General features: G+C 35.7%; 16 protein-coding genes and 1 pseudogene across 27 annotated transcripts; 9 read left to right on the forward strand and 8 right to left on the reverse strand.

The window, feature by feature from the left end:
- The first annotated feature begins 323 nt into the window (after window positions 1-323).
- Window positions 324-11,070, forward strand: LOC143460755 (uncharacterized). 2 transcript variants are annotated; one of them, XM_076958370.1, is made up of 17 exons: window positions 325-547; window positions 1,205-1,315; window positions 1,516-1,663; window positions 2,486-2,595; window positions 2,754-2,923; window positions 3,076-3,229; window positions 3,333-3,503; window positions 6,672-6,833; window positions 7,753-7,950; window positions 8,094-8,184; window positions 8,288-8,328; window positions 8,416-8,533; window positions 8,664-8,921; window positions 8,991-9,107; window positions 9,492-9,646; window positions 9,857-10,147; window positions 10,370-11,070. In XM_076958370.1, exons 1-17 carry the CDS (start codon window positions 428-430, stop codon window positions 10,511-10,513), a joined length of 2,559 nt encoding a protein of 852 aa, XP_076814485.1. In that variant the 5' UTR covers window positions 325-427; the 3' UTR covers window positions 10,514-11,070. The 2 variants fall into 2 exon arrangements, with proteins under 2 accessions (XP_076814487.1, XP_076814485.1); XM_076958372.1 differs by lacking the exons at window positions 9,857-10,147; window positions 10,370-11,070 and having other exon boundaries at window positions 324-547; window positions 9,386-9,508.
- Window positions 11,071-11,175: 105 nt separating this feature from the next.
- On the reverse strand, window positions 11,176-15,267 carry LOC143460756 (E3 ubiquitin-protein ligase Zswim2-like). Its single transcript, XM_076958373.1, has 10 exons — window positions 15,118-15,267; window positions 14,738-14,855; window positions 14,497-14,604; window positions 14,301-14,400; window positions 13,890-14,133; window positions 13,548-13,792; window positions 13,160-13,390; window positions 12,744-12,950; window positions 12,279-12,627; window positions 11,176-11,744 (listed from the first exon to the last, which is right to left on the reverse strand). The coding sequence occupies exons 1-10, from the start codon at window positions 15,265-15,267 to the stop codon at window positions 11,298-11,300; spliced, it is 2,199 nt and encodes a 732-aa protein (XP_076814488.1). The 3' UTR covers window positions 11,176-11,297.
- Window positions 15,268-21,342: 6,075 nt separating this feature from the next.
- On the forward strand, window positions 21,343-22,047 carry LOC143460758 (uncharacterized). Its single transcript, XM_076958376.1, has 2 exons — window positions 21,343-21,466; window positions 21,591-22,047. Exons 1-2 carry the CDS (start codon window positions 21,398-21,400, stop codon window positions 21,978-21,980), a joined length of 459 nt encoding a protein of 152 aa, XP_076814491.1. The 5' UTR covers window positions 21,343-21,397; the 3' UTR covers window positions 21,981-22,047.
- Window positions 22,048-26,167: 4,120 nt separating this feature from the next.
- On the reverse strand, window positions 26,168-28,755 carry LOC143459563 (uncharacterized; annotated as a pseudogene).
- Window positions 28,756-36,293: 7,538 nt separating this feature from the next.
- LOC143459341 (phosphatidylinositol 3-kinase regulatory subunit gamma-like) lies at window positions 36,294-44,753 on the forward strand. The gene is made up of 13 exons (XM_076956442.1): window positions 36,294-36,450; window positions 37,929-38,041; window positions 38,177-38,379; window positions 38,520-38,586; window positions 40,787-40,919; window positions 41,009-41,175; window positions 41,374-41,523; window positions 41,771-41,892; window positions 42,944-43,120; window positions 43,190-43,360; window positions 43,447-43,542; window positions 43,662-43,880; window positions 43,953-44,753. The coding sequence occupies exons 1-12, from the start codon at window positions 36,420-36,422 to the stop codon at window positions 43,849-43,851; spliced, it is 1,620 nt and encodes a 539-aa protein (XP_076812557.1). The 5' UTR covers window positions 36,294-36,419; the 3' UTR covers window positions 43,852-43,880; window positions 43,953-44,753.
- Window positions 44,754-45,818: 1,065 nt separating this feature from the next.
- On the reverse strand, window positions 45,819-52,567 carry LOC143459340 (alpha-N-acetylglucosaminidase-like). Its single transcript, XM_076956441.1, has 16 exons — window positions 52,314-52,567; window positions 51,986-52,077; window positions 51,743-51,901; window positions 51,245-51,400; window positions 50,746-50,920; window positions 50,490-50,578; window positions 50,174-50,350; window positions 49,678-49,762; window positions 49,207-49,356; window positions 48,976-49,142; window positions 48,670-48,837; window positions 48,254-48,392; window positions 47,991-48,143; window positions 47,446-47,561; window positions 47,135-47,283; window positions 45,819-46,751 (listed from the first exon to the last, which is right to left on the reverse strand). Exons 1-16 carry the CDS (start codon window positions 52,545-52,547, stop codon window positions 46,693-46,695), a joined length of 2,268 nt encoding a protein of 755 aa, XP_076812556.1. The 5' UTR covers window positions 52,548-52,567; the 3' UTR covers window positions 45,819-46,692.
- Window positions 52,568-54,573: 2,006 nt separating this feature from the next.
- On the forward strand, window positions 54,574-59,998 carry LOC143458749 (large ribosomal subunit protein mL64-like). 2 transcript variants are annotated; one of them, XM_076955601.1, is made up of 6 exons: window positions 54,574-55,520; window positions 55,616-55,733; window positions 57,892-58,091; window positions 58,473-58,639; window positions 58,981-59,142; window positions 59,355-59,998. In XM_076955601.1, exons 1-6 carry the CDS (start codon window positions 55,503-55,505, stop codon window positions 59,617-59,619), a joined length of 930 nt encoding a protein of 309 aa, XP_076811716.1. In that variant the 5' UTR covers window positions 54,574-55,502; the 3' UTR covers window positions 59,620-59,998. The 2 variants fall into 2 exon arrangements, with proteins under 2 accessions (XP_076811716.1, XP_076811717.1); XM_076955602.1 differs by having other exon boundaries at window positions 54,579-55,520; window positions 55,668-55,733.
- Window positions 59,999-62,804: 2,806 nt separating this feature from the next.
- Window positions 62,805-64,261, forward strand: LOC143458748 (uncharacterized). The gene has a single exon (XM_076955600.1). It carries the CDS (start codon window positions 62,886-62,888, stop codon window positions 63,825-63,827), a length of 942 nt encoding a protein of 313 aa, XP_076811715.1. The 5' UTR covers window positions 62,805-62,885; the 3' UTR covers window positions 63,828-64,261.
- Window positions 64,262-64,428: 167 nt separating this feature from the next.
- Window positions 64,429-68,954, reverse strand: LOC143458747 (UBX domain-containing protein 4-like). The gene is made up of 12 exons (XM_076955599.1): window positions 68,799-68,954; window positions 68,384-68,486; window positions 68,266-68,294; window positions 67,826-67,944; window positions 67,494-67,611; window positions 67,305-67,383; window positions 66,205-66,325; window positions 66,009-66,136; window positions 65,665-65,848; window positions 65,304-65,522; window positions 64,967-65,148; window positions 64,429-64,863 (listed from the first exon to the last, which is right to left on the reverse strand). Exons 1-12 carry the CDS (start codon window positions 68,926-68,928, stop codon window positions 64,728-64,730), a joined length of 1,548 nt encoding a protein of 515 aa, XP_076811714.1. The 5' UTR covers window positions 68,929-68,954; the 3' UTR covers window positions 64,429-64,727.
- A 4,162-nt stretch (window positions 68,955-73,116) lies between these two features.
- On the reverse strand, window positions 73,117-83,315 carry LOC143460507 (protein HIRA-like). The gene is made up of 24 exons (XM_076958029.1): window positions 82,669-83,315; window positions 82,304-82,483; window positions 81,844-81,933; window positions 81,660-81,758; window positions 81,443-81,579; window positions 81,014-81,133; window positions 80,732-80,901; window positions 80,121-80,312; window positions 79,831-79,936; window positions 79,589-79,747; window positions 79,379-79,458; window positions 76,772-76,889; window positions 76,493-76,604; window positions 76,322-76,395; window positions 76,128-76,234; window positions 75,740-75,983; window positions 75,551-75,640; window positions 75,271-75,431; window positions 74,902-75,075; window positions 74,559-74,756; window positions 74,356-74,490; window positions 74,018-74,164; window positions 73,758-73,881; window positions 73,117-73,682 (listed from the first exon to the last, which is right to left on the reverse strand). The coding sequence occupies exons 1-24, from the start codon at window positions 82,703-82,705 to the stop codon at window positions 73,539-73,541; spliced, it is 3,198 nt and encodes a 1,065-aa protein (XP_076814144.1). The 5' UTR covers window positions 82,706-83,315; the 3' UTR covers window positions 73,117-73,538.
- A 938-nt stretch (window positions 83,316-84,253) lies between these two features.
- On the forward strand, window positions 84,254-92,113 carry LOC143460508 (protein SAND-like). The gene is made up of 12 exons (XM_076958030.1): window positions 84,254-84,269; window positions 86,025-86,117; window positions 88,022-88,292; window positions 88,480-88,724; window positions 88,912-89,005; window positions 89,177-89,291; window positions 89,413-89,584; window positions 89,725-89,859; window positions 89,972-90,115; window positions 90,208-90,322; window positions 90,404-90,559; window positions 91,730-92,113. Exons 3-12 carry the CDS (start codon window positions 88,101-88,103, stop codon window positions 91,868-91,870), a joined length of 1,509 nt encoding a protein of 502 aa, XP_076814145.1. The 5' UTR covers window positions 84,254-84,269; window positions 86,025-86,117; window positions 88,022-88,100; the 3' UTR covers window positions 91,871-92,113.
- A 238-nt stretch (window positions 92,114-92,351) lies between these two features.
- On the forward strand, window positions 92,352-98,960 carry LOC143460511 (prostaglandin E2 receptor EP4 subtype-like). 3 transcript variants are annotated; one of them, XM_076958037.1, is made up of 10 exons: window positions 92,352-93,036; window positions 96,030-96,219; window positions 96,388-96,489; window positions 96,791-96,928; window positions 97,048-97,209; window positions 97,340-97,437; window positions 97,575-97,713; window positions 97,817-97,933; window positions 98,015-98,139; window positions 98,222-98,960. In XM_076958037.1, exons 2-10 carry the CDS (start codon window positions 96,040-96,042, stop codon window positions 98,313-98,315), a joined length of 1,155 nt encoding a protein of 384 aa, XP_076814152.1. In that variant the 5' UTR covers window positions 92,352-93,036; window positions 96,030-96,039; the 3' UTR covers window positions 98,316-98,960. The 3 variants fall into 3 exon arrangements, with proteins under 3 accessions (XP_076814152.1, XP_076814153.1, XP_076814151.1); XM_076958036.1 differs by lacking the exon at window positions 92,352-93,036 and adding an exon at window positions 93,053-95,802; XM_076958038.1 differs by lacking the exons at window positions 92,352-93,036; window positions 98,222-98,960 and adding an exon at window positions 93,048-95,802 and having other exon boundaries at window positions 97,340-97,436; window positions 97,573-97,713.
- Window positions 98,961-99,094: 134 nt separating this feature from the next.
- On the forward strand, window positions 99,095-104,478 carry LOC143460510 (prostaglandin E2 receptor EP4 subtype-like). 4 transcript variants are annotated; one of them, XM_076958034.1, is made up of 10 exons: window positions 99,095-100,491; window positions 101,043-101,308; window positions 101,427-101,528; window positions 101,771-101,908; window positions 102,079-102,240; window positions 102,398-102,495; window positions 102,744-102,930; window positions 103,101-103,214; window positions 103,306-103,430; window positions 103,561-104,478. In XM_076958034.1, the coding sequence occupies exons 2-10, from the start codon at window positions 101,096-101,098 to the stop codon at window positions 103,736-103,738; spliced, it is 1,317 nt and encodes a 438-aa protein (XP_076814149.1). In that variant the 5' UTR covers window positions 99,095-100,491; window positions 101,043-101,095; the 3' UTR covers window positions 103,739-104,478. The 4 variants fall into 4 exon arrangements, with proteins under 4 accessions (XP_076814149.1, XP_076814150.1, XP_076814147.1 ...); XM_076958035.1 differs by lacking the exon at window positions 101,043-101,308; XM_076958032.1 differs by lacking the exon at window positions 99,095-100,491 and having other exon boundaries at window positions 100,501-101,308.
- Window positions 104,479-104,487: 9 nt separating this feature from the next.
- LOC143460505 (zinc finger SWIM domain-containing protein 5-like) lies at window positions 104,488-116,439 on the reverse strand. Of its 2 annotated transcripts, none has more exons than XM_076958028.1 (22): window positions 115,366-116,439; window positions 112,581-112,650; window positions 112,239-112,398; window positions 111,925-112,117; window positions 111,560-111,681; window positions 110,945-111,083; window positions 110,536-110,685; window positions 110,002-110,178; window positions 109,656-109,808; window positions 109,434-109,562; window positions 108,927-109,021; window positions 108,693-108,801; window positions 108,437-108,551; window positions 107,889-108,151; window positions 107,405-107,574; window positions 107,116-107,226; window positions 106,835-106,991; window positions 106,205-106,340; window positions 105,946-106,088; window positions 105,686-105,808; window positions 105,369-105,520; window positions 104,488-105,276 (listed from the first exon to the last, which is right to left on the reverse strand). In XM_076958028.1, the coding sequence occupies exons 1-22, from the start codon at window positions 115,886-115,888 to the stop codon at window positions 105,151-105,153; spliced, it is 3,516 nt and encodes a 1,171-aa protein (XP_076814143.1). In that variant the 5' UTR covers window positions 115,889-116,439; the 3' UTR covers window positions 104,488-105,150. The 2 variants fall into 2 exon arrangements, with proteins under 2 accessions (XP_076814143.1, XP_076814142.1); XM_076958027.1 differs by having other exon boundaries at window positions 109,434-109,565.
- Window positions 116,440-117,689: 1,250 nt separating this feature from the next.
- LOC143460874 (uncharacterized) lies at window positions 117,690-123,562 on the forward strand. 4 transcript variants are annotated; one of them, XM_076958540.1, is made up of 6 exons: window positions 117,690-119,553; window positions 120,180-120,244; window positions 120,557-121,374; window positions 121,570-121,717; window positions 121,827-121,928; window positions 122,022-123,562. In XM_076958540.1, exons 1-6 carry the CDS (start codon window positions 119,441-119,443, stop codon window positions 122,912-122,914), a joined length of 2,139 nt encoding a protein of 712 aa, XP_076814655.1. In that variant the 5' UTR covers window positions 117,690-119,440; the 3' UTR covers window positions 122,915-123,562. The 4 variants fall into 4 exon arrangements, with proteins under 4 accessions (XP_076814655.1, XP_076814652.1, XP_076814653.1 ...); XM_076958537.1 differs by having other exon boundaries at window positions 117,690-119,266; window positions 119,420-119,553; window positions 121,827-123,560; XM_076958538.1 differs by having other exon boundaries at window positions 117,690-119,261; window positions 119,420-119,553; window positions 121,827-123,560.
- A 1,239-nt stretch (window positions 123,563-124,801) lies between these two features.
- On the reverse strand, window positions 124,802-128,293 carry LOC143459641 (uncharacterized). The gene is made up of 6 exons (XM_076956858.1): window positions 128,042-128,293; window positions 127,278-127,414; window positions 126,767-126,919; window positions 126,169-126,400; window positions 125,794-125,921; window positions 124,802-125,520 (listed from the first exon to the last, which is right to left on the reverse strand). The coding sequence occupies exons 1-6, from the start codon at window positions 128,151-128,153 to the stop codon at window positions 125,221-125,223; spliced, it is 1,062 nt and encodes a 353-aa protein (XP_076812973.1). The 5' UTR covers window positions 128,154-128,293; the 3' UTR covers window positions 124,802-125,220.
- A 1,620-nt stretch (window positions 128,294-129,913) lies between these two features.
- On the reverse strand, window positions 129,914-136,717 carry LOC143459640 (uncharacterized). The gene is made up of 7 exons (XM_076956857.1): window positions 134,541-136,717; window positions 134,361-134,465; window positions 132,067-132,288; window positions 131,410-131,548; window positions 130,669-130,893; window positions 130,370-130,457; window positions 129,914-130,223 (listed from the first exon to the last, which is right to left on the reverse strand). Exons 1-7 carry the CDS (start codon window positions 135,096-135,098, stop codon window positions 130,070-130,072), a joined length of 1,491 nt encoding a protein of 496 aa, XP_076812972.1. The 5' UTR covers window positions 135,099-136,717; the 3' UTR covers window positions 129,914-130,069.
- Between the last annotated feature and the right edge of the window lie 2,541 nt (window positions 136,718-139,258).

Genomic DNA, 139,258 nt, shown 5'->3' on the forward strand with positions numbered 1-139,258 from the left:
CTTGCTGCTCTGTCTCCTAAGTTCTGTCAATTGTTAGCAACACCCTGTGTGTCCCATTTATGGTGAAACGTTTAATTTGTATTGTATATTATTTTAATTTTTGTTGGACTCTAAAGCAGACAGAGCAGCTTGTTCAATTTTGTATGGTCAATGTGAAACTTATCATGTTCATCTTTTACCATGAACTGTGGAAAGTAACATACCTTAAGAACTAAGGAGCAGTATTTCTGTGGATGAGGTAAGGCAAGGATTTAAGAAACATAGCTCAAGCTGGTATATATATTTAGTTTCTGATAAAAAAAACATTAAATCTAACATTTAAATAACCCCAAAATGTGTTATACTTTATTTCAGGTTAATAGTAAGTCTAATGACATTTTCAAAATTATTTTAGTCAATTTCACTTTCAGTTGTTAATTTATATGCAATGGCTGTTGTGGGAAGTAACATGCAGTCACCTTGGGTTATACAAGGTACTGAAAAGTCAAAATATGAAAACATATTTGAAAGTCTTGGTCCTGTTTCTGGCAAGCTAGCTGGTGATAAGGTAAGTACTGTGATGATGAGTGTGGCCCTGTGGGTTTTTTAGGGTGAAATTAGGAGTAAAAATATTATGTAGTTCCTGTTTTACATCGTTTACTTGCTTATAACTATTTTACAAAGCCTAATAATTTGAGATACGGATACGAATTTTGCTAGATACTGATATTTGTTTGCAATACAGTAGAATCCGCTTAGTATGACCATGAATAATTATGACAACCCAATTTATATGACCATTTTGGCATGATCCCTACTTTAGTTGATCATATAAAATTCTATAGTTAGTATGACCAGTCTTTGGATATTACAATCACTTTTTACATCTCTTTTAAAATTTTCTATCAATTTTTTGTGTCCGTTATGCAAAATGACATTGAATATTGTACCATGTGTATTATCAACTTACCTACTGATATTGACTTTAATGTTACTGACGCTGTTTAATATTAATGAAATAAATGATAAACTCAACGTTTTTTATCATTTTGTACCTAACTGTATCAATCTTGATATGGTTGATGGGCACTGTAGCAGCTTCTGTTATTATGACCAAAATGATCTGGTCCCAAGGTGGTCATAAGCGTAATTTATTGTATTATAATTTGTTGAACTGCTGCCATTTATACCATCTGTGTTGACAATACTGTATCTATATTTTAAGGTTAAGCCGGTGCTTCTCAATTCTAAACTTCCAGTAGATGTATTGGGACGGGTGTGGGAGCTTTCTGACATCGACAATGATGGATTCCTGGATAAAGAAGAATTTTGCGTTGTAAGTTCTTTCACTTATTTGATAAACATACAAAATATGTTCTGTTTTTAATGGCACGTATGCTGACTTGATGGGTTTGATCTATGCAAGGTAACAATGTTGAATTACTAAATAAATAATAACAATGTTAAATTTCGGTAATGTTCTATTATGACATTATATTGGCTGCTATTGACATCCTTTCTGCATTTTTCATGTAGGCTATGTACTTAGTATATCGAGCAATAGAAAAGGATCCTGTTCCATCAAATCTACCTGCAGATTTAATTCCACCGACAAAAAGACCTCAACAGACTGTATCAGGCAAATCTTCATCTGCCAATCGTCCAACTGACCACATTCCTCCTGGTAATGCAGTTTTCTGTTGCATACAAATGTGATCCTGATGCATGTTTATTTGAATTTTTTCAACCTGTTATTGATGAAAAGACCATTCTAAAGCAAGACTGTCAAACATGAGTCTTGTGGGCCTAAACTAACCTGGTGGTGAACTCCATAAGCCAGGGCTACTCAACCATTCTTAGCAAAGGTCCAGTTACAAAAGTTCAAAATTTGCTTAGGTCCGTTATAACTCTCATGAAATAACTTACAGTCATACAAATGTATTAAAATACGGTATATAATATAATAATTCTCTGGATGGGTATTAATTTACCACTTGTATACTCGCTGATTAATTGAATAAGCAGGAATAACAAAGCTAATGATGAACGATTTCATTTGCGTAAATACTGAGACAGATAAAGTCCGGATTCAACACTGAAAAGGTCCGCATTCGGACCGCGGTCCGCCATTTGAGTAGCCCTGCCATAAGCCCATAACAAAAACTATATTTTTTTCGTGCTTCACACTTAGTGCTTGCACACTCATATTTTAGACTTGAAGAGGCACATATTTGTCAGACCAAAATTTGCTTGTATTTGGGCATGTGTTGCTGTGCTTCAATAGAGATTAGTGCAAGCTTATTGCCATAATGTGTAAACTTTTTCCTGGGATACAAATTTGCAACAGTAATTAGAATATGAAGTTTCCTTGTTCAACATGCTGAAGGTCAAAGGGCTCTTTATATGCTCCTAAACCGTATTTTGTTTGACATTCCTCTTTTAGATTAGTAACTTATTCATGCTATTCTGTAATCTGTTTTGGTTTAAGTATCATTTAACCATTTAGGAGCTGTGTCTGTTTTACCCCCACTTCCATCTTCTCCGGCTGCATTGAAACGACACGGCAGTATTTCAAGCTCTCTCTCTTCTGTCTCGCCAAAGCACACATCCTTGACTGTAATTACTTTTTGTAGCTAAACAAAATATTTCATAGATTTCATTTCATTTTTAGGTAATAAATATTAAATGCACTTTTTCCAGTTAAACATACTTTTACATGTAGAAATTGTTTGGTAAAAAACTTGTTTAATTTACTATATTTCATGTTTTTCTAGAACAATCAAGCATCTGTTTCATCGAACTGGGTAGTTAGTCAAGCTGATAAAATACGTTTTACTGGAATTTTCCAACAAAACAAGGATCCAGATAATTTTATAAACGGGGTGTCTGCAAGAAACGTTTTTGTTCAAAGTGGCCTTTCTCAAACAGTTTTAGCTCACGTGTGGTAAGAAAAGTACATCTTACATCATAGATCTTTGGCAACAGTAGCAGTTAAGTAGACAAGTTGTAGTAGGGTAAAGGTCGCTGTTTTTGTTTGTGTTCAATTTTTCTGCAGATACATGTTAATAGTCTGGTGATAAAGTACTTGATATGCAGGAATATGTGTGATCAACAGCAAATTGGTCGTCTTACTCAAGATCAATTTGTACTTGCCATGCACTTGATATCACAAAAAGTGAAAGGCATTGAATTACCGACTCATTTGACTCCAGAAATGATCACAAGATCTAATCATGACTCGGGATTTGGGGTGACTCGTTATAAAGATTGCGTGCTTGTTGGCTTAATTTGGTTACATTAGCAATTTTTTGTTGAAGTAAACTTATAAATATAATTTACAATTAACAATCCAGGATACTGGAAGTATGTCAGATGCCAGCAGTGGAATTGGTGATACTTCAGCTATGCGAGAACTGGATGCACTCAATCAAGAAATAGAAGAATTACGAAGAGAGAAGGAAGCACTGACCACAGAAATTCAACAGAAAGAACTGGCAATTAAAACAGCAAGTCATGAAGTGCAGGTCAGTAATTATTTATGATTTGATGATGGCAAATTTGTTGACATAAATGTAAGAATGTTTGAAAAATATTTTTAGTACGGAAACGTTTTTTATAATCGTTACACTTCAGCTAATTAGTAACTTACATCATTTATTAAAATTTACTGCAATATTTGCACCATGTTGGGAATGCCACGGGGTTGAACATTTTAACAGTAAAAGCTTTTAATCTATCTCCCTTGCTGATTAAAATTTCTTTTACTCCCAGTGTTAATCTGGAGCAACATGCTTCCACGAAAATCAATGCAACAGTCATTCATAGGTTGAATGCTGATCTAATGGTTTTATAGGTTTAACGCTTAAAGTTGCTCAAAATATTTGCAGTAGAAAGATAGTAAGTAGAAACATGTGTAAGCATATTTTTAAATGTCAGTTTTGGATTTATAACACATTGAGTTTAATTGAACTACAAATGGCATAAATTGCCTATTTGCAAAATTTGGGATTGTGAGAGTTTTGCATAAGACTTTGTGTAGGAGGGGATTATTATTGAAATAGTTTTTCAACGCTACAAAGCCTAACGTTTTCAATGCATTTAAATGCAAGAATCTTCATAGAATATTATGTATTATAACACAACTCTACAAGCACTTGGTTAGAAGAAGTGGTTGCTGGTTAAGGATAGTTAAGGATATTGACTATAGGTATGTTGAGCAGGCTTTGCAAAATATCCTTTACAGTGTATTTTTTGTAATAAATTTTGTTACAATCGCAAGTTCTACATGATTTACTTGACAGCTACAAATTGTGACAACATAGTGGTCTTAGACAAGGCTAAAAGTGTGGCATAATGACCTGAATGCAGATTGACAGCAAACATGTTTTGCATTTCTAGTTGAGTAGTTGTTATTCCCTATAATGAAAACATTTTCTAAATTTCTAATCTTTAAATATTGTTTTTGTTTCCATTCTAACCCAAGTGAAGCTAGTGCCAAGTAAAGGCAATTCTAAATCTAACCTGGGTATTTTTATTAGATAGTATTGATCAGGTCACATTGCCTTACCTTTGAGTACACTGTTATACATTACTGCTACAGCATGCACAAGACATAACTGTGCATTTATCTCTTATTATAAACATTTTTTATGTTTAATTTGATACTGTGCGTTCTAAGCTTTCAACCTTTACCTCAATCCTACAAGAATTATATACTCTTCTATGTACTGTAATTTCATTGTGGCTTGTCAGTACTGTTGTCTGTTTTGCCTGGATTTTCATTATGTTGATTGACCTACATATGCCCTGAGCTTTCAAGTTATTGTTAGACTGCACTCCTTTATTTAGATTTACTTTGACTCATACATGGGTTGTGCTCTTCAGCCTGTAGTAAAGACACAGACAGAATATGTACAAATACATTGAACTAGATTTTTTCGCAATTTAGCTAAAAGCAGATAGCTAACAGCATTTAGTCGTAAGGCCTATAATCAAGGTATTTATTAGTTTTTAATTTGTTCAGATCAATATTTGGTCATTTTAAGTATTTTGAGAAAACAGATAAGGCTTTAACCAGATGTATATTGCAGCATAACATACTCAAACAAATTACAGTACATCAGTGTGATGTCGCATTGTTTGCTCATATTTTTGCAAATTGCATCACATGAGGTTAGAATGGGCACCTGAAACGTTAGTGATCATAAGCAGTGAACCCTCTTTATTTTTCTGAGTACATTCCCCTGGACATCTTGGCTGAGTAAAAATGGATGTCCCTCAAAACAGTTGGATGCCCAGCTCTGACAAACTAAACCTAATCTACCAACAGACACAATCAGACAATGCATTGATTTTTAGGCTGAAGGTTTTATTTATGTTCTATTTTGTCTATTTCCAATTGTATGGTCATACCGTAATTACCAGCTAGTCATTTCCTGTATATACCTCTATTTATACAATTCACTTCATGCTGTGTGCATAGCATGGTTTGGCATAGATCAAACCTTAAACAATGGCATTATCCATACAACAATTGCATGAGCAAATACATTGTCCAGTGAATACCCATCATTAAAAAACAATGGTACCCGGTGGACAACCATTCAGGTCAGTTTTGGATGCCCAATAAACATTTGATTGTCATGGCACCCCTTAAAATCCAACCCTGTCAAAAGTTTGACAAAGCTGCTGTTAGCTGGCATCATTTTGGTGTTCGTTAACACTACAGCATATTCAAATTATTATTAACATATCATATCTTTCTGACTTTGATGTTGTGTAGTCCACCAACTATTATGACATAGTCTAAATCACCAAATACATTTTCTGCAAAAACGTTACAGCAATGTGCAGTAGATATAGCTCTTACCATTATAATCTGCATAATATTTGACGTACAATTAGCATGTTGCACAATTGTCGTGATTTTAATTTCAACTTACAGTTTACAAGGAAGCTGATAACTATGTCAGTCTCTCATAGGTATATTGGTTATTACAAAAAGGTTATTTGTTAAGTTGTTTCAATTGCATTGAATTGTAGCAGGCTACACCATACACCAAGTTCACATTGTCCTCATCTGCTAGTTAACAGGTTGAGCTATATTCAAACTGAAAAGATTTTTACATAATGTACATAGCTGGTATGTAACTAGGTCAATCTAATTTTGTCCTTGTCTTTGTACCTTGTTCATTATTTATGCATGACCAAATGGTTTTGTTGGTATTTCAATCTCTCATGTTCGGCGAAAGTTGTTTTGCTCCTGTGAACCTAGATTGTTCTTTTTTAGACTTTAGAAGTATGAAAGTTTATAGTAAGATTCAGATGTATGGTTATTACAAAATTTGAGTGCTGAAGGTTGCTCTCCTGGTTGATATTGGCTTCTCCACACTTCGTCTTGATTTACTGAGCCCATTCAGCATGCAATGGGTGGTGTCTGTGGAAAGGGGCCAGTGTGTTACTGTTTGATTTAACAAATAATGTTGAACTGAATTTAGCTATAATTAGCTTAGCTATGTTACAGGTTTTACTGTATGTAAACTATTTCAGTTTATTTTTTTGTGACAAGTGTGCTGTAAAATTTATTGCTTGTGATGAATAACTTTATCGGGCTATTTCTATGCATTCAGCTTAGACAGTTGAAAAAGCAAATTTAAAGTCACTCAAATCTAAAACAATGTTACATCGTGCAGGAACTCCAAGACACTTTAGACCGAGACAACAGTTCTTTGGCTCAACTTGAATGTGACAAAGCAGAAGCTCACACCAGATTGGAAGAACTCGAACAGCAGAGGAATAACCTTGATACAATGCTTGCTGATGTCAGATTGAAAGTTCAAGAAGAAAATGAAAACGTATTTTTCATTTTTTGTTTAAAAATTTGTTTAACACTAAGACACCAGCAAGCACTGCTTGATTTTGGTAATGTTGTGTAATTATCTTCTTAACTTTCTAAATAATCATGCCGTATGTTTACTACAATTTAACTCGTTTTTATATAGCAATGAACAATTAGTTGAAAGATTGATGCTAAATTCTATCAGATACTTTTCTATAATTAGCTGATATTAAGTGGTTGATTTTGTGAAAGAGGCACACGCGACAGGCTACTCTATGCATAGTACTCATACAATTTTCTTTTCATTATGTAACACGATAGCAAGTGTTTTTTTGAAAAACTCCATCTAAGTAATTGTCAATTTATAAATCTGAATTTTGCTTTAGTGTAATTACTAATGACATACTGCGCCAGTATAACTGATATTTTGAAACTTTTAATGCAAGTATTATTTATAAATTATAATTTATTATTTTACTAGAGTTTAACAAACGTTGCATACTGAGATCAAAAGGACCCATTTTAAGATACAAAGTTATAAATGAACACTGATGCTGATACATCACGTTTCGTAAAGTGTAATTTTACACTTTATGTCTGTGACATTTAAACCAGTTGCTTAGATTTGATATATGCTGGAAATTTCCGAAATTAACACCACTAATTACTACTGACATTCTTGAGTCTATAACATACTGATACATAACTGCAATTATCTACTCTGAAATATATACCGGTGGAATTTTTCCAGAATACTAGTTGCTTTGCATTCTATTTAATTTTTAAAAAATACATGTAAATATTGTTTCTTTTTATTGCAGATGATAATATGTTGTCTTTATGGTTCACATTCGGTGCTATTCTTGTAATTTAAGCTATTTATTTAACTTTTCACATCTAGGAATAGACCAAATATTTTTACTTATGTTGTATAGATCAAAAGTCTAAAAGCTCAAATAGCAGCACAGGAGGCATCGGTAAGTCAACAGGAACAAGACCTTAGAAGAGTACGCAGTGAACTCACTGAATTGAAACAAGAAGAAACTCAGCTCGAGCAAAGGCTTGAAGCTGGAAAACAGCAACAAAAGAATGTGGATCGATCTGTTAAGGAAGTTAAAGGGGAAATCGAAAAGGTTTTTTATTTACATGTGTGTCAACGGATTAATACTGGAATCTCTTATCAATATCTTTTTTTCCAATGACAGTTCCTAGTCAAGATTCTGTTGCTTTTTTTTATACTGACTTACGTATGGTTGTTGCTTTGTTGAAACTGAAGGTTCAAGAACAGCTTCACAAATTACAAGAACAACAAAAATCTGTTAACTCAAACATAGAGCAGTACGACAAAGCAGTTGCAGCTCTTAAAAGTAATTTACAATAATGTGTGAAAACAGTAGAACATAGCTATGTATTACGCAAACTACATGTTCTTGATAATAAAACTAAATGTTTTTTTTCATTCTATGTCAGGTGAATCAGATGGGGATTTCAAGTTCAATCTTGATGAAGCGGTAATAACTGCATAAAATTGGAGTTGTAATGTAAATAGTAATATTTTTAACAGATTGATCTGTACCTTCTTTTTCAATGCCGTGTAGACACTGAATAGCATAACAGTTAGTGAGAGCGTCTTCAGCATGGGAGGAATGCAGGAAAATGTTGAAGAGATTAAGAGTGATCTAAAGGAAGATCCTTTTAAGGATGATCCATTTAAAAGTACATTTAGTACATACAAGTACATCTGTCCCTTTCCTGTAACAATGCTTTAATTTTCATATTTATATAAGATAATGCTTTTGAAAGAAATTCCTAACCAAGCTTTTGTAAAATTCTTTGCGCTTCATAGATGCTGATCCTTTTGGTGGTAGTGATCCTTTTGGAGAAGCTGACCCATTTGCATCTACCGCATCTACGTCCGTGAATACTACCGATCCTTTTGCTGGGTCGGATCCGTTTAACACAATTGCACCTTCTCAGCCAGCTACATCTCAGAATGACCCATTCAAAACATCTGACTCTGCATTTGGTTTTTCGTCTGAACCATTTGGAAATAGCGATGCAGAGATTTCAGCTGATCCATTTGCTGGACAAGACCCATTTGCCTGTAATAACTAAATAACTTCTATGTCTACTTCAATAACAGTTTATTTATGTGATACTTGTAATTGTGCAGCAAGCCAAGGCTTTGAAACGGGTAAATCTTCATCAGCTTTTGCAACTGACCCTTTTGCCTCAACTGATGCCTTCTCAAAGTTGACTTCTGATAAGCCCTCATCTGATGCTTTTGCAGGTATTCGTTTTAATATTATCACCAAACATCAAAGTAACCTTTGATCAGATCAATTAGAAATGATTTTCCTCATTATTCTACTGCCTTTAACTTAGGTCTGTTCTGTAAATAAATCCTGAACATTTTCACTTGTTTTGTAACGTTTTGCAAAATGAAGATTTTATTTGAAAGAAGTCAGCAGTACTTGCAATTGTAAGAATAACAAAATGATCGATATTGTGGATAATGTTTGAATTTATGTTCCATTCGGCACATCCATTTAATAATTTTAATCACAGGTTACTAAATTGCAGCAGGAGAAAGTTGTGCAGTCTGTTTCAGCTGCTGTTTAATTAATACACAGACAGAAAAACTTTTCCAAATAAGGCCATTTAATCACTGTAGATATGACGAAGCCAACAAACGAGACAACAACAAATGAAACAAAACCAACACAATCATTGTTTGACAGTGGAGCTTTTGCCAATGCATTTCAGGATACTGACAACAAAGATAGTAGTCTGTTCAAAGACTTTGACGCTTTTTCAACTACAAAAGAGGTAGATAATACCTTGATATCTATGTTTTTCCCCCATTAGGAGTTTTTAAAGATTATTATTAGTATCAGCGATACAATTGTGTCTTTAGTGTAATAGAATTATTTCTGTACTAATGGTATCGTTTATTAGTTTTGTCAATATTTAATAAAAGTGTCTTGAGAACAAAATAAATGGAGTGATATTTGCCCAATCAACTTCTTAATGATGCAGACAACTTCCTCCACGGACCCATGGGGATCTGCATTTGGAGGTGGAGAAGCGAACTCATCTGCTGGAAATGATCCATTTGGAGGAGACGCTTTTGGTTCTGATACGTTTGGGTCTGATCCTTTTTCCTCTCAAGCCACACCATCAGCAGTGAATACAGAAGGTGACAGCAAGGATAAACAAGCTCCTCCAAGACCTCATAAACCTTCCAGCATGTCATTTCCATCTTTAAAATCTAGTAAAACCAAAACTGACACGAAACCTAAAGACGGCCTTAAGAAAACAAAGCATAAGGTTCGAAAACATTGACTACTCTTTGTTGGTGGGTGTGTAAATTTCAAATAAATAAAAATTGCAAAAATTTTGAGTAATTTTGCGAGTGAATCGGGAGACCAGGGACTTAAATTGACAAAGTTTCTCATAAATGCTCGATATTATTTTTTGTTTGAGTCAACTGTAGTCAGCAGGCTAAAAATATAATGTCCAACCCTGGTTAACTTGATGCTGTTTCTGTAGCAAAACGCAGCTACTGAAGAAGATCAATTAAAATGGGCGCAAGAGGAAAGTAAAAGGGAGCAGGAGAGAAGATTCCAACTTCAGAAGCAAGAGGAAGCAGATCTTGCACTGGCGATCGCGCTCAGCAAGCAGGATGGGAAGTAATTCATATATTCCAAACATCTTTGAAAACTTCACTCGTATGTGTTGTGCCCATATTCCTTGCCCTGATTTGTTGTCTGGGAGACAAAGAGCAGATGATATCTAAACTATTTGGGATGAGATCCATTAGAGTTGTATGTCGCCTCAACTTCAGAAGTAGTTGATCTTCTTGAATGATGAGGTGCATGTGTTATGCTTATTACTGTAATTATTTTATCGCTGTAAATTGTTAAATGCGTTAAACATCAAACACACTAGCACAAAATTATCAACACTATTATGTCATCTGTGCGTATCCTGCCTGTATTGTGATATCGTGTTTTTTTTCTATGAAATATTTATGTTGTAATTTACATAATACTGGAAGTCCGTCATGGCATTTTCCACCACTCACTTAGCAATTCGCTGCAAATTAACAATACTATCATGGCAGTTTCGCATCTAAAGCTACTCCGCCAGATTTGCAATTTCACGTTGTCAGAGAAGCTTAAATATTAATCTGTCTTCTCATAATGCCCGCACTTATCTTTTTGCAATAATATAATCGAAGCTTGGGTATACTCTGTTGTTTGTTGTATCTTAAACATGGAAAAAATTTAATTAGCGACCTCATTAATTCGGTGGGAATTGACGATTGGATTTATCACGGTTGGTTTCCCTTTGAACACAAACATGTATCACAAGAAAGCTTTTTACGTAAAAACAGCAACACAAAATTATCTCAATTTAGAAGCACAATGCTAACACCTTAGGAGAATGGTTTGGTCATTAACTTTATATATTCATTCTACTTCCGGCTATTGAGCCCTAAGTAGCATGACGCCAAGTTCATGTCAGAAAGTTCATCGCTAACGTCATGGCCGGTCTTCGCTAAATGAGCATTATTGCGTATAGTTTGTGAGAGTGATTGATGATGACGCTTTCTGATTAGCCTGGGTCCTACAGAAATATTTTTGGCGCCCGTTGCTCGGTTTGCTGTGTCACATGAGGGAATCTCTCTCATCGTAGGCGGATATCCCAAAACGATTTCATGAAATTTGACCTTTTCACCGACTGCAACATCATACCCTCCCACTCCATTAGTAGATCCTTTTGCATCCGAGTGTTGCGGATGATAACCGTGGATAGAGTCACAAAACGGCTGGAAATCGCTAGTAGCTGGCGAAGACGTGGGTACCGTTGGAATACGTGGAAGCAAACGTGGGCTGGCTGCATCTCCGATGTCTTCAGGTACCTGGAAAGTTTTTTGATAATGAGTTCGGCATTTTATATTTCAATGCCTTGCTCATTCACTTCATTAAACTACATGTCTCCAAAATAGGGTGGTGTTCTTAACCAGGGCTTCTCAAAGTACGGGTCCACCAAGCAGGGTCTTGAAACAAATTCAACTTTTATAAATTGGATTGTTAATTTTTTATTCGCTTTACTGTTTTCATTACGCGGTTCTTTTATTGTTGTACAGTTAACTTCGTGGATCGTGTGCATTTGCATGATTCCGCCATAGACAAAAATACCGCTCAAGATTTGAGGTGGGACGTTTATTCTTTTGATATCATTTACAGGCTACCTATCAACGGGCCGCATAGAAATTTCTTTTTTTAAATGGGGCCGCAGAAAAAAAAAGTTTGAAAAACCCTGTTCTAAACGATTAATTCCCCATCTAAATTTCATGGACGAATACAAGTGGATATAAAATCTGCTGTATGATAAAGTTAACAGGCTAACTGTAAGTAAATAAGCGCAAAGTTTACATTACGTAAGCGCAGACCTGATGTATGTTGTGAAGTTGAGTTCCATTTAGTGTAAAGTTGATGTTTCGTCGTTTGAAAAGACAACTCTTAGCGCCTGATCGTTTTTGTGTTCCTGACTGCATCGCTTTTTGTCCTTCGTTTACATTTGGTGAACGATAAGAATGACTTGGAGCAGAACCACTCTGCCTTGAACTGACGTGCGAATTTTCATCCGAAATTCTTAACAGTTCATTCGATGCAGATTTTTTCAGTCTTATGGCATTCGCTTGCACTAGCAAGTCACCAAACGTGAAGTCCGTAATTCGGGAATTTCCCTGCGTCGCAGGTTCCAAATTTCTCTCACGTTGTGGAAACCCTCGGTTGTTCCTATGCAATTTGTACTATGGTTATTATCATTTCAACATTGACGTCAATATTGTGAGTATTACTATATTTAAGAGCGAAAACATTGCATATTATAGGCTCATGAAAATCTATATCACCTTGTAGTCTTTTTCGGCAGGGAATTCCTATTAGTTGGTATGCTAGGTTTTGGTGTTTGATGGATAATACCGACACCGGGAATGGTTAAAGCGGTTTCATTTCTGCTGGAATTACTTGGCGAATTTCTTTCATCGTGATCTTGGGTCTGTTCGTGATTACGTTGGGAATTCGGGTCAAAAACGAGTTGTCGATCTATTGGACAACGCCTGACGAACAAAGGTGTAAAAATATTTATTGGAAAATTTCGGATTAAGCATTCATGTGATTTTAACACATCTACGAAGTTGTTTCTCTATAATAGCATTTGGAGAGAAACTGGCGCTGAAATTAGTCTGTTGAATGCCGAACTAAAACCAATTTTGTTCTCATGTAACAACTAAAGATCGATTGCAAAAAAATAAAGAAAACTAATTACCTGTGATTATCTTTAAGCCAATCATCTACACAACTTCGATGAAAAATGTGTCCACATTCAGGTAAACGCCTCACGAATTGTCCCACCATGTAAGACCGTAGACATAAACGGCACTGGCGACCGGGAAATAGTAGTTTGCTGCCTTCTCTAACTTTTATCGTTGGAAGTTTGTTTATTAAATGCTCTGGTAAGCCGGCCAAATCAACCGGTACGTCCATTGCGTTAGTCCGTCTACCAACGAAAAGTTTTGTTCTGAATATCATTCATCTAGGTTTCTTAGGAGTTTATATAAGAGTAATAAGTATAACAATATACCAAGCTAAGCATTCGCCAAACACTTAAAACATCAAATTTACCATGTGGTTTTTTACACGGTATATTAATCTACCTGTCTAGTTGTAATAACATGTCATAATCATTTTCTGTTATATCTCTGCTCTGAAGTTCAGTAGCAATAGGCCCAATGAGCATCTCAATATCTGCAGAACTTTGATTGTCTCGGGAAGGAGCTGGTCGCCATCTTTGTGATTTTTTTATTCGGAACACAAAAGCATGGTGCCTGTGGTGATTAAGATGGTAACAGGTGTTGCAAAGATGAAAGTTAACACATGTCGTGCATTGGTAACAATTGCCCTGAAAATAAATTCAACAAAATTTGAAAAAGGTCTGTGTAAAAGAATAGTAACTAAGCATAGTAGTTAAAGTAAGTCCTGTACATACATGCAATTACCTGTATAGGCATCATACGACATCCCTGGCAAGTTGTTCCCAAGTGATATGCTAATCTGTTTACCGATTGAAAACCTTTTCGACTCTCATGCACTGTGTTGCAAAATTCTTGCATGAGGATTTTTTTGTCCCCAAATTCTTCTCGGCAAAATGGACACAAGATAACATCGCTGCCACTTGTCTGTTTTTGATGGTCAGCCCAGATTTTCATGCATTTAATGTGAATGCTATTTCCACAACCATACCTATGAAAAATATATGATAGCTCTATAGCCTATAGCATTGAACAGTGAGTTGTAGTCATTGTTTGCCATTCTCAGTCCTTTTTGTTATTAAGTTCTAACATGTGTTTTTTGACACACAGGTAAATTCTTTGTGAAATCTTTCATTGCACCAATATGTAAATATTTACCTGCAAAAAGTGACTGGTTGCCTATTTTCAAGTAATGGTTCTTGACAAATCGGACATACATCATCATCAGTTAGATCTCTTTGTTTTAAAACTTCCTTTCCTAGATCACGTTATAAAACCAACAGAGCATAGCATTAGCAATTTCTTTTTACTCCCAAACAAACCTGGCCACTGTTAACTTTTAACACATTCTTACCATAATCATTATTTATCGTTTCATTAGTTAAATTTTGTTTCTTCTGTGATCTTGGACCTCTCAAGATTTCATTAATTTCTCTTTCAACCAAACCAAGTTGGAAAGACACTTCAAATTAATATGGTATTGTTTGTTATAACGCAAGACTTTTGATGCATGCGCAGTTCTTCACTTCACAGAACTTTATATTTTGCAAAACTCCTGCCGAGCAGGTCAAAAGTAAATACAAACATTCACATACATTCATTCTGTCTGTTCAACTTAAACTTTTTTAGCAGCAGCCAACATATATGTTTGCATGGACTCCTCTCCTTTTTAAACTCTGAGCAATTACATAAGTGTGGGTCTCCAAGTGATGCCTGTATGATTAAAAATGTTTTCATGAAATGATAGAACTAAATCCTCTGTTTGTGTTTTAAATTTGTAGAAATGTGCATGGTGTATAGTGCATACAATATACACAAAATTATCAAAATAAATAGGTAGAAATAAGATTTCTCAAATCTCAACTTTTAAAGAATAAATGAAGTTTTACAATATAGATTAAGTTTTTAGCATAAGCTATTAGTGGAAGTTATCAAAGATATTTTAAATTAGTAGTGCAAGTTGATAGTTTGATACCTTCACTTTTTTAGCAGCTCCATCTTCTTTAAGCAAAAATGATGTCGGACCAATTTCTCGTAATATGTATATTGTGGAAGAAAGAGCTTGATCTTGGCGCCAGCTCACAGCATCTGAAGGTGCTCTTTGCCATGAGACACTTCTTGACATGTTTTATATAAAATTAATGCTGCTCTGCTCTGTATAGCTTGCTGATAGGTACTCCTACTCTTTATAACATCATAACATTTTCCAACATTCTGAGAACTGCTTTCTGAAACAAAGTGAACATTTTGTTGGTGGCTAAATTACGATTTTGAGTTAACTTAGGCGATAGACTCAGTTTTAGTATGATAACTTTTAGGTAAGATTTACGGGCCTAGTATACAGATGCACAACCAGATGACATCACAAACTGAGTAGCTGGGGGTCTAGTATACAAAGGCATTTTGTGGTTGTGCACTTGTATACTAGACCCAAAGTTACAATAACCTAAAGCAAGGGAAAATGGTAAACAACTTTTGTACGTTAAATAAACACTGTCTATTTGAAATTCAGCAATTTATCATCAGGCTATTGGCTGATAAGTGACAAACAACAACTAAGCTGTCAGCTAAAAGAAGTGTAAATGCAAAAAGATCATAAACCCAATATATGCCCAGTCTGTGATGTTTGCATGAGCACAGGGAAAATGTTCTGCATGTATTTTTGCCTTTTTCGTACATATCCACTTGCTTGACATATTATTAAGGCCGATTTGAAGTTATTTGTAGCCTGGATTGAAAAGTTTGTTGTTTTCGGGTGAAAAATCGCTCACGCAACAAGATAAAATAATCTACATTATACACGCAATTAATTTTTACCCCGCACACTTAGCAAACTTTTCAATCTGGCTTGTAGCCTATAGGCTGCTGGTATAGTTAGAGATGGTAGATTTGCAATCTTTCCAAAGGCCAGATTGTTGACTATTAGGCTTGTGTAAGTTTCACCAAAAACAATAAATTTGAAATTTAAAACATCATGAATCGTAGTATTGCCCTGCTGCCTACTGGATGGCAGGTCACTGTCGAATGACCTCAGAATGAAAACCGCAGACAAAAACTCTAAAGCCAAAAACTACCAACGTAAAAGTGTTACAACTTCAACGTACCAAATAACCGTTTAGATTATAATATGTGGAACTAGCAAAGTATTGAAATATGGCGCTATGAGTTTAACAGTTCTAACTAGCGTTGGCCTATTTTACCTGAAAAAATTGAAACAGAAAGTTTTCCAGCAAAAAAATAGGCCTATATTCGCCGTTTTGGATGGCCTAAAAGCTGTTCAGTGAATTAACACATGATAATGAATTAACAACTTCAACAACAAGCAAGGATACTTACTTACGGTAATATAATCATTTCTGATTTTAAAAACTCACAATTCTGCAGTAGTCCAACTGGCAGATATTCCTGTACTACTTTTGAAAAGACAGCTTAGGATGCTTAGCAACAATATACACCAAATATCAACCACTAGGTGACAGTATTTTTATAACGTGTTTCAGGCCTACGAATGCAAAACCGCGTCAGATGGTCATCAAAGTTAAAAAATCAACGTCAGGATAACTCTACATTTACGGTAAACAAACAAACATGGAAAATTACGCTCATGCTACCAAAAAAAAAAAAAGTTGGGACTGCTGAGTAAGACTACCTTTGTTTTCGGTCCAATAGCTGAAAATTACAAAATTACATTACCTTCTAGAAAAAGCAAATTCTAATTAAACGGACTTATAAGCATTGCTGAGTGCCGAGGTAACCTAGTCGTAGTAATTTGCAGAAACAGAGAAAACGCCCAAATAGCTGGACAGGGAAGAATTACTCTCGGAAAATCCATCGACTTTAACGTGGTTCATGATGTCAAGGAAGCGCGTAATAATTAAATCTTTCGGGTTCTTCGCTGTGGAAGAAAGTTGTTAGGACCCAGCACGGTCGAATGTGCCAGTCTATGTTGAGTGCTTGCGTAATTGCTTAAGTTTTGGCTTTGTTTGCATTCTTTTTCAATAATGTTCCATACTTTTAATTATTCTTAATCTTTTTTGTTTTGTTCGCTTTCGTTCTTTGATAAACCTTCCGATAAATGTAAATAATAATGTCAAAGAGTAAATTCTGGTGGTCGGACGATTCAACCCACGGACGATTCAACCCACGGACGATTCAACCCAGGACTATTCAACCCAAGGACGAATCAACTGAATGACGAACAGAGTATTCTTGTGGCAGTGTGGACTTGTAACTAGTGGTATAGGTGTATTATACCGCTGTACTGGCATTGCATAATCTAGTATGACTAGGCTATCCAAGATGTAATGGGTGGTCATTGTATTCTGTCACAGTAGGCTAGTCTGTATGGGCTAATGAAAGCATTTCAATTCTGCTATAAAGCACTATAACAAACGCCTGATAACAAACTGTGTAGACGTTTTTGTAAACAGGTTAAATGGCCTGTGGGTTGAATCGTCCATGGGTTTAAAGGTCCTGGGTTAAATCGTCCGCAGTTGAATTGTCCTGGGTTGAATGGTACGAGGGTTGAATCGTCCGCGGGTTGAATCGTCCGTGGGTTGAACAGTCCGTGGGTTGAAAATTCCGTAGGTTGGAAGGTCCATGGGTTGAATCGTCCGTGGGTTGAATCGTCCGTGGATTGAATCGTCCGTGGGTTGAATCATCCTGGGTTGAATCGTCCGCGGGTTGAATCGACCGGTGTTGAGTCGTCCGTGGGTTGAATCGACCTAAAACCGTAAATTCTAAATGTGGTGTTTTTTTCATGCTATTTGCAAACAAGAGTCAGGCATAATAACATCATTGTATAGCATTAATTCAGATCCTGAAGCAGACGATTGAAGGTGCACTATCTACCACCGGCTGATCTGCTTATAAAACCATAGTTTGCAAACCTTTTTAGATTTTAGTTAGAATTGCTTTCAAGAGAAAAGTCTCAAGATTTTGTCATTTTACGTCCCAAAAATTGCTTATAAACCCCTCGAAATGAATTTTCACATTTAAATGTATAGAATCTATACATATATAGATTGTATACGTTAAGTATTATAAAGCTACTTTTCTCTGTTAGATTGCATTTTACGTGCTGGACTACAGTAGGCCTACAGTGTGTTAGCACTTGCCGTGTTGATTTTTCAAAATATTCACTCCCTTTTCCATTACATATAGCCACATATAAGTATGCCAGTATACTTTATGCCATATGTAAGTGGAATAATATCGCATTTAAAACCACATTTTCCTGCCAGAAAGCAGTTTACGCGATGTATTATACAGTAGTGTGTTTTTGTGTTAACACTTGCCATCTTGATTTGCCATAGTTTTTAAATCTAAAATTTAGATAAAAGAAAAAATTGCTCCCCGTCGGGGAATCTAACCCCGGTCTCCCGCGTGACAGGCGGGGATACTTACCACTACACTAACGAGGAATGCGATATACCGTGCGAAAAGGAAATAATTAATTTGAAATGGAACAGAAGACTTAATTATGCTTCAATAAGACACTTTAAAAGAAGTTTATCTTTGCCTTTATGTGTTCTTTGGTTTGCAAATCGTTCGTGGAATTCATAGGTCGTACAAGATTTCAGGAGAGGTTTGTTTGACTTATACAGACATGTATAGCCTATGTTGACTAATTCCCAAAACAAACTCCAACCATAAACTTCAACGGGGACGCGGAAAATGACGGCAAGGAAAATGGCGGAAAACTGGCAAATGGCGATATTGGTAAATGACGGCAATTGACAAAATTGCGTAACTTATAATATAAAGTTTCAGATATTATAGTTTTCTGTAATTCGATAAAAGTATGGCGATTGTGATAGTGAATTGTAATAAGCAATATAATTGGCATTTTAATAAGCGATTGTGTGTTCTCCAGTTAGATGAAATGTAATATTTAGACAGTTGTATTATCCTTGGTTAATGATGTTATTAAAACATTGAATTCCTAAACCGACCCAGTTATGAGTGTTTTCAAGTAACGTCGCATTTTAGAGTGTATGAAGTTGGATGATGCTTGTGGTCAAATGCCTAGGTGTCGTAGAATATGTTACATATCTTTACGTAGCACGATGAAAATGACATGTTTTTCGCTGATTGGCTCAGATATAGTGATATAAAAACTTAGGCTTGGTTCAAACATGAGGTCTTTTCTCTTTTGCCCTTCTGGCTTATTCATTATTCAATTCAAGTGATAGCTCTATTCGGATTAGAAAGTGGATATAAAATTGTTTCTGATCTGACTACGACTATATTTTGGAAAATATAACAATTTAGACTTTATGAATGTTGTGCTGACTTAAAGAAACATTCAGAGATATCATATGCAAAGGAGTCAAAGATAAAAATAGTCAAGGAATTCTAAAAGAAAGATAAAACCTTTGGCTTTCGGCCAACTTAAAACAATCCACATGGCCATCCCCACAAAAGATTAAACTCTAAAAAAAAATTCCAATGAAAAAATCCTAACACTTTTCAATAAACGTAACTTTTTACGTTAAAGCTTCAGCTTGTTCACTAGTAACGTGTCCCTCCTGTTGTGTTCTAGGGCTCTGTACAGGCTGTAATAGGATAATTCTCATACTATATGCTGTGTCGTGACGTTTTGTAGATCCATGAATTTTTTGCATTATCATTAGTAGCTATAACTCAATATCAGCAGCATTACACTGTAATACTGTATAATGAATAGACTTGTGTAACCTATTTACCCTGTAGTTATTTCTGGAAGTGCATAACTATCACAGTAACGTACACCCACACGACCCTTATCCGGTTTTGTTCTTTTATACTATGTAGGCCTGTGATACGAAAATTATTCCCGTCATTTCACTTTGAATCAATTCAATCTTTCTAATTCCAGATTCCAAATTCTTTATCACAAACACAAAAAGTGTGTGAGCAATCTTTGTTAAATCAACTTTTCACGTACAGTATAACTTATTTAAATTCTTGTTCACAGCAAACAATCGTGAATGCTGCTGCAGCATTTGTATCAAAGGTAAACTACTGCAATTTTATATAAGCTATAACACGATGTAAACCATTTTACGAGTATAAGCATGAATTTTCTTTAATGTGATTTTCTTTAAAAAAACACTTTTTCGTTAAGGTCCACATGCATGTAGAGATTTGTTACGAGGTATCGCGTTTACAAAAGTCGTAAATTTTTACTTTGCACAATCAGAGCCATGCGCTTAAAACCGAAAGACATGGCAAACTGTTGACAGTATAATCGAGGGGTGGGCAAACTGCGGCTCGCCGGCATGTTTTTTGCGGCTCTTCTAGTCGAATCGTAAAATTCCAAAAAAATTGTAAAGGCTACCAAGAGTACCCTTAATGAACGTTGTTTCTGTCTATTTTTTTCTTTATTTAGGCACACTAGACATAGAATCCGACATTGTTTTCAGGTATAGATTCTATACTCTATGGCAAAGGTGGTCAAAGTGCGCCACGCCGACATGTTTTTTATGGGTCTTCTAGGTGAAAAGTAATATCCCAAAATGACTATTAATAATATAATAACCAAATTGACAATCATTACTGATTTTGCGGCTCGCTAGTGTTTATAGTTTTCCGCAAGTGACTCTTTCATTGAACAAGTTTGCCCACCCCTGAGTATAATCCATATTTAAAACCTGATCGAATACTCTCTATGGATGAATTGTTTTCACAGAAGATATACAAATGGATTTTATATTAATCTATATTATACGTGATTAATAATCCAATAGGCCTACATCACGCAATAGTTTTATAGCTAAAAGCTTAATGCTTGTGTTTTTGGAGTTTAACTTACGACTTATGCTGAGGTACATACAAAAAACAAGGTTATTCAATTTTTGAGTGTGTGAATTTGTTAGGGACTTGTGGTTGAATCTCTGATGTATAGATTTGTTTCATGTCAAAGCATTATCAATCAGTTGATTTCCAAACGCAAAGTTTAGAGCATATTGATGCTCGCTTGATTTTGCAACTGATTTGTTTCTTATCTTAAAAGCCGTTTTCTGCGTCTATTTGTTTGAAAAGGTCATTAAAAAGGTTCGCACGAAACAGAAAGCAGTGTTTGATCAGTAAAGCTAACTTTGTTGATAGCAAGTTATCTGTAATCAAAAGTCATTATAATCTTGTTAAAGACTGTTCTTTTTTCTAGTCTTTGAACCAACACACTATATAAGCTGATTGCTTTTACTAAAGGACCACTTTGTTACTTAGCTCTTTAAAGTCTCACTACATCTCATCAGCAAAGCTTTCAAAATATGTCTTGTGCACGCAGCCTTCAAGCTAGATCTGAAAACGAAAATAACTTGGCTCAACTCTTGGCTATGGTAAGCGTTGTTTTTGTGGATATTTAGAAAATTGAAGTCAATTTTATTTCTACGCATTTATAGGAATTAATGCACGGCTTATATCAAAGAGCTGCTGCAGTTGCAAACTTTTTCGGTTTGACAGGCTCTAAACGAAGTAATGCGTTTGGACGAACACAACCAGCAACTTTTCTCCAGAAGTAGGCGGACCAAACCAACACCTTCTTCAATCGGAGTTGGCAAAACATATTGTGCAGGTGGAAAACGAAAAAGAGACGAAGTTGAATCGCTTAATATGGACAACGTAGACAACCTGGATCCTAAGCGCAGACGCGCCAGATTGTTGACAACAACTAACATCCGAATTGCTGGACAGGGAAGAATTACTCTCGGAAAACCCATCGACTTTAACGTGGTTCACGATGTCAAGGAAGCGCGTAGTAATCCTTCGGGTTCGTCACTGTGGAAGAAAGTTGTTAGGACCCAGCACGGTCGAATGTGCCAGTCTATGTTGAGTGCTTGCGTAATTGCTTAAGTTTTGGCTTTGTTTGCATTCTTTTTCAATAATGTTCCATACTTTTAATTATTCTTAATCTTTTTTGTTTTTGTTTTGTTCGCTTTCGTTCTTTTATAAACCTTCCGATAAATGTAAATAATAATGTCAAAGAGTAAATTCTATATGTGGCGTTTTTTCATGCAATTTGCAAACAAGAGTCAGGCATAATAACATCATTGTATAGCATTAATTCAAAACCTAAAGCAGACGATTGAAGGTGCGCAATCTACCACCGGTTGATCTGCTTATAAAACCATAGTTTGCAAACCTTTGCAAAGCAAAATTTACTTATCAGTCGGAAAATCGAACCCCGTCTTCCGCGTGATTAAACGGTATACCTACCATATAACTCACAAACATCGCTGTATAGGTTAAAATATTTTAAATTAAGACAACAATTTAAAAATTGAATTTGGAATCAATTGAAAAATGTATAGAATTTAACCAGAGCTTCGCAGCACTTTCAAACGCTGACTTGCTTTGGGTGCTGGCATGTATAGAAGCCCTTTGCAAATCGCTTTGTGGTAGGCTTACATTGCTGCTACGGATTAAAACTCTTAGAGGCCCTAAGCACTAAAAACATTGGTGCCCTAATACAACTGTCATGGAAAAATAAACAGTAATAAACCAGAAAATAACATTTATTTGATCGCATACTCAAACGTAGATGAGCCTGTCTGCATGTAGCCTAAGCAAAAATATTTATATCTAGTGACTAATAGTTTTTTCTTTTCTTCAATCAAAGTGTAAATCTTGTCTAGTACATGATAAAGCTGATATGAATTTCAACTTATAACCTTGCTATATACGACTTTTATTATTCACTGGAAGTGAGTTTTTCCAAATTTTAAACAAAAAGTTTGTTTACTTCGCGCTAACTATCACAGTGAATTTTAACCTTTGCCGCCCTTACTTCGGGATGGTTTAAAATTTCAAAATAAGTTAATATAAAAATTCATACAAATATATATATTTGTAATTTATTGCATAGTTAAATGCCTGACAATAAACACCCTTATTTTTACTAATACATAATATATTTTTTTAACGTTAAATTTTTTTTATCAGCATCAAAGCACGAAATATAGGAGTATACTCTAAACACAGGTAAATGTTATGCAAAATACTATAATGTGCAGTTTTTCGTTAGATATCACTGTTCTGTTTCAAAAGTCCCATTAGTGGAGAGACAAAAAAACAAGATTTTGATTTTTTAATTAAGCAATTTTTCCCATTAAGTGTCTAGAAAAAAAATGGAGCCCGCTAAAATTCCAACTATGTATATATACATTTTAACGAAACGAAATATTTTAAAATTCTTTCAGCAATTTTGTTAAAAATAAAAAGATTGTTTTGTCTCATCGATCTCAAACTTCTCGTGCTATAGGTTCAAGTGTTTTGGATATGTATTAGTATTACTTATAGTCTGCAACCACAGTTCCATTTTATTCATTTATACTCAATTTAATAAATTTTGCATTAAAACTAGAAGATGGATTTAACGTTAATTCATTTCTAAATTTCAATGGTTTATCTATATCAACTATACGATGTCGTACAGTTGGCTGTACATATAATACGATGTACGTACCGTACGTACGAAATGTGACAGATACGAATACGTGGAAAATACATATAATTCACCCATGGAAAAGGTTAAAGCAGAGTTGTAATCGGGTCTTATAATTTTAACCCCAACCAGGCCCGAAAGTAGAAGCTAGAACCAGAAAATTTATTTGAAGCCCGAAAGTTATATTTACTGAATGAATCAAAATCATCTTTTGATGTCATCCTTTTTTAAATTGCGCTTTGCTCTCTGCGGGACATTTTTAACACCCTACGCGCATGCACACTTCTGTAAAGAAAAATTACGACGCAATAGTGGCAGAATATTAGTATGAATTCGCGCCCGGATTGTTTTCAAATTAAAGCCCGGATCCGACTTACAACTCCGAGTTGAGTAGATTTTGCCTCCTTTTTCTTGGTGCCTTAAGCACGTGTTCATTGTTCCACGAAGAGTAGTAGCCTAACTATGGTCAATTCGTAGCTTAATCCATTTTATTTTTAATGCGTTTATATATGCCTCAATATCAATCATGTTTGCACCGCTTTCAGCATAACTAGAACTGTACACAAAGTTTCGCGTTTGATTTGTTTCCATTTGGAACCCCAGATAAAGTGGTACAGCAAGGCTTTAACTTTCTTCTTAAAGGTCATCGGAAGATTAATTCCCAAATAATCAATAGAATCAGTCGACCATTTTAAATCTTGTTGAGCTAATGGTTTACTTGTCGTATTTCTCAAAGATCTAACGTAAAACGCCTGCGATTTATCAAAATTAACTCTACAGTTAGAGATTATGGCAATTTTTTAAAAACAATGTTTACAGTTGAAAAATCAGTAGGAGAACCTTCTAAAAAAATTATTGTGTTGTCTGCGAAAAGCGACGCTTTAAAAATACTTTGTCTTATTCTTATACCATCAAAAACACTAATAACTGCTATAGTATTTCGATGCACAATACAAATAATGATGGAGATAAAGGGTCTCCTTGTTGAACGCCGTGGCAAATGGCAAAGTTTTCAGATAAATATTGATTGTTTGTAATAACGCATCTAAGATTTGAGTAAAGTGTTTTCACCCATTCAATTAGTTGTGTCTGGAATTAGTAGGCTTTGAGACAGCAATAAATAAAGTTCCAATTCAGGGAATCAAAGGCTTTATATATATACATATCTAACACAATGAATGGTGCCGGGAATCTCCTACTCATCCACGTAATCAATAATATCATAAAGCATACGAATGCTATTGCTAATAAGCCTATCTTTTATAAATCCATTTTGGTCGTAATGAATTAAGTGGTCAATTCGTCTTACAATTCTTTTACTTATTATTTTTGAGATTATTTTATAATCTGATTTCAAAAGCGTGATTGGTCTGTAATTGTTTGTAAACAATCGGTTTTTGTTTGGTTTAGATATAAGAGTCACTACCCCTTCTCGCTGTGAGTTAGACATTACCCCACTGGCGCTAGATTGATTTACTGACGCCATAAAAATCGACTTAATATCTGGTCAAACTGCTTTGTAAAACTCTATGCCAATGCCATCGGGACCAGGAGATTTGTTGTTAGCCATACTTCTAATTACACTTTCATTAAATTACATTCAGATTCGGAAATCTTTGTACTTTCTTCGTCTGTGTTCTTCCATATCAATCTTAGGAATCTCGAGTTTTGATAGGACTGAGTTTATCAGGTCAGGTGTTACATTGTTAGCGAAACTTTCTTAACTCTTGTAATATAAGACTTTGGTCGGTTAAAATTTTTCCATCAGAGTTTAGACATGTTATCCTATTTTTGTCTGCATGATGCTTTTCTAATTTAAAAAAATATTTTGTTTTTTTCTCTGAATTCAGACCCTTTGGCCTTACTTCGAACTATTGCAGCATTGGTATGCCAATTTCCAACAGAGCGTCCAGTTGTTGTTGCTTTAGGAAGTTTAGGGTAACTTGTTGTAAGATGGAATCTTTATTGCCCTCTGGTTTGAGTAATTCTTTATCGAGAGTCTTTAAATCTCTCCAGGCGCGTTTGAACTTGTGAAAGACGTTTCTTTTTGCGAGCACTATATTGAATTGTAACACCAACAAGTATACAGATTGAAGTATCCCACAACCCGTGTGGATCAATTTCATCTGCGGTATTGTCTTTTTTAAAGTTTACTATTTCCTTTTTCAAAAATTCCACGTACGGTTGGTTTTGTAAAAGTGAACTGTTCATTTACCAGTAACCGTTACCTCGATGTAACGATAAAGCTAGGAGGTAGCGATAAATCATGTCACGACTCACGACGCGATGATTGGAATTAACGCCGGGTACAAGTGTAGCAAGTGGTGCGATTTCAAAAAAATCTAGTCTTGTCGCTGTATACAGTCGTTTTAGAATACGTGTAAATTTTTTTAATGTGTTTTTTTTTTCAGCACTGAAAGCATCAAGGGTTCTATGTGGTTGACCACGCATGCCTGCGCTTGTTTGTTCAAGTAGCAACCGCCCTCATCTTTATCTAGTACTCTAGTGCATCGCTTAACTAGATCAAAACTGCCGCCTATTACGCCACTGTTTAAACTTATATTCCATTTTATTGTGCCAACAGTTCCTCATGAAACTCAGGTACATCGTTATTTGGCCCATAAACATTAACCAATATAATTGAGATATCGTCAATACCTACTTTTAGAATTTGATATTTTCCGTGGTTATCTGATAGAATTTCAAAGCACGTGTAAGAATTAAGATCCTTAGAAAACATTACACACACTCCTTTGAAGTTAGTGGGTCCATGCTCCCAGAAAATTTCGCCGTTCCATTCTACAGTAGTTTCCAAAGCTTTTCATTGTCAACTGAGCTATGTGTTTCTTGCAATAATATAACGTAATACTTTTTGCATTTCAAACAATGAAAAATAGATTTTCCTTCAAATGGACATTGCAGTCCGCAAACATTAAAAGAGGCAATTTTCAAGGAAGCCGTTTGTGATCTATATAATGATTAAAACATATCTATGACTTTTTAATTAGAACGTCTATTTTAAACTCAAATTCCATTCCACAAGAACAAGAGTATTTTTAATTTCTAGCAAAGGACTGGACACGAGACCTTCGGTAGTTCTTAATTCTGGTTGAAAGGTCCTGTAAGGTAAGACGGAAGTTTTCTCATCGAAATTTGACAGAGGACATGAAGCGGTACTTTTTCCGAAATGTAAAAGAAATCGTCACAACAAAAGTCTATGATCTCATAATCGATCTTGCACGCCCAACAATGCAATGAAAGACAGTCTTCGTTAGTCCAGCTTTCAGCATGACACTTGGGGCAAGTAACGTTGAATTTCTTTTCACAGCAACTCATGGTTTTCTTTTTGGGTTGTTGTTCTATATTTCCTGGACTAGACAATGGTCTTTTTAAGTCTTTATTTTCTTTTTTGCCCGGATTTGTTATAGCTTCCACGATTAGATTCGATGCAGCCCCATCGGTTTGCCAGAAGGTGTTTGACTTGATTATTCGTTGACGTCATCATTGATTGTACATCGTGGTTAATTGTTTTTAGATATCGACATGGCCAATTCAGTTGCGAGGTTTACGGTGTTCTTCAGGCTACTGGCAAACTCAGAAAATTCTTTTTTTTGGGGGCAAGCAGCTTGCTTGTGGTCAATCTGTCCACAGAATTTGCAGGTAATTTCTTGACCCTGGTAAGTTACATAAAACTTGGCGGTTACTATTATATACACAATAACTACCATACTATGGAAAATTAATATATTGCTATCTGACTCTTAAGAACGATTAGAAGGTTGCGAACTCTGTCTAGAAATTCCTAAACTTCAGTTGCATGGTTTATATGAATCTTAAGCACTGAGAGTCTGATTAATATTGGGTTTAATACTCTTCATTATTACTTCAAATAAACACTAAAAATTACAACAATATTATTATTATATAAAAAGATTTCAAGAATTAATTAGCAATCAAGCGTACACTCTACGTTACATTTTGATTTAAAAGAATTGTTCACAGAGTTATTACGATCTATATCTTCTCATTCATTGAACTTTAAAAACTCTAATTGTATACTGAAGAACTAATATTAAGACAAACTAGAACCAATCTAATACTAATTCTGAATCAGTAAAAACATAGCATGCAACTATACATTTATACGCTGAATGAGATAATAAAGAAACAGAATTCCAACTTGAGGCGCAATGCGTCTATCAATGACAAGAAATGATTTGGACTTTTAAACTCGAAGTTTTACGTTCAGGGGATAATTACAATTTGGAAATTTTCAATAAAAGGAAACAAATGTCAATCAATATTGTCTATTTTTATGTTAACAATGTTGTTAATACGAGGTCAATCGTGCAGTTAAACAATTTTACCGATTAAGTTGTCAATCACATAGGGGTTATTTCGAATTCTGCAAACTCATAATGCAATGTAAATAACATGTTTGCAAAATATGATGACAAGTATTGAGTTATCATAGCGCAATAAGTTCAAAAGTGCAATGTAGATAGCATGTTAACAGAACTGATTGTCAATCAACTATTCTTCGATAAGTTTGCAATTATACCGTGAACTGAGATTGAAGTTATGGCAAGTATGACTGTATGACGTTATGTAATAGCGCAGTAAATATCAGAAAAATAATTATAATGACACAACTTGGAATACAATGGAAACTGTGTCTTCCAAACTCTCTTCCATTTATATAAATGTAACTTGATGTTGGGTTTTCTTGAAGGTCACATTTATTCATTTTAACAATACGCATACCTGTGTGAAGTTCGACCTTATCAAGTTTGAACCCTGTATCCAAGCATTGACCATAGTTTTTCTCTAACGCTGTGGCAATTTTTTCATTGGGAAACGGCACTGGAACCCATCCGATTGCTACACGAATTCTGTCGGATTCGTATGATCTCACATTACTGAGTTAAGTTACTTTTTCTAATTCCGTTGACAGTTCGAGATCGTGTTTTACAGGTGATGTTAAACTTCCCACCTTTCATTTCTCCGATCCCAATAAGCTTAGTAATAGGAAGCTCTATATTCTGCAGTATTTTGTAGGCCTATATATCTTCTTTTTTAGTAACTATTTGGCTCCTCCCTGAGACATGTCGGCCTTTTCAAAACATATTTTTCTTTCAAAGCTTGACTTGCCGCATTGGCATAATTAATTGTGGATTCTGCCATTATCAGCCTGCGGTATAACGTCCGCACGCTAGCATAAACCACCAACGAATTGCGACAGCTTTCTCTTCGTTCACATTTATACTCTTTCTTAAAACAGGCCATGGTTTTGCAAGAATGCCAAATGTGTTCTCTAAAGATGAGTTACAGATGTTAACTACAAACAAACGTTTTCCAGGTTCAAGACAAAGGGCATTCACCAATGCAACGGCGTGCTCGGCTCAACTGGTAATTGAAGATTAGCTATTCTTCTCCAACGCATCTATTGGGATAAGGCTACATTAAGTTTTTCACTAAAGGGAAATCGTTATCACCGACAATTAAAGCAGTATGGTACTTTGACGGTGGTAGACGGCAGAGAATCTGGTTTCAGTACATGTGCAATTTGTCATGTTTAAGTCATTTACCAATTTCTGATTCGGCAAATATGCCACAATCGCTATGTCTCCTGGAATCTCGAATATCAATCATTGTAAAGCAGTAATTAGCATCACAAACGCCTAATAAAACAATACTGTGATATCCTTTGTAGCTGTAGAACTCTGATCCGGCGTTTTTTGGCTTTTGAATGGCAATATGTTTTCTGTCAATTTGTTTCTGTCAATATGTTTTTGTTAATACACATTGGAAAATTCCGTTTGATCTAAAATCTTCTGATATTCCTATCCAGTCAGCTTGGCATGAAGGAGGATTCAAAACTTTTTCCTGAGTGCTTCGCATATTGCGCTGCGAGTTTCTGGAACAATCTTTCCTATGGCCGATTCGCTTACTCAGAAACTGAATGAAAGTGATTAAAATGAATCTCCCGTTGCCAAATAGGCCTATCTGCGAGACAAGAAATATAAGTTAACCTGAGTGTGCATGTATGTGTGATAAATATATCACTTAATGTTATATAAAATTGTGTACAACATAGAATTCTCATCTATGGAATCAGTGAAGCATAACGTGACGTAATCGATTGTTCCCTTGTGCGTGCATTTTGTTTTACTCAGTCTCTTTCAGTCGTACGTTCAACGCCGCAACAAGTCTCTGTGCTGTTGCTGTTATAATGTTCTATCTTGATGTATACGTTCAAAGAAGCTTCAAATATAATCAGATTATACAGTAGTCATTCCTGTGTCATCATTGCTGAAGTCTATCAAAGTTCACTGTTAAGTAATACACAAGGAAACAGACTTTGTAGTGTAGGTGGGTAAACCTTACAGTTTAAGGGACCATATACCACATTTCATTACAAACTGATGCAGCCGAGTGAGGACGAATTGACAATAAAAAGAAGACATTTCCATTACAAGTGTGGTGGAGACGAAATAGCTGAGAACTACGCTTTTCTTTGCGGAACAACCTATGAACAATTAAATTTGAGGTTGAGAGAAGTCTAGTGATCTCAGACTGCAAGTTTCGAAGATATGTCTCATCTACAACTCATACAACAATCATTGGATCCAGACAATGTGATTTTCAGGCAAATCACCCTCAACGATGGTGACGAAGAATCGCCTGGACTTCAACCAACTTCGAATGCAAGAATGACCGACGAACAAAGCACTCCAGTGAAAACACTTTGTCGGTATTTGGACATTCAGTAATGATTTTTTGTTTGTTTTTTTCTCTATGTAATATATATTATAGCGTTATTGTGTAGTTTACCTTAATTGATGGTGGCTTAGTTGCTATACTCTCTAACGGTTCAACCATGCCGGAGAGAAATTTTTCTTTGTGTTATTTTGTTATGCTTTAAAACATAGCGGTTGTTTTCGAAGGTTAAACAAATGCCCAAGGCTAACACCGATACACTATGTTGAATGTCAATTACAAAACGTATTTGACTAATTTTATATATATTTTGTAATACGCGTAATTCCAAGTGAAATATTCACGCAGCTACACTGGGAAAACCAGATGCTGGAATATTATTAAATGGTCTTGTGATGAAAAGGCGAGATTAAGCTATACAGAAGGAATAATGTATAGAGTTTTGTTTACGGAAATCGGCGTCACGACATGTGAGATGAAACAATTGCAGCCGTTTCCTCATTGTGCTATCCTGCGTAAGAAACCGCAACTAGCGTAAAATTGTGCCAGCTGGCATACGCGTGATGTGTCACATGACATCCTGTGCTCTGTTTTCTATTTAAAGTCGTGACATAAATGTCATTGTTTGTTTTGTATACTAATTTTGAGTTACAGAAAACATATTACTGTCTTTTTGCGAATATATTGCCAATATGAATTGCATTATAACTATGTTTCAACGTTTATTGTTATGTGATCTACATTTAACGTGTTATATTGACTTTTGTTATCAACACTATTGTTTTAATTATTGTTCACCGAGAATTGTTTTTATTATGATCATGAAATACCGTTCATTTTTTTTCAAAAAATTTACGATATTTCCTTGGGGAAGGTTATGTGATAAATATATCACTTAATGTTATATAAAATTGTGTACAACATAGAATTCTCATCTATGGAATCAGTGAAGCATAACGTGACGTAATCGATTGTTCCCTTGTGCGTGCATTTTGTTTTACTCAGTCTCTTTCAGTCGTACGTTCAACGCCGCAACAAGTCTCTGTGCTGTTGCTGTTATAATGTTCTATCTTGATGTATACGTTCAAAGAAGCTTCAAATATAATCAGATTATACAGTAGTCATTCCTGTGTCATCATTGCTGAAGTCTATCAAAGTTCACTGTTAAGTAATACACAAGGAAACAGACTTTGTAGTGTAGGTGGGTAAACCTTACAGTTTAAGGGACCATATACCACATTTCATTACATATGTTACCTAATATAAAAGAGTATACAGGCTTGTAGTCGTTGAAAATAAATATTGTTTTTTCAAATCCACAGTCTTCATGCGTACCGTAATGTAATACAAAAAACGATGACCTGGAGAAATTGGATCCGGCCAAGACGTATATTTTTGAGATGGATGGCCGAAATAACTCTAAAAGTTCCACAAAATTTGATTTATCTATCGTCAAGTATCAAAAAAACGATTGCAAATCTTCGGAAAGTTCCGGTGTTGACTGCGTTTTGGTTTTTAGTATATTCCTCTAAACCAAAAACTGCGAAATGCACTCGATGTAATTGGAACATCCTTAGCATATTCTGTATTTTGAAGATGACACTGTAGAAATGAAAGAGCTAAAACTCATTTAAGCTTTAAGTATTGGCCAACAATCATCTCACCGTCTGCGACAACGTGGGAACATATGAATGGAACAAAGAAGTAAATTTATTTGCATCAGGGCCGCCATCATAGTACAATCTTTTACGTCTAATTCCATTTTATGCGTTTATGTAGGCTATAGTATTTTCACCTATTAAAATACTTTGCTTACAGATGGTTAACTGTGGTGTAACCTATTTCATTACAGTTCGGCCTACTATCAGAAGTATGTTTCAAACTCATTCTTGCATATTAGGTTTTGATTTAAGTTAGCACTGCCGTTGATATGAGTGATATCTTTCCACAATCTAATTTAACATTTGGTGCTTTTCGCTGAACTGCAAGTAACAAACTCTGTCTATAGCCTACATGTGGGAATTGGCCCTACTCAGCGAATGCTGTGACTCAACCTGTCAGAATTGTATTATAATGTTGTACCATTTGTATGTAGGCTATACCGGAATGCTATTTGTGGTACGATTAAAAAGTCACTAAAGGTATTCGTACATGTATCAGTCACGTTTCGTACGTATTATGTGTAAAGCCAACTTCATGCAGTCTGACAGCGTTATGCTAAAACCCACAAATAAAAAGAAACAAATCATAATTGTAACAAACAACATTTGCCATTTTGTATAAGCAATATGTAATATTCAGACCATGTCTGGCACTCCCATATGGCTGCGCCCGGGCACAAATGTTTCTATTTCCCCCACACTAGCTACGTCTCTGTACCGAGTTTGTCTCTTTGCTAGTTTCAACAGACGCATACTCGGCACATATTATTTTATTTAGTTTCTGTTTTCGCTTTTTCTACGACATTTCCTATTATTGGCTTTTCCTACGACATTGTCGAGCAAGGTTTTAGTGAAGTATTGCACATGTGTAATAAATATTCCAATCGTCTCGATATGAACAACACCGGGGGAAATGCAATACGACTTAAGCTTTCTAGCTTGCAACCAGCGTATAACAGTCTTGCAGAAAAAACACCAGGCACAAGTGTCGCATTAGCTCGTATACTCATCCCGTTTTGCATTCGTACAGAGTGCAGACTACAGACTTGTGATCTCTTATTGGACGCTTTAAATGTCTCATAAGAGAAGGAAGTAAATTGACAGCAGATTTTCTATGCTAGTCTCCGGGCAGAGAAATGCATTGATGCATGCAAAATCCAACTTGACATGAATGCTTGCTCTTTCCTAGGCAAGTTCCGGGAACCTGAAGCGCGAAGCCTACTTCTAATGTTTTTCGGGGTCTAGTATACAAGTGCACAACCACAGGATGCCTTTGTTACTTACTAGATCCCAGCTACTCAAATTGTGTCGTTATCTGGTTGTGCAGTTATATACTAGGCCTAGACCAGTTTTTGTTTGTGGTTACATTTTGTTCAAGTTCTACTATTATCATTCAGTTATGATTTAAATCATTTTGCTGGCGATCAAGCAATGTAATGGTTTTCGAAAAACTGTTACGGTAGCTTAAACTGTGCTTAGAAAGTCACAGATTTTTTTGGCTAGCGTAATTTAAATGTGATGAATAGAACTAGAATTCGACTTGGTTTTGATGGTATGGTAGCATTACAGTTTAGAATGCACGGGGTAAACGTTATCTACCCAAAATGCGTGTCTATAGTGTATTAGGCTAGTATATTAGTGCACAACTATATGAAGCATTGGTGTATACTATAAGATTCATGCTGCCAAAATAGTTGACTCGGTAGTGTAGCGGTTAATGTATGTGCCTGCCCACTACATAACACGTTAATAAGTGACTCGGGTTCGATTCCCAATTGTGCCCCGATCTATGTTATAAGTATTACACTGGCAGTTTATAAACTTTGGCATTACATTTGTAGGCGTATTTACCCTAGCCTACTATAAAGTTTGCTTTCGATGCACTGGATAAATACGCCCAACTGGAAAGTTTGCGGGATAAATGCGCCTACAAGTGTAATGCCAATGTAACACCTAGCCTATATTATAGAATACAGGGCAAGACGGTAATTCTACACCAGAAAAGTGGTGCAAAAGCCAATTTCTTCGCTGGAGAACTTTTTCAAAAAATATCAAATTTATCAATTATTTCATTAACGTTAAGCAGTAACATCAAAGTGAACGTCAGTAGATGAATTGGAAATACAAGTGGCACAATTAACATGAAAAATTGATAGAAAAATTGGAAAAGTGTTCATAATATTCGAAGACTAGTTACAGTAAACAGAACTTTATAAATATAGCAAAATTTTGGACCATATTAAAATAGCCATATTAAGCAGATTCTACTGTAATTCTTAATTCGGGACCAAATAAGTACCCACTTAATTGTCTAAATTTATCATCTCATAAGAAATTATATCCAGGCAAGGTAATTACCTATTCTTGCGGGCTTGGTTTTTCTTATCAGAAGCTCTTTGCACAAAACATGAAATAAGGACATAAACCTAGCGGCAAAAAAGACAATAAAAAATTTGAGAAATATCTAGAATTATCGAAGCGTGACGAATCGTCAAGGTTGGTTTTATTCATTTAGCCATAAGGATTGGCCAAAATTCGATAAAACCTTTCCGGTTTAAAGAATTTTTTAAAAAGCTGTTAGATAAATCTAAATGATAATACAAGAGTTAGATATGAACTAGAAAAAGATTGAATAAGTGCACACTTAGCTAAAGTTATTGATCACTTGCACACCTGAGATCTCGGCAAATCCTGCCATGAAATATAGATCGAAATCTGGCTATTCAGAATTTCTGTTTTTTTTATAGTTATAATGAGGAAATTTTTAAATCTTTTGGTTTGTTTAGGGTCTGTATATCCTCACACTTGTTGTAAAACTTGTGGCACACTCACGCCCAACGTTTAGGTGGTCATACCAATTCATAATTAACAAACTAGGCAAAGTTATTTGTTTGAAAGCCAATTTGTAATAAATAAATATTTAAGGTTTCAATGTGTATCAACACACACTGTGTTTATTGAAAACTGCCATACTTTCTCGTCTGGCCACACATGACCAATTTTGTGTTTTTAGTTTGTCAACAAAATTATTACTAAAACATTTGAAAATTTGGAGTTATTACTTTTCATAGTTTTTTTTATTAGAATGCTAATTCTCTTAGCTTTGTAGCAATAACATCACCATCCACCACTGACCTCCATCATTCCTTGACGATCATAAAAATGCGCTTTGGAAGTTGTTCACAACAAAATTTTTGTCACTATCTTTTTTCAAAGACGTTGCTTAAATTAATGCATAATTCATAAGCATTGTCAACATCGATTATGGTTGTGGCATCGACCAAAACCGTTAGTTCTGGATTATATATGTTTTGGATCTGACATTTGTTGTGTGTATGATTCACAACTCTCAATGTTTTGCTTCTAAATTGGTAAAATTTTATTTTTTAATGTCCTCATAATGTTTAGGTTGTAGCTTTTTTTTAGATATATACTCAATCTTTTCCCAGCCTGACAACAAAACAGCCAGATCTCATAGTTTAAATCTTAGTACTGAAGTATACAGATGTTTAACTTTGCCCAATATGTACTGAAGATTTGGACTTAAGTTTGTTGGCAGGTTATCAGTTACTGGCATCCAAACAGATCAAATAGCCATTAGAAAGTCACCTAAGTTGCCTGCTAACATGTTTACAGAAATAAACAAAACTGTCCGATGCGCTACTGTATGCTATAAATGTTTTTGTATGTAGTTTTATACAGTATTTATTGTAAATGTAATTGACCATATTTATGTTGTTTTCATGTTGGAATGTGTAAATCTGTCTACAGTTTAATAATCCAATTACATACTGGTCGGCAGTTAAAAATTAAGATTTCTTAATAGTTTAAACACTTTTTGACAATTTGTAAAAGTTTAGGGTATTTAATACAATGAAATAAATGACCAAAGTTTTTAATTAAAAAGGCAACACAATGTAGCACTTTACAGGATAATTTTTTATTAATCAACACGAGCTTTTGAAGTCAGAGATATTTACTTCATCAGGTGTAATTTTAAAGATGACAAAGATTTTCAAAGTTGTTACGTTAAACTCTGCTAAAAAAAACAACATATGCGATAGTGATTGTATAAAACTTATATGTACACCCTTCCAATTAACTATAAAGTACCATGTGACATTACACAGTGTAATATAAACAACTATGAAATTACTTGAGCACTGTAAAATAAACAAGTGGGGAAGAATCATAGACCACAACATATCAAAAACCTCAAAATAAGTGTGTATAACAGACCCATAACACTGGCATTTCGGTTAAAGTCATTGTTAATACAGTTGAAGCAGTGAATAGTATTATCTTTAGGTTATCTAACCAAGCGAATGGCATTAGTTAATATATGAATTTTTACATTATTAGAATGTGTGGTTGTTGACAGCAGACGTATTACTTGTGTCATGGAGTAAAATTTTAAGCGCTATGGTAATATCCATGTAACAGTGCTGTGTGTACTTGCAAGAAATTATGTATCCTCACCAGCAACCCATAACACCAGGTGAGTGATTTCAGTCATTATCTACAATGTTTATCATATTTATTGCTTTTTAGGCTGCACTGTTGTACAATTTTCACGCACTGGTTTTTTTACGGTTCTGAAGAAAAATTTTTGTTGGTGTAAAACCCAATTTTATTGGTATGTGAAGTTACAGAGTGACCATCATGTCTATTCCATTTGCATCTCAACTTTTGTCTTTTTCGTCACTTTTACGTCAGGACAAAACATGAGCTTGACCTAACAGGGTATAGCTAGTTGCAGGGTTGTAAAAAAATCTGGGTTATTGCAAAATAATGGGCAAAGCTTAAGGCTTTTTTAAATTCACCAGATACACATTTATAAATATATTTGACTATACATATATATAGATGTTGATTTAAAACAGAGATAACTGTTGATAGTTTATTGACCAGACACAGTTTTGACCTTGCTGCTTGTTAACGTATGACAATAATAATGTAAATAATCGGTTTGTTTAATGGATGTTAACTGGTGTTGAAACTTTACTTTACAATATATATATGATGTAGTAGGTAGTTTATAGCACATCAATGGACAAATTATAATAATGAAATCACGTCTTGTATATTTATCTTTCCAAGAAAACACGAAATTTCATACAATAAACCAAGGTTTGTGTTATATATGATAGGCTGGTAATTATCAGAGGTGCAGTGAATATACGACTGAATTAATTTGGCCGAATCGGTAAAAATTCCCCATATTCGGTTTTCGGCTGAATTTATTTCAAGATTTGCCCGAAAAGCAAACATTAACATATATACTTCCAAAAACTTGCCTGAAAATTTTTTCATTGCAAGAAAACTATAATAACCGTAGTATAATATAATATAGTATAATTGTAGTTGCACGTGAAATGAAATCTAAATATATCATTTGCGTACCTTTTCATTGCTAATTTACAACTAGGTATACTTAAAGTCAACTGTTGTTGTTCTTTGTTTATGTAAGTAGCGTTGTAAAGGCACTGTTTTGTTCACTTTTGCGATATGAATACTGCAATTTACTAGTTTGTAAGATTCGGCCTTTTGTTTCAAAAAATTCGGTTACGTACCGAATCTAAAAAAACATTCAGTGGGGGGGGGGTGGGGTAATTTGAGTATGTTAGACTAAAACCATTATATATATAATTTTTTTTATTTTATCGATTTTTTCATCCGAATTTGAAACTGTTCTTCAGGACTACTGAACCGGATCAAATGTCATTAATACCTTGCTTGAGGGCATTAAAACGATATTGCCACTGGGTATCGAACACGGAACACGAGTCGCATTATTGCAAGCACAACGCTCCAACAACCTGCTTTTAACTACTTCAGTTACTAAACTTTGGGTTTAAGTCCTTCCATTAGCCCTGTTAGCCTTGAGTTTGTGAACTCTCATTAATTTAATGATTGTTAATTGTTTTGGATGCATTTTCAATAAATATATTTACCAAAACTCTAAACTAATTTTAGGGATTGACTATCGAATGATTGCTGATTACGAACCTCAGGATTATGAACGGTGCATTCGATGCAGAGAAAATGATATAGTCTTTGTTGAAAAGCCATTTAGATTTCAACTATGTGTGAGTATATGGAAATTATAAAATCGATTTAATCTGGTGGAAATTTTTTTACAATTAAGTTTAAACTTAAGTAAAATTACTTAAATTAATCACGGCCTTGTTGATTTTTTTTACTATTTACCGGTATATAAAAAGGGGACCGAACAGAGACCAGAGGGATGGTTGTATGGGACCAACAAACAAACCACTGATACCGGTTACATACCTGCTGAATACGTTGAATATGTAAGAGAAATTCAACCTCCACCTCCTGTTGGACTCCCAGCTCTTATTGAAAACCCTGGTGACGAATCAGATTCTGATATACCTCCTGATATACCTCCAAGAATACTTCCAAGGTCAGTATTTGATTACCATAGGGATGTGGTAAAATGTATGCATTTTTTGATGTGTATTGACTTTCTTCTTGCTTGTTTATGTGACCATATTGAAAGATGCCGGTAGTGCTATGTCAATGATCAAAAGGTATATTTTGCAGTGCCAGTGAAACTGGTCAGCGAGAGCTTCCATCACCCATGTACCCAGATTTAGAACTTCCACTGCAGGTATTTTTGTAGTTACGTTTTTGTAATTTATTGGAGATTTTGTTGTGAATTTTCTTTTGCCGATAATTGCCTAACCACGAATTATTTTTCGAAAATACTTTACCAGAATGTTCAGTTAATAGTGTTCTTTCGTATAACATCAACTTGTTTGTCTTTTTGCCCCTCACTTTAACTTTCCACCGTTCTTGCTACTATGGCCAAAATAATTCGAAAAAGTAGTCATGCTTTTAAAACATTTTGTCAGCATGATTACGTGGCAAACTTAATCTGTTTAGAATATGCTACAGCTGTATCGCCGGCTTTCTGCAATCCTTGTTAACGTAACACAACCTTATTGTACGCCACAATGTACATTTATTAGGGATGTGCCGCGAGGAAGATTATTCGGGTTCGCACGAACCCGAATATCATGAAGGTCGACACGAACGAATCCCGAATCTATTCGTATTAGAACCAAACAATTAAATTTCCTCCAAAAGTTGTCAAGTCTTGCTTCTAAAATGACGTAATCGATAAACAAATCGCTTTCTTTCGAAAAATAGTGTTTAAAAAACGATCGAAAAGGCAAAATCGTTAGGAAAATGACCTTCATTGTAAGTACTGCTGACTCTAGTTAAGCATTGTCGAGAAACTAGATCATCATTTTTTACGAAAGTCAGTAAATTTATAGGTAATATTGTATTCGGGTTCGCCATTGTTGGTATTCGTGTTCGCCCGAATTTTCCATAAAGGCGATATTCGGCGAATCTATTCGGGTTTGGGTTTGTATCGGCCCATCCCTAACATTTATGAAGAACCTGGAAACCTTGTCATTTTACACTGTTTTTATTAGTTTTAGTTTTCTTCTGGTAGCCATGCTACAGTCAGGGGAAGCAGCCTAGCCAGAGATTACAGAATGACGATGAGAATAGAGCTACAGACTACAGTAGCTATAGTGAATAGAAAATATAGTTTTTATAGCGCAGTTTTGCTTTTGTTATCAAGTGGAGAGGTCAGGTTCTGATCATCTCACATCAATCAGGTTATTATTGTAGCATCCAAGGGCTGTTAGATAGGTTAGATGTTAGTAGGTAGTGCCTGTTAAGTATATTTAGGTTAGGAGGCTATTCTATGTATAAGATTAAAATCTTAATATCTCGACAAGAATTAAGTTTTAACCAAAACAATTCAAGGAGTTTTTAACCTAAATGTAGTACCTCAAAAAATGCAGTACAAAATTTGATTCTATGTTGTTTTCCTAAGACACCAGTTCGCGTAAGTCGCCACTTTTTCTATTCCTCTTCTGGTGACAACTTAGGCAGATTCTACTGTATATTCATTACTTTTTGGATATGGAAAGTTGGTATTTGGCAAACTGATTGATATAAAACAGAAAGCAGCGTGAAAGTTAATTATTTACCATAACGGTTCGCAATGTTTTTGGTCAGCTAGAAGGAAAATTGTGCAAGGTGATGGTTGTGTCAGACAAAATCAAATACTGCTTTCATTATATTTTGTGATCTTTTTAGAAACACTATTGATATTGTATGATGGTCAGAAATAAGTAGACAGTAAAATCATTTAGAGATAAATATTAGGCTCACAAAATTCAGCTCAAAAGAGTTATAATAGTTGGTTTTAAATTGCCACTAGTTTATTTTTTTGTAACATGTAGGTTACTTTATTCTGCTGACTATGAATATTCAAGAAGATTATTCCTTGCAGGCAATAGAATTGTATTTACTAAGGCTGGGAATTTTCACTAGCTGTTTAGCAGCTAAAGCTCTTGCCAACTGAGCAATTTGTCAGCCATTAGTGCAGTATGTACATGTAGGGAAGAATTCGTGTTAGTTGTTTTGTAATTTGTCAAGTCAAAAATGCTTTTGTTGCTTTTTTGTTTGTTTGCTCAAATATGTTATTTTCACAATAAACTTGGTACCAGTGTGGTAGTTTGTCATGACACATACTGTTATTATAGCGTATTTCATCCAGCCTTTAAAGACAAAAAGGCAGTCTGCCTGCAGTTAACAACGTGACCTGACATTCAGCCACTATGGCAGCTAATGGTTAATATTAACCGGCTAGTCACTAAATTCCCATTCCTAGTGTTCAACTAGCTAAAATCAAATTGAAGATCTTCAAAGATTTACTATTAAGCTTAAAAATTAATATTTCTGTTTTCAAACTGGCATATGAATTCTAACTTCGATTTTCTTAATAGGAGCAAGTTTGGTATTGGGGAAATGTATCTCGGGATGAAGTTCGCGCTCGGTTAGCAGACGCACCAGATGGAACTTTTCTTGTTCGGAATGCCAGAAATAATCCAGGAGAATACACTTTAACCTTGTGCAAAAGTAGGGACCTTTTTGCAGTGGCAAGCAAACTTGAAAATGTTTTTTTGACATCTTTGTCTATTTTTCATTCCACCATTCTTACCAAACAGGTGGAATTATTAAATTAATTAGAATATGTCATCGAAATGGCATGTATGGATTTTCGGAACCTTATGGTTTCTCGTCAGTAGTTAGTCTCGTTAATAACTATCGAAGGGAACCGCTAACAAGATACAATCCTGAACTTGACATTACTTTAAAATATCCTGCCAAACCTGTGAGTAATGAACTTAATGTTTTTAAGTTTGTTTTTTGACATATATTTAACTTTTAATGTACAGTACAATTATGTGAAATTGAAAAGCTCTTGGAGACTTGATTAAAATTTTTCAGATTTATTTTACAACACTTGTTGTTTACCTGCCAGTGGAAGATTCCATAAACTTGCTGATAATAATCATAAATTTATTTCAAGTTTCAAGAACTTCCTTTCAAGGTTCATGAGAGGTTGTCAGATGAGAATGTTGATGAACTATGTAGATCACTGAGAGAAGCAGACCAGATGTTTGTTCAGACCAGCAATGTTTATCAGAACATTTATAATGATTTTCAAGCACGACAGCAGGTTAATTTATTACTAGTGGTCTATGTTTTATTATAACTTTCAATAATTTCTCACTTATATATGGTTAGTTATTTGCAATGATGGTAATTGTTAGGTTTGTAACTTGTTGTTTGCAAAATACCGTTTGGTCCCAATATTAAAGTTTCTCTCACAATTTAGTTAGCTTGAGTTTATTATTTACCATTTACGCAAACATGACCAAGTGCCTTCTAACATAATGGTAAATAAAAATCTAAAATAATTGCAGGAAATCCAAATCACTAAAACTGCTATCAGTGCATATGAAGAAACAATAAAAATGTTTAATGAGCAATGCTCAACTTTGAATGGTTATCTGGAGCAAGCAGCAGGCACCCATGATGAACCCAGGTATTTACCACCACTTGTTTAATGTCAGTTTACGGTAGGTGTGAACAGTTAAATCTAGGCAAACAAACCTAACAACCCCTTGATTCGGTGAAAGCTAAACACTTGAGAATTAAAAAATGCGGAAAGGAAGTAGTTTTTGGGTTACTGTAGAATAACGTACTGTTCATTTACACTCTCAAGATGCAATATTGTTCAAATTTAAGGCAATCTTTGTAACCTGTTTTGTGTCGCTTTGATAAATGCAGTGTAAAATAAAAAAGATGTGATGTACGTAGTCACAGCAGGTTAAAAGTTTGCAATGTAATCATGCTGGCAAAATTTTTAGATGTCTGACTAATTTAGACAAACTATTCCACTCGTAATTAGCAAAAACAGTGGTGAGTTAGATACAGACAACTTAGTCGAACTTGATAATATAGAAAACCATCGGATCTCAGCCAGGACCAAGTAATATGTGGCTACTTATGCTAGTTTTACTGTATGCACAATTTCACTACTTTCATGTTCAAAATGTTTCTAAATGAAAATTTCTAAAATTTAGCCTGTGTATTGGTGTTTCTAAACAGGTTCGATTAGAATAGGCATATGGTTTTCTGTTTTGTGATAAGGGATTACCTCGCTGCTATTACTACTGTACTTATTAATATCCAAAGCTACAAGTACCTGTAGATACCTGAAAATACACATTAGCTCAAACATGCATAAATACAAACAACCTTGCAGGTGTATGCCACACACGCAGCAAACACGATCATTTTGTGAAATAACTATTTCCAACCTACATAATACAGTGGCTGTGGTTGTAAATAGTTTTAGTAGTCTCATGAATTTGTATTTGTATTGTAGATAGCATACAACCCACTCACTATGACATTTTGCACTCGTCTCATATCTTGTATTTCTGTAATCAAATTTGTAGTTGTGTGTTTTTCACACGCCTATTTTACCTGTTGCATTAATTATATATATATATATATATATATATCATATTACATATGTATTAAATGTTATTTACGACAGCAAGATCATTGCAATTTTTTGTCTTTGATAGGCTTCTTGAAAATTTTCGTAAAATGCAAACAAGGCTGAAAGCTATCGTTGGGCAGTGCGAGAATTTGAGACGACGGCTTAATAATGATATAATTGAACAACGACAACGTGATCAGGATCTAAATGCCAACAAGGCTGAGATGTTTCGTCTCAAAAAGCTTAGAGACGACAAAATTGCGTGAGTTTCTTTAAACATGTAGACATGTATTTACGGAAGATGAAAGCTTCTAATCTCCTTCCCTTGCAGTTACATGAAATCTCAAAAAATTTCTGATGACATCATCAACAAGCATCTTCAGCTGGATGATGAAGAGGATGACGTTCAGGATATTTATCAACTTCCAGATACATTAGAGCTCAGGGAGCTTTATTCCCAGCACTGCATTATGGAAAACTGGTATTTCCCTCGTTTTGGAAGGTATTATATTGCTACATTTTGATATCGTTTGTATCGTTTATTGGTTGGTGGAAACTAAAGCATTACCCAGTGTCTCATTTATTAAGGAAACAAGCGGAGCAGGCCCTGGAAGGAACGGAAGACGGGACATTTCTTATTCGTGATAAAGATAACCCTAATACGCCTTATGCTTGCTCTTTAGTGTATGTGTAATTACACACTGTTTTTTATGTCTAGCACTACTTCATCAACTTTTGTAGACCAGGCATCAACATAATAACAAATCTGAAAGCTGTTAAGTTATGGCAAGGATTTTTTTTAGTGCCAACGGGACTGTTCATCACTGTTTGATAGAGAAGACTGTAGATGGATATGGATTTGCAGAACCTTTCAATCTTCACATAACCTTACCAGACCTCGTCCTTCACTATGCCAACAATTCTCTTATACCACACAACGAGAAGCTTGACACCACCTTGAGTGTTCCATTGGGTTGTGTTTTGAGAAGATGACATTAGCTTATATGTTATGGCATTGAAAGGTATGATAGTTATATTTAAGAAGTGCTTTCAAACTGACACACAAACATTTTAATGGAAATACGTCTTTGCAGATATAAATTCTGGATCATCAAACTTGAAGGAACTTCCCTGCAATGTGCTACATTAAGTGATTTGTGTGATTACTTGCAGCCTCAAGACATTCTTTCTTCTCTAATTTCTCATATTTTAAACTTTCTTTCTTTCAGAATTCAAGTCTGAAGCTTTTGGCAAATGCTGTTTGTCTATTAGACATTGTTGAAGAATTTGGTCAATGGTCTTATACTGTGGTGTATTAAAGAAAATCTTTATAATATTTTATGTCTATGAAATTCTTTTTGAATGCACTTATTGTTTTTATTAAATGCCTGTAACTATGATCAACTTTAGGCTTTCTAACGCCAAACATATCTCACATGCAGTTAATGTGCATGTGCTGTTCAGAAGCCGGTGCGGCATTTTCCAGCTGTCACTAATCTGATTATATTAACGCAACATTTAATGTTATATAGCCGGTTCCAATAATAATTCTTGTGCCTTTAACCATTTGCAATTGTAACCAAGATTTGTTCCTCTGGTTATTAATGTGTCGTACCTTAATTTCCGCTGCTATTTAATTAACGCTGCCACTAAGCTGTTGTAGCTCTTATTAAGGCAGACTACAATTAAACACAGCTTTTTACTGTATTTGGTTGTTTTATTCAAACTTCAAATTTCAAAGTATCAAGTTTTTTTGCGAATTATTTTGTTGTGACCTAATAATCAAGTAAACGTGAAATCGTGATATCTTTATTGATGTGATAGCTTTATTTGAATTCGTTCGTAATTTATTTTTTTTGATTCTCAAACGTCCAGTACAGTGGTTTTCAACCTTTTGGTTGCAACCCAAAATTGGGTCCCCTAGTTATTTTTTTGGGTAGCCATGCGTAAGATTTGTAAGTCAGTTTTTATTAATTAGGATTAAGTTCAGCAATTATATTTATTAAACTTGAAACACAATACTCGTGAGATGAAGATGAAAACCCGCGTCATCTGGGTCATGTTAGTTTTCTAGTTAAATCCTTTTTGGTAACGTATCATGTCATGTGTGATAATCTTTCGTAAGAAAACGCTAACAGGCTGGCAACTGGCTATCAAAAGTAAATTTTGCGAAATATAGAAAATGTGTTATGCCATATTATCAAATGTCACCAACACAAAGCAGTTCGCAAACTGAGTAATTGCTCACACGGTATATAATAAATTGCCATGTAGCTGTCGGTGTCTTGCCACTGTCGCCGGCTGTAGTGGTTAAATATCATTGTTGCAGTCACGTGCATTTCAGCACAATTTTTCTTCAAAATTATAGCAAAAATTAAAAAGAATTAGTGATTAACTCACTATCACACCAAACGTAGAAGTGTTCAGAATCTAAACTACACAACTCGAGTGAAGGCAAATGTTTGGAATACCTGGCATTTTGAAATTGCTTAGGATTACACAGCGTACCAAATTTGATTCTCAGAAAACAAATTTATTGTGTCAGGCTAGCTAACGAGCCTTTTTAACCTTCATGTAGTGACTGACAAGGTACGATAATTTCTTTGATTTAGACTTAGCGTTGTGGTAAGGTTGTTTTGTCAATTTTTTTTACAGCTAAAATTTGGTCGCGACTAAAAAAGGTTGGCAAGCAGTGGTTTGTTTGTCATAGGAAACTGTTTCTTGTCGAGAATTATTTATTACTTATAGCTAAACTGTTAGTTGTCTCATTTTTGCATGACTTAAAAGATGTAGAACATAGGTATCTACATGAGTTATGACAACCCACATAGTGATCTATCTGAGAACAGTTTGATCACCATCATAGACCGTGGCGAATGTAATGGCCATTTGTTTGTTGTTTTACACTTACAGCAAGAATACTTAGTTGTCAATTTCGAAAACAGAAATGGTGTACGACATCATTTTTGCATATAGTATATTAGATGACTTGGTACATTCTTACGTAATGCTGTAGCTCACAAAACAGCGACCACCTGAGAAAACAACATCATGGCATAGACAAGATTTACCAGGCTACTTGTGTTTTCCTGTTAATTTTTGACATCTTTAGTCCAGGGAAAACTTTCCCTTTTGCAAACTAATGTAAGTAACACAAACATGACCAAACTTTTGCAAACCCACTCAGTAGGTATGATTTAAACTGGGGTTGCAAAAACATATATCACCAACACAGCGAGTGTGTCATGAACACAGTGGAATCGAATCACCAAAGCCCTGGGGGTCGATCAAACCTAATTTAAAAACCACAGATTTGGGTAAGAAAATTTCAAGACAACAGGAAACAGTATATTGATCTTTCACATTTCATTTTTTCCAACTGTTTCATAATTGTGCGATCTTTTATAATTTAAACATGATGATTTGAGGAACACTTGCACATTCAGGACTATAGTTTATACCTTTTGCAGCATTGTAAGTGAGATAAAACAAATCAAACATTTTCTTTCACTCAGAAAACTGCAGCATTTTGGAAAATTCAGTGTGTAAGTCAGAAGCACTCTGCTGGATCATAATTTAGCACAGCATAATTCATAAAGATTTAACATACCAATCACGAAAAAGAATGAAAAATATGAATGTTTAGTCAGATATTGCAAACCTTGCGGTTTTAGAAAGGTGAGCATCATAATATGAAGAATAGCTAAAATCGCCATAAGGAAACAAACAATTGCACAGAATCTCAAATAATGGCATGCACCGAAATTGAAATTACATTATATTAACCTTGGTGTGACACAAATAAAAATATCATTGCATTGATGGCTGCCTGTGTTACTGCAGCATGTCTTTCCATTTCAAGTAAATTTCTTTGGCCACAGTTATAGGATGTTCTGTGGATGGAAACATGATATACAGTCATTGATTTAACTAAACAGACAGAAAAAAGTCTACTAAGCAAGTAAGCATTGAAGACACACACACACACATGTATAAAACAACATAGTAGACGTTAATTTACATAAATATGACAAGCATTCTATTATACCTATCCACAGATGTTTGTAGCCTGTAGGATACAATCACCACGGTATTGCACCCATAGGCATAATTTGTTGTGGGGTAACTCCTCTTTTATAATAATTATTATTTTGTATTAAAAAAAATGTTTTCACTATGGTAATATGTGTAAATTTGACATGGCTGCAATTCCGTGTTAATGCGGTTTCAAACGATTTATGAAGTACGTCACAATAGCATTAGCTGTAAATTTTACCTTTTGGAACAGTGGGAAATACAGTTTTGTCCTTGGTAAATGGTTCTTCAATATTGCGAAATACATTGCTATTATATGCTGTTGAATTAAAAGCAACATCATATACCAAAGCTTGTTCCAAATGGTAAATAAACATAGCCCATCTCGGCCTAGCAAATTTAAAAAGACTTCAATATTTTAGCCCAAAATCATTTTATAGTTTTCATAAATAAAAGAAACAAAAGTTTAAATCCAAATAAGTAAAATATCCAAATAAAAACAGGCATTAACATAATATAGTTAAAGCGTTTCAATAGTACACATGTACTGACCAGTAATAATTCAATGTAAGTGAGGCCCAATGCTTATCTGCATAATCCATTATTTCACCGTCTGGGCCCCATAGAGTTACCTGATTCCTTGCATTATATTCATAGAGGTCTTTTTCCTATTTATAAAAAAATGCTAATTAATTAATAGAAAAAAATTGGACAGTTAAATTGAAAAAAATCTCAAAACAGAATACAGTCATTTTCATGATAAAACGATGAAAGAGAATGGTGAGAAAACCATACATACAAAGTTTCATGGTGGTAGGACCAATATTAACATTATTGCTTTGTTGGTTGAGTATTCATTATAATGAAAATATTTAAAAATATTGAAGTGTTTAGATACATTTTAGTTAGATAAATAAAGTCAATTGTTTTTGTATGTTAAAGGCACTGTTTTGGAGTTTTTAATCAATAAAAAACCTGCCGTAGTTATTACTAAAACTTCCTTTTATTTTTTTAATGATGTCTACTTTACCAAGCAATATCCAATTTTTTAACAAAGTAAAAGTATTAGTTTTGGCTTAAAAAGTACGGTACTTTACATTGTCATTAGTTCCCAATGCCCTTGCATCAGCAATCCAACATCCCATCATGAAATGCTTATCAGTTGAAAGTATTCTGTCAAAATCTTTAAGAAGATCCAGCATATATGATCCCATTTGCTCTACATTGGAAAGATTCTTTTGCTTGTATTCCTAGAAACAACAGCCATCAAATGCACTAGTCTAATCATTTCTGTTCAGTAATCAAATCCTTTGTTGGGTTTTTATCCAGAGCTGATATTCTTAGATCGCACTTCCTTAACCTGAACCATATTGTAGTAAATGCTTCTGTGAATTGCTTGCAACATTTGACGAGTTATGTCCACCGAATCATATCTAACGGTTTCGATATCTTCTAAATTATCCAGGGCAGTAGCAAAACTATCCCAAGCTGACCGAAGACTGAGTGACAGATAAAAGCTTTTAAATATAAGTTAAGCCATTTATGGCTACTTTTTAAATTATTGATCATATTATTATTGTGGTTGTACTTATTATAGCAACAGAAGCTTCACACTAGTTGACTTAAAAAAGTGTTATTTTCAAGTTGTCAAAAGCAATTACCAACTAATTCCATATTTTAACTGATTGTTGTTTATATAGAGCAAGAGAAGCATTTGATTTAGCAGTTTTAGTTATTATATACAATATTCAAAATTAAATAGCAAGAATGTAGTACCTACTACGCTGATACCAATATGGCAATTCTGTGGTGGTAAGTGATGGTCTTTTCACAAGACTTCCTCGTATTAATGACTTTGCTGGAAACCCAATACTTGTATCATTGTATATTGAACTGCCTAAAGTTAGCCAGGTTTTTATAGCATCAACATTGTCTGCATTATATCTGGAAAATAAAATTAAATATTTGCATTGCAATGGTAACCAGGATGCAAAATGTTGAAGAAACACAGAATTAGGTCACAGGCTGTCAAATACAGTATTGTATTAAACACACACAATGATACTTAAACTTAAAAGTTACCTTCTCATAGCATACTCAACCAGCCAAAACGTCAAGTTTTCAGGTTGCACACTATACCCAACCTCAAGCATCAAATCATACATTATATAATTTTGGTTAATGCCTTCTGGTGTAATACCAGTACCAACCATGGTGGAATTATTCGCATGCAATGTGGCATAAGGGCTCTGAAATTAATGTATAAAGCCTTATTTTTTGAATATGAAATTCTTGAAACGTCCACAAATTTACCTGATTAACTATCTCAATCTTCCCATAAAAACCCAGATTGCCACCAAAATCATGCAACATGCACCAAATAAATGGTTGTCCGTAATAATCATAGGTACGTGGGTACTGGGGAAAGGCTTCAGAGAAAAGATCTAGTATCAGCATGCGCCCCTGCAAATAGAACTACTGCACATACTCTGTGTGTGGCTAAGAGATTATAAAAGTTATTTTAAACGCTATGCCAAATAAAATGCATTTCTTTTATATACATAGTTCTTAACACTTTAATGAGTTATTGAAGCTGAAAAGCATTTTTAGTGATAAAACATGAATGAAATTCAAAAAAAACATGATAACTAAACTTCGATTAATTTTAAACAAACTAAAATTCCCATATAGTATTACTAATTGAACAAATTGCATGCATATGCCAAGATGGAGGTACGGATTAAGGTTACTTTATGTAATTTATATGGTTAAAAATTAATGTACTTGCGGAACAGCGGTGACCAAAGCTTTGATTTGTGGTGATTTCCAAAAGTATGGTGCACTATGAAACAACCATCCCTGCATGAGCCTGAAAAAAAAATACAAATTCAAGACAATATTCAAGCTATGGGCAAGTTAGATAAGCAAAAATTGCACGGATAAACAAAAAATAAAGAAGTTTAAATTTTCAAAATTATATACTCATTTTTACACGCATTGATAATGTTTCAAGTTAGAAACGAAACGCAATTTTTTCTTATGTTTTGGTTATTTCATTCTTACTCAGAACCACTAACTGCTCTAAATATTATGCATTGAAGTTTACAGAATGATTTTCCCCCAATTTAATACCAAATGAAAAATATCATTGTAAAGTAAGTCAACAGAATTGAAGTGGAAGCACCTACTTGCGCAAACACAACACAATAACTGGACAAATAAAAAAATCTGATGTAAAATAATTAAATAAAGTGTAAAGTGTTTTTGAAAGTGTAAATACCAAATCGCATCAGGATCAGTTTTGGCCATAGCTTCATAAACCGCATTGCTGGCATTGGCCAGATAACCAACGTCACTAGATCTTGGAATCATTTCATTGAATGTATCAGCATTGTATATGTGGTTGGTGCCATTGTATTCTTTCATCTGCTCTTCTATAAACATGCTGCCTATCTGGCTGAAATTTTCAAAATACTCAGTGTTTAAGTTTAACACTTAACAAATTGCTGTTATTATAATAAATTATCACTTTACGTATTTACAATTTAAAATATTTTCAAACAGTCCATTAAGTTTAACTGGGTTCATGGAATTACCGAAAAAGTGGATCATGTGGTTCAAGAAGTATAGTACAAGAGTAAGTGCAGTTAAAATGGCTCCAGGAAGATAGTTTCGATACTTCTGCCTGCAAATACAACAAAATAGTAATGAGCAATGACATCCTTTTTAACAATAAAAAGCATTACTTCTCTTGCCAGTGTGTTATGTAAAAACAATAACAACAATTCAAAGAAAAATCTTAATTGCTCAGAATACCAACAAAAGATATAACAGTAACACACAACAACCTACATCTGGATACAAACGTGTAATGGCAGCTGGAACGTGTCCAGCAAAGCCAGGTAAAACTGGAATCATGCCAAGTGATCGCATTCGTTCCAGTATTTTATGCTGCAATGCAAGTTGAGATTCCTTCCATGATTGAGGCAGCGGTCCACCAAAACCATGGATATTTCCCATTCGACCCCTGAAAAAGAAGTAATGTAATATGTTATTGTTTTCAAAATATATGTGAAGCTAGTAGACCTGATTTATATACATAAACTTGAAGAAATATTTCAGGCCAAACACGTTAGATTCTAAAACATTATATACTTATCATTTCCAATGTAGGCAATAAATCAATCCTACTACTAATTATGTAGAGTAAAGTTACAGAACTTTTGTGATCAGTTAAAAAGTAACAGTGCATTTTAACGATTCCAGAAACTAATGTAAGATTATATTTTGGGCAAAAAAGATTACTGTAGCAAATTCGCACAAATGTATAATTAATAGACTTATGAATCACCAGGCTAGGAAGGCTGGCCCAGCAAAATGTTCATCTAAATCTTTGTCTGTGCAACCAAGTTGTTTGTAGACCCTTTGCCAAATGGCTTCTTGTCCAGTGAAAGCCAGTGGCAGATTAATGCCATTCAACGCCATCCAATCAATTTCACGTTCCCACCTAATCAAGCAGATTTCACTAAAGGCTCATCAGTATTTCACTAAAAGACTCACAAAATGTTGGTTATTATAAAATAAAGCATGTAGGGCAAACTTGTGTTTAGCTGCTAATAACTTTGATATAACTTTACACTTTGGCTTAGGATAAATTAGCATGAAATTTGTTCCACTAGTTGTAAAATTGATCTATTTTTGCCATATATTTCATCCGTTTGATTGATACAAAGTTTAACTATTTGAGGAAGCTGTTTTATTAACAATATACTAAAGTGTCACTGATTGCAAAACCTAAACTCTAAAGGGTCTTAAAGTATTCACAAGTTTCTCTAATAAATTTAAATACCTCGTCCAGTTCCACCACACAGACGAATAACTAACAGTGCATACATTCTGATAATATCGATATTTTACTCCAGCTTTTATTGACCACCCTGTAACGGGAACATGGGGCAGAGGATGAGGAATATGTTCAAGCTGATCACCTGCCCAAGAAATCTGCTTTCTGCAATAATTTTTAAAGAGATTTTGAAATACTTTAAATTCGATTCAAAGTTTGGTACAGTAATAATATTATAAGGCAAATTACCTGCAGTAATATTTAAGGTATTTATTGAAAGCGAAAGCAACGGCAACCCCACTAGTTCCAGTAATCTTCAACTTATCAAGGTAGTTATGTATCTTCAAAAAATCCAGGTAAAAAGCAGCAAGTCACCGAATAAATTTTGATCATCATCATCAAACCAACACATATTTTAATCAAAAGTAATATCAAAAAAAGTATGATACATATTACAAAAAAGATAAAATACTCAAGTACTTCCATCACAATCAACTGTACATAACTGAAGTCAATAAAAAACCAATGCTCCATTAATAAAGTAGTTCATAATGCTTATACAGCAACTATTACTCACGTATGCATGATCTTTCGATTCTGATGAAGGTTGAACTTCAACTATAACCTCACTGCTCCGATCACCAAGCACACGATATATTAATGCTTGCACTGCTTTCGTTTGAGTGTTTGCTTTTACATAACTCTTTACTGGAGCTAGTGTTTTAAATGATGACTCACACTGGCAAAGCTTGAAGTTTAGCACAGTTACAGCTGCCAAGATAACAAGATAGATAGGAAAAGTTTTATACATTTTTTCCCAAACTACACAAAACTTCTGTAAAAATTATAGCATCAAACGATGTAACACATTGAAAAATTTAAATGTGTAATACTAATAGATAAATTATGTTATGACTAATAATGTTTAACTAATAGTAATATAGATAAGCTGGCTAGGCAATAAAGCTGTTTAGTTGGGTCTGGACCTTTAATAACACCTTCTGGTACATCTGGTAGTTTTTTAAATAAAGTTTATCGCCTGCTATCAACTCAAGATGATTGAGCACAAAACATGGGGCAATGGCCAATGAAGACCATTTCCCTAGGAAGATGGTCCGCTTTAAAATTCACTGTGCATGCTATAATTTGTTGCTTTGATATGGTTGTCAACAGCCATCTATCAAGGGAAGGCCTAAACTTGCGAGTTTGTTAAATTGAGCCAGTATAAACATGGCAATGGTGGCAAAAAAAATAAAATGTTAACCAGATAATAACCTTGTGGCTGAGATTGTTACAAATCTATCAATAACTAGGTAAATAACATCATTGTATTTGCCAGCAAATGAAGGTATATATGTAGCAGGCCGATTAAGTTAGTTGTAAACTGTTTGTAAAGCGTAAAATATCATGCAGGCAAAGTGTCATAAAGTCAAAAACTAAAATGGTATTTAGAAAATTTATATCTCAATTCTGCCAACTCTCTTTGCTAACCTCTTTTATCTTTTGCTAATCATCAATGAAAAAAGAGAGTTGCTCGTGTTTTCGCTCTTTTTGTAAAGAAAAAAGCTCGTTTGCCGCTCATACAACCACTCTTTTATCAATTAGAAATATTCTTCTATTATTAATTTTCTTAATATTCTTCCCTTTCAAATACGGTTGTACATAATTGACAATAATTACATAACGGTCGTAACGGAGCTGTTACGAACGTTTGGTGCAAATTACGTTATTACGCAACCTACGTTGTTGGTATATTTATGCACACAAAACATTGATGTTTAACTTTTTATCTTTATGCATTCACTGGGTAAACGCAATTAAAATGTGTGTGAACTTTGCACAAAGCTCTTGCCTCACACTGTCATTTTCCAAAACTGAGCAATAACAGAAAACTATGTTTGTCATGTGACGTAATAACCGTGTGAATGTAATAATTCGTTTTGTATTTACTTCTAGTTGATTATTTTAAACTTTACTTGACATGCAAAACAACATTAGCGTATGTAACGCCAAACTTTTACACATTTTACATCGTATGCTTCGCTGACCAGACGCGGTTCTTTCTGCGCAAATGTTAATTTTTTCCGAATTTTGCGCAGATGCTGTTAGAATGCAGGAATTCTGCTGGGGGAAAACATATCTCAGAAACGAGCGGAAAAATGCGCGTGAATCATAGCCATTCCTTACATAATCCAGTGTATATTTCATCTGCAGTTCTCTCTCTTCTCAGCACCAAATATTTATCAGGCCATTAATGTATATTTCGAACAAACAAATCGTAATATTCTACAAACTTTTCCTAAGCCTCTATTATCTCAACAAAATTATGAAACAAACGTAAACCATACACGGGGAATACCCTTAACGCATAAAATATTTAATATGTTTTCATGAGGGTTTGGGCACGTTTATTTGTCAAATTGGATTTTTAAAAAATATACTCAAATATTGTGGTAAAAATGATAAAATATTGAGGTGATTTTTCAATCATTTCACTGGCTTTAATGCTAAATATCCACACTGAAATTTTACGCAAACGGATTTACAATGGTTTTAGTCAGCGGTGCCCAAATTTTTGAGTACGTGCGAGCTACTTTTGTAAAGACACATCAATGTAATCGACTAGTTAAAAAATTACTGTTCCAAATGCTAATTAATAATTATATTTACATTTTTAAGTGCTTACTAGATTTAGAACATAAAAAATTTAATGATTTTAACTCAACAAAGCTTCCAAAAACAAAGGAAAGTCTTCCCTGTTTGAAATATAAATAATAAGGTGATTATGGTAAAATACTGCATCGAAAAATACGTTCTCAAGAAATGTCTGTTCGGCCGAGTGCGCCCGGCATGCTGTTGTTTAGTTGTGGAAAGGTTGCGGATGTTGTGCTTGTACCTACATGTTTTAATATCCCCAGCATAGAAAGATAGGTTTATAGAATAAACCTTTGCCGAGTTACTGTCTGGTTGACAATATTTTTTCTATCATTTATAGGCCTACTTAACAATGGAACTTGTCGACCCACTTTGGTTTTTTTATGAGTTACCACTAGGCCTAGCAGATTGTATAGATTTGGCTCAGATGAGTACTGTAGCATATGAATTCTTTTACGCCATAAAAACAAATTTTGAAAATATGTTGCCTAGTTCCTATTTTACAGCGATTTCAATCCCACACCCTGGACTTGTTTGATACGAAGTCACGTTAGGTGGTCAGTGTAACATGCAACGTAAAATGCGTCAGAGCTTTCGTGGTATCTGTAGCTAGTTTTAATGTAATCACTAATCAGGTTGTGTTTACTTTTTGGTGATTATTTTAAACTTTGCTTGACATGCAAAACAAAATTAGCCTTTGTAACACACCACAGATAACATGCAAACTCTTATGCATTTTACATCACATGCTTCGCTGACCACTTACTTAGACATAATTTCGAACTAGGCCTAGTCCAGTGCATATACGATTCAAATCACTGTAAAATAAGAACTAATTAGCAACATATTTTCAAATATTTTTTATCGCATAACGGAATTCATATTCTACGTCACTCACTTAAGCGAAGTTTTTACAATTCAATATTTCAATGCCCTGAACACTTGTAATTTAGAAAAGAATCAAAGTGGGTCGACAATTGTCACTGTTAAGTACAGATTGGAAGATCGAAAAAACTGTGCCGTCCAAAAAAATGGTGGTGGTAACTCGGAAAGGGTCTATTGCTGTTGCGCTTGATAGAATTTTAACCCAGAAAAGTGTAATTACAGATAAATGAAGCAAAGAAGACCGGTAGGCGGTAGTTAATATATATAGCATCTATTTTACTGAAAAAACGTTCAGTCCTCCACACTTACATTATGTAACCTTAATGAGTCTCTTAATAGACCCTTTCCGAGTTATGGGTTACGACGAACCCTTTATTTTTTGTGTGTGCAGCTATTTGCAACTTTGTGCTGCTATGTACATCAACTATGTGCATCTATGCAAAGCTATGTGCTTCAGGTATGTCCAACTTTGTGCATCATTTATGAAAATCCATGTCTGTGGATGCGTAGATGTTGCATTTGATTAACTTATTATTTTATTCAGTGATGATTGGTTTGTTTTTAAGTGCTGACCCTTCAAATGCGATTCTTTTGAAATTTATTTGTAAATTTTGCAAAGAAAACCTTAAAAAAAACTGTATTTTTGCAAGATATTTAAGTATTGGATACATCTGAAATGCCTCAATATGTCAAAATCAGATTTTAGAGCATTAGCTGATTCCAATGACCCCTTTTTTGTTGGAATTGTATTAATGAAAATTTACCCCTAACTAGTGAAAGTGACAGCCATGACTCCATTCCTTCATCTACCCATCCAAATGCTCTGAAAAAGAAAATGAAAATTATCTAAGCATGGATGAATGCATATATAATGACGCTAATAAATACAAAAAATGCTGTAGTGTTGTGCATTTTGAGATTAGAAGTCTAAACAAAAATCTAGACAAACTACATGAATGCTTAACTTTATCAAAAAATCCCCCAGGCTTAATATGTGTATCTGAAACAAAGCTAAAAATAAGACCCAGTAATGTAGAATTAAACGATTACTTCTTAACCTGTAGGGACTTATATTCTAATACAGTCGAATCCGGTTAATTGCATAGTCAATTTGCCAAGCCTTTTTATGCGATTAAACGAATTATGCGAAAGTGCAAAGTCCACTTATTGTCTTACTTGACGTGCGAAGCTGGTCACATGTGAAAACGTCAACATGCAAAACACTAACGCTTATTGTGTATTGCGATCAACCATTCATTCAAACATGCAAAACGCTCTAACATTAATTGTTTAATCAAGAAAAATACTGCGCGATTGTTGTTTGTTTAATTTTATTTTTCACGCTTTCTTGCATTTGTGTTTGTAAACGAAAAAATGTGGCCTAGTCTGCCCCTTCAAACTGTAGTCGTCGGCGAATTGTATCAAGTGCATGCAGAACTTCTTTATTTTTTGGTGTAGTCGCTGCGATTGCGTCAGCAGAGCTTTCTTCGTTGATGTCATCTTTTTTAACTTGTTTTTTTCGTAAAACTTCTTCACATATTACGGCATCATCTTAACGCAACGCTTAAATGAAACTAGAACAATGCGAATGTTAATGTCTGCGTATTGAAAGCCACGTGTTAATGCTTAAATTTGGCATTGTCTGTTTGATTGTTTTATAACAAAGCGCAGTACAAGTCGCAAAGCTTATGCATTGCGTGTGCGCTCCCAGTGTATGTTGTTTTCAATTTTATCTTTGAAAAACTTTTGAATGATGGAATAAATCACCTTCATTTTTATTCAATTAAGCGGATTATGCAATAAACCACTATGCGATAAACCGAAGTATTATCTTTACAAATGATAGACTATGGTTTGGGATTTGCGCTCTTTATGCGATAAAACAGATTATGCGATTATCCAGAATGCAATAAACCGGATTCGACTGTACCGGTGGAGTAGCCATATATATACATAAAAGTCTGAACCATCAACTACGAGGTGACTTGCAGTTTGAAATTCTAAGATGTGAAAACCTATTTATTGAAATTACACTTCATAAAAAAAGTGTTATCATAGGCGTGGTATATAGACACCCCTTGCATAACCGTGAAAAATTTGATGTTAAGTTCTCAAATTGCTTACTTCAAATAGGACAAAAAAATTACTACTAATGAGCGGACTTTAATATTAACTTATCAAAAATCAGTGAAAAACCCTTGCATAACCGTGAAAAATTTGATGTTAAGTTCTCAAATTGCTTACTTCAAATAGGACAAAAAAATTACTACTAATGAGCGGACTTTAATATTAACTTATCAAAAATCAGCAATAACTGTCAAACTAGAAAATACTATGACTTAGTGCAAAGTTTTGGGGCTACTAATCTTATTCAACATGCAACAAGAGTAACAGAAGCATTCGCTGTATTGATTGACCATATTTATACAAATAATCAAAATCAGGATAGCTGTTACTCGGGAATCATATCACATGACTTATCAAACCATTTTCCTATTTATGTTGCAATAAGAAAACACATTATACGACCAATCTTAGATAAACCAGCAATGCGACTAATAACTAAAAAATCTGTAAAGCAAAATAATGACTGAAAGAGATTATGTTTGTTTCAGACAAAAACATATTTCAAATATACAAAGAAGATAAAATATATATCAATGTCAAGAAATATAGTCTATGCTGTTTGATTAACTTTAAGTTGTGGTGGACTAAACTGAGAACTTCATCAATGAGTTTAATAATGTTAAATCGTGTTTTCCATTGCAAACATTGTTGGAGGTTGAAAAGAAAGTTCTTTGCTGTTTATCAGCAGGTAAGTAAATAGTTTTTGTTGTAGTCGGCTTTGTGTTCTAGCCATAGTTGATAAAGTTAAGTAAAAAACGGGTTGATTTCTTTTATTTCCCAACAAAGTGACATGTTTGTTGAGGCATGATTTCCTTGCTCATCAGGTACCGTTCTCTAATTAAACGAAATGAGTCAAGCTAGCTGATCTGGATTCACATAAATTCACATTTAAACTTGTTATCTGTAATCTTACGAATTTTGTTCAGTTTGGCACATTCCACAAAATGACATGATATAAAAGTTGCAGTGTTAGACTTCACAAAGTGTGAGTCACCTGTTCCAGGGGTTGCATACTTGTATCAACTGCCATAATTGTATGATTTAAATTCCCTTTTAAACTCATTCATAGACTGCAGAGTATTTAGCACCACCATTACCGGAAACTATTGACGAAAGATTGAAAAAACATCGTCATATGATTGCACCAAAACTTGATGAAGTAATATCCCCTCAATTTAACCCTTATTACAATGCTGATAGACATCGTTCTAGACTAAGACGCCAACTGTGGGCAAAGTAAGGATTTTCAGCTTTTATCGTTGTTTTTGTGGAAGTGATAATTTGTTTTTCACAAAAGTAAATTGTTATTGTAGGCTAACATAGCTTTAAATACTTATTTCGAAAATAACTTTGGCTTTGGATAATCACAATTTTGGGAAAATAGCATGGGATCTAAAATCCTTTTATAATCGTTGTTTGTTTTATTTGTAGTCAGTATCAGTTTAAATGATGTTTGTTGTTTACATGTATAACTTTGAGTGGCATTGTTTTCTTCCTAGAATTTTTATGTGTTTGTGGAGGAGCTTCTTAGGCTGCCAAAATACACACTCTTAAGATGAATTTTTATAACTTCACAGATATGGATCTAAGTCTGGTGTGGACACTTCCACCCTTTTTCCAAGCAAGGAAACCATCAGGCGTGAAACTGAGGCTGAAATTGAATGGTGGCCTACTTTGCAACAAATGCAAAATAACTTTAAAGAAGCTGAAGCATTAAAGCAGCAAAAAGAAACGGAGAGGTATAAGCAAAGTAATAGTCTTGTGTTGTAGTTAGCTTTTACACAGTCTCGAAGCAGTAAAATTCTAGGTTCAGTAAAATTTCTGTAAGTTTTGTTGCCGGTTATTTTTGGTTAAGTTTCATGTTATAGACAACTTTATTTCCTGCGCAATGTGCCCTTGCTTGGAACCAGTAAAAGCCCTTTGTGTGATGTTGACCTTGTTCCATTTGTAGACAGGAGAAAATAGCAGAAAATATGGCAAAAATGCCCAAATGGATTGAGGAATATCACGCTGAACAAGAGAAAACAAAGCAAAAAGAATTGGAAGCTGCACAAAAGAAAACCATTGAAGTTCAACAGGCGCAAGAAAAGTTTGGTTTTGAAATACCTTCTCATCATCCAATGTTAAAGAAGTATATGGAAAATATTAGAGAAAAAGCACGAAAAGAGAAGAAAGCCGCGCAAAAACAAGCTTTTAAGGAAAGAAGAAAAGTATAAAGTTTAGATGGCTCAAAAAAAACGTTCTTATGAAACGTTAGTCTTCCTGTGGTGAAAGGAGTCGCTTTCAAAAGAATACATGCATTTATGCCTGTTTTACCTTTCTTAGATAATTAATTAATGAAAGCATTTTGAATGGCCTGATCCCCTGTTAACGTACGATTTAGCTATCGTTTCTTTATGAGTTTCTGTAAAAAAATCCACCTTTACATATGTGACGTGTTTTAGCAAAACCTGGCTATGGCTTGGAAAAAATTGAAAATCAAAGTGAAAGGAAATAATGCATCAGAGCTGTTTCTATTCTATTAGTTTTCTTGTCATTTTGAAAATGTAACATACTGTAGCACTAAATAAACGATACAGGGCTCATTTAAGTTAATCATTGCTGTTGTGAATCCAGGAAACTAGAAGTGTTGGCTTTTTGTTGCACCCTATGATCACTGAATAGCGTTATCAGTGTGTACATGTAACAAATATTAAATATCGGTACATCCTCACATGCGGGGTCTCACGCCCCAAGAATTATAGGACCGTTCGTTTGTCAAGTGATATTTAAAAGCTTTTTCGAATATCACACGATACACTTCTCCTGCACATCTTTTTTCCATTGCTTTTTTGCTGTTTTTAAAGACAACAGACAAAGAACCAGTTGACCATGATTGACAAGTGATTACTCCATGAAGGGTAATAGAAACATTCCAATTACGTTTTACCAATATTACTTCACCAAGACATTAACCCTAAACGAAAATGGCTTCATGGTAATTGCACATACGGCATTCCACTCAAGACGGGTTTCCACTTTTGCATAAGTAGGACCTATATATAGGTAACTAATGTAGAGTTACTTCGCAGAGATCTTGATTGTTTGCATAAATGTAATAATTTTGTGTTAAAATCGATCGAAAAAGCAGCCTATGAAAGACGTGTTTTTTCATTACTGTTTTATTGGTCATTGTTTGTGTTCTTGTATAAAGATGTCTTTATCTCATTTGTTGTTGAAATTATCCTATAATTTCTACAGACTACTGAGTAGGTATTTCAACATCGTTTGCTAGTCTTATCCTTTCGTTGATGCAACATTTTGTTGTAGGTTATAAATGCAATCTTGTATGCGTGCAATTGCGTAGGGTGGAATTCCGTGGTTGCAACGCCTTGGCCGCCAACAAATAATATGCAAATAAAGCGGCTGAAAATATGCCAAGGGCATTATAAATAACGTGTAGTCAAATAGTGAATCATTTTCAACATCGTGCCAAACTCACGTTCCTTGGGCCTGCAGTCTAACCTTTTTATTATTCCACGGCGTCAAACGTAATGTTTACCGTAGTTTTCGACTGAAACAGTACATGAAAAATTTTAGATCTGGGCTTCTATGTCCGGCGTCTAAGCCAAAATTTATACTTTAAGACTTAAAAAGTCCCCCAAAAGCACCACTTCTTTGGGACGCGTTTTGCCACGGGCGTGAAAATACAGCAAACATGCTTGAAAAAAAGAGGCAACATTAGAAAATGTGGCTTAAGATGTTATTTTGTAAAATTTTGCAATCAATAATTTCAGGCCATTTTTCATTACTAATCGATGCTTAAAAAATGAAAATGTGATCCAAACGTCCATCAAGTCGAGCTTATTAACGTCTCTTCAGCCGCCTGCAAGTAGGCTATAACGTTCAGTATAAAGTCGTTGGGTCTTGGCTGAAACTACTAAAAATGAAACAGACAATTCTTATGACAAAATTGGACTTCCAACAATGGGCAAAATCTCAGTTCATTGGTGCGCCTCATGTGCTTTAATACGATGTTTGATCGTTTTTAAAAAGCATCAACAAACTGTTTATGTGACCTGTGTACGTAAATTACTGTTTAAGTTATCACCTGATCATATTTTTTCATCCAGATCATCACACTTTTTCTTTATTAATAAAATTTATTGATGAAAGATCGACAAGTTATAAAACACCAAAGTTAATCAAAAATAATCGTCTAGCTGAATTAATTATAGCTTACATATAATATTGGATTCTGGATTTGTTTTACAACACAATAAACTTCTTTGTCACAACCTCCAAAGGTTGCATTCATTATTATCGAAACCCGACAAATGTTTTTATTAAAATACGTCACAAGTATCTGGTTTTCCTGTAGCCAAAAACGGGTTGGGAATCAGTTTCGTAGAATTAATTTTCGGGTTTTCAAGGATGGCATTTCTTTCCAGGTCGTGAAAAAAGGCTGCGTTTATGGTTAACTTCTTTTTCTTTTCGTCAAAGAAGCGGCGAAAAATTCGCAGGAGAAACAACAGAGAAATCAACACCAGAAAGAGCACACCTGAGGCTGAAGCACCTGCCCATATCGCACCGTCAGAAGCAAGATTCATGGTGCCTGTCGATTGGACGCTGTTTTTATTGAAAAAAACCAAAATTTTGCGTCAAAACTCTTCATGCATAAAGAACTTACATTGTTAAGTTTAAATATTTTTCAAAGCTAGCCGGTTCTAGTAATTAATAGGTTAACCATTAACCATTAACCTCTTGCGTTTTTAACAACACATTTTAACGTTTACACAAAGACATATAACTTATAGATATAGCTCACGCATTTTGTGTAAAGTAAAGGTAGCTATGATAAATTAAACACAATAATCCTTTCTGTAAAAGGAGTCTGTTTTTTCTCCTTATACCTGATAAAATAACTTGTTGGCGAGTTTACTGTAGCATAAAATTCATTGGAAGTATTTTGCAACATTTTTCAAATATCATGTTGAATCTACCCACGCAAATTTCTGGTGGTCTGTGCTACTCAGCTATTGTTAGGTGGCAAGCCCTGTCAGTTTAAAAGACTTATAGAAGTAAAATATGTTAGCTTTTGGTCTGCATGATTGCGTAGCGAGGTGTGTTGTACTCAACTGAATAATTCATGTCGTCTCACAAGAACACAGATCGTATTGCACAATTTTCATACAGGTATGGAAGGAAAGAAGTGTAATCGTTGTTATTTTCCATTCGTAAAAATACATGAGACATTCGATACCAGACAACCAAACGCTGAACAACTTTCAGCAAAGCAAATGTGCGTATCACTCAATAACATTTCACCGAAGAAAATCTCCCGAGGGTATTCCCCATTTTTTGCTTACGTGGGTGGTTGACCGGATGGATATTTTTGCCGTTTCGTCAGCTTAAGGATCGAGAAATTTCTAGAAGGGGAATTAGTCGTCTCAAAGTTATTTCGAAAGCGTTGCGTAATTTTCGTCCCAGCCCGTTCGTTATAATGGCATATAAAGAGTTAAGTCTTCTCGTGTTCATTTTGCTTGGGGTCATTCTTACCAGCAAAGCTGACAGGAGCGAAACAGGAAGAAAATCTTCACTTTCGGAAAAAATTAACTTATTAGCGAAAAACAAGAAAAACGAAAAAACCCAAAACAATACTGTAGGAAGGAAGTTGAATTCAAAAATGTCCAGCCGAAAAGAAATGATGGCTGACATTGCCTCAGCTGTAGTCAGAAAAGCTTTTCAGGCAAAGGCCAAGCAAGATTATGCGTGTCCCCCTGAACAGTATTATGATGGTGGAACGGGGAAATGTGAGGACTGCGAAGCTCTCTGCAAGAAATTTAGCCCAAAAATGTGTCGTGTTAACTGCCCTGCCACCTACACCGCCGTCAAGTACCATATACCAGATGTGGTAGAGCATGTAGACAGGCTTGAAGACAAATACAGCAAATCCGAAAACCAAATACTTGCCATTGAAAACTCGAACCAGCAAACTTTGAGGCGATTTGATGAAATGAAAAGGAATGGCGACGAATTGGAAAATAAAATCGAAACCCTGAAAATAGTGTTGATAGTGGTTTCAGCGGCTCTGGCGGTGCTGATTTTGTTTTTGGCTATTTGGTTAATTTGCCGATGTCTAAGAGCCAAGAAGAAACCTGGAAAGGAAGGTCAACATCCAACTTCCCCACCTTCCTACACCACTGAATCCAGTAAATCCATCGATTCTTTGCCGGACAACCCCAACACAAAAAGCTCAAATGAATTCACAAAGGATGAAACCACCCCCCTAAATATATCGTTTCCATGTATCCAGGAAACGCAAGAAATAAGAAAAGACCCCATTATTACGAGTCCGGTCAATGATGACAGTTTTACCGTTGTTACTTCAGGACCCCAGCCTTATACACAAGCTGCATGCAATGATACTCAACCTAAAACCTGATCTCGATACCGTAAAACATGTTGCAACTGTACCGTTGTCTAAAAGTGAAGCATCGTGCACCACCGTTCGTATTTAAATGCTTGCCTTATTTCACTGCATGTCTATTATATCGATGCTTGATAGGCTACTAAGTAAGTTTGCCATTTCGGTTTTGAGTCATACAAGCTGCCGTGGTGGCTACTACTGTTAATCGTTTAAAAATTTGATATAAGTTAATCGTTTAGTAATAACCTTAAATACATCATTAATAGTAAAGTAGTAACTTAGTAGTTGCAAATGGCATTATGCGATGCTTTTGGATTTGCTCAAATGTTGTTATATTCATAATTATGTCATATTCACCAGCTGTTTACTTTTGTGTATTTTACATTTCTAAATTATGTTGCTTTTTGTATCGTTAAAACTTCAAGCTAATAAAAACCTGGAAAAAAACTTATTATTGGTGATTTTCAAAAGGGCTTTTCATTTTCGGTAATGTTATTTTGGGCACCTTGCGGGGAAACCCCTGGCCTCTACCTATCCTTTCTGCTGGCTAATTGCTTAGGTCGACAATCAGACTCCGATTGCTGCGTTATTTTTAAGCACTGATACAGTTCACGGAACGGTTTGATTTACTTTTTATATCAACACAATACATCAAGATATGGCGTTGAGTCATCATCTTTACATAATTCACCAAAATTATGTGATGTTCTTTGCACGTAAAATAAAACCTTCAATGCATATTGCCGTGAAATTACAGGGAATAAAACTTGGCAAATGAATTACTTCACTGCCAAATAGTATGTTACAAGCGCACGCATAAAGCATCGAACTTGGAACATACGCGACATAAGATTGCACCAAGCATTGTTTTTATTTCGTAAGCGTATACCAGATACAGCTGGTATTCAGAACCAACTACATTTGTTGGGTCGAATTTCCATTCCAAGTTGCTGTTTCATCGTCGTCTTTTCCAATATCACCGAGGCGATGCATGTTCCCTTCTCTCTTCGTTGTTTTCCCACCGACGTCGCGCCGTCTCAGACGTGACTCGCTTCAAACACACAAAATTCGATAAGGTTGAAAACCCCAGGCACTTTTAAATGTCCAAAGTGATAATGAGCAAGATTTTATCTTATTGGATCACTTTAACCTACTTGGAGTTGGACGTTGTTGTACTGCTGTCGGGTTGCTCTTGGGCGACAGGATTGGGGTTTCGCGGAGGGTTGGATGCGGTAAAAAAATTCCAAACTGAAGCCAATAATTTGAACGGGAAGGCAATAATAAACATAAAAATGGCTAATAGTTTATCAAGGCCGCCTTTTTCCACTTTGGAAACCTAAACAAATTATTATCACACGGTTAGAACTAGAACGAAGCTCATGTTTGCTAATCTGAAGCTATAAGTCTTCATAAGTTCTTAATTTGAACTTGATATTAAACTTAACTTAAACATTAAAAATCGAATTTTTCCTTGTAGCATTCTTCAAGTACCTTAGGTCGTACAGAGAGGGAGGCGCTTGGCACCAACTCAAGATCAGCAAGTGAACGTTTTTCGTCTTCGGTTTGAAATACGCGATGTGGAATTATAATGCCAAGTTGAAAAGACTGTGGAAGGCATACGGGCTGTGCTTGTAAATCATCCATGCATGAACGCAGGGTGGCATCACGTGAATACTGTCGCGTGACTGTCGAACCATCGGGAAGGCGATACTGCGATAACAACAAATTTAACTTACTGTGGCAATGGACCAGCAAAGCAACTGATATTAATTCTAAGTAGCTTACTTAGTACTATGATGGAACAAATTTTGGAGAGATAATCACATGGCAAATACTGGATTGTCATGTTTACCTGAATTCTTGAAAATTTCTCTCGCTCTCTTTTGACTCTCTGTGCCTCCTCACTTACGTCCGCGTCTCTCTTTAATCTTTTCAATTCCATTTCAGCTTGTCTTGCATCTTGTTCTTTCTTGAACTTCAGGCTTTTCTCCGCTCGATCACGAGCAATTTGTTCCCGGACACGTTCGAGAGCTTCCCTTATTAAAAGAACAAAAACTTTGAAGTACAGGCAAGAAAAATACAGTCTATGTCAAGATAATAAAATTATACAAACATTTTGTAATAAGGAAAACAACAAAAACGCGAAATTAAGAAATCTTTTTCCTCCAAGCATTATCCTACTTTAACCCAAAATACTTTTCTAATAATTTCTCCTTTTTTCTTTCTTCTGCCTCCTTTTTTCTTTTTAATTCTTCTTGTTTCTCTTTCATAGATTGCATCTGTTTGCCGAGTGTTCTCCTTTCAATTTCTTGCTTACGGGTCAACTTACAACATGGCAAAATATGTTAGCTGAATTACAATGAACTTAGTTTGTAGACTTTTAACCACTTACCTCTTCTGATTGTTTGTGTTTTTCAATTCGCCGTTGATTCATTTTCTCCTGAAGCCTTGCTGCCTCTTTCGCCTTGTTATTACTGCCATCTTGTGGGGTAGTTGATGTTGACAATACATCTCTGTAAATCGATAATATCCAAATACAATGCACTTGTATTTCAAGTCAAAAATGCAATTGAGAAAAAAATAAAAACTGCTATTGAGAAAAAAGCTGATATGAGCCCAAACTGAAGAGATTCGCTGAATATCGTCTTTGTGAAATATTCGGGCGAACACGAATAGTTACAATAGCGAACCCGAAAACAACATTACTTACAAATTTACTGAATTTGGTAAAAAAAATAGGATCTAGTTTCCCGACAAAGCTAAAATAGAAGCAGCATTACTTACAATGAAGGTCATTATTCGAACGATTTTGCTTTTTCTATCATTTTTTAAATACTATTTTTTGAAACAAAGTAATTTGTTTATCGATTATGTCATGTTACAAACAAAAATTGACAACTTTGGATGAAATTTCATTGTTTTGTTCTAATTTGATTAGATCTGGGATTCGTTCGTTTCGATCTATACGATATTCGTGTTGGAATAATCTTCCCCGCAGCACATCCCTACTAAGAGGGATACCAAAGAAACAAATTCTATAAAATAAAGACGCAAAGCAGTCTGCATTATGTCGAAAAACATGCGACTACAGCAAAAAGATTATTGACCCAATGTTTTTATCATGTGCCATCATTGAATGGGTCTCTAAATTTATCCCTGCAAATAATGACTGGCAACAGTATCGCGGAATTATCACAACAGATCGAGTGTTATTTATCTAATTCCACAACAAATTTAAGAAATCAGGATAACTAGAATAATTATCTTTAGTAGTTAAAATGTGTAGAAGTGATTAATAATATTGCAACCACCGTACCAGTCTTATAATAAGAAACCTAGCAACAGCTAAATGCAAAATGGTTATGATGCCGCATACAAAAATGTTAACTTAAGCTGTAACTTAACTGTAACAAATGTACATGGATAAAAACGACAAACCAATGTTAGGAAAAAATCTGGGTTGTAAAACACAATTTTGTGCTCAGTAAGTACCTAGTATCTTCCAATGACTTTTCCTTTTCCACAACTGAAGTAGTTTCCACTCTAACAACATCATCTTCATCTGAAAATGCTGCAGATTGATAATTACATACCAGGTTTTAGAGAAAATCATAGGCCTCAATATTACAAAAGATAAAACCTTGTTGTGTGTACAATTAACAATCTAATGATTTATTTAACCTGCTTGTTCAGGCTTAGAAGTTGATTGAGTTGACATGTTGTCATTTAGAACAGTAACCTGCTGTGATGTTGATGGTAAATCATCAGATGGTGCAACTGGTTTATCAGCAGATCTCGCCTATTGTAATAAGTTTGAAAGAAGCTGAATAGTTTGACTGCGCCTATAAAATTCAAAGCCTACCAAATTGATGCTATTAAAATGTAAATCTATGAGATTTTGTAAAAACTAAAAGCAACATGCCACTAAAATTAAGTGGGAATGTGATAAAGGTATCTGCCTACAATTAAAATACTGTTGCTTTTTACTGATAAAGGCTACAAAAAGGACTTACTTTCAATACATTCTTGATTTCCTTTTGCAAATCATCTGCAGCATGAAGGCCACCAATAACATTTATTGGCAAGCCATTTTTGCCAATAAAATATGTAACTGGAATGACTATTACAGGATCTACAAAACCTTGTCAAGGAAAAGTCAACTGACATTCGAATGTTATATCATTGCATCCAGACTTACATGTCACAAATCAATGCATTCAGTTTGAAATGAAAGTTATGCTTTAATAGAATAAATAGCAAGAATTTCTACCATTGTGTCTGTTACTCATTTCGAAAACACAATAAAGGGAGAAATGACCAAAATAATGTAGTACAGGTATATTATTTTTTGCTATTGACTGTTCCAATAGCATACACATTACTTAAACAGTATGTGCCTGTTTGCATGCAGAGTGACATATGTCGTTTCATTAAAAGCAGAATTGAAGGATACAAATTTCAGAAAATTGCTTGCAAGAATCACTAAAAAAAAAAGAATAAATACAAAACATTAGAAATGAAAAATCAACTTTCAAAATACAAACGGTTAAACTTGTGCCGCTACATCATACCTCTTACTATCCAAATGCAAACACACACACTCTGCCTTGCATAGTGTTTGTACGTCAGGTTTCTCCCATACTTGATTCATCTCCTTGGAGAGGCCATCTTCACCTGAATATATAAACCTTGATATCTTAAACATGCTAACTAACTTTACTTTTTTTCTATGTTGTCTTTTGAGGACAACAAAACAGGAATGGTTTTGCAGAAATCTCCAAATTCGAAAAAAATTACAAAATCACTTTCATAGTGAGAATTAAATGACTATGAATGGAGTGGACAAAAATGGAATGATTTCCAAACTTTCTTGGCCTAGAAGAACTGATCTAAATGAAGATTTTTTTATTATATTATTTTAAGATAAAAAAGTAGAAATTGTAAGTGATTATATGCAAGGGCAAGTAAAAAATTCCTTGTATTTACCTGATATGTACACAACAAAAAGTTTTGATTTTGATTTTGATTCTGCAATTGCCTCAGTGATTGACCCATTAAACCAAGCCATATTCCTAATAAACACTATCAATGTGAAAAAACCTGAATCATGAAACATATTCCAAATATTTTTTAAAATTAACACTAACAATAACATCACTTAACAGTTTATACAAAAAGTTAAAACCAACAATGTCACCATTTGCAATGTTCTTATTATAATAGTCGGAGACATGTATATATATATTTCAACAAATTTGTTGCAGGGTAACCAAACCAATGATTCCCTGACATGGAAATTATTTGCTCATGGTCATTGGATTCATATTCCGGGAGCTAGGTCTGTGGGTAAGCTTTCAACATGACCTTAGCCTACCCAGAGTAAAATACTGCATTAACAAAAGTAGAGCAACAGTCTGTAATTTATCACAATTACTTTACTTTGGGTTAACACATTAAAGTTACCTTAACTGAAGAAAAAGCAGTAATAGCAAAAAAAACAACGGAAGTATATATCTAACGTTATCAAGCAATTCAACAGATGCCTTTTAATTGCATAAATGTATTGGAGACACAATAACATGACCACAGTTCAGCTTTTAGGGTCTGCCTATAGCGTTAGCATAGGCACTTATAACCCAGTTTTTCGATATTTAATAGGCACTATTTTGCAGATAGGTCGTGCACTTCAATACATTTTATACATACCCGTACTTAATCATTAATGAATATATAGCTTTTAGCCTAAACAGCAGGACTTTTTAGCATTTTTATGAAGCGATTAAGCGACACAAATTTGAAATGCTATTAGTCTTGAGAACCAATCTACCGTAACACATATCAAACATTTGGTTGTTAATAATATATCTAAAATTATGCATTAGTTAGAATTTTTCTATATATAACCTGCATAAGTGTGTACAGTATATATAGTTTCAAACCTGCTTGTTACATTAAAACAAGCTATGTAAAATAAGCTGCTAACCCACAGTGTACAACATTGAAACGCCATCTAACCCATACTGATTTTGTCACATAGCACACATTTTGATAAAATTAATAGGGGCGGCCGTTTTAGGCCTACTTCTGCAGTTTTACATGAAGATAACTTTTGTGTTTGGAGTGTTGGTTTGTTAGTAGTTTCCTGGTAACTGGATAGATAGATACAAACAAACTTAAGAACCCTTTATTTTTGTAAAAGCTGAAAATTTGAATAAAGAATGCAAATAACAAGCATTTTTTTGTTTTCAGTACAATAATGTAGTTCATTTAAACCAGGGGTGCCCAATATGTTGATTGCACATCATTCAAAACTGATTTAGATATTTACTTGTAAACAAATTTGCAATTATTTTTAATAAAATAAAGTCGTTGTTGCTTTATAAAGCTTCTTTATGTCAAAATAATTGAATATACTATGTGCAAAACAACCTAAGTAAGTAAAAACGTAGATATGATTAGCAGTTGATATAAAAAGTTCTTTATTAGTCGATCAATTTGATGTGTCTTTGCACAAGTAACTCGCAAGCTTAAAAACTTTAAGCACCTCTGATTTAATCTTTTAAATATAATACTAAAAGAATTCTGGATCTTTGATTGTTTTGCCTATTGCCAAAGACTAGTCCATCACGTAGAAACAGTTAACTTATAAATTAATTGGTCCATACACGGGGCATAGTAAACAAGTGTCCAACGAGATGACGTCACAATTTCAGTAGCTGGGGTCTAGTATACCAAGACTCGTGGTTGTGCAGTTGTATACTAGACTCCATAAACGCACATTGTGATGCACTGTGAGTCATGTTACATTAGCCGGTGGTGGAAACAATTCTAAATTGTTGTGACACAAATCAAGTCACTAACAGCAAACGTCCAAATCAAGTCGAGTCATTTAATTATTCGTACATTCCCAAATCAAGTTAAGCCGAGTCAGTAATGTTTATCAAGTCAAGTGCTAACACATGCCAAGTCACAAACAAGTTATTATTTATTTTTGTTTTAGGTCTATAATAAATGGCTTTCCGAATACTCGCAACGTAAATATAAGCATAAAATCTGGTTTTATCCATTTCTGCTGTTTTCACACAATCAATAGAATGTATTGCGTAGTGCTTTTTAAAAAAATTATTTCAGAAATACAAAAACCGGTTTTACTACAATTTGAAATAATTGTTTTGGGACTTGAGTCAAGTGAACCAAATTCTCCATGTTAACAGTTCTGTGAGTCAAGTCGAGTCTTTTAAGCACTAAAACACAAGTCAAGTTATTTTATTTACCTGAAGAAAGCAATGCAGTGTCGCAGTGGTTAACTGTAAAGTATCATGGGGGCTCATATGCAGGAGGTTTCGTGTTTGAGAATACATTTTTTGTCCAAATTTATTTGATGTAATTTAGTCACAAGAGGTGAGAGTTTGGGTCGGAGGGGAGTAGTTTTAAATTAATTTAGACTTTGGAAAAAAATTGTCGCTTTTAATTGAAAAATAGTGTTTATTTCAATACTCAGCCTAGGCCTAGCGTAGTAATTAAATCATGAAAAGTGAGAGTTTGGGTAAGAGAGGAATAATTTTAGTTAAAATAAACACGTTGAAAAAGTTTTACGTGGTTTTAAATTTAAAATTAGCATAGATTTCATTTCACATACCAGCTTAATTGGCGGTTACCGTAATTTCCTACTTCGTTAAACCAAGGCCGGTAAAATAAGTGTCTATTTCACTAGCTGCCGTTTAACAAAGCAATAAAACACCAACTACGTAACAAGCTAGCGGTTTACCGAAGTAGCTTTCTTCAAATTCAGTAAACAGCAGCCACCTGGTGAAATAGACACTGCTTTACATTCATCTGCGTACTGATAGCAAACTTTACACTTGGCTTACTTAGGCCTCTGGGCCCTGGTGTTTGCGACACAAGAAGAATGCAGCGCTTGGAAAGTTATGACTCCGCGTTATCGAGTAAGGAAGGTCACGCTGTGAGCACGAGCAGTCCCGAGCGTAGCCTGCTTTTTGACTACACTGTGCAAATGCTCCAGCTTTGCGTTGAGATTTTCTGGAAAGAGATCTGAGTCTTTCTGAGCTCACATAGCTGTGACAATTCGGCGGCATCTTCGACAGAAAGTTTGTTGCAGAAACCGTTGTTCACTGGTCTTTACGGGGTCACCAATGCGGCGCTCGGAAGTTATGGACTCCGCGATATCGAGTCAGGAAGGTTGCGTTTCTTCCCAGTGAGCACAAGCCGATCGAGCGTAGAACAATCTAGATCGGGGATGTTCAAATGGCGGATCTCGATCCGGATCCGGATCTTTTCAACTTTTTGTGTGGATCTTCCCATGTACTTTTGAAACAACCTTGCAGCTGTAGCACACTTCACTTTTGTTTTTTACAAAGTTATTAATATGTTGTAGGCCCTACAATGTAGGGTACATTTACATAAATAAAGCACCATAAAAATTAAAGCATGTCCAATATGTTTACTATTCGTATTTATTGGATCATCATTTTGTCAGGTTTGGCTGTGGTGGATCATGGCAGAAATCATTTGAACACCCCTGATCTAGATTTTTACAAACCTAACTTGTATTGTTGATCTCGTCCGCTCGAACAACAGGTACGCGCCATATATATATAATATAATGAGAAAATACCACACATAGCACTAATCAATGCAGGGACAATTTGAAGTGATATATCCAAATGAGGAGAGCAGAATCACCCCGTCGTGTCACCGTGGCCGCCATATCGTCATCATTATCATTTTTCAACTTGAAATCAATGAACTTATATCTTTCTGGGGTCTCTTACTTTTGCACAAGTTCCCGTATTAGGATTGAAAAATGATCACGTCATAAATTATTTTCTATCAGTTCACAGCATTATTTTTCACGATCTTGTTTGTGTTGTTCTTTGCCGTAGTGTACGCGAAAACATAACATTTAGCGGCAGTGCTGATTAGAGAACACATTTAACCCTTACATTGACATTTCTAGAATAAAAGATCAACAGATGCTAAAATTATTATTAAGGATTAATTAACACGTAATTTCGAAATTATCACGTGAAAAGTACCGAGTACCGGGACCGACGGAAATTTCTTGAAAAAGTAACTCGATACAGAGATTCGGAACTTTTTTTGAAGTACCGACGGTATCGGTACAGAAAAAGTACCGCGGTACAGTAATTCGGTATTATAATACCACGGTACTGCCCACCTATGACCGGTAAGTACATTACATAGCCTACACCGGTATACATTAACAGTTTATGCGTTGAAAGCCATCTCATCTCTCCTCAACTTATGTTTTAATTATGGTAAATTCCGTTTCATTTCTACTGTAATAACCTGGAATTCTGAATTTAATTGAACGTTGTCAAACGAACACTTTTTCACACCACACACCGTCTGAAACTTTTTTGGGTTAATATGGCTATTAGTGAATTTATACGAATGTTAATCACTTTGGTTTCAGCTTACGGTAATTCGTACGCTGTGTTTTGGTTGTTCTGTGTATGCCACGCCCTTACTTTATCGAATATCCATGAAAATTGGTAAAATAAGCGAAAAAAAGGTTCTAGCATAAAGGGCGTGATAGACGCAGTGATGACATCACCACAATGACACAATACATCACAGTCGCAGTGTATGTGTTTGGAGGTTTCCTACTGTTACAACCCTGTCGAAATTTCGTCCGAATGTCAATGTAACGCGTGAATGACATCAAAGCTGTCAGTGGTACCATCAACTGCCTATAGAGGAAATGTTGAAGTTATGCTGAGCGGTATCCAATTGATCTTGATACTCCGTATAGAGTCTCTGGAAGCTGAGGTTGGATCCAATGATGGGGAGGACCTCATCCTGCAGAAGGATTCGCTTCCGTATGCCCTGAGATGAACACAATCATACCACAGAAATCATGAAATCACGCAAATAATAGTAAGTATGATTGAAATAACTTACCAGGACATGTGAAGTCCATGAACCTGTCTGATTGGTTCTTCTAAAATGACGTTGTGTTGGTGGACCAATCAAATCGTTGCAAACTTCACGCAGACGAACTTCAAGATTTTCTTGAACGAGATACCTGGAGAAAAAATGACGTAAATATTCTTATTGACCAAGGGCTCTCACAGCCAAATTTAAATATGCACAGGGAAATAGATGTCTCATAATTATGCCATTGCAAGCCAATGCAATTTTGATAGCAAAACGACACAAACCTAACGTAGGCCAACAACCACTTCCGGTATTCACAGGCGGATTGTAACATGACGCATGCTGCCACCTTGTGTTCAAGCAGCGCCAAGGTTGCGTTTCGTTGCGTCGACGACGTGGCATGGAATGAGCGGGAAGCGTGGGCACCAGTCCTGTCGTAATAGGTGTTGCAACCGGTTACGTATTATTACGACAAACTGTCTTCGTTGGGTCAAGCGTCGTTCTTATTTAATAATTCCACAACAAGGGTCAAGGGTATTTAATAATTCCGTGTTAAATTCCACTTTTTATTCACAACAAGCGGGACTATAAGACTCTTATGGCAACCTTAACAAAACCTTACCCGCTACTCATTTTCTTCCTCAACGAAGTCATAATCTCCTCTTCGTGTTTTGTTAGCAGACCACCGTCGTTTGTTGCAATGGCAATATTTTCCGAAAATTGTTCAACAGAGTCCGACGGCGAGCTCACTAGCACCCTATGGCGGAAGAAACAAATACAACGTCAAGATTCACGCTGCAGACCAGTGTGACATATACAACCCACCATGACGAAATGTCGAGGTTAAATGTGAAGCTTCTATTGTCACTTAAGGTCAGAAGGGGTAGTCCTGATTCGGTCATCGAAAATTTACGTAAAGGTGACGTCGTATCATTCAAAGCCCTGTGCTGAGTGCTGAGATTGCCGGTTATCAGATGCGCAAACGATTGGTTGCTAATGATGACCTTGGAGTTTTTTGTATCCCTGAATAAAGATTATTATGAAACCATGATAGTGCAGATTAGCGGTTGCCAAACGTATGTTGACATTAGCGTAATTGCTGAGCAACATGCGTCTGCTTCATGATCATCTCTTTCTTGATCTCACAACGTCACAACAAGTGACTCACCACACCGATAAATTGCATCCAGCGTCTATCGCCATCACGTTATGGCCCCTGCAGTAAAGATAGGAGAGCGGAGTGGTAGATGAAGCAAAGCAAATTGGGGGAAAGAGACGTCGGCCCGAAAACACAGACATCACATGAAGTGTGTGATCATGGCACCCAGTGGCTATGATCATCCTGTAGAAAACATAGAAAAACATTGATTAGGGTGGTAATGTGTACGGCAAGATGATTTGTTGTTTCTGTAGATTTATAATAGACAAATGTATAGTAACTAACATGCCATAGTCAACAACCACGCTTTTATTGTATACATATTTGTACTTATGAAGTTAATTTTCCCTAATTTGCTGTCAAATCCACTTGACTTACTCGCTAACATGAAGGGCTATTATCGGAGAGGACATCACAGTGATCCACTGTTCTTGTTTATTACATAAACAAATTAATTTATGGAGCGAACAGTCAATGATTTTTTCATCAGATGTCAGTTCATTATCAGCATTCACTGTCAGATCAGCTGTGGAACTCGACTGAAAACGAAAGTAAGATAGGGAAGCGACTTGTCCAGAAAATCATGTTACTGAATACTGCATGACAGCATGTCTACACAATGATAATATCATTAGGCATTATGGTGACGGATGCTAACCTGGATAGAAATTCTAGCTGTTAACTTCCTTGTTGGTAAAAGATGAACCGGTGCCATGGAATGAACCTGTTTGGTTGAAGTTGGTTGAGTCTGCAAAACGAGAAATAGAAATAAGTAAACACATGGTAATTAGAAACCTCACCCTAGTTACACAAGCAGCATAATACAATGATCATTGACGTGAAAAACCTCTCCAGTGACGGCAACATTGCTGTGAGTTGCAGCCTCATCACGGATCAAAGATCTTGGATGATCCTTCCTTATCTGCTTGTGCTTTTTCCTTCCTGGTGATGTCATCTCGGACATCTGTTTCCGTTTTAAGTGAAGTGGTGGTCGGCCCGGTCGCCGAGGTGATTGGCTGATGACGGACGTTGTTTCAATCGTCTGGACAATATTGCTGGTCGTGGGTTTAGGATCTTCCTTCTCCACAACACTGCATGGATATAATAACATCGATCTTATAAACTATCACCATTTATGCTTTTGGAACAAATGTATAGCCAGGTGTTAGAATAGATCTGTGAACAAGTAAACGATGATTATAAAGTGCTGCTTTATTCTGTCACAATAAACATACTTTGTTACATCAACAAAATGAACACTTTTTCCATCATTTGCTTTCATGGCATCCGCTTGAGATTTGGTCTGCTCACATAACCGGATGTCAAGGACAGCTTTCTTTTTCTGTTCAAGATTTAATAATTAACTATATGCACCAATACTTTTAATTACGCAATGTACTTTATCATGTACAAAAATAGGTCAAATTACCATCTGAACAGAATTGTCAGAAGCTTTCACAGGAGTTGTTTTTTTGGAAATGTCTTTAGCTGAATTGGCACTGACTGAAAAAAACTAGTATGTTAGTATAGATAATAATATGTGGAGGAATCATCCACAGATTGTCACTTTTGTGTTGTTTTTTCACCATTCATATTTTACCTGATACAACAGGGAGTGATTTTTTCTTAGTTTCCACAGTTACATTCATTTTGTTCAATGAAGTTGATGCATCAGTTGATGGCTTCTTTAAATCAACTTTCAATTCGTCATTCTGTTAAAGGAACAAGAAAATGTAATCATATGACCCTTAACTAACACAATAAGATATCAACATTAAAGAAATAATATGCAAGGTAAGTCTTTGGTAAAATGAGACATGATCAGTTTGTTGGTGGTTAATAACAATTTGTCAAGCCCAAAGTGTTTTCGAATTCTCACCTCTTTCACTGGAGAAATATCTGCCTTGAGATTAGAATCAATTTTTAATTTATCGGCAGGTTTTAAAAGATTGGCACTGGTCTTCCCAAATGTGGAACCGAATGGTCGAGGAATTCCACTATCATACAAGTAGTTGGTTTAGTCTGTTGTACGTGGCTCGGGTTCCAAATAGCGACTGTCAGAACAGCGACTGTCAATAGAGCGACCACACGACAGCGATTCATTTAAAACAGCGACTGTCAATAGAGCGACTACACGACAGCGATTCATTTAAAACAGCGACTGTCAATAGAGCGACTACACGACAGCGATTCATCAAAAACAGCAACTGTCACAACAGCGACCTCACTTCTTTTATTAAATCCAAGGCTTACGCGCACACGCACTCTTTCACCCCCTCCACACATACCTTCCATCCCCCACACCTCTCTACACACGTATGCACGCACAAACAGGCAAACACTGCGTAGTGAAAGATTGAAACCAAAAGGGACTTTAAAACAACCAAAAGTCTTGCAATAAAAATCAAGCCACGTTTATTTCTAAATTGTGAGCAAGGGCTCGAAGGAACTGCCGCAGATCATACTGGCCTCGATTTTGCTGTACAACAGTGATTCGTGTGTTCATTGTCACGTATCTTTTCATTCGCTGAGTCAGGTCTCTGCCTTGTAGTAGCTGGGTTCGGTTTGCCCGTTGAAGGGCTTCCTCCCGTCTTAAAGCTTCGATGAATCGAAAGATGGAAGGATGATGAGTTTCCGTTGATCCCTGAAACGCATTGTGCCAACTCTCTAGCTGGTTGTTGGTTCGTGGCAGTCCCGCATCTTGTCTGGCTTTCACACTCCACATATGTACGGGAAACAATGGCTGTCGTCTGTCTCCCCGTCTGTTTCTTCGGCCCACGTAGTTGTCTTCGAAGTAATTTACGAGAGGCATTACTTCTGCTGGGTAGTCTGCCACCAATTCATCAAAGGCATCGCTCACTTCATCCACTGGTAGAAAGGCAAGAGCAAGGAGCATTTTCAGTGCCATCCGAATATTGTCGTCTTGCACATATAACCGTTGCAGTCCGTTTTCCTGAATCTTTCTCCAGAGCGATTGTCCCAAGTGAAAGTAACAGCCGTAGATGTGCGTTTGAGGAAATGCTTCAATGAGCGCAGCTTTGGAAGCTAGTTCAAAGTCGATCTGTACACTTCTTGGAGCGAGTCCAGGTTTCAGTGATTTGATTTCAGTCCACATTTGAGAGTATGTTACTTGTTGCTTATTTGGGAGTAGAACAAAAATGCAGGGAAGCACATTGTTTCGTATCATAGCATGCACAGTGTATACTTGATAAAAAAGGGATGGTGACACTTTGAATGTACCATCACACATCCAGTGTTCGGAATCGTGTAAGGTTTGAAGAAACTGATCTGTGCTGAAAATAAGCATCCGATGAACATCTCCAGGCCCACTGTCATAGAGCACGAAGCCACGCTGGTCTGTTGTTTGTCTCAACATATCAGGTATGAACAGTTCTCCTACATTAACAGGAGCTGGGGGGTTGTTGTCTGTTGCTTTCCTTTTCCGTCTGATGGTTTGACGCAGATTTGTGGAAGAGCCAACAGCTGCTGCAACTTCTTCATTAACTTCGGTCAATGCATCCTGCACGATTCTTCGTGGTGGATCCCGTGTTCTTACTGCAGCTGTTTTTACACTGTTTTCAACTCTCCTGGCTGCCACTTCCGTAGGGTTTGGTGGATGCGTGTGGACGCCACTGCTCACTGGGGGTTGTTGTTGCTCACGATACTGAAGGCTTGTCGTTAGGCGACCTTTACAACCTGTTTTAGCACATCTCCAATTGATTGTATTTAACTTTGTTTTGTCTTTCCTGTACAAAAAGCCTTCATAACTTATCATGTCACTTCCTTTTCTTGAAATTATAAAATCCATTGGGGCAAATTTTTCAAACGACCTTAAAATTAATGAAATTTTTCAAACGACTTTAAAATTAATGTGACACGTCATAGTGTCCGATCAGTCAACTAAAAGTCCCGCTTTGGCATTTACTGAGCCAGCATTGCCCCACACTACACGAATATTAGCATGATGTGATTGGTTTGTTTAGCCAATTTGCTGAAAAGCAATACCCGATGCGTGTTCTTGTTTCGTTGTGTTAAATGTGAAAGTAATTGTTACATCATTGTAGCGGGTAATTGGTCCAGTGGTGAGTTGATTGTTAGCGCATTCGCTTGTTCACTGTTCAGTAATAGTAGGCTAGGAGGAGGAGGAGATGATCTTTTTGCAGTTAGGTTATTGAAAGAACTTTTTTCGTACGGTTCCGGTACTTGTTTGCATTTTCTTCCGCTTTTCAATCAAAAAAATATGGTAAGCCTAGTTAAGTCGCTATCATAACAGTCGCTGTTTTAATGCGGTCGGCATTTATACAATCGCTGTTTGGAATGTCGCTCACTTGATTACGTCGCTATTATGAAGTCGCCATTATGACAGTCGCTGTTTTGACAGTCGCTATCCGGCCTGGATGCCGTTGTACGTATTAACAAAAATAAATATAAAACAGACCCAAAAAATTTAACCACAAGTCAATAAAACATGGAGAATATTTTTCACCCGAGTTCCTCCTGTGGAGCAACAAATATTGGAGTGATTCGTCTTCTGCCAGTCGGGGTTCGAGTTTCAGTTTGCTTTGTCTGAACAACTTTCAATGAGTTTTACGCTCTCACAACAGGAACATTAATAATTAATTAATCATAGCCTCATAAAGGACTTATATTACTATATAATAGTCACAAGAAACATTGAAAATGTTGGCTTAGTTACCGGATACTTGATTGGTGTCACAGGAGCCTTCACCACCTCAGTACTGGCGTTCTGGTCTACTTTCTTTTCCTGAATTGCAAGCATGGCAGGATTTTCAATGATCAATGGTTGTGAGACAATGTCCGATGTTTTTCCATAAGTCTCTTTGTGAAGTTTATTCTACAACAAGCAACATGCACTGAAGTAACAATCAACAAAACAAGAAAAGGCCTTCCACAGAATATGTAATCAAGCAAACTGACCTTTTCTTCCTGAGTCAAAGTCTGGCCAATTTCATCCGGAGTGAATTCAACATAAGCAATTGAACCATCCCAAGAACAGCACAGTAAAGAAAATCCGCTAAATGACCTGAATCAAAAATTTTTATGTAATTTTCTTATATCATCTAGCTACCATTACGTATGAAAACCAAGGTAATGGCTAAAAATTCATTATAAAACAAGCAGAAGAGCGTAAAATCATTTTGTTTAAAAGGGAAAAATCCAATTATTTAAAAAGAGTTTTGAAAAGTTTACTGAAAAAAGAAACAAACCAAGATAAATCCATGACGGAATTTTCAAATAAATCATGTATAACCACTAAGGGGCGACGCAGAGAAGTAAGCCAGACAGATAGAGATCGATCTCGGCTACCAACAGCACAACAGGTGTAGGGTAAAAATGCTGGTGACTTCGTGTCATCAGCTTCTTTCGATTTCGGTTTTTGAAACACACAACCATTGAACCTTTAGTAAATGATAATAATTAATGATTGCAAAGACGGTAATAATAGCTTCCAGCTGAATGTAGCATACAATTAACCAACTTTGGTATAACAGTCTCTTAGGTAGGGATGTGCCAAATCAAAAAAAGAACCATATAGTGCTGACAAATATCCACTCTTTTTGTTATGGTCATGAAACTGAATCTTGTGGACAGATTTGAGCTGAATTCTTTTTTACACAAAGAAAAGATCACTTGCGAAACAATTAAAAAAAGTTAAACATGGTTCTCTTACTTGTCGAATACTTTGATTGAGCAACATGAGCAGAGTTAGCAGATACCGATTTACACAAATTTAAAAATCTATCATTCAAATTCTCACGAATTAAATCATTTTCAATTTGGTACATCACTATTTTTTAAGGTATACCATCGTTATCACCTGGTGCATGTTATTGCTTTTCTGTGACCAACAAAATCCATCTCTGTCTTCCAACCAGCTCGTTCAATGATCTGCGCTGTCGGACCTGAATTATTCATAGCGTGTGCAGAAACAAGATAACCACCATCCGGTGACCAGCTTAATCGAAGTACGTGTGTTGTGGCCGTGCACTGGACAAGTAGAAGAGTTTTTATGCACATTAAGACATACAGGAAAAGAAATTTAAAGAAGCTTAATCTCATCCAAAATGTTGTTCTATTCTAATACAGTTCCTGCACTTACTTCAACAAAGGGCTTGGTAATTGTCATTTCTAATTTCCAGTCCAACGTCTTCCATATCTTCACCGTTTTATCATCAGACTGCGATGCTAGGTACGACCCAATTGGATCCCACGTCACACCCTGGTACAAAATGCGTATATACATTGTAGTTTCAGCAAATAGCGTTCACCATCTTAAATTTCAGCTGGACAGATAGACTTCTTAGTTGTAATTGTCATCGTTTTTGTTGTCTGTGCATCTTATATAATATTGTTAAATATGTCTATAGTAGCTGTGACGACTGTACAGTACACAGATGCTTCACGGTAGCAAAAGCAGTTCCACTTTATCAAAGTTTGACTTCACCAACTATCCTTAATCATGCCTCTTACCAATAAAATTCAAAGAACTTAAAATGAAACATGGGATTTAGTCATGCCAATGTCTCACCTTAACCAAACTTGTGTGTCCCTTTAAAATAGTCGTTATTTCTGGGAAGTTTTTCACAGACCAAACAACAATAGAATTGTCAATGCTACAGGATGCCAGCCACTGGTCCCCTGGAGACCATGCAAGGTCAAGAACATCTAAAAATCAAGAAAAGCCCATAAGTTTTACAATTGCATAATCATGACAACATGGGGTGAACTAATAACAATTAACAAACCTCCCGTGTGTCCCTTCAGCGTATGTGTGCATCTCCAGCGCTCTCCAGTGCCAGTTTTTAACTTGCTTGACGCTCCAAACATACTTGCACCACCATAGCCTATTAATTACAATTAAATAAAATTATTCACAGCCATATCTATTGATATTCAAACCTATAAATTTGGTTTTAAACAGCAAAATACCTGCAAATTGCCAAATCATGATGAGCCGATCATCTCCACCAGAGGCCAGGTACCGGCCATTACATGACCATCGGACTGAATTTACGCAAGCTACGATATAACAGCAATAAAACATTAACAATATCAAGAAGGTAACAGACTATTAAGCAATATTTCTATAAAATGTTGTTCTCTCTAGTGGTTGAAATCTGTAGGTGAATACCCTGTGTCTACAAAGACACTTCGGACCAGTAGTACTAAAGTGAAATTTTTTGGGTCAAGAAATATAAATAAAGGATTATATGTGAACAGATTCATGTCGAATCTTTCAGTTTTGAAGTAATAGGAAAATAAAAGCAGAGTGGAAAGTTCCAACCCATTTGGTTGTCACATAGAAGAAAAGAAGCAAAACGAACCCCCATATGTGATACTTCGATTTACCCTAGTTTCACCTCTGAACACAAAAGTTAACATGTGTTACCAAGATGGTTGTCCATAACACAAAGAACTTTGGGAATTTCATCATTATTCTCATGTTCGACATTTTGCACTGGAGTCATGTTCCAAACGATCACTTTTCCACTGCTGCCTCCATCACCTTGACCACCAGTGGCAAAACGCGATCCATCAGGGTGAATATCAATTGAAAATATGGGTTGGCCTACAAAAATTACTTGTTTCTATTAATTATAAAATCAAAGCAATAGCATGTGGATACAACACAAACCTTTCTACTTTAGAAGAAAGATGTTTCCTTTGCATTTCACAATTTTTTTATAAAGTAGAAAATACAATTTTAACATTCATCTATTATAAAGTTATTATTTTCAATCCCAATACACCAACCATCATGAGAGATCCAGTTCGGTTTGAAGAGCTTCATTGAAATTAGTTGTAGATAAGAAAACGCAAAAATATTTTTCACAAAGATTTTTTGTACAAATGTTTATCAAAAATATTATTAATGCTCAAAAAATCTACTTCTGCAATCCAGTCATTCTTAAAATACTAGGTTACCTGGAGCGACATACTAGCAAAAATATTCGTTGTTTGTTACTTTGGTAAAGTATGGCTTTCACTTTCCAGTACAAATAAAATTTACGGATATATGTAAAAAATCTTTTCATTTATACATATATTCAACAATTTGTATTTCTGACATTTGTTTATGGCTCGTGGTAAAATTAAGTTGGACTTCCTGACGAAGATGTCAGGATATATAGTAAAATACAGACAGAAGTGGTCAGCCATAATCACTCTTAGGGGTTAGGGCCCTAGTTCAATAGTTATTATAGTTTGCATGTTTTACCATTGTCAATTGAACAGAGCCGCCTGCCGGTGTGAAAGACATAGAGATACCCTTTAAATAATTTGGCAGCAATTAGTTGTTGGTTCAAGAAAATTTTTTCCTTTGGTAGTAGCCTTTGCAATTTAGTTTTTTTGTAAAAAACGTGGAAACAAAGATTCTACGATCATTTCTGCAAACTGCACATAGCCATAGCCGGAATAGATAAGCTATGGGCTGACTTTATCAAATACCGCTGTTTCATATTTGGGGTTTTCCCTTTACGTATTCCGCACATAAATATCAAGCGATTTTTGAACCTTGAAGACACAGTTTCTATTCGTGTTGGCCGATTCGTTCCTGGTTATATAATGTGCTGCCGAAAACGATGCGCAACCTCAATTGAAGTTAAGCTACAAATTTTTCTTGGAAGTCAAGAAAGACAACGGTAGGGACGGCTGCACCGGTTAATGTTATGTTGCTCAACTCCCCAACGACCAACATCAGCATCTCACGCATGTTTGCGAAAAATACCTGCGATATTACGTCAGTCAAGGATTTGGAGTCCTGCTACCGTAATGGTTCAGAGGCTTATCATTTTCATTTACAGCAATTAACAAGCCTGTTCTGCGGGGAAGCAATACGATGGTTACACCAAAGTCATTATATTAACCGCTATGATTTCTCTATGATCCTCTAGGATTTCCATGGTCTTTGGGGTGCACTACGTTACCGCCAAGTAACGGTCAGTTTTATTCTAATTTCCTTTATTTCAAATTCTTAACAGGTTCTTTTCTCTTTGGGTAAAGTTTTTATCCGAGTTAACTGTGTCGATCCACACCGGAAGGGATTGCCGAAAAGTCAAAGACTCGACTTGAGCCTCACCACCTAAATTGAAATGTTGTATTGTAAAACCTGGGATTTGTAGTCCACTTATGATACATCTAGCACACAAAATGAGAAATGTAAAACATTTTGTTACTTAAGTGAAAGTAAATAAACTAATTCTTCAAGTTGTGTGAGTTAATAACGTTATTGAGCCCATGGGTTTTGGTGATCCGTCTTCGGGACACGAATTGGGAAATCCCCTGCTTATTTCTGTAATTTTCAGAATGGGAGCAAAGGGAGATGATCAAAGGCTCAAAGCTTGATGTAATTTTCGGTTAGTACACTTACAAAATGTCGGTGTTTTGATATTAGGTACATAATAAGCCTATGTTTGATATGTTTTCATCTTTTATCAAGTGCGTTTTTATAACAACTAACAACCCGCAATACTGCAATATACCTAGCCTAAGGCAGTGGCTCTCAAACTGCGTCGTTTTAATTTTCCAAGAGCGTCACACAATAATTCTGTTTTGTAGCTAACCTTATATCAGCTCATAACAACATATAATTTTGTCGCACAATAATTTACTATCTTTTGGTACATGAATTTGAATTCTCCCAAGATTCGTTAAACTTTGCGAAAGCAAGCAAGCCCTAACATCACATTAAATGACATTCTTTTTTATTCATATTTCTTTTTTGTTGTATCAATGAATACAACTTTGATAATAAGCGTCTTCATTAGATTCTTACCGCTGGTGCGTCGCAAGTCCAGCAAACTTTTCCAAAGACGTAGCAATGAAAAACGTTTAAGAATCACTGGCCTAAGGCGTCAAGCTTGCTGCAGGATTGGCCCAACTAGAAAGTACGGCTGTTTTCGACGAGACCTCGTGTGTGCAAAGACGCAAATTTTTGCGTGATGACTTGCACTGAATTCTCAATCCTTTGTTTATTTATTATAAATTGGCGTTTAAGCAACCAGTTTTTGTTTCTTTATTTATTATAAATTAGCGTGATGAGTAAAATATATGGCCAGCAAGTGCTACACTTTCCACTATCGATCTTGAGTGCGCAAAAGATCTGAAAGTGCACTTCAAGTATGCACTGAAAGTCTGCCAGATGCTTGTTTTCGTTCTTAAGCAAGCCTCTGTCATACTGTCTAATAAAAACACTGCTATAAATCATGTAAAAATGCATAAAAACTGTATCTGCAATTATTAACTGCTTACAAAATTTAGGTAAATGTACATAACAGACAATTTCTGAGCCACTGTCTGGGCGGCAAGATTTTATCGATCGCCTCCTACTTAAAAATTGAAAATGTGAACCCACTTTCATTCTTTTTTAAATTGCAACCGCTTTAGGCATCAAATTGTAACGATTTTACTCAGGTAATTAGCATATGAATTTCTTTACGAGATAAAAAAATGTTTCAAATATATTTTTTATTTTAAGGCAGTTTTTATTTTAATCCTACGCACTGGATTTGTTCGATATGATATCTATATACATGATCACTGAAGCATGTGACGTAAGTCATACGAGTTTGCTGTTATCTGCGTTGGGTGTAACTAAAGTAATTCAATTTATGTTTACTGCTAGTTTATGATCTTTGCTATTATTAAACTTTCCTTGAAATGCAAGGCAAAATTACATGTGTAACGCGCCGCAAATAAGAAACAAACTTTGACACATTTACCGTCACATGCCACGTAACGTGAAGTTATGTTGAACAACATAAACTACGCAACCTTTTTTATATATTATTTTTACGGTGTAAAAAAATTCGTATGTTACCTGAGTGAGATCTTTGCAAGCCGATGCCCAGAATGCTTGCAAGTTGCAATTACAAAAATAATCAAAATTGGTCGACAATTTCCATTGTTAAGTATAGGCGATCGAAAAAATCTTGCCGCCTAAAATAAGATGGTGGCTGTGAGTCAGAAAGGGTTCTCATTAATGTACCTGACTGTTCTTGCTGTAATTTTATTCATATTCTACCTTTTGGCTCTGTCATGGACATTTGTTTTTGCTCAACATTTCATGTTTGACAATGTCACCGAAAGTAACTTTTTTGTTTTAATCCAAGCCCTAGGTTTCTCGAGTTACTGGTATACTGAGGCCAAAACAGCACAGTGTTGCTAGGGAAGGACATGCAACCTCCATCATTCTTTCCGAAAGAGTAAGATTGCGTAGTTAACCTGAAGTTAAAGATAAGATTATATTTTATTGAACTTGGTAGCCTGTGAATTGAAATGTATGCTATTTTTAACTTGAAATGACATACTAATTTTTCTGAAGTGTAAATAAACTGAAAACTAATCCTTACACTTCTCATGACTAAACTACTAAGCTCGACTGCGAAATTGAAATATATGCTAATTCTCAGCTTAAAATGCCATACTTACTTCCAAACTCTAAAATAATTTAAAACTAACCCTGTCCGATCCAAACTCTCACTCCTCATGACTAAATGACCTCAAAAATTAATGTGAACAAAAAATAGTCAGAAGTTAACAAGAGTTGAACTCGAAACTTCCAGCATATGGACCTAATGGCTAACCACTATGCCATAAGATTTCTTTTTTTCCTTGTCAAAAAATAAAAGTAATAATCCTATCAGTGAAAATCTGCCAGTCACGGTATTGTGATTCTCTAATTTTGATAAACGGACACCAGTGACATATAGTCTTTCACATATATTAGTTGTCTTAACACTACGCCATGTCAAAATGTTGTATTTATCCAAAGGTACGAAAATGTCTCTTTCACCACTCTGCCATTAATTGAGTTTGGATAATGCGATTTGCATAAAGTACTAGCCTGTTTTAATAATTTCTTACTCCGGTAGGTGTAAAATAAGTCTCTCCTTCACTGGTCAATAATCGTTTGTCTAAATAAATTGTATAGGTCTACCCCTAATTTTGTTACCTCTTTTTTACTTAAAAATTTGCGTTTTAAAATACCCAGCGTTTTTGATGTTGCTGCTTGCCAATGTTTATAGTGTTCCCAGTATTGTGATAGTCGGTATTTACACTGTTAGAGCGCTCAGTAACACCGAAGCACTGAGGATACTGCATAATAACATTGGCAACACTCGGATATTAGAACAAAAAGAAGCTCATACATTCAAACACAAATTCTAAATCATGTTACACTAACCACTGGGTCATCATAAAGAAAGTGCTGATATACCAGGGGTGGCCAAACTGCGGCTCTTTAATGAATTTGCATTGTTGAATTAGACATGCTTTTTCCCGGTCTAGACGAGTTGTTTGATCAGATTATGAAACAATGCGTTCTATCACACGTAGTAACAATGGACTCATTGTTAGTAATAATCAAATTACACTCCAAAAAGGACATTATTGTACAGAAGTGTGCTAACTTGTACACTGTAGTTAAGTAAACTGTCAGTTTGAAGCTGTACCTCAGGGCTGACCTAGTTTTAAGTCTCGGTTACGGTTACACTAATAATTGCAAAAAGAGTTGGTGAAGCCCAGGTGGAGACTCATAGTATCACCACGCAGCACTAATGTTTATCAATAGCTACACTTCGTTGTGAGTGAATAAATTCGTATTTTTTATTGTGTTTGTGTTGCGGCTCTTTTAAAGCTCGAATTGGTAATATGCGGCTCGAGCTTGAAGCAGGTCTGGCCACCCCTGTGATATACCATTAGTCGGAAATTCTGGTTATGGTAATTTGCTTTGTTTAAATATTAGCCCGTGAAATAGTTACTCCAAAAGCCTGACATGACTTACTACTAAGCCAGCTGGATTACTATGTTTCTTTTGTAATAAAAACCTGTAGGCCCGCCTAACTGCATTCTTTGTAGGGCGCATAGAAGCAAATTTTCAGCTCATAAATAATAATACTGTATCCAATTTTATTTATTTACATGCAAGGAAAAAATTCAAACTCTTTAAACCCAATCCCACTTGTTTATAGATGTTTGTTTATAGGCAAGAAATATTTTATTGTATATTATTTTAACAGCCAAGAAGATACAAAACTTGTCTTATTTCATTGAAACAATGCAGTACAACAATTATTCTAAAACTATGATTCTTGCTTTCAATTTCCAGAATGCAAAGTAAAGAGAACTAATTTGATTTAACTAACTTTATTGTTGGCACATGATATACTGTGGATATATCATTTGACATGGAAGATGATGCGACCATTTTATCAACTGGGCATGTGACTAGTAGTGAAAGCGTGGATGTCCCAAGTGATTTTGAAAACCTGGCTTCATCAAATTCACAAAACTCTGCTTCTAACCCTGCAAATCCCGACATTCAGGAGGAAGTATTTGTGTCTGCTGATGACCAATATGTCAGTGACTCAGCATTATCAGTAAGTTTTGTTTCTATTTCTAGCTGCAAATTGTTTGAAAATTCTCATATCTTGGAACATTGAGTTTCCGGTATATGGTCTTAGTGTGCTCTACTTGAATTGTCTTTGAGAAAATCTTTCTTTTTTAACTGGTTTCGATCATGATGTTATACATGAAATAGGCCTAAGATATATTATGTTTTAACAGCTTCCTGGGCCATCAAGTGATGATGATATTTCATTTCGACAACGCAAGCTGACCATGTTGATGACTGAAGAGGATGAATCGGAACTTTCGTCATCTTGGAAAGAAAAGAAAAGTCACATTTTTGTCCTCACTGAGGCTGGAAAACCTGTTTATTCACGTCACGGCTGTGAGGATAAGTTGTCTTCATTAATGGGAGTTATGGTTGCCATTGTATCCTGTGTACATGACCGAAATGATACAATAAGGTATAATTATTGCATGTAAATAATTTATTCTAAATAATTTATAACTTTTTGTTTAACTATCGTAATATTAATAACCTTAATATTTTTGATAGTTTTTGGTTAATTTGTAACTTTTTGTTGTTTGACCAATCTGCATGGCACTCCATGGTGATGTTTACATTTCAACTATTGTCAAATCTTTTAACAGAAGCATTGTAGCTGGAAATCGCAAGTTTGTGTTTTTGATAAAGTTACCTTTGGTGTTGGTTGCAGTTTCTTCTGCTTTGGAAACAATTCATCAGGTAAGCCTTTCGTCTGTTTTTAATTTAAATTCTGAAGTTAATGTCTGTGTAGTGTGTTCTTACGTTTAGTCATCAGTGAAAAACAAAATTACATTGAAATGTTTATGTACTTGCTTAAGGTAAAATCTTTGTAATATACATGGATTATGTTGGTATATTACTGTGTTTCAGATTGAAATTCACTTGCATTATGTCTACAATACAATCATCAGTGTTGTGAGTCTAAGTCAATTAAATCGCATATATTCCACGCAGAAAAACTACGATTTACGAAGACTTTTGACAGGTTTATTTTCAACAGATGAAGAGATTATCAAAACTTACTGTCAGCATATAATATATCATTGATAATAATATAATAAATGTAACTCGTTTTTGAGTAAATGATGACATCTATTATTTTCTAGGCACTGACAAATTTTTAGACCATCTTTGTAATTCAATGGACCAGGACCCGCAGTATTTACTACGAGCTGTTAAGTGCTTACCACTGGCTGGCCATATGCGCGATTTTGTTGGACAATCACTACAGCAGTCAAAAACAGATGACCTTGCTTTTGCAGTTTTGGTGTCATCTGGGTTGGTGGTATTTACAGTTTTTGAATTTTTTAAACTTTGTGCTGTCTAATTTGAATTTTGAATTTGTATAAGCTTATAAGTTCATATTTAGGATTATATTAAAAAACTGCCTCATCTGAATTAAGGCGTATATTTTGCAGTCAAGTGGTAAGCATATGTCGATTGAAAGAACACAATCTTGACACGACAGATTTGCAAGTCCTGCTTAACCTAGTAAACGCCTCTGCTACATCTTTTCACGCAGGAGAGAGTTGGCTTCCAATATGTCTTGCACAGTAAGTTGTGATGCAATGTTTTACTGTCTGGTGCTCTTTTTTGACATATGCAGTAATTGTGCGTTCTAACGACTTCACTATGAGTAGAGTGATTAGCTTTTGTGTTTTATAGATTTAATCCATCTGGATTTCTGCATGCCCATATCTCGTTCTTGGATGAAAAGTTGCAAACATGTTTGATATTCCTGTCAGCTGACCGAGACGCCTTTTTTACACTTTGTGAGTGTAAGAAGAAAGTCGTTGCAAAATTGAACAAGTAATTAGATATTCCATACCTTCATATTTTATATCATAATTTCATTCATATTTCATTTCGTGATTTTATATTGCATAACTTTCTTGTTACAGGCACAAGTGCCTTGAAGCTATACATCTTGCTTACAGCAAAGCAGATTACACTGTAAGCAAAGTTGGCATTCCAGAGTTATGGCACTTTTTATATAAGACAAACAACATATCTCAGGTACGTAACGCTCAAGTACTCAATGTTATGATAATAAAGTCATAGGAAAAGGGCTATTGATGCATCATGGTTTTCTTGCAGTTTACCTGCCCTGAATTCTCCGTACCTTATCACAATGAAAAACAAAGGCAGAGATTGTTTGGGCTATACCAAGAAATGCACGGCAAAATACACAATCCCGCCGCACCCTTGAAACTGCATTACTCTGTGTCGGACGAAGAAACCTTACTTGCTTGGGTAAAAATAGTTTCTAATTCCTGTAATGTGGTAGATAATTTGAATTTTCAATAATAGTGTTTACCTTGTTGTGATTTCATTAGAATGCCACGTTAATTTTGAAACATTTTAGGATTGTAAACAGTATGGGTCAGAATAGAGCAAGCTGCTCATTACTTTGGTTGGAGTTGCGGTTTTAGCTAAATTTTGTTTGGTTTTAGCAAATGGCCTGGAAAATTGGCGTGTAATTCCTTTCCTTCATGTCCAAAAATTACGTACCTTACCTGTTATTGTGGCTGTTTTACGAAATCCTACTGCCCATGTAGATCTAGAACAAACATATCTTTATCTAGTGAAAATTTATGAACCATATGTGACCCAGTTTGAGGACATCGACAATGAAACAAAGCGTGTCTAATACTCTATTTTCCTTACCTGGAAAGGGATGTTTTTACAAAAAGAATTGAACGGTTTCGCCTGTAGAACACACTTAGAAATCGTTCGATCTCGGTAATTACCTAAAATCCCTTGCGTGGAACCACGTGTTTGACCAATTATTACCTGTACCATAATCTGATTTATTGTAGCATTAAGCAACAAATCTTGTTGTCGTAATAGCGAATGCCTCTGCGGTTTGTGAAATAACTGCTTTTAAGTTGGCCTATAGAAACTCATCCGACCCAAAATATTATAGTTGCTTTACGCAAGTCTAGCAATGCAAATTTTATTGCATCCTTTCATGCGCAGACATGTAGGGCAGTATTTTATTTGATTTTAATTTCACTTTCAACAATAAATACCCCGGTAAATATACGCTACAGAAAATGACTGCGAAACTTCTAGAACCTTGTCACAAAAAATGGAACCAAAAGTAAAAAAGTTTGTGTAAATGCTGATGTTTCAATGATTCCGGAAGTGTGTAGTACACAAAGATTAACATTAAAGTTATCCCCCCAGCCACGGGCGCCAGTTTTGTTACGTAGCCTACGCAAATGCATAAGAATTTGGAATTATATATTATTCACTTTAAGGAACTTTTCTTATGATTTAATTTTAAACAATCGATATGCCAAATTCTAATTACAGTATTATCAAACTCTAAAGTTTACGCCTACCTTTTTCGGTTGTAACTGTAGATTATTATGTATATATGGAATCATCAGCAAAATTTATGATTATTATTTGGGTTAGGTTGCGTCAGGTTTTGAACTGTATGCAACATTCAGTCCTCTGGTCACCAAGAACCAAGCTATATCCGCTGTCGACCGTCTGCTGCGTTGGATAAAGCACCGTGAAGATGAATTATTTATGATGCGTACATTGACTTTTTGACACCTTGCAAAGTTGCAATAACTTAGCACAAGTTTATACTCCTTTACAGCATAATTTATACTTTATAGTATATAGTATAATTATCGGGAGTTTTTATGACATTGCTTAACTGCTTAATAGTGTTTTCTTTTATATCTTGCTTTCTCTACCGTATTTAAATGATTTTATTTGACTAGATGCGTTACTTTTTTCCGCGAAAAAAGTACCGCATTTGTTGACATTATAATTAACACAATGACTGCCTTTGGCTGTTTATCATGTTTATGTCAAGAGCTATGTGACCAACATATTGAAGCCACCTAGCCTATATACTCTATGCAAGCCTTGGCTACCAAAAACGGAAGTCGCCGCTTTTATTTTAAAACATAGTGCTGAAAGCTTGGTTTCTTCCAAACAGGTTGGCATTTTTGGTTTCGTTTGCAGCAGAACGTGATCAGTGATAATTATATTCAAGTTTAAACGAAACACGTGCTGTGCTGCTAAGTTACAAACAGTAAAGAAGCCATATTTTTTTACAATAAGTTTATTAAGCACAATGTTTGTGGTACTTTACTTTTGGTAGGTATTGAAGCAGTCTATACACATTTGCAGTTGGTTTGAACGTTGCAGCAGCTATAGGCGTTTTTGGTCTCTTGCCGATCTTACTAAACTTATTGTAGCGTGAAAGACAGCTTCTGCAGATCGTTTTCACCATACAAAAAGAGATGCACATCAATAACGTTACCATAGACGATTTACGGTGGAAAAGTTTTTTATTACAGTCCATTGCTCAATTCTACCGAAATAAGCTCTGGCCGACAGAGAATTTTCTGTAGGTGGCCTAGGTAAGGCTTTGCAGTTGAAAGTAAAGTACGCCATATATTCTTGCCCGTACCTTCTTTGCAAGCATACGTAGGTGATTGTAGCCAGACTAAAGAAGATCTCATGAGCGAAGCTGAGAAACAACAGAAATCCCATTTAAATTCTAAGTAACGCGAGTGGTGTTTCTACGACAGTGCGGGTAGCATTACATGACGTAAATGCGAAACAGTAACTGAAGTTTCGAAAATTTGCCTTTTTGGTATTTGGTAAACACTTCGGCCACAAGAAAACTCCGTTTCGGTTGATCAACGACGCAAGGAAGATGACGAAACGGTACAAACGACTAAACCACCTTCATGGGCAAGGTACGTTGTGTAGTTTGTACAACGTACTGGTGTAGTTTTTGGAAGCTCTAAAGTTTTGACGAAAGGTCATAAAATTAATTGGCTGAATTCTAATGAATAAATGTTCAGCTTTCAAAAATAGATGATCAGGTTTTAGTTGAATGCTTTGCTATCTTGTGTGCTGGACGTAAAGATCAGAGGTTTTTCATATTGGACCTTCTGTTAAGTAATATGTTTTGTTACGCTATGCACAATGGCAAAGCATTCACGTGAAAAAATAAACAAGATAAAAAATTCCTTTAAAACTTTTAAAGTGTACAGAAATAATGAAAGCTGTCAGTTGTCTCTGCATGGTCTGACTGTTGTTGTTGCCATTGACATTTTCCAATTCTATTTAGACTTCAACTTGTAGCAAGCCCCAGGGTATTGGTACGATAACCAATATTGACTGAGTTTGATCTTTTGCTGTTAACATTCATTCTGGTTATCGTACCAATTACTTGAGCCGCAGATAATGCTAACAGCCGTCTATCATTAATCTGAATATCGAGGACCAGTTTTGTTTTGTGGTTAAAGGTAAAGCAAGATAAATCGTGATTCATTATTTGCGAGGTACACCTATAATCAGGAAGCGTTGTCTGCATTATTATTATGTTAATGAATGAATGGCAGTAAATCGGAAATACATTCCATTTTTGCGTACATTCAATGGTGTAGAAAGGAGCAAAATGATGTGTATTACTGATTGATTAACTGTTAACAGTTAAAGAAAAGATCTGCAATGATGAGATGTTCGGTTACAGCTTTAATAAGTTGATGAACCGTAATAGCAAAAACTTGTAGGCTGCGTAAGATATATCTGAGGAAAGATTTTTACACTGAACACCATGCTATAGTCGTCAGTTTTTATAACAACTGCTCATATTTCAATCGGTTGACGATTTTTAATCGTTACTATACCGAGGTTTACTTCAGCATTATGCTTAACGTACTGCAGTCAGGCCAATATATTGGCAACCGCCTTCAGCCAAGCAGAAAAAATAATGGTAAAACAGAAGGGTTGAAGCACTTCTCCAAGCGATTCGAGGGAAACTGTGTAACTTGAAGGCAGCCAAAGAATGGTAGCAACGGCAGAATTGCGCTAGACTTGAACTGCTATGGCGCCGACAACTTTGAAGATTCGCTAATGCTAACAACCAAAGAGTTAAGAGTGCGTACAGCTTAATAGTCACTTGTTGCATGACTTGTGCAACAAGGTTGCACTTGATATTCTACGTTTAAAACTTTATCTTCAGTTGTCCCTCATCCGAATGTGCATGGTAATTACTGTCTTTATATATTTTCTAATGCCAACTAACATAAGGACAAATGAATTGTAAAGTGGAGGTGTCAGTTGTTTTCAAAACACTTCTTGGCGCAACCCTTGAGCAATGGTTCATGTCGATACTAGTAAACAACACTGCATCATCTAGGTTTACCCGCGGTATCCTCAGGGTTACCATTTCGCGTATACTTTTAAGATTTGTACTTATTTTCAAGAATAATGTCGTAGAAAATACTAATATGCTTATTTCTAAGAAACGTGCTTATTTTTGAGTTGTGTGCATAGTTTGTCTTGAACTATTTTTCATTAATTTGGTCACTTTGATCAAAGAGTGAAAAGCTACCAAGCTGTTTTCAGACTTTTTATTTGGTTGCGTCAACGCTGCATCGGGTACAATGAATGAATCACGTTTGTATTTTCCTCATACTGAGGCTTTTGACCAGTGCTTTCTTGTAACACCATGTGTAAATGTGTTTTTCTATTACTTTGGGCCTACCTGCAGTAAACATCGAGGACGCTGAAAATGATGGTGACGGCATGTATTTTTAAATGGAAACACTGTTTACCGTGCTAAATTGTTAGTGGTGAAAAATATTTGTAACTTGGCTAATATTTTAGCCAATTTACTATATTTCGAAAAAAACATGCGTTCGAAGCTATTTTTACAGTTTCTTATTAACAGAACGTAAATGTTATAACATAACAATCTAAACTTAACCTAACTTTACCTTTTAATCTAACTCTAACTTCAATAAAATCTTAAATAGCTAAAATCAACTTTTTGTGTACAAAATCTGTGACCTAACCACCTATCTTTAACAACAGGTTGCGTGAACTACTTTCGGTGAAACAGTCACTCTTATAATTTTTTCTCAATAAATCTATATTTAAAAATATTGTCTTTTGTTAGTTAATTTTCTCTTGAAAATGACTACTCTTCTTGTTGCTCAAAGCAGAAAAAAGCACCCTTTAAGCGTCTCATTCTCATCTGTGGTAGTTTGAAACTTCAAAACCAAAGAATTTCGCATGAAGCATTAAGCATTAAGGAGGTTGCAATTAAGAGTAGTTACCCGTAATCTCGTTTACAATCAGATTTTTGTGAGCGAGGTAACAAAATTTATGACATTGATAGATGAAATTTTGTTAGAACCAGTGTAATGACGCCATTTCCTGCATACACAATCTGTTGACACTGATTTCTAACTACTCTATTGATATCTAAATTGTTTTATTAATCATTATGATGATGTGAAGTTTGCAACCTCGATCCGAAAGTTTTTTTCGTATTTAAATATTTTCCTTTCATAAACTCCATGCAGTTCTTTGTAGCTATTGAATGTTATTATACTGTACTGTATGAACAGTATGTACAGTATACTGCGCTCCAAAAATATTTGTTTTTCTTAGATTTGAAAGGAAGATATTGAAATAGATTCAATGTCAATCAGCGTTATTGTGTATTGGTAGGTGAAGCAACTTTTTGTTACAGAACGTAAACTAGTTCCAGTCATTTCGCTTGGGAGCTTTTATAAAGCGCATTTGTAGCATTTGTTTGACGGCAGCCAACACAATAATGTAATGATGTGTAAGGTAGTAAAGCTCGAAGTTTTGTGAAAATTTATATACAGCAAGATGTCATTGCAGATATGTTAGTTGAAATAAGTTGTTAATTTTTGTTAAATGTGTCCAGTTTGAACAAAATGAAAAAAGATGAAGATTTTCCCTTTCAAAATAACAGTTGTTTCAATCTTACAAACTCAACATGCCAGTCATCGCATCGACATAGTATGACACTTCAGGTGCTTATTCCACTGATCAGCATCATTGGAAACGTCATTGCCATTGCTGTAATATGCAAAAATAAAAGAAATAAGAAGCAGGTATAAGAAAAAACATTACTACATATTACAGTACTAAATATTATTACTATTAAAAATTTAACCAACTTCGACTTTTTGCTTCGGTAAAAGCTTTACAATTATTATATGAAATTTTGTTCGTTTTTATTTTGCTCTATGATTCGTTTAATTGCATTTCTTTTTTTGCAGTCAATATTTTACACCCTTGTGATGACGCTGGCAGGCGTGGATTTGCTGAGCACTCTTTTAGTGTCATCTCTCACTCTGATATCACGCGGAACAGGAAAATCAGTGAGTAATGACTAGCGGGAGCTTTGGGAATACAAATTTAATTTTAAATTGGTTTTACACATCCCACTTGACAACAATATGGCCCTACTCTTAAGTTTGCTGTAGATGATTGACATCTGAACATGCGTATTCCATACATCGAAGGATACCGTAGAATCGTAGATCCTGTCGACATCAAAATATATCGGTTAATATAAAGCATCTTTTTTGCTTAATTTCTAGAAGCGAATATTCTATACGCCGTATTTTTGGCCTCCACTTTAATCATGATAGATTATACAGTCTTTCCATTATTTTTCAGTTATTGGAATTAGGAGGAAAGGCCCTATGTGATTATTCTGGATTTATAATGATTTATATTGGCGCTGTTTCAATGGGAATACTTTGTACTATGGCAGTTGATAGGTTGCTCGCGTTGCGGTTTGCCTTCTTTTACCAAGTAAAGTTACTTCATAGGCTATACTTGGCAACTGTTGAAACCAGTAATATGTATATGCGTTTACTTGATGTTACAGTCATAAGCAATGAAATATTATGAAATTTCGTAATTTGTTGCAGAGAAACGTCACAAATGGAAAAGCGAAGGTGGTTATCTTTGCTGTGCTAAGCCTGTTCTTTATTCTTTCTGCTTTGCCATTGTTTGGATTCGGAGAAATCATACAGCAATCACCCGGTACTTGGTGCTTCATTAACTGGCACGCGTCACAAACAAAAGACCAAGTATGTGACTTACCTTTTATTGCCATTGGTCAATTTCTTTCTACCTTTTTTATCTTTTTCATTTGAGTACATACACCGCATTTTAAAAGCACTGTTATTCTCTTAAATGTTTTTGAATATCTTTTTTAAGGTCTACAATATTATGTTTGCTATGATAGGAAGCATAATGATGCTGGTTGTCATATTTTCTAATATCTTTGTGATAAATGCAGTTGTCAAGAAAAAAAGGTAAATATTTCATTAAATCAATGCCAAAAATACTATCGATTAAGCATAAATATATCTTTATGTAATGCTGTTTATCTTCCTTTATATTTTTTCTACGAAACCAACACCATAATATTTTATTTATGTATATCTTGCAGAAAAATGCGGTCAAGAAATGCATCTATGAGAATAATGACAAAAGGTCGAATTCGCCGAATAACACTGCAGGAAACGCAGATGATGGTCCTACTTGCTCTGATGACGTGTGTCTTTATATTTTGCTACCTTCCGCTTTTGGTAAGTGCGCTTTCGAAACATCAGGATATTCCCCCGAAGGTTAACATCACCACAGAATTCCTTCGCAAAAATCCTTCTTGTAAATGATGATTGTTATTTATAGCTACGCATTTTGATCAATCAAATCGACGAAATTGGTCAAACTCGAACGCACTACAGTCCAAAGTGGGATTTATTTGCAGTGCATGCTGCCGCTATTAATCCAGTGTTAGATCCTTGGGTAAGCCTTTTAGTATTCTTTGTATGCAATTTCATCTCTCATAATCTCTCATTCGTAACGCAGCAGTGAACTTACATGCAGGTATATATTTTATTTCGCCGGGAGACATTAGAAGGATTATTGCGCTGTTTTAAGTCGACAATAACGTGCAAATGCTTTGTCGAAAAGAAGTCGGAAACAACTTACACTAATTGTCAAACCGAAAGGTAACTTTAGTCAAAACTTTACCAGAAAAAAATGTGCACATGTAGACTGTTTGTTCAGAAAAACTTGCCTTTTTTATTTTAGAGCATTCTTTTCCAAAAATACAAAATCTCGGGTCACATTGGATAATTCAAAAGCAACTACACTTACATGCTGTTCGTCCATAAAGTCTGTCTAGTATGCCTTAGTAGCCATAATGCTTCTTGCTTATAGGTTTTAATGACATATTACTGTACTACGATAATATATACTGGCATTATCTTATCTTAGCCTATTATCATTCAAACCTTCATATGGGTGTGCCATTGCCACCTGCTCCAGTATAATGTCGTACTCACTTTATGATAACATTGCATAAAAGTATGCAAAATAATATACCTTGCAACATTAACACGCGTTTTCTTCAAGATGTGTTTGCTGGAACCTTTCTGTAGTCTTTCTTCTTCCATACTTCATTACATGTTATTTTTACATTTTTAACTTTTCGCTTGGATTTTTTTCTTTGATACCATTCTTATACTGTACATGTCGTGTGTAAGTAGAATCAAAAAAATTAACAAAAATTAGCAGGTCATGTCTCTTTTGTCTACAGTGAGTTAAGTTCAAGTTGGAATTTGATTTTTTGCAACCAAAAAGTTTCATAATTAATGATAATATAATTTTGGTTTTCTGTAGATCCCATAACAACTTGCATCTCCACGTTCTTGTCATAACTACTCGTCCTTGCATTCAATTTATTTCTAAAAGTTAATTTACTAACAAGTTTTGTCGATATGAATTAGATTATGTCAATATAAATTAAATAAAAAACTGTTACAGCTTTTCCCAGGTGTTCGAAAAACACAAAAGCCCTCATTAGTGAGAGAAGGCTAAATTTTGCAAGTTGAGTTTTTTGTCCACAAATACTTCTTGATGTTATCGTTATCTTAAGGGTAACCTATGTCTAAAATAGTTTCAGTTTCGGATGCAAAACGTGTCAAAGAAAACAAAAAGATTAGTTGCATGGCAAGACCAGCCAAATGACAGTTTTACAATTCCCTGTAAAGCATGTTACAGTATAGTCATAGATTCTAGAAGCGGAAGAAGCCCAATCTTGCATAACACTTTGTTTATGTGTTTGGAATAGCGGCAAAAATGCAATAGCACAGCATGAAGTAAGTTAGAGAGTTAGAAGGAAAATAGAATAAATAGATAACTAAAGATTAATGTGTCGAAAGCATTTAGCTTAACCATTTTCGTTTAACTTTTATTAACAAACTCATTTTCTGTAACCGGTTTGAAAGCTATATCCATACTGCATCAGTCAAGATGAATTGCATTTATTGGTATCTTGTCCAGCTAAATGTATTTGTACTTTTTTATTTAAGCAATGTGCACTATATGTCAAGCAAATGCCGTATTTCGCTTTAGTTTTTTTGAAACTAGTTGTATTTTTTGGTTTGATGTACATATTCAAAAACAATCAGGGCTGGCATACAGAACTACTAAAAATATTAACTAATCGTTTATTATTTTACAAGGAACTTTGGATCGCAGCTTTCGATAAATTGTTTTTTTTAAGTTTGTGCACAGTGGGTATACTAACAATTTTGAATAAGAAGTTTCTGGTAAAGTTATAAACTTGTTTTGAACCAATATTACTAAGAAAGGGTTCCATTACACTGTTTGCAGTTCATTGAATCACAAAAATGAAACTAATAACTGCTAAGTTTTGAACAACTAAAAAAATATTTATGTATACAATATAGGGCATACGCTTATATACGTCGCCTTTAAAACCAACATAACATCAAACGGAGTGTGTAAAGCACAAACAAACATACTATAGTTTTTTAATGTTTATGTGGATCGATGATAGGTTTCCTAACTTGCCAGAAAGAGTATTCTACCGATTTTTATAAACTGAAGTGCTTCTAATAAAAATGAGTGTATGCCGGTATCGCTAGTTAATAATTCCGGATGTTAAATTTTCAATTAGCATTTCTTCTCGGTTTCAATTAACTTGTCTTTGTTGGCAACAATGAGATGTACAAGCGTGAATAAGGGAAGGCCGCGGGCACATAATAATCATTTTCAAGTAAAAGTATTTACAGTCATGCTGCTGCTATACATAGCTCTGGCTTCTTCACATTCGATGAGGATTTTTTCAACTGTTTTGTTTTTTAAATTAGAAATAAATTCGGAAAAGAAAATAGGGATCGTTTATTTCAATAATTACAATCTTGCCTTTAGGTATTCCAATATCATTATACAGTTTGCGAAGAGTAGACTATATAGTTTGCTAATTGCAAGCCGAACAGCGTAGGCCAAGCTATGTAGACAATGCGCAACATCAAGAAAAAAAACGGCTGAAGGTAAGGTGCTGCTATGGTAGCCTATTACAGGAAATGCATATTTATTCAGCCCTCAGTAGCTTAGTTTTGTACTTAGCTCAGTACCTTTTGAGTGGAACAATGGGTCAAAATAATTGAACTATAGGCTAGTTGTAGGTCGCGTGGTATCATCTGAAAAAAAACACGATTGTTCTTATCGAAATTAACCTTTTTAATTGGTTCTAATAAAGGAACTGTTAATGTATGGAACAACAAAACGATGTCAAGATAGCCGTGCGACTCGCGTAGTCGCGTAAACTGTCTGGACTCCAGTTGTACTTCGGTATTGATCATTCTTTTATTAATTTCATTAGCTGTAGCATGTATGCAATACCTTGCTACGTAAGCAAAGATCAATATACATTCCATCACCATTAATTGCTTGGGTTACATAGTTTAATTCACAGCTTTAGAATCAACGGAAAGCATAATTCTTGTTGAACGTAATTGAATTACAGCGGCGTAATGTGAAAGACTGTAGACGCTACTTAGCATGATTTTCTATTCAATTTTGTTTTACGTTGACTTAAAAGCTTGCAAAGGTGCTATAGGGAAGCCAGTCTTGCAGAGACACCAGACGGGAAACATGCATTTATTGCGGATAGCAATTGCTTTATCTGTGCTACAATTTGTATATGCTGACATAAATGTTACATCTGAGGCGGTTTCACCTGGAAGAATTCAGCATTTAACGGTCACAAATATGGCCGCACCGTTAGGCACGGCGATCACGAGTATAGTAGGAAATGTTATCGCAATTTTTGTGATATGGAGAAATCAACGTCGGTCAAATAAACAGGTGTAATAACTATGTACCGTAACGAATAGTAATTTTTAGCGCAAAGAAAATAGTTAATTTTTTTAATTGGATCTGCTCGGTGACTAACATGTTTGTCGATTCCTATTTTTTATCACAGTCTGTATTCTACACATTGGTGATGACGTTGGCCTGTCTTGACTTCATAAGCACCGCAATGACGTCACCAATTACGTTCGTCGCTTACAGCACTGGAAAGTCTGTACGTAAGACATATTTTTATAAAAATATTTTATTCGCTATTTTCACGTTAAAAATTTTGATTTTTTAGCATGAAAAGTTGCGCTTTACACAAATTAAACTCTATGTGCTTTACGTGTTACAGTAGTCAGTCAATGACGCGTTTTTATAAATGCAGAGCTATTTTAGCATGTAACTATACTTGTAAAATAAAATCTATAAACGATGTGATAGCATAAGTTAGTAGATACTATGTACTTACAGTTGATTGATCTCGGTGGCGTGGCGTTGTGCTTTTATTCTGGAGTGGCAATGGTTTACTTTGGAGTGGTTTCCATGGCGATCGTTTTTACTATGTCCATCGAGAGGCTGATTGCAATCAGATTTGCCTTCTTTTACCACGTAAGCAATAACAGGACGACACAATAGTTTTAGCTTATTTTGTTGTTTTTTATTCTCGCTATTAGTTTTCTAAAACTATACAAAAAAGAGGCATCCGGTAATAATGTACAAGCATAGCAGCGCTGTATTGTTTTGCGTTCTTCCTTTACTTATTGCCTCATAACTTTCAGACGAAGGTCACGGCATTGCGGACAAAAATAGCAGTTATAGTAGTGTCAGTGATTTGCTTACTGCTGGCCGCTCTACCCCTCGTTGGTTTCGGTCAAATTCATTTACAACGACCTGGTACATGGTGCTTCCTCAACTGGAAAGCGACGGAAGCCAAACATCAGGTATATAGGCTTTTCATCATGATCCTATATGTAAACTAAAATTGAAATACAATGCGAAATATATGTAAATACGATATTTGTTCTGCAGTTATCACTCATCACAATTTCATGAATTTGTGCTGACATAAATGCGCGTAATTTTTTTTTGTGGATTTAGGCATTTAATCTTCTGATTGCTTCATTGGGTATCATTATGATGATAGGAACAATATTTTGCAACTTTTATGTTGTAACAAGAGTTATTCTCAAAAAGAGGTAAGTTCTGACGACTTACGCAGTATATTACCTTTATAAAGTTTTTGCTTGGCAAGTTGGTTTTTGATTGATTGTGACAACATTTAGATTGAGTTCCGCGAAAATCGCCAGGATGTAATTTTATCGTTTGAAGCATGTGTGTAAAATTGGTTGATTTATGGCCAAAGCATTTGGTGGCTATAGGCCTATAGCTTTGACTAATTACCAAATTTGTTTGCAAAGTGGATAACCTTTGTAAATTGAACCAGTGCTGTTAACGAAACAGCTTGTAAGATCATTCCTTGTCACATCAAAAGGAAAATGAAAATCAAGAACTCAACATTACAAGTAATGAGCAAAACTCGTCTTCGAAAGATTGCTTACCAGGAAACTCAAATGATGGTCCTTCTTTTTTTAATGACGTGTGTCTTCATTCTATGCTACCTTCCGCTTTTGGTAGGCTCATGCGCATAACATTCTCATGATATTAGCTTGTAATTTGTATTCAGCGCAATATAGGCCTACTTAAATTTATAGTTCTATGCTTAACTGATGATAGGCCTAACCTTTGTACAGTGTAGTTATAGTACAACTTTGTATTAAAATGACAAAGCTTTTGCAATTAGGTGAGAATAATAATAAATCAAATAACCGCAATGAACAACACAACTGATCCCACGGCGTCTTGGAACTTATTTGCCGTTCACATGGCAGCAATCAACCCCGTATTAGATCCTTGGGTTGGTATAAGATAGGGGCTTGGTCTTAAATTTTAAACTCATGCTAAACTTCATCGGATTAAATAATCTATGTTAAAAATGTTTTATCTAGGTTTATATTTTGTGCCGTCGAGAAACCATTGTGGGATTTTTCAATGCATTAAAACTGCTGGTTACTTGCAAATGTTCCAAACAAGAAGTTTCGCAGATGTTTTCCAGCGGACGAAAGTTTAGAAGGTTCGGATCGTTGGCAATTTTTCCTGTTAATATTAACTTTCAATGCCGTTTCAATTGATAAGTGACAGATGTTGTTTTGTAGCGGGAGTTTTAACGCGACTTATTAATCAATCTTGTTTAACATCTTCAGTCAAGCTTCTACACAGAGTTTTAAAAACACTACACGCTCTATGATTGGGAAAAAGCGGGATTCTACAATAAAAAGAGAGGATATAGAAAGAAAATTTGCCCAAAAATGGATACGTCGTGTTGGCCAGCAAAATAGCGGACAAATGTTGACGCAACTTGCTGAAAGTCCTCCGTCTTAACCAGGTTTAAATGAATGAGACCAATGTTTGGCGAACTATTTTCCGTTTTCGAAAAGTTGCCTATCCAAGGAGTTTTGTCAAAATGTTTCATGTAATTGAATTCTTTTATGTTGTTGGCGTGAGATGGTAATTTAAAGCGTATAGTATCTTCATAAGTTGACGTTTGACTTATACCAAATATAATCGATTTGAAGAAAATATTTGAGGGATTTTGACTTTCACAAAAAATAAATAGTAGCAGTAAAAGTTTTCAATGATGTCACCTCGACAGGAAGCTGAAAAAGTTTCACAGTAATATAAATTGCTTCCGCTTTGCATCTTTAACACACACATATACATGTATATATATATATGGTTCCTAATGATATAAGCTATTACCTATTTTTTATCTAATATGTAGCTGCGCTGCATCTATTAATCGGTGTCACATTCAATCAAAGTTTATTAAGAAGCACTAAAATGTGACAAACAAACATGATATTTGCTCTATTTAGCATGGAAAAACACGCAACCCCTTTAGATCTTCTGAATGTGATTATTTGCACACATGATATGTCAAAAAGGGTTTTTGCTTTTGACAAAGTTTACCCGTATATATACGTTATTGTTTATTGTTTGGCCGCAATTAGTCGTTCATTTCTGGAAAAGGTTTCTTTTATAAAGGTTTCTTTCTTGTGGATTTGACGAAATTTGTGACATTTCGATCGTCTTGTGACCCTTGACAAACCAACGAGTGAACAAACGAAACACAACGTTATAAATGGAATTTATTAAAAAAATTTTCTAGTTTTTCTGTTAACATGCTTGGATTTGTCATGACTGCTGAAACAAACTACGTCAGCGTAAATAAAATGATGTAAATACAACGTCAAAGATTAAAAAGTTTAGTCAAAGCCTGAGAGGAAGAAACGCCAAACAAAGACAAAATTTAAAGCATCATAATGGAAATCGACACTTTATAAACTAAAAAGAAGTTGAAGCCTTTTTAAAAACCTGTGTAAGGTTATATCTAATATTGAAGATTTCATCGTTAGGTTGAAGAAATACCATTTTCAAAGAAATATTATTAAAGAAGTACAATTTCATTTGCACAAAAAGAAAGAAGATTGGCATGAGAGCTCATTTGTCGATGAGTTTAAGTTTAAGATGAAATTCATAGCACAATCAAGAGATAACTGCAAGTTGGAGAAGTATTCAACTTCCAGGCTCGTGTAGCAAGCAGTGGCAATTGGCAGCTTTGATTGCACAAACGAATATATCAAGCACAATGATTTATTATGACTGTAGCCTTTCAATAGACTTGCAAGGTTTGGAGTACGATTAAATAAAGCGGCTACCTTGCGTACTGAAAACGAACTTCGAGAATGGAACAGAAATTGCGGAGGAACTTGAGAAAGTGGCTCGGAGTTGGTTTATCCGAAGCGCAGGGTAACCAGGTTAAGCAGCTTTTTCTTTCCTTTGTAAATTGTCTTCAAATTCGCGAGTAAACGAGAAAATTCCGTATAACCATCCGGTGCCATTAGAAAAGTGTCTCTGGCCTGGTCAGAAAGAAACAATTTTTGTTTTTAACAATGAAAAGAAGTAACGTTTGAACCACGCGTTGTTGTTAGAAATAGTTTAAACAACCAACCTTGTTTAAAAAATCAATAAACTCTGTGTAATGTCGTGGACTTATATGACTCAGCTTGCTGTGTATTGTACTGACGTACGCAGATATAGCTGCTTCCAGCAAAGGGCGCAGCGGAGGTCTGTCGGCGCGTAAACCACGATTGCCATAGCTTCCTGTAAGCCAACAAAATCTTTCAAATATACTGCCAACCAATCAGATTTAAATACTGGTCAGTGAATCGCTTATTCCCATCATTTAGATCATCCCATCCATTTACGATCATTTTACAAGGTAAATAAAAACAAACCACATTATTGAACAATTTCAAAGCAACTAACCTGCGCAGTTTGGAAGTCTTCCGCTTATACTAGACGTACAAGTTCTCAAGACATCGGAGAGAACAGAAGCGCAACGTACTTTGTTAACAATAATGTTAATCAAATCTTCTAATTCCTGCATGCCTGTTAAATGAATAACTCTTTGTTTTCAACGATGGATAAATGTCAAGTTTAAGGCAGTCCATGCAAAATACACCAATACAGTAAGTACGAGAAAGAAAATTATCTCCTAAAACAGCTATATTTTGCAAATCACTAACCAAGCGACTGCGCCAACTGCGTCGTCCACAAAAGGTCATTTGCAGCGGGATGAGCATCATGATTGAAAGGCACTCTGAGTCTTCGGGTCGCCGCGTAAGCAACCGCAAACGCTCTGGCGTGAAATCCTCGCTGATCAAGGTACCTGTGCGATTCATAATAACTAGGTTTAGGGAGTATATTCTCCTGTAGTGCATGTCTTCGCAATGCGACATAAATTTAAAACAGACTTGAAATTACATAAGAACTTTTCATATTTACCGTGCGGTCGTGTAAAGTTGTCCAGAGTCGATTCGTCTTTTGTTTGAGGCATCAATAATCACGTGATATACATTATCAAATGCAGCTGTGAAGGTCTCACTTAACGTTAAGGAGCACAAAGCGCAAGATTGAGGGTCTGTAAAGCAACAACCCCCTTACTTAGATGAAGCCAAGCTGGACGCTAAACTCACATTTCAAGCTATCATCAGGTCGATGGGCATCACTTAAAGAATATTACTCATACAAAGGATCTTTTCGGCGCCACTTCAAGCGCAAATGGGAGAATTATGGGACTGCTTTGATAAAAATAAATGGTCTTACAAGGACCATCGAATGTTCTCTATGATAAACCAGGTTTCATTAGAGATTTCGACCAAATGCTTCAGCGGGCCCTTTGTTTATAAGGCTGTTGGCCATTAAAAGATAGCACTAAAACGGCTCTCACAAGCGTTTTATTGTTGCGAAAATCAAACACATACCAAGCAGGTTGCCACTCATAAAATCACTCCAATTAAAGAGCATTTTGAGAAATCCTAAAACCTTGTTACAATATATAGAGTATAATAAGAGGAAACTACATTATTTATGAGCGCACAAGCAGTAGATGAGATTGGAATTCAATTTCTCTACCTTTAACGGCGCACTGGACTGCCATCTGGCACACATTCTGGTACAGTTCTTCCCTTTGCCTGGGGTCAAGATTTAACCTCATAGCGGTGTTTGCTGATATGACGCAGCTGGCCACCATTGTACATGCTTCAACCGGTGTAAATAATGTGTACCAACTCTAAAGCAGAACAGGTACATGTTTAAACAGTTATTTATTGAAAATGTACACGGTTGATTTTTCTATAAAGAAGCCAGGAAGGACGCTTAAGCAATGCAATCCAAATACTGGCTCGTATTCTTACTTTAATGACGGACATCAGAGCACTTAAGCCAATTTCTGTTGCGCATGTCACCAGCCAGCCGACCATTTCCGTTCGTCGCCATGTACCACCTTGCATGGTCATTCGTAGAACCTTAAGTGATATGGATCGGTCGAGATTATAACAAGCGTGTCCACAAATAACTAATCTACTTAGCTATATACAGTTGCAGGACAGGCCCTATGCCTGACACATATAGCGCCTTATTTGCTGTTGTCCGTAATTAAATTTCACTGCTGATATCATTAAAGTATTGGGGGATCACATATACCTGCATTGAAAGCTGCATGGCAACGTGTAGCATGGTTGGATCTGGGGCTGTTGCGCCGGTTTGAAAGGTAGCGCATTTGAATGCGTCATGGGAGAGCTGGAAGACGTGAGAAGTATTACGGACGTTTCTTTGAATACTTTCCACGACCATTCGTAGCAACATGACGTCACCTATTCATTAAAGCATTCAGTTAAGCTAAAACGTTGCCTCAGGAGCAACAAAGCGTTGGAAGCTACAACTCCTACGCAGTACAGGAAAAAGAGCCGAAACAATAGAAGATATAGTTAATTATCTTCACATTTATTACTTAATTAATCACTAAATATATTTATTAGTTTAAAAGCAGATAGCTCCACCTGTTCTCCACTGTACTGATAGTGGTTACGCACGGTATCGACTATAACGTCGGTTAACTAAGTAGCCTACATGTTCTTGCACAGTTTACACATATAGAACTTCGCCATCCAATGTAATGATATGCTACCTTTAGCCGATTCCAAAAGTGCCGAAGCCAAATCGTACTGACGCGTTTCTATATCTCCCATAACAGACCACGTAGCCGAATAATTCAAGTTAAGTTGTGGAGGACTGGATTCAAAAATGCCTTCAGCATTCTCCCGATTTCGTTCGCTGCGGTGTTCGAGCCGATGCACAGGTGAGCGGGTAGCCCTGTTTCGGTTGTCGCTGCATTGTGACTGGTCATTAGTGGTGTCTAAAATCGGGATTCTCATAGCTTGGACCCCAACTCTGTCAAATAGTAGAAAACAATGTAACGCAGTTAGCATACCGCTGAATGCGGTAAATTGTTACCAGTAAAACTTAAATCTAATATTAAGATGCTTTGAAAACTTTTTATTCAGTTTTACACCTGAAAACCTTCGACATTGATATTGCAAGGCAATTAACATACTACGCCTTTTTCACCGCATGTCAGTATACCGTATACAGTATAGTTATTCACGTTCCACTCGAACTCTACAGAGTGCACAGATAATTACAGCAATAACCAAATAAGAGACAATGCAAACTCACTTGAACGCTAATTTCCTGTCATGGGAATGCAAAGCATTGAACAAATAGGTGGCGAAAGAATGCATTGGCATAGACTCGCGATGAACATGCTTTCCAAAACCGCTGCGTGATCCACCTAACATAGATTGCATCGTATAGGTTCATATTGATTTTACACAGTATCTCTTACAGGATATTGCGTTGTGTTAAATACTTTGTTTAACGGTGTTAAACATGTTTATGGGTGGTAAATGGTAATTCTACAAAATTAGAATACCTTCCAGTAGAAGATTGGTAACGTTGCGCAAAATGGGTATCAGGTCTTCCTCGGGTGTCAATTGCTTTATATAGTCTATCAGTTGTTTTTCGCGGGCCAGCATCTTTTCCTAAAACAACGCGAATACATGCTAAACATTTCATCCTGCCCACCGCTTTGCCAATTAGTGAGGAAAAAGTTGAAGCGAGACGTTAAGACTGCAACGCAATAGACCAAGGATGAAAATTATGTTACCTGGGCTCTAGTGGTCCTTGGCATGCATCGCTGCTCGCCGACAGCTAGCAGACAAACCTCAAACGCTTCACGTCTGAGTGATTCCTGAGAGCAGCCTAAATAAAACATTTGATTAAAGGGGGGAGATAGGCTTGTAACCTGGTAATAAATGTTTTATTGAGACCCTCTTCAAAAGCCCTTATTCAAGTAACCCATTGAAAGTTGCCCTATCCAGGAAACCCCCCTGTCGCCCTGTTACAAAACATAAGTATAAATTATGGCGCCGTCCAATTCAACTCGCCATTGTAGGGTGCTTATTTTCCAAAGCTTTAAAGACTGTGATTTCATCGCGAAGCAAATAAAGATGTTTTTATAGCCGCCTAAGTGCGAGCCTGGCCATAAGAAATGCAGTTTTACAGCATCTGATGACCATACACGAAGTGTTGGGAACAAAGGCACCACCACGCAAAAACTTTGCAATTAATGCTATAAGTAAGGAGGGCTTGCAAAACGTAAAAATGCTTTTACCTTCCTCTTGTTTTAGAACCTCCTCATCGCTGGCGTCATAAGAGCTGGTAAGGGTCTCGAAGAGTATACGAATGGGATTTAGCGGATGGCCAACCAAACCGCAACCATTGTTGCGTTCGACAGGTAAAGCTTCTGACAAAATTAAACGGTAAATTTTTGTCCGAGTTGGAAAAGACGTATATTTGTATTTAAACATTTGTGAACCATAAACAGTGCTGTTACCTTTCTGCTGTTGACATTGTTGATAGGTTTTATATTTGTTCACCGTGCTTTCGCGTATTGTCCGTGCTATGGCGACAGCTAAACGCACAGCTTCTATTGTATAACCGTACGACCGTAACGCTTCGACTCTCGCACACGCGGTCGGGATGTGCTCTGTTAAAAAATCAAGAAACAACATTTCAAATCAATTTTCTCCTCATGCTTTTGGTGCGCTCGATCCAATTTACGCCCCATTTCTTGTGAAGAACGTTAAGTAAGACATAAACGTTTTTGCACAGATTGATATAACCTTTAACAAAAACAAGAAACCACTGTGTTGGTGGCGTGATTCACATGACACACATACCGTGCCACAACGGCTGGCCTTTCGAGTTAAAATTAGCAGAACCTCCAGAATGATGACTAATTTCTTCACCAGTTATTCGGCTCGACTTGGTATTTTTTCCGCACAAGATGACGTTAAGATGCTGATCGAGCCAAGTTAAAGAGCCGGCCTCTATAGCCCGTGACAAAACCGTTCTGTCTATATAACAACAAAGATGAAGACAAATGGCTTGGTAGAGTCACGGTGAGGTAGCAGATAAGGGCAATCCTTATCTTTTAAAGTGGTGAAAAAACAACTCATTTCTCGTTTAATCACGCTGTTTAACGAAAGCTTTTAAATACCAAGGATGGATTACGTCGCTTCAAAATGAAACTCGGAGTAACTAAATGAGGTGAAATCATGAAGGTGTTTGAAAACCAACGTTTTAAGCCAAATTGTATAATTTGAAAAACTCATCTTGGTTAAAAGAGAGCACAATGAAAAAGACAAACATTACCCTGTACGATGAGTAGGCTACAGCCATTACCGGTCGTTTATTCATACTGGGAAACTCACCAGGGGAAGATGACCGGAAAAGTGAGAAGTCTGCAGAATCATCCTCAGAGGGACATTGAGAGTCCGAGCTCCACGTTTTCAATTGCTTAAGAAAAGATTCTTTCTCTTGTTGATCGCTTGGGTACAAAATAACGCAGATCCAAAGAAGACCTACAAAGACACACATGTTCTCATGCTGATATTATTATTAACTATTCCGGGTACTTTACAAGTTCTAAAGAATAATAGGCACACCTTTCCCCAGTCAATAAAATGATACGCAGCGAAACTTAAAATAAGCACTTCAACAGGATGCAGCCATTTTACTAATACTTGTCAATTTATCTGTTTAAACATAGCAAACCAATCTTTAAATAGAATCATCTTTCAACGAGAAGTCAATAGCGTGATTGTGCACGGGATTACTAACCTATTTCGTCCCACAATTGACTGCACACGTTATTCGACTGTTGCGAGCGCATGTGAGAACTGTGCTGGAGAAGTTCTTTCGTGATAAGTGTCAGTAGCCTGGCCCCGTTGTTGTCTCGAACTTTCATCATCTCTCTAACCTACAAGGATAAAGAGAAATCTTTACACAAGTTTGTATTTGTGCATTTAAATATATGTAGATTCTTTTGTCGAATTTATCGCATTCTCAAGAAAAAAACAAAATCAATATTGCTTCGTGGCGATATTTGCTTCTATTACAAAACGTAAAGCAAACAAAAAATACTCAACCAACAAATAGCTTGACTCACAAGTATACTTTTACACGAGTGCTTTAGTTTGGCGTTGTAAAAACATCTACTTTTTATTATCTTCGAGCTGTTGGTTAAATTGCACAAAAAGCCAAATTGAGTGGCAACACAACCGAGCACAATACACTTCCTTGGCCAATTTACCAACGTTTCTCCAAGAGCAGTATCAAATTTAAAAGGCGCCGAGCGAGGATCATTAAAAACAACCCAAAGGGAGTTTTCATAGCTTTGTGGCGAATCAAGCAAGCGTAAATTATACTGGCACTTTTGGCAAGTACAGCTCTTACCTTTCTCATCATGCTGTAGAGTTGCTGAGCAGATGATTTACTGCTGCACTGGGCAAGTAAGCCCCGTACGTGCTTACTCACATCGCTATCGTCCAAATTCCATCTGTCGTCGTCTTGAAAACCTGAGTGTTTAAGAAAAAGAGTATTAGCCCGGAGTAGGTTCAATCACAAAACCTATTAGCTATAATACAAAGATATCAACGCAGAAACAGTAAAAGAATCCATCCATCACTTTCCATGCCCGAGTAAAATTGTTTTCTCTAAGTTAGTGTAAAGTTATATAAGCATTATGTTACCAGCAACCGCACGCTTTGAAGCTATCCAACTTCATCAATAATATAATCACATGCACCCGCTGCACTCACCTGCCCCGGCGGTTGGGTCGGGCGCACCGTGAACAACATTAATATGCGATCCCGGGTCGCAAAACCGATCGGCAATCTCCTGGGCAGTGGGCAGAACATGTACATGGCGGGTCAGCAAATACTGAGTCAGTTTCTGCAGTTGATCACGATTTAATTGTTGCAAAGAGTCCGAAATAGGCGCCCTTATTTTCACCTGGAAACCAAATTAGATTCTAACCTTGTTTTTGGTCATTTTACATGATAAGAAAACGCGCTGTAAACCAATGGCATGAATTATACAAATAGTAACCCACACCTAGCGCCTGGTAACTTGCCTTAGTAGGGTTGCGCAATCGATAGATGAGCAATGCGACAATATGACGACAAAAGAATATTGCTTCACCGTCTTGACAGTTGCATGTTGATGACGTCACCTTACATCGATCAAAGGTGACGGCGACATTGTAAGTGCGGGTAGTCAATTTTTTCTGAAAACTGGAATTCAAAGAAACAAATAATGAAACCGTTCCTTTCATTAGCCCCAAATATTGACTTGGTAAGTAACCTAAATTAAAGCTTGGCGTTTACAACAAGGTATTATATATCATATACGACAATCATACTGTATAAAAATGAAGCTGATAGGGAACAAGTTCTTCTAAATATCTAAATATCACCTGTGCTCTGTGAACTGTTGCTGGGACGAATCATTGGTTTTATCTTGAACAGCACCACTTAGATGGAAACCTAAAATTTAATATACACTATAATGTACTCCAGTGGTCATAAACAAATGGCTGTTAAATTGGTTCTTTACTGATATCTTCTTTTTGTATAACAAATTAAGACTAAATATAACTTAATTTGGTGGAAAATGAGTGTTCACAGCAGGGGCAGCCGATATTAACCAGCCAACAACACAACAGAAGTTGTTTCCATTGATGAAACTCACAGACGAGGACTTTCCACGGGTTTCGTGGGTAAGGGGTCACTCGGGAAACCAAATGCAAGCTGCGATGAAATGATCCGACATTTCATCACTGGCAATACAGGGACGAAAAAATCGTCCGTAACGAAGATCAGCTTTCTACTAAGATGCAAACGACCATGTTATATCATCATTCACGGCAGTTCATCCGTAATGATCCCATTGTAAATCTACATACTTCTTTAAGGTTTACTTTCGGCGAGCATACGTTAGAGCACGAGAGTGTTTAAACCCATAAACGGCTACAGAAAGGCGAATTTAAACAAAAATGCGCTTTTGTTATGACAAATCAACACCGGGGAATTGTCTCGGGGCGTCAAAGGTATATTCTTTTTCCGATATCGAGTCCCGATAACGACCCAGCTAAAGCGGAAAGCGTTGATTTAGCGTATGTTTACAAAATTATCTTATATTAAACCAGCACAGTTAAGAAAAGTTAACTTGTATGTGAGTCACTTTACGGGTTGCGCAACAGACTGTTTGCGTTGTTATACAAACCAGTAACTAAACCTATGCCTTTCGTCGAACACAAAACAATAATGGTTATTAAGACAATATTTGTACTGATATGGTGCACCGGATGCCTTTGTTCCCAAACTTCCGTGTGTATGTCATGAGGGATGTACATATACTACGTAATACTTGTCATCATGTTGTGTGGTGATTACTTGCTGATGTTTCGCGCTTGTTTCGGTGTTTGGTAATAACCACGAGAAAAACAGTGTGCCGAAACATATGATATAGGCTATGCTGTACCATACGCAGGGCTTATATTAACGCTAAACAACGTAGCAGTTTGTTAAAATGTCTTGAGTTGGAAGATATTGCGTTCTTAAAGCCGGTGTTTATCACAATACTGTGTTTCAAGTGGTCTGTGTAATGTTACCAAAACGTTGAGTTTATGAAAAGAGCCATTCATCTCTATGCTTTCTTTAGAAGAGCACAAAAAAAGAAGAGAAGACAGGACCCGAGCGTCTGCTGAAGCATAACCGACGGCATGCATCACCTCTCACAATTCATTTACCTTTGAAAGACATGGGAGATTTCCTCTAAATCATCTTGTAATGTGTTGCGAGTAACACTACACCACACTTCCATTAAATACTTGGTCCAGGGGTAAGGAAAGGAATATTACACGACACAAACAAGTGGTTAATACATGGGGCCTTATTCGTATTTTTGGCTCTCTATACGGGGAGATGAGGAAAGGACATGGAACAAATGCACTTAAATTGACTCTATTCAGTTTTTCCTCCGAAAAGAAGTAGGTTATAGCAGCACTTACAAGTTACAACACACAACTTGGGGAAAGATGGTACGTCTGGTACGTGAAATTAATTGTCCCACTGCGACTGCACTCGCCAATAGACGTGTGTAATTCAAAGAATATAATTTTGAGAAGAGTACAAAACTGATTTTAAATTTAATTTGCAACACCAAATCGCCTTAAAAAAGAGGTTACGTTTATGATCAGTCATGCAAAGGCTTTGTAAACACGCGGTTGGTAACTATGCACGGCATATCGTATTAGAGACGTGAAAATTTACGCTCCACAAATTTGTTTAATTTAAGATGAAAGCTTGATTTAAAATGACGATTGCACAATTAGGAGCGTCGTCGAGAAGAAATACGAGATGTCGTATCAAACAAATATAGATTGGGTTGCGCGAAAACGGCGAAAATCCAATTGCTCTAGTCTGACCTTAAAAAGTAATTGTGTTTAGTCAAGTCATATATAACCGATCGCATGTAACTACAAAACCATCGTAGTCACCTCTTTTACCACTAATTGGTCTTTTGTAGATGAACGTAGAATTATTGTCATTCAAAACGGGAAGTGCCCTTATAACATAGGAAATTGACCAAATGAGTGGCACGCATAGCCTATAAGCTCCTTAAAAATGATGGAAGACAGATAGACGTTTTAACCATTTTTACGTTTGTTCCAGTCACACATTTATATGTAAGGCCACAAGCATATTGAAACCTTTTACTGGAAACCACCAAAGTGTATGACGAACAACGCGTTTGTAAAACCAGCGTGATATTCGCAAGTTTGCCAAAATTCATCAATAAAGGAACAACTAGCTTAGTTTCCTGTACGTTATTGGACATAATGGCACAGCAGCTAATTGTGACGTGACATACGGGAGGCGTAATTCAGATCACATGCTGATGCAATGAATGGTTTTGTTGCTGGCGGGCACACACCCCACGCAGCCATGAATAATAAATACGAAACCTGAAGTATAAAAAACTGCTATCGACAGGCTTAACGCCGAACCCCTGTAGCTTATCAAACAGCTGTGTAAATTCGACGTGACATGCCTTTACAGAGTTGAAACGATAACGGTGTGAATATGATTGAAACTGGCAATTTACTTGTAGAACAAATATTCGTTTACGCCGCTTACAAACCAGCGCTAAACAAACAACAAGCATTCTTTCTGTTTGGAACTGAACACGATTCTCACCTATTTGCATCGGTTGCTGTACAGCACCGTTATTCGTCAGGGCTATTCCTTGTTTAAAAGTGGTCTCTTGACCATCCAGATTGGCACTGCCAGCATGGTCCGGACGCAATCCTGGTCTATGACCCTCTTGATCGCTTCCTTGACCGCGTTGCTCGGACGGAACGGCTGTTTTCTTGCCAAAGCTATATTCGTCACTGTCGCATGCCAGAGCACTATATCTCTGAATGTCGGCTTCCGATCGAGGAAAAGACCACGTTATGAACTTCATTACCACGGGTTCAGGCACACGAGTATACCTTTCTTCGACAAGCTGAAATGGTATTTTTGAGGCAGCCATTTTAGCCGAAATATCGGCTAAAGTAGCTGGGCAACATAAACTGCCTTGTTTACATGTATGTGTATGAGGTACATTGCTTTTTAAACCACTTTTATTTCTGGTTTGTCGAAAAGGTTCTTCGAATCTTGCATACTTGCTACGACCTGGGTAGCAAGATGAATTACCAAAGTCATTAACCCGTTTCATGATAAGAACATTTCTTGGAAAGAAGTCAAACAAAACAACCTTAAACCTGTACGTCTCTACAATACCAATAACAAAAGTATTTAGTATAACCTATAACTGTAATCATCAAATATAAGGAAATGTAATGCGGCAAAATTGTAACCTAGCAATCGTTATTCTACAAATTTTCTCAAAATTTAAATTTTATTCCCACTCTCCTGATGTAGTTAACCCAAATGGGTTAATGAAACGTCGGCAGAAAAGGAAGTTTTGTTTTTCACCAGTTTAGCCTTATATTTGATGATTATTGTGCCTGGTGGCAACTACAGTATATATTTAACTATAACGTTTCTATGGCTGTATGATATTGATGATAACCCATAGAAACTTTTACTGCATCTAACCCTTCAGTACTCCCGGACACTGACCTAAACATCTATCAATAAAACACACTGAAAGCAAATAAGTAATAAAACTATAGGAATTCATGAGTTTAGAAAGATTGAACTGCTTTAAACCTAACCTAAAGTAATTTCCGTCTTTTCTGCTCATGGTCCTTACGCTACATCTCCCTTTTAACAACAAACTAGTGCAAATATATACCAAGCGTTAAAAAAGCACCGTGGCAAGGAAAAAAGAAAAAATAGCACTGCCCGCTGAGATATACAGCGATGACAATAAATTGGGTTTTATTAGCCCACAGGCGCCTTGCAGCGGTGATGGGTTGCAGACCGAGTTCCAACAGCGTGACTGTGTATTAAAACTGGTGAAAAATAATTAACGCGTTATATGCTGTATAGTCTTATTATTAAATTGGAGTAAAAATAAAACAAAGAAAACAAAAATGAAATGTTTCACGCGTCTCACCACTGCGTCTTTTGTGATTGAGGCACGGTGCTGCGAACCTCAACAAAACAGGTGGCACTTTGGTTGATGTCCTCTAATGAGTTTCTTACCCTGCTTATCAAAATGAATGGCATGAACCACGTTGACGACAGGAAGCTAGTTCGATTTCTGATGATGTTGCAAAATGTAAAAAATAATGAAGTAATATTAACAGTATTTACGTATTGTCACGTTACCCCGGCAGAGAGTTATTGTAAGTTGTTTCCATACGTCATGCTCGACTTAATTTTCCGTTAGGCTGCGGCTCGGATTTTCGGTAGAGCGTGAACATTCTGTTTTCCGGCGTCATGTCTTTGTCTACTTTTACTGATTTCTCATTTGTTGCTAATTTTTATTGCAGACTTCAAACTATTGAAAAATTCACACTGTTTCAAAACATCTCAATATTTTAAGAAACAGTTTACTGGACATTCTGATTGAGAATGTTGACTATCACATTATGGCAACATAACTGCAACGCGTGGGGGTTCACCGTATACGGCAAATGAGGTTTATAACTTACGCCTACGCAAAAAGGAAATGAATCTATAAACTACAGTTAACCTATGATGCGTCAACGCAATGTCCTAAATGCTTTTCAAATTAACTGTTATTAAAACGAAGGCAAATTAAATTGCGAATTGGCTTCTACCACGCAATATGCTTTTCTTGACAGCGCATGAGCAAAGCACTTTATGGCTAACAGGAAGTAACGGTGAATCCAGCACAAATTCCTCATCAGCGTTTGTTACGATTGTTTGACCTAACTAGTGAGCCGATTACGTTAAATAAACGTAAAATCTGTGTGGAACGGACCGAACTCTTCTTCCTTCCTCCGTATTCTTTTCATTCAACACATTTTTTTCCAAACGTCCTTTGCTGTTGCGATTTTGTTTTTAACATGGTTATGCAGTTTTTCGGTCCGTTGGCTAATTGATACAGCATTTTAACAATGAAACCGAAAAGAGATCAATTTTGAATTAAAACTTATTCTAGTGATGATATTATTTTGTTCTTGATACAAAATATGATATGTACCATTATTTTTCTTGTGTTTCCGTTGTTATCAAATTTGATGCAGTTTGATTAGAAAACACCTTGAGATCGCAATGCTTACCGCACATACTGTACAAGTGTCTTGTACATAATAACCTAGATAATTTTTGTAAAACATTTTCTTTATTAAAGATTGGCAGGTTAAAATTAGTTTTGAATGAAACCAAAGTTTGAGGTGAAAGAGTTTGTAGAAGAAAATATTAAGAACTTTACGTATAAAGACATTTCAGCGTATAAATTATCTTATATTGTCTATTCTTCAGCTATGAACTAGGTTTATGTAAACGATTAAAATGTGTTTTTACAGATGGCAGGCAATAACCTTTTTCCCGTCATTGTTTTCTTTGCCCATTTATATCGGGCTCGATAGAAAAGTGTGTATTCATCACAGAGATGTACAGTACCAGCTAGGCCTACTATAGAGGCAAGACCTAATCAAACAAAACTTCTTTTTGCTATTGTAGGAAAATAGTGAATGAGACAAAACATATTCAATAAACTACGCAATAGTAGCACTGAATATATTGCAAAGTGTCTGCCGACTCGTCTTCTAGTTTACAACTTATTGATGTGAAGTAGCATGTAACGCGTAAAGGCAATTTATCTCTTCCATGAAAACAACGACGAGTTATTTTCTTCGTTAGTAACATAACTTTGGGCAGTAATTGATTAATTCACGGAAATGCAGCAGTGAACAGAACAGGGTGAGGAGTAACACCAGTAACAGGACAGGGTGTTGAATTGACGTGGAATAACCACACAGGACAATGCCTATTTACTGTACTCTGCAATCAAATTGGAAGTTTGAAAGTTGAAGTGAATGAAACAAAGGCAAGGTTACGTAAATATTCTGGCAAATTACTCGGCAAATTTCTGTATATGTAGCTTGTATCCTGCAAAATGCACACAGTATCTTAACCATAACATTTATATACGTGATGGTATTATAACGACTTAGGTTAAGGGTGGTTTTGAAAGTTTTCGGCATCACGTTACAGCTTTAAGATGTTGTAATTGAAAAACGAGCCCTCTCCTGTTTGTGCGCAATTTACTATTGATTTATGTTTGCGCAGGATGACAGAAGATATGACAGTGGTGAATGCCCACTTCAAGTTAGCTCTGGTACTGGTTTTAGATGTAAATTGGCGTTATGACACTTCGAGTTCGCTATGTCATGCTACAAAACAGGAAAATAATTTTGAAAGGAGTGACGTGAATAGTATTGTGGCAGGGTGTCGTGTTTAAAGCACTCATGCTTACCGCGAAGAATTGGCGGTTTCGTTAATACCATAGTTACCTCTCCTTAGGTATTGTTGCAAACGGCTATCGTTATGCGTTTATATGCGGTTTGGTTTTTGTAGCTGTCAGTAAGATTTTAAACAGCAAAACTGAGGCAGTATTTCTCTTTCATGTTTGAATTGAAAAGTGTTATGTCAGCCCATATACAGGAAAAGTAAGGTATATGGGTGAAACTTTGATGGTTATTTTATCTTTGTATTTCATTTGTCCTTCTTTGAATTAATCTTTTGTTTTCATCAGTGAGTGTCAGCGGGATGAGCTTGTGAACGAAATCCCAGCGTTTGTTACGTATGTAAAGTTTTTCATTTACAGGTGGCTATCTGATTCTAACCCATGTCTTTATCTGCGACTTCTTTGCTTCGTAAATCTGGATACAATCATAATTTCTCGTCCGGAAAACGTAGCAAAAGTGGCTCAAATCACCGTGGAAGAACGTCAAGGCTGAGGTAAGATGATCTACCAGCACTTTGCTTGACGATAGCAAAGGTAAAATCCTTAAAATATGTTGGTGTTAATTAAGATAACCTTATGTTTTGTGGATTTTGTATAAATTTATACAATTGTTTAAATATGCAAGGTCGCCTCGAAAAGGTTCGAATACAAATTTAATAGGCCACCTTTATCTGTGACTGGTGTCAAACTACCATTCAAGCGACCTTTTAAACGCCCTTGTTTAACAAGCATATCGCTTGTTATGAACAATTGCACGAAACATTACACCTTCTTGCTGATGAGATAGTTACTTACGTTTCGCCACACGACAGCTAGCCAGTCATCTTTGTAGTAGGCTACATGTAGAAGAGAGGAATTTCTATTTATAAAATTAATATACAACGCCTAATAAACTTACGCTTATATCAGCTTATCAAAACACTCATAACCAGGATGTAAATACTTTCAATACAATTTGAGACGCTGTTTGACTTTCTATATTCGAAACGGAGTTCAAGATCTATTCTAGAGTTATTTCTGAACAATGGCTTTCATACTTTATAAGTTATCAAAATATGCAACACTTTGAAAACTATATCACAATATTTTGGATAAAAAGATTTTCCTATTATGTATGCAGAAAGAAAAAATCTTGGGCCCAATTTTCGAGATGGAGTGTGGACGATTTCAACGACGATGATTTAGGTAAAATGATTAATTCTAAACCTTTTTCTTGACGGGAATAAGTTCTGCAATATCAAACCATATTTACTCATAGCGGTGTGTATAAAAAGATTATGCTGATGCTTGAGCTTTATAACCTATTTCTCAGTCTTGAAAAAAAAACATAATTAAACAATTAACGCCTTAATCCCATAATCTATTACCTAAAGAATTCCAGTAATTCTTGTTTACATATAACGGTTATTTTTTCAACAACTATTGTTTATGACGTAACCGTAACTCATAGTTTGGATCGAGTGATTGTGTATGATGAGTGCTGAAAACTTGTTACAGAGCTTCTTCAATTTTGTCAAAGTCGAGGACTTACCCGAGCTACAACCGCTCCTGTAATTAGAACTCAAAATCAACAAACAACCAGCGCTTCCAAAAAAGGACAACAAAAGAAAAATTCTATAGGGATCGAAGTGAGCAACGAGAAAACTCTTCGTGATGATCCAAGATACATCACTCACCTCTGTTCTTCATTGAAAGACAAAAAGAAATTTCTACGCGATGCAGAGGGACTCACAGATGAGGATGACTCGGTTAAAATTCAAAACAAGGGACCATTTATAAAGCTTACAAAGCAAGATGACAAAGGAAAGCAGAAACAGCAAAACACAGTCAATAAGGACGAGACAGGAAAGACGGAAAAAACAAACCCAAGGGCAACAAGTTTTGCTGAAAAAGCTTCTGATGTCAAACCTACAACAAACGCGAAAGACAATAACCCCAAAGATGATATAAAAAGCGCAAGACAAACTCTTCCTAATCTTAAGTTTGACGACTCTGATGAGTCAAAACACTCTGTCAGTCCCATAAGCGTTGCTTCAGTTAACAAACATGGATCATGGTCCCCGTTTTCAGGGGAGACACCTCGAACGATTCCCTTGAAAAAGACAACAAGAGAGTGGAATGCAGAAGTTGAAAGTAACATCATGAGACTTTACGAATGCAGTGGACCCGGAGCAGGCTTGCCTCTTTTAGACTCCAAACCACATCCACGTGGACTCGCTAATGTTAAAGAGCAAGTGGAAACAAAAGTTTCTAATGCTGATCATACTCCAAGCTATGTGCTAGCTTTGGCAAATCTTTTCCGACGACGTATGCAGGTAAAGGCTCTTTATAACATCCTCAAATCACACATATTTTGTCTAGATGTTAATGACATTTATACTGTAAGTAGCCTATAAGTAAATTGGGCCTAATTTATTGTAAAAGATATTGTAATGCGACACAGAAATTGACGTAATAATATATAGGTTATTAGTGTTACAGTACAGTATAGTAAACGAAAGTGTTTTCAGATCCGAAAGGAATTCAGCCAAGTATCAGGAGATATGGTAGATACCGCTTTACAAGGCTCATCGATACCATCAACATATTGCAAGACCAATGTTTTTCCTCAGCAAACTTCCAAAAGTGCTTACAATTCCAAACACCAAAGTTCAAGCGGTAACAAGAAAACTTTTTATTTTGCGTAGTTTAGAATAGTTGTGTCACTGAGAGAACGGATGTGCGTATTATTATGTATTTTACAGCTTAAATTTTTCATATTCCGCAGCTGAGGGTCACAATAAGTCGGTTTCACTGAGGTACCACCACGTATCCAGCGAACAGGCAAACGGGAAAACGTCTTCTCTATCAACAAGCATGCCAGCTGATAGTAAGTCGTCAAACATGACCTTTTACTCCATAGCTTCTCCCATCTTGACTCCTGTGAAAATCCCAGAGACGATACAATTAGTTGTTTCCGAAGGAAGCAACTCAGCACGTCAGCATCAAAACGCAACGACATATCTCCGTGAAAAGAAGTTGCAGAAATTGGATCGTGAGGAAAGCAAGGCGGACGTCACACCAAGAGCTAGACTACCTTTTGCAACGGAAGAGAAAAAAGGGTCAAAAGAGGAGAATTTAGATGCCTTACTAACCGTTTTTCCGAAACCACCGCAATTTAAGTTCTCTGGTATACAAAAACTCGGGAATTCGTCTGCTGGAAACAACCACCAAGAGAACAAGCCCTTAAGCTCGGAACACAACGGTATTATCAAAGATCTAAGAAATCAACCCGCAAACACGATCCAAAATAACGCCAACGAAATTCTGGTGATGTCTTTTAATGCGAGTGTTCAAAAAAGCAAGAAATTGATAATGTCAGACAAACTGCGTGCTAGTGATTTGCGAAGAAAAGCGGATCTTATTGCTGTAAAATCTTCTAATTCAAAACGCCAATGCTCTTCAGCTGCGCAAACACTCCAAAACGCGCTGAGCGCTTCGTCACCATTAATAAAACAAGAGCAGCAAGCAAGTTTTTACACAAACCCCAAAATCGAACAAGACGGAAAAGCGAATGTTGTAGTTATTGATAAATATCAGCAACTTGACAAGGACGTAAGCATAGCACTGGTTCCTATGTCTAAGGTGCGCTGGTCGGGATCATTGGGGACACTATACACTAAGTCAAAACCGGGTCCAGAATCTAAAGTTGAAATTCCATCCTCCGAATCAAAGCTTGTGGCTGAACAATTACCAAATGCTTTGGACAAAGCTTCGAAGAAACTTGTTGAAAGTAAGGATTTCAGTAGACAGCCACCAAAAACAGATTTGATGACCGTTTCACCTATTGAAAAACGAAGTGCTATCGCAAGTTAATAGCATATTTAAGGGGGTCAAATAATACTGCAGTCAAAAGTTATTTTGAGATTGTGAAACGTGTTAAATGTTTTTGTCGTAATAACCTGCTATGTTCAATTTTCCAGCGTCTGTTGTTTGTTTGCTCTGTTCGTTATTACTATATATCTCTTTTTTATGTAAAGTCTGATTTATTGCTGCCTCCGTCATGGAGGTTACGCGTGTCAGTACGGAGTTTGTTTGTTAGTATGTCTGTCTGTAACAGAATTACTGTAAAAGTACCCGTAGTATCAACGGCCTTTGGTAAAAAGTTGTAGAACATATAGCTAACCAATGATTCAAAGTATAATACTGAGCTTATTTTAGGGTGAACCGAGTCACCTCTTATGATCTATTTAAGGTCTTCCTTTTCTGAGTACTTTTAAATTAGCTTGTTGTAAGGAATTTATTGATTGAATATATATGCCTAACTTTCCTTTGGAGAACTTTTGCATAAAAATCTTCATGGGTAGTCAACTTTTCTTAACATGCTTCATGTTTCAGTCGTTTTGTTAACTCTTTGCTTGTAGTCTAATACGTTTTACACACTTTCCTCCTTCCCTGACTTGGCGCTGCTCTGTGTTATCGTAACACAGAAAGTAACTTTCAACAACAATCTCAGAAATATGTTGTAACAAAAAAAGTAAAGTAGCCGACGCATATGGTACATTTTTGTTGGCTGTAGGGCCTATAATACCATTTTAAGCAGTTTTGAAACGAGAATCTTTCGAGAACAAATTGAGAAATAACATTATAATTCGCGCAAAATAAAAGCTAAATTGTTAATTTTGCTTTACTACCAAGCAGCGTGGGCCCAATTCAGTTGCATCCCTTACATTTGCCAAAGGCCGGCCCTGATCACGAACCTTAGAAGTAAAAAGGCGAAAAGCATCTCTATCCGGTAATCTAATTGGAAAGATTCCGCATACTGTATTTGTGTGTCAAAGATAACTCAAAACACAGAGCTTATTGGTTGTTGTTTGTTACACCAAAACACCTTTGAAAACATTAGAAAGCAAAGAAAAACAGAAACGTATTACGGTGAGTTATGTAGCAATGCGAGACAAGAATGCTATAGTCTACATCAGCGTGGTCCAACTTCTTTTCATCGCGGGCCAAAATCAGAAAATTTTTTTATCTTGCGGGCCAATGTTTTTAAATTAGAAATGAAGAAATGTGAAATTAGAACTGAAAAACAATGTGACATTGATATTAGAACTGAAAAAAGTTCTCTTGTTTCATTAAAACTGAAATTAGAATAGTTCAAAATTTAGCTATTAAATGCTGATCAATGTGACATCTGCGGTCGAGGTTCTTCCTCGACTATACAGTAGCGACTATCAAAGCTGACTATCAGTTCGCGGGCCAAAAAATCGGTGCTCGCGGGCCAACTTTGGCCCGCGGGCCTGCAGTTGGACCACGCTGGTCTACATGGCTAGATGCCTAAGTTGCAAGTATGAAGTATCCTTGCATACTTAGGGGTAATAGCAGTAAATAACTGAAAATAGATAGGCTATATCCCGAAATCACTGCATCCAATGACAAGATTTGTACACAACATTTCTTATTGTAGATGTTACCGTAGCGTAAAATTAATTCGAAGATTCTGGGATTCTTTAGTTATAAACATCATATTTTCGAAATAGTGAGCCTGAAAGTTTTCTGAAAGGAGCTAACATTACACAATGAACTTCAGCGAAGACACGGTCTCCGACGAGTGCAAGTACGCTCTTTATACATTTCGAAATCATTTCAACGACTTTAGCTTTAAGAAAGTTTTGCGTTGTTTGCAAACCCGTTTTTGCTTTCTATATCACCCATTGCAAGCTCTAGCGTAACCTGTAAGTAAAAAAAAACATCCATTTCACACAAAATGAGGATTTCTTTGTATTACCCAACAGTTCAATATACTGCACATTTTAATACGGACTGCATAGCGAAATGGCTGCGTTCATTAAGAAACAAAATTAAATATATTGCAACAATTACAATATCGACAAATTGTACGTAAAAATCAATCATAAAGAATGCATTGGCGCAATAAGCGAATCTGGCAAAAAGATAACACACAATACTAACACAAAATTTATGGTTCACCCTGACACAACTAACAAAAAACACAATTATTGAAAGCATTTGGATACGATAGTAATAGCAGGGTTCAAACAAGCAACAAATTTGCAATAATAAATACGAGGTTTCAATACAAATTAAATTCAGACGATTTGTTTTCAACATCAGGCCTATCTCCAACACAATTATTTTCACAAGTACCTTAAACATTCCAGTTACTCATTCAATTTGAAAACAGCCTTAGTGGCATTTCCTGATTTCAAACTATCTATTGCTTCCTTGTAATCAGCCAATGGAAACTCTTTAATGCCCAACTTCTCATAGGACAGGTAACCTTTGTTTGCCAGATTTTCAAGCAAGGGTATGGTGTCAACAAAACAGAAAGGATTGATGAATGAGCCCACTATCTTCAGCTCCTTCCAGTATATTTGAAAAGGTTCAATTGAAATCTTTTTACCAGCAGGACAACATCCAAACACACAGATTTTCCCCCCACGGCAGGCCAAATCAAATGCCTGTTATATTCCATAATAAAATGATGTTTAGGGTTATTAATCAATCTAGTATTTATTTTCACTGTAAAAAAAATTCTGTTGAAAGTTATAACTGTAACTGTGAGATTTCACAAAAAAAACTGCACATGAAACGATTTTAGTATTCTATTACAGTACAAATTCTTCCAGTATATCTTTACACACAATTTTTTACAAGCAAAACTGACACTACATTGTCTCCATAGACTCTTGGTTGATAAGTCGCAGAACTTCATGCCACACCATATTATATACCTTTTCTACCGCGGATGCATTTCCAGTACAATCAATGATCAATTCAAAGCCATGCTGATCCATATCATTTGCAGCCATTTTAAGTAAGATCTCTTGCGGATGCACCACATCAAATCCAAAACCCGAATCTGGTGTTAAATGTTTGCGTTAAAACAACAACTATACTTGTAACGACCCAAACCTGACTTGCAAATGGAATATGAATTAAGACAACAATTAAAACAAACTTTATAATGAGTAGCAGTAACATAAATTGGTTGACAAATACCACAGCCAGGTCATCTAGCCGCCGGTGACTACATCAAGATAGTAAGCTAGAGAGGTGAAAGTATACACAACGGATTAGAATAATAAAAACAATAATTCTAAACATACTAGAACACAGTTTTCGGCGTTCTTCACTAGGTTCAGAGATCGTGACATTACTGTATCCATTGTGATGAAGCACGGTGCAAAAAAGTATGCCAATGATGCCACCTCCTTGAACTAGAATCTTGCAATCTTTCGGTGGTAGTGGCTCAATGTGCTTCCATCCTCTTAGCACGCAAGAATATGGTTCAGCAAGTGCTCCCTGCTTAAGACTTACAACATCTGGCAGCTTATGCACCTTTGAATTAGAAAAACAGGTAAACTAGAAACGACAAATAAATTAAACACAAAACAGTTTAATTTTATTTTAACAAATAAGCTTGTATAGAAATTGCACTAAATGTATTTTCAAACTATTTCATCCATCCAACCAATGGCAATTGGTATTTGAACGAACTTAAACAATATTTTTGGTTAACATTTATTACTCATTGCTGGTAACACTACTCAGGGATGTCATATTGACAAAAGATAGAAAGTAAGGTTCCCTTTTGCGTCAATCATAGTTGAAGATAAGTTGACCAACTTTGCTTTAGACGATAAACCAACAACGAGACCAGTTTTAATTGGTCTCAAATGTAATCGCATTATCATTGTACAATACCTTATTTTCAGCAACAACAGAGTATTGGGCCCATCCACCATCTGCTTTTACTCCTACACTTTTCATGGTGGTGCAGAAGTGAGGGCAACCCTTTTTCCACCAGGAACATTCTTTACAGCACATATTTGGATCGACACAAACTCTATCTCCAATCTACATATATAGCTGACATAAAATTAAATAACCATAATTATCAATTAATCTATTTATTTTTCGTACATAATTATCTGGATCCTAGTTTGATCAATTAGTTATTCGCAAAATGAAAATGGTACTACTATAATGATGTAATATAGTATTTTTTTCTAAAAGCCATGTTCTATGTGACAAAATTGAACGAATTTCATTAAGCTATATGCCACATTATGTCTGCAAATTGTCTTGCAGTAGCAAACATGTTAAAATTCATTTATAGTAATGACACTGATGAAATCGTTGAATTTTTCTTTTCTTTTTCCCCATCACATTACCTTCCTCCAGGATTGATCAAAATCATTTATAAATTTGATACCTTAAAACGTTTTGCTGCTTTCTCTCCCACTCCAACAACAGTTCCAGAAAATTCATGTCCGAGAATCACACCGTCATCTTTGGCAGCAAACTTTCCCATTTCTCCTTTCATGTAGTGGAAATCAGATCCACATATGCCTTGGTAACAACACTGACATTTAAAATGCGTAGCATAAATTGCAAATAACTGTTACAATTGCCATTATTTTGGGCATTCACTGTTACATTCATGATATTGGTGTATATTCTTTTAACATACTAGTTTGCAACGAAAGCAAGAGAAATTAACAATGGGAAATTGACTCCCATCACATTTTACAAAATAATGTTTCCTGTAATACCACATTCACACCAGTGCCAACAAAACAATTTTATGCCTTGCAAACAATTTGAGGGCTAGCAATAAGCTTCAATAGTATTTAAACACTTATGTGAATTCTTTGGGACGTTTAAAGAAAATAATATTAATTTCTAACAAAACAGTAGTATGTGACATTATGACGCATTGCTGGTAACTATTATGACCAAGTGGAAATAGGATGAGTCACAAGGCTGAATGTCAAATAAAGTTATGGTTAAACGTACATTTTTCAAGAATTGTTGCTTCAATAAAAAGCTACGACATTTAACGGCTACACTCATGATCCTAACTCATATCATATCACCAATGATTATGAACCAATTTTGCTCGTTTTGATGACAGGAAAGATTATAAAACATATTAGTTTTTAACTGTTTTCTTTTGCATGAGCTCTTTAATTATACCTGAATATGCAACCTTTATTTTTACATCTTCTGGGTCATAGGGTTCTGGTAGTTTTTGCTTTTCATTGAAGGTTAATTCTTTCACTTTTCCGTGCCACCAAAGTGCTTCCATATTTATTAAATTTGAACAGAAAGTTTACACCAAAAATACTATTACTCAGGAATTATGACAAACCTTAAGAACATAAAGTATGCACATTAAACAGTAACATAAATTAAAAAGTTTTAAATATACAACATGTAAATGCTGAAATTTTGCTGTGATACAGAAATTCCGATGCACAAAAAAATTTAGGTACTTATTTTCCTTGGTTAAAATTTTTAGGACCTACCTTTTTTCTACATCTAAAATTTTACTAAGATAATGTTGACCTCTATATAGGCCTACTGTACAATCAACTTTAGCTAGTCTTTGTATTGGAAGCATTAGATATTTCCATACTTAAACAATAAAAAAAAACAGCACCATGAACTTGGTAAAAGCAATCAAACTGCAGGCAGATACATAATTTTTTTGGCTAACCAGTTTTGCACAGTAATAAGCTTGGTTAAATATTTTTCTACAATCAGCTACTCGGTCTCCTTGTTCTTCTTCAATTATTGGAGAAACTAATGTAGCCCACCGGCCCAGCCAACAACAACAAAACACTACACCAAAAGTTTAAAAGTTAGATGAAAATGTTCTTGCAACAACTGCTGTTGTAACTTTCTTCACTCATTGTGAAATATTTATAAAAAAAAACAGAAGAATAAATCTACTACATAATGGCTTGAACGTTTTATGGTAAAACTAATAAAAACAGTATTAAGAGTTGTAAATCACACAATGGAAAGAACTGTCCTTAAGCACCATCCTTATCTAACCTACCTAGAGCTCAGAGTTTACCATTGCCCAAAGATGGTACCGTAAGTTACTATAACACAATAGTTTGATAGATTTTTACATTGTTCATTTCCTTTCTGTGCTTGGTACAGATATATTAAAGTGTATTAAGTCTATGTCAGCCTTACTAACGAAATTCCTATGCAGTTCAAAATTAGATAAAAGTTTGTATTCACATTTGGTAGAAATTATTGGCTGATAACTGAAATGTAACTTTGCATATGTTTTCACTCATCATCACGTTTCTTCTTGGGCAGCATACAAATGTGGCCTTTATAAGCACCTAATCTAGCACCAGTTATTACTTATTTGTGTGTATCAAAATGATCGGTAAAAAAACTCTTGTACGACATTGACAATGCATAAAAGACCAATGATATCTTTAGTAGCTGAAGTTTCAAATTTTCTGGCCAATAAAAAACAAAACATCATTTCGTTCTGCCAGTAAAAATGAAATCTTTTTCAGAGAAAATTCTACATCTATGTGAACTACTTTACAGTGTAACTTTGCAAAAACTACTTTTTGACTGAGCAACGCTGTACTTATTGTAACGACTTATCATTTGTTGTGACTTGCATGCACTTGAGTTCGGCTAATAAAGAATTTCATTTCCTTTAGTACTGATGTTATTTAGCTGTGTGACTGGGAAGGAACCAGGATTGAAAAATGTTTTTATATTTTAAGTACCGCTAGTCAAGAAACACCTCATTACACAGGAAGACATCTATTTCGCTTCTTTTCCGATAAGTTATTAGAAATTAGTTTTTTATTGATGTTAATCTCTATCTAGTCTACTCAATGTTGTACCAACGTTTTCAATGACATTGGTTGATCCAACCAGTTATGCTGCATTTTATTTAAGCTCAACTTCCTCTGCGATCAGGAAAACGTTCCCTGGCTTTAAACATACTTCTTTACACTTTGCAAGTCCTGTATGACATCATATTTATCACAACTTAAACAGAAAAAAATTAACTTTTTACGTACATAAACAATACGTACGGTATTATTTTGCAAACAAAAGTAACAAATACAATAATGACCCAAAAGCAAAGCTATTAAAGCAATTATAAAATATCAGTTTTCATGTAAAGGATACAAAAAGGATACAATGAACAATAAATCTTTCCAAGTCCTGATGCTATCATGAAACCAGTTCGCCTGACAGTGGGTATTCCTTCACAGAGTCTTCTTTAACCTGATATATTTCCCAGTCTTCCGAAGATGGTTCAAATGGTTCAACCCAACCAGTAGGAATGGCAGTGCCATCCTTGTGCAAAAATTGATCCCATTGATGCCTATTAAGATGCTTTAGGGTAAGGCTTCTGGATTTGATTTAACTTTTTGTTCTGTCACACTTTGACAACATTATCGATTTCAAATTAACAGTACTGTTCGTAATTTAAGTTTCAATATTTGTTCAGCCAGCATGTAGAGAAAATACCTGCACTCCACAAGGTTCTGAAGACTGGCATTAGCTTGATGATGTAGCTGTTGCACTGGCCATAAAGGATCAAAAGGATCCCTTTTAACTGTATTTTAAATAATATCAATAGTTTTAGTTTTGCAACAGAAATTAACGGAAAAACTGTGATTAAAAAAACTGAACCAGTAGCTTTGTGTAAAAATAATGTATAGCCAACAAAAATAAACATTAGATTAGAATACCTACACAGATATGGTTTACACAGTTCAATATAAAGTTAAGCAGTTATCATTGATCATAAGGTCATTGACACTTACCTTCTTTGCCAAACAGTGATATTTTTCTTTTCTGCTCCCATGATTTTCTTTGCACATCAATCATTTTCTTCTGCCTCTTTTCCATGGAAAGCTTTGTTTGTTTTTGGTTTGTTTCAATGATTTGAGTCAAGGAAGCAATCTTGTCAGCACACAATCGCTTGTGTGAAAGCAAGACAGCATTCACATTTTTCACAGTTTCATCGAATCCATCAACTACTGAATACTCTGAGATGTTTAAGTAGAAAAAATCATGACATTGCATTATTTTAACAGCATGAAACATAGTTTAAAAAGAATTTTAACATATTATAATAATTTCGCCTATCGGTTCCAAAAGCACGTATCAGTGACGTCACTTCATCAGTTGATATTTTTAGGGTAGATCAAGAAAACAAAAAAAAATTAACAAATATATATCACATTTTGTTATACATGTTTGCACTTCAGGATAACTAGCATTTGCATCATTTAATTACTTTCCAAGCAGTGTTTGCACAGGGCACCATTTTGAAGACCAAGAAAGAAACACAACCAAAGCAGGACCTAAACGTACATAGGCCTATATGAGGCTGAAAAAGATTCAAATCGATGATTCAACAAAAATATTAAATATTAACTTTAAATTTTTTGCTATTACTCTGTCGTTTGGTCTTTTGGTCAAGCTTTGACCTTACTGCATACTTGGTTTTCTGGTGTTTGCACATTTACATCTCAATTTACATCTAGTATGTTATTAAAAACCTTTTTCTTTTGCAGAATTAACCCGAACCGTTCTCAGTTTGGCAATAGCATTGATGAACTCCATAGCTTTACCAAAGGTGGTTTGCTCTTTGCGAAGTTCATGTAATGTGTTATCCATCTGTTTTTTCATCTCCTCATTCTAATATGTAATTCATAAAATAGAGTGGGTAGAGTCGAAATACGTGTTACTCATGTTTGTTACTTATGTTCTTCTTCAGATCAACTGTTTAAATAAATGCATGATATCAAATTGTTGTCTGTCTGTCAAATGCAGACTGTATCGTCTGCATAATCTCATTATTGTATAAGTCTGGTATGGTTTATTTCACACATGTGTCTGGCACATTGTTATACCTTATCTATAGTAACCTCAAACGACTATTGTTGTTTGATTGCACCGTGGACTTTTCATTTGCGACAACTTCCGAATGAAGCCCTTCTAATACTGTAACAATTTGATATCATGCATTTATTTAAACATTTGCTATGATAAGAATGTTCGAGACTAGTTGGCCAATAAAATTATGAATCTGCCTGCAGTTTGTTTGCTTTTAGCAACTTCATGGTAATTCATAAAACAGGAAACGATCAAGATTTAGTTCAGATCAGTGACTTGATTAGCCAAAGACAATAGAAAAGACAAATTCACAAACTTACTTGTAACTGTTGTTGAAATTTCACTTTTTCTTGTTTCTGCCATTCAGCAATGTGCATGTTTCTCTCATCCATCCTTATTTTTTCAAGTACTTTATGTTTATAATAAGTTTGTCTGCATTTCTTTCTCCTTGCACGGGCCTTCTTTCTCTTATTAAGCTTGAGTTGTAAATCTTTTATGACATCAGGAGTACTGAGTTGAGACAAAATCTTCTGCAACTCTTCCTGCATTGGCGAAAAGAATGAGAATTTAACAAAATTTGAGTTTAAATAACTGTATATTTCACAAATATCAAAAACATTATAACTTTAAAGAAAGTGCTTACTAACTGTTGCAAAGGTAATCACTAGGGCGATTATTTTTTGACCTAAAAATTGAAAATTTTGACATTAAAAAACTTTTTTTTGACAAATTTTGAAGTATGAATATTTCAAGTAGTTAAATTACCCATTATTGTACAAAAAGTTGAAATTTATTGTAGTAAAGAAGGGCAAAAATCTGAACACAGACCTAGCCTATTCTGAAAAGGGAAATGAGCTAATTACAAATCACTGCCAAAAAAAACTGCAACTAAAACACAACAAAAAATGTTCAATACATTTGTCTAAACCAGTGATTCCCAACCGCGGCTCTTAGAGCCGCATGCGGTACCAAGCTAGCCTTCTTGCGGCTCTCATTGACCCCTGAAAATCCCTCAAAAGTTATAAAAAATCTATTTATAATAATCAGGGCGATTATTTTTTGACTTGTCAGTTGGAATTGGAGTCAAGTTGGACATTAAATCGATTTGTGTTATTTTTCTTGTTAGTGTTGCTATTCGTTGGCACATGCTGTCATGCTTTAAAATTTTCGTTCTAATTACTTGAGTGTTTTCATGCGGCTCCATACGTACTCTGAAGTTTGAAATTCGGCCCCGACACCAAAAAAGGTTGGGAACAACTGGTCTAAACAAAAGATACGTGAAGTATCTAAAGCAAAACCGAAGCAAGAGCTGATTCACAAAAAGTAGACAATGGGCCATTTACAATAGTATAAAGTAGGCTGCAAGGTGTACAGTGTAAAATGACAAGTTCACATACAGTGCAACCTCTATGACACCACGAAAATGCAGTTTGTAAGCAATTTTGACTTTTTAAAAAATTTTGACAATTTTTGACCTAACGCTGTAAATTTGAAAAATTTTTGACTTTTTTTGACAAGTCAAAAAATAATCGCCCTAGTAATCACTAATCAGTACAAGCAGTTTGATAAACTTACAAGTACAAACTAACTCGTCAAAAAAATGCACATTCTAATACCAGATACTAGAAAACAACTTAACACTGAACAGGTCAACAACGTAACGCACAAATGAAGGAAGAAGACCAACTCATGGAAGTGTGACATTAAGTAACTACCTCAGCAGTGAAGAGTTAAGGTGCCTGCACACTGGATCTGATTCCATAAAAACCGTTATTAGTAATGACTTGCAGAAGCTTGCGTTGCGATCACATGCAATTTTGTCTGTACACTGTATGTGATTGCCACACATCAACGCATTCGCAAGCAACTACACTGATAAAAATATGTTTGTTTTTTTTCCGCATCACCACATGCCATTCAAGATTATATACTTGACATACTGGTACTGTACATTGGTTGCATCCAGTATACAGGCACCTTAACGAAGATTTATACATGGACAGATAAAGAAGACACTATAAGTACTACATGGTAGAATTAAGAGAAACAGCAGCAATAACAGAAAACCTAACTAAAGTTAACAGCATGGAACTAAAAACTAACATTAACAATAATGAAAAAAGGTTTGATGTATTAATGGATAAAAGTGTAATAGATGAATCAAATCAAAGACAATATTATAGGCAAATATCAACTATTATTATTGTTATTCGAATCTTGGGATTCAAGCTGAATCCTTTAATTTATAGAAGGTAACAATTTAATACAAGAGCGTTCAAGTTTTGATAGTGATAAAGATAGTGTCATGGTAGTGATAATTATCAATAAATTCGTATAAACGAAAAACAGATTGATTTGTTTCTTTACCGAACAAGATGACAAGTTTAAAAACCATTTCCTTGCTCATCAGACACCTTGGTTACGTGAAATGATCAATGATACCAGATTTGGAAATGCACGAATAACAAAACCTATTATTTGAGTTCTCACCAATCTCAGTGTCTAGTAGTAACTGACTAAGCAACTCTATCTTGTGCAAACCAACCTTATCAGTGCCACACTCATTCCAGTTGAATAAAATGATAATTGGACAAAATAACACAACAAAAATTACCCGTATTTTTTTTGATTCATCACTTTGGAAAAAAGTTTCTGAGGCACCTTCCAAGGTAGACAAAAGTGATCTTGCTCTTTGATGCAAGTCTTTGGCTTCACAAATCTATAGGTGGTAAATAAATGGATACAGATATCAGTTCTGATATAACACTTATGTACTAAAAAGATTTAAAATTACCTTTAGTGTCAAGTTACTTGATTCTTTTTTATTGGTTGACATTGAAGCGGGTAAAGCTTGGATGTGGTTCATGAATTTTCCACGTTCTTTTAAAAAACGTTCCACAACCATCTTATCATTTGCATTATTATGATTTAGATTTTCACATGCTGTCTTCAACCCAACTCCAGGTTGGTGAGGTTGTCTTTCGTTCTTGTAAAAGGCAGCATGTGGAGGATGAAATGGCTGATGTGATGACATTCCATAAGTTGATGCCCAGGGTGGTAAAGGTGGACATGGTGGTCTAACATGCTGCCACAGTGGTCTTGGCACGCGAGGCGCTGCTGAGAAGGGATTTCGAGGAGCATGAAAAGGGCTAAGACAGTTGGAACCTTGATGAAACACATCTGAACAATACTGCCCTTGAAAATTTGAGTGAAAATTGGTTCCAGGAACATTGGCAGGGTTACTAACAATTGGAGGTTGGTGCCATGCAAAAAAATTTTCATTTTGTTGATTTGAATTCCAACCCATAACTTCAGGCCTAGGGTTGGATGTGTTTCCAAACTGTTTTGCCATGACAACAATAACTGTTAATTTCAACAGTAAAATGTTAATTCATCTTGAAGAAATATATAAGCCCTTGTATTACTATAGAAGTTCTTAGATTTATTACCCAATAAAGTTTCATTATTAATTTTAGTCAGTCCTGACTGACTTAAGCATTTCTGCAAAACAGGGTTCCAGATGGCCTACTGCACTATAATTGAGATGATAAAATATACTGTTAATTTACATGCATATGTAACGTACATGAAAATATAATAATTCTTACTTACATAATATGTAAGTTATATTTAGTTAGTGAAAAATTTTATTTTATTAAATTCGCCTACTTCATGTTGATTAGTTTCTATCTAGGGCTAGGCTATCATTGCATTTTTACCAAAGATACTTTTTTAAAGCTGATGGAGAGTCTGCATTTAATTAGAATGGTTGTGAGTTTGTAATAAGGTACATCACGCATAATAATAAAATGAATGCACACAAAACCTACCAGACAACAAGAAGTTATAACCACACAAGGCCAAATGTCACTATTAGCCTATAGGCCTATATGCATAACTTATATAGTTTTAAAGCATGATTTGGAACACTTAAAGAAATTCCAAGTAGTTATTTCATAGATATCAAATGAAATCCAATGCAGTTGCTGCAGGCTGACTGGGTACACCCAGGCCAGTGTAGAGGAATTTAGATGGGTCAGTTGGCCCGACCTTACAACTTTTAACTGGACCTATTATTTGCCAATCACATTCAACTTGTAAATTTTGTTTATTTTCTGTTTTTGGGTTAATGGCCGTGCAGCGCTGTTAGTTATTATCAGCAATCAGCAAAGTAATACAATCAGTATTTTAAAGCACTCTTCAAATTCTGTTACTCCTTCCCTGCGCAATAGCGCAAGCCATAAAGAACTATTCAGTAGTGATTTTAATAATAATAACGTAAAGTAGTAAACTAATTAACATGTTTGTGCAAATCAGCTGCCAGCAAAGATTTTCTTCAGATTAGGGCCCAATGCAGTTGCATCTCTTGCACTGGCCTAAGGCTGGCTGTGATTGGTAGTAATCGCCTTTAAGATGGAGAGACTTTCAAAAGCTGGAGCAAAGTAAAGTGAGCACACCAAGTCACAGAAGTTTTTAAACAAAAAAGTTTTAAACAAATCAAAACAAACAAGTGTAGTTGTATTTTCCTACTTCTGTAAACGGCGGTGTGTAAAAGTGTCTACTTCGCCGATCGCCGTTTATCGAAGTAAGAAAACACCAAAATATTATGCGGAATCGGAGAACCGTTTACCGAAGTAGCTTTTTTCAAATTACGGTAACCGGCAGTCGGTGAAATACACGCTGCTTTTTGACTTTTGTTTGATATGGAATTAAAATTATTGCTATGCACGGCCCTGGGTACACCGTAAGTATAAGTTAGGTGCAATGGCGGGATTGGGCATGTTCTGTTGTTACTTTTATCAACATATCTGTCAGGCACATCATAAGCAAGCTTCCAACAAAGGACTAGACAATAGACACCTTGGCCTAACAGGCAGGTAAACACTGAAATGCTGTAACACTATGTATGTATGTACTATGTACTAACGTCTGTAGGCTATACTTGGCTACTTGCCACGTCTGCATCTTGCACGTTACGTAGCTGCAACTGTGTATCAGGCATTCACAAACAGGTCAAGTCAAATGCAGCAATGCCGCAATATCTCCATGAACATCTTAAACTGTTGTAGTTTCGGTCACAGTTATTGCTTACATCAAGGTGGTCCAAACACTGGCGCTCGGCCCGTGGACAGGTTTTGTACTGCCCAGGGACACTTTCGTTACACCCTATTTTCCAGTGCAAAATCAGCGGTTGTTAAAATACAACTACGTTTCATTTAAATGCATTACATTAGCCCGCAGCCCGAGATAAGTCGCACATCAATGAAGTGCAAGACAATATGTAATTATTATGGAGTAACGATCCTTTTTTACGGCTAACGTCACAGTATTGTGTGACGACATACACGTATGCTATGGCGATAACGGGGACTCTATTAATGTTTTTGGATGACATAAAGCCAAAGGCTTTAATTGTTCTTTTAGAACTCCTTTTGTCTATTTTTTTTACTCCATTGCTTATGCTATCTCTTATTGTCTCTTTAAATCAGCACAACCTTCCTAAAGTCCAAATCCTTATATTCCAAAATGTAGTCGTAATTACATCAGAAGAAATTATCATGTACCATTTCCAAAAACATACTTTTCATAGAGACCTTTCTTAAGCCCAGATTTTTACCCGAGACATTTTTAAAAGAGAATTTAGCCAAGACTACTTTCTTTTTTCATAGGTTTTTGTCATAGCCAATCAAAATAGGCTACACAGTTCTACATATCGATGTGTCACCGAATATTTCCATTGTAACAAATAACATTCTTACAACACTTTTACGTGACAATGATATTGTCAACAAAAACACGTCTAAATTCGTTACACTCTAATTGTATTACAAGCACTTGAAAAGTAGGTTATTCTACCACACGGATACGTGCCTTAGTTAAACTTGACAGCAATGTATAGCTACGTAATACAACACGCGGATATTTTAAATGACACATTTTTCCTAGCCAGAGAACACATAATCGCTTACTAAAAACGCCAATTATCTAAATCTAAATTATTACATATCCCTATCAAAATTACCATAACGCGATGATTTTTGTTCTTCATAAGAGTAAGACGACCAAGCAGGTTATCCGCGAAAATGTTTAAAAACAAAGAGAAATTGATTAATCGATAGCGTTTCAAGATTCATAGTTTCGAGTATCTCCATTTCTACATTTCAAATATTTGATAAGATTCATTTATATTTACATTGTGATGGTTACGTCACGAGTCATGAGTTGTTTTGTAAATGCTGAAATTTTATTTAGAGATCTTGCAATTCAGTTGTTGACCGGACTTGAATTCTCCTTAATGACGTTCAGATACATTACCTCGCTTGAACTGATGTGCCATATATATACCGATGTACTGTTTGCAATCCTTCTTTTTTACGTGATCGATTTCAATGTGTTGCGTATACTAAACACGGCCGAAATATATTAGCACTTGCTGTTGAACACACGAAATAAAACACTAATAACTTTATAATATCATCCAATCTACACAAGAATTCCGTAATAAGGGCTAAATATACCAGTAAAACCAAGAAAAAAACGAGAAAAACGTAAAAAATTCATCAAACCTAATGTTGGTGAATACTCAATAGGGTAGGGTTACCATATTTTCGTGGCCTAAAATCTGGACACTCTTTAGTGCCAACTAGCGGTTTTTTAAATGAGGTATGAACACATTGTCTGTCAATATGACGTCACACTAGCAATGCTTTGCCTATCCATTGTATACCGGAGTGGATTTTTGAACATAGTGTCGTGAATTCACTAGGCTATTGGGCCATCTCTGATTTGACCTCTGGTGATCTCTAGGCTAGGGTTAGGGGAGACCGGGGTTAGTTGGTTAAAATTTTAGGAAAATTTAAACCACCAAAATTCAGAATGATCTTCGAAACATTTATCTAGTCTGGCATAATGACTACGCTGGTCTACAACTTATTACAAAAGACTGACCAGAAATTGTTACAGGTTTACGCACAAACTTTATTTTTTCAGACATCAGTCACATTTTTCAACTAACCCCGAAGCCGGGGTTTGTTGGAAAACCACACGGGGTTAGTTGGAAAATATATCAATTTGTTATATACAGTATTCAAAAGTGTCTGTTCTTTGAATGTCAATCAATCTATTGTGGATTGTAGCCCGACAAGTCAACAGGGAAGACAAATTTCTGCTGACAGCGTTTCGTTGATCCGCGTAGATCCACGTTGAGTTTTGCGTTTATACTCGCGCATACTTTCAATTAAAAAGTGTAGATAGGCCTATTTATCGATCTGTATCAAATAACAAGTTCCAACTTAACTGTACGAGGTTGTATAAGTAAAAAATATGAATTCCATCAAGCATTAATAAAATAAATTTTTACTCATATGATTTTACATATTCCAACTAACCCCATTCAAAATTTTCCAACTAACCCCGTATGCACATGGGAGAGAAAACTTACTTTTTATGTAGCCACTAAACCAGGTAATTTAATTGCCTCTGCCTTTTCTGGTACCATGGCACCTACGGTCA

Source organism: Clavelina lepadiformis, chromosome 5 (genome assembly GCF_947623445.1).
Source record: "Clavelina lepadiformis chromosome 5, kaClaLepa1.1, whole genome shotgun sequence".
NCBI classification, from domain to species: Eukaryota; Metazoa; Chordata; class Ascidiacea; order Aplousobranchia; family Clavelinidae; genus Clavelina; species Clavelina lepadiformis.

Excerpts from the sequence above, each read along its gene's own strand:
- LOC143460755 (XM_076958370.1), top strand. The coding sequence starts at position 428 with ATGGCTGTTGTGGGAAGTAACATGCAGTCACCTTGGGTTATACAAGGT. Across the intron at positions 6,834-7,752 it reads TTCAAGAAGAAAATGAAAAC|ATCAAAAGTCTAAAAGCTCA; the intron begins GTATTTTTCATT and ends TATGTTGTATAG. Across the intron at positions 8,185-8,287 it reads AGCAGTTGCAGCTCTTAAAA|GTGAATCAGATGGGGATTTC; the intron begins GTAATTTACAAT and ends ATTCTATGTCAG.
- LOC143460756 (XM_076958373.1), bottom strand. The coding sequence starts at position 15,267 with ATGTCAAGAAGTGTCTCATGGCAAAGAGCACCTTCAGATGCTGTGAGC. Across the intron at positions 12,951-13,159 it reads TGGCTTAAAGATAATCACAG|GCGTTGTCCAATAGATCGAC; the intron begins GTAATTAGTTTT and ends TTTGTTCGTCAG. Across the intron at positions 12,628-12,743 it reads CTGCCGAAAAAGACTACAAG|GAACAACCGAGGGTTTCCAC; the intron begins GTGATATAGATT and ends CAAATTGCATAG.
- LOC143460758 (XM_076958376.1), top strand. The coding sequence starts at position 21,398 with ATGTCTTGTGCACGCAGCCTTCAAGCTAGATCTGAAAACGAAAATAAC. Across the intron at positions 21,467-21,590 it reads TGGCTCAACTCTTGGCTATG|GCTCTAAACGAAGTAATGCG; the intron begins GTAAGCGTTGTT and ends TCGGTTTGACAG.
- LOC143459341 (XM_076956442.1), top strand. The coding sequence starts at position 36,420 with ATGTATCCTCACCAGCAACCCATAACACCAG. Across the intron at positions 41,176-41,373 it reads TAAAATATCCTGCCAAACCT|TTTCAAGAACTTCCTTTCAA; the intron begins GTGAGTAATGAA and ends ATTTATTTCAAG. Across the intron at positions 43,361-43,446 it reads TATTTCCCTCGTTTTGGAAG|GAAACAAGCGGAGCAGGCCC; the intron begins GTATTATATTGC and ends TCATTTATTAAG.
- LOC143459340 (XM_076956441.1), bottom strand. The coding sequence starts at position 52,547 with ATGTATAAAACTTTTCCTATCTATCTTGTTATCTTGGCAGCTGTAACT. Across the intron at positions 47,562-47,990 it reads CATTGGGAACTAATGACAAT|GAAAAAGACCTCTATGAATA; the intron begins GTAAAGTACCGT and ends TTTTATAAATAG. Across the intron at positions 46,752-47,134 it reads ATTTCCCACTGTTCCAAAAG|AACATCCTATAACTGTGGCC; the intron begins GTAAAATTTACA and ends TTCCATCCACAG.
- LOC143458749 (XM_076955601.1), top strand. Across the intron at positions 55,734-57,891 it reads TGCAAAGCTATGTGCTTCAG|ACAAAAACATATTTCAAATA; the intron begins GTATGTCCAACT and ends TGTTTGTTTCAG. Across the intron at positions 59,143-59,354 it reads CAGCAAAAAGAAACGGAGAG|ACAGGAGAAAATAGCAGAAA; the intron begins GTATAAGCAAAG and ends TTCCATTTGTAG.
- LOC143458748 (XM_076955600.1), top strand. The coding sequence starts at position 62,886 with ATGGCATATAAAGAGTTAAGTCTTCTCGTGTTCATTTTGCTTGGGGTC.
- LOC143458747 (XM_076955599.1), bottom strand. The coding sequence starts at position 68,928 with ATGTTTCATGATTCAGGTTTTTTCACATTGATAGTGTTTATTAGGAAT. Across the intron at positions 68,487-68,798 it reads TTTTGTTGTGTACATATCAG|GTGAAGATGGCCTCTCCAAG; the intron begins GTAAATACAAGG and ends TTATATATTCAG. Across the intron at positions 67,384-67,493 it reads TTCTAAGCCTGAACAAGCAG|CATTTTCAGATGAAGATGAT; the intron begins GTTAAATAAATC and ends ATCAATCTGCAG.
- LOC143460507 (XM_076958029.1), bottom strand. The coding sequence starts at position 82,705 with ATGAAGCTCTTCAAACCGAACTGGATCTCTCATGATG. Across the intron at positions 80,313-80,731 it reads AAAGCAATAACATGCACCAG|GTTCAATGGTTGTGTGTTTC; the intron begins GTGATAACGATG and ends CATTTACTAAAG. Across the intron at positions 73,683-73,757 it reads CATGGACTTCACATGTCCTG|GGCATACGGAAGCGAATCCT; the intron begins GTAAGTTATTTC and ends TGTTCATCTCAG.
- LOC143460508 (XM_076958030.1), top strand. The coding sequence starts at position 88,101 with ATGGAAGATGATGCGACCATTTTATCAACTGGGCATGTGACTAGTAGT. Across the intron at positions 89,292-89,412 it reads TTTACGAAGACTTTTGACAG|GCACTGACAAATTTTTAGAC; the intron begins GTTTATTTTCAA and ends ATTATTTTCTAG. Across the intron at positions 90,560-91,729 it reads AAGAAACCTTACTTGCTTGG|GTTGCGTCAGGTTTTGAACT; the intron begins GTAAAAATAGTT and ends TATTTGGGTTAG.
- LOC143460511 (XM_076958036.1), top strand. The coding sequence starts at position 95,777 with ATGTCAATCAGCGTTATTGTGTATTG. Across the intron at positions 96,490-96,790 it reads CACGCGGAACAGGAAAATCA|TTATTGGAATTAGGAGGAAA; the intron begins GTGAGTAATGAC and ends ATTATTTTTCAG. Across the intron at positions 97,714-97,816 it reads TTTGCTACCTTCCGCTTTTG|CTACGCATTTTGATCAATCA; the intron begins GTAAGTGCGCTT and ends TGTTATTTATAG.
- LOC143460510 (XM_076958032.1), top strand. The coding sequence starts at position 101,003 with ATGATTTTCTATTCAATTTTGTTTTACGTTGACTTAAAAGCTTGCAAA. Across the intron at positions 101,529-101,770 it reads CTTACAGCACTGGAAAGTCT|TTGATTGATCTCGGTGGCGT; the intron begins GTACGTAAGACA and ends ATGTACTTACAG. Across the intron at positions 101,909-102,078 it reads GATTTGCCTTCTTTTACCAC|ACGAAGGTCACGGCATTGCG; the intron begins GTAAGCAATAAC and ends CATAACTTTCAG.
- LOC143460505 (XM_076958027.1), bottom strand. The coding sequence starts at position 115,888 with ATGAAACGGGTTAATGACTTTGGTAATTCATCTTGCTACCCAGGTCGT. Across the intron at positions 111,682-111,924 it reads CGACCCAACCGCCGGGGCAG|GTTTTCAAGACGACGACAGA; the intron begins GTGAGTGCAGCG and ends TTAAACACTCAG. Across the intron at positions 111,084-111,559 it reads TCTACAGCATGATGAGAAAG|GTTAGAGAGATGATGAAAGT; the intron begins GTAAGAGCTGTA and ends TTATCCTTGTAG.
- LOC143460874 (XM_076958537.1), top strand. The coding sequence starts at position 119,441 with ATGTCTTTATCTGCGACTTCTTTGCTTCGTAAATCTGGATACAATCAT. Across the intron at positions 120,245-120,556 it reads TTTCAACGACGATGATTTAG|AGCTTCTTCAATTTTGTCAA; the intron begins GTAAAATGATTA and ends AACTTGTTACAG. Across the intron at positions 121,375-121,569 it reads TTTTCCGACGACGTATGCAG|ATCCGAAAGGAATTCAGCCA; the intron begins GTAAAGGCTCTT and ends AAGTGTTTTCAG.
- LOC143459641 (XM_076956858.1), bottom strand. The coding sequence starts at position 128,153 with ATGGAAGCACTTTGGTGGCACGGAAAAGTGAAAGAATTAACCTTCAAT. Across the intron at positions 126,401-126,766 it reads CTGTTGTTGCTGAAAATAAG|GTGCATAAGCTGCCAGATGT; the intron begins GTATTGTACAAT and ends TCTAATTCAAAG. Across the intron at positions 125,922-126,168 it reads ACGCCGAAAACTGTGTTCTA|ATTCGGGTTTTGGATTTGAT; the intron begins GTATGTTTAGAA and ends ATTTAACACCAG.
- LOC143459640 (XM_076956857.1), bottom strand. The coding sequence starts at position 135,098 with ATGGCAAAACAGTTTGGAAACACATCCAACCCTAGGCCTGAAGTTATG. Across the intron at positions 131,549-132,066 it reads AATTTCAACAACAGTTACAA|AATGAGGAGATGAAAAAACA; the intron begins GTAAGTTTGTGA and ends ATTACATATTAG. Across the intron at positions 130,894-131,409 it reads TAATTCTGCAAAAGAAAAAG|AGTATTCAGTAGTTGATGGA; the intron begins GTTTTTAATAAC and ends TAAACATCTCAG.